The sequence below is a fragment of the Salmo salar genome, chromosome 03, assembly GCF_965601325.2.
Source record: "Salmo salar chromosome 03, fSalSal1, whole genome shotgun sequence".
NCBI lineage: Eukaryota > Metazoa > Chordata > Actinopteri > Salmoniformes > Salmonidae > Salmo > Salmo salar.
In genome coordinates, this window is record NC_138293.1 from 66,213,374 (window position 1) to 66,318,317 (window position 104,944).

At 41.9% G+C, this 104,944-nt stretch overlaps 12 protein-coding genes across 12 annotated transcripts; 5 read left to right on the plus strand and 7 right to left on the minus strand.

The window, feature by feature from the left end:
- Positions 1-14,489: 14,489 nt before the first annotated feature.
- Positions 14,490-15,425, minus strand: LOC106601073 (hemoglobin subunit beta-1). Its single transcript, XM_014192979.3, has 3 exons — positions 15,259-15,425; positions 14,807-15,029; positions 14,490-14,674 (listed from the first exon to the last, which is right to left on the minus strand). Exons 1-3 carry the CDS (start codon positions 15,348-15,350, stop codon positions 14,546-14,548), a joined length of 444 nt encoding a protein of 147 aa, XP_014048454.1. The 5' UTR covers positions 15,351-15,425; the 3' UTR covers positions 14,490-14,545.
- Positions 15,426-16,653: 1,228 nt separating this feature from the next.
- Positions 16,654-17,557, plus strand: LOC106601078 (hemoglobin subunit alpha). The gene is made up of 3 exons (XM_014192983.3): positions 16,654-16,824; positions 17,038-17,245; positions 17,355-17,557. Exons 1-3 carry the CDS (start codon positions 16,730-16,732, stop codon positions 17,481-17,483), a joined length of 432 nt encoding a protein of 143 aa, XP_014048458.2. The 5' UTR covers positions 16,654-16,729; the 3' UTR covers positions 17,484-17,557.
- A 2,801-nt stretch (positions 17,558-20,358) lies between these two features.
- Positions 20,359-21,339, minus strand: LOC123723657 (hemoglobin subunit beta). The gene is made up of 3 exons (XM_045715083.2): positions 21,103-21,339; positions 20,743-20,965; positions 20,359-20,606 (listed from the first exon to the last, which is right to left on the minus strand). The coding sequence occupies exons 1-3, from the start codon at positions 21,192-21,194 to the stop codon at positions 20,475-20,477; spliced, it is 447 nt and encodes a 148-aa protein (XP_045571039.1). The 5' UTR covers positions 21,195-21,339; the 3' UTR covers positions 20,359-20,474.
- A 1,793-nt stretch (positions 21,340-23,132) lies between these two features.
- Positions 23,133-24,037, plus strand: LOC106601076 (hemoglobin subunit alpha-4). The gene is made up of 3 exons (XM_014192981.3): positions 23,133-23,305; positions 23,485-23,692; positions 23,772-24,037. Exons 1-3 carry the CDS (start codon positions 23,211-23,213, stop codon positions 23,898-23,900), a joined length of 432 nt encoding a protein of 143 aa, XP_014048456.1. The 5' UTR covers positions 23,133-23,210; the 3' UTR covers positions 23,901-24,037.
- Positions 24,038-40,442: 16,405 nt separating this feature from the next.
- Positions 40,443-41,348, minus strand: LOC100136584 (beta-globin). Its single transcript, NM_001123672.1, is given in 3 exon segments — positions 40,443-40,636; positions 40,790-41,012; positions 41,236-41,348. Coding segments are annotated over 3 exon segments (444 nt in total). The 5' UTR covers positions 41,328-41,348; the 3' UTR covers positions 40,443-40,507.
- A 1,825-nt stretch (positions 41,349-43,173) lies between these two features.
- Positions 43,174-44,095, plus strand: LOC106601077 (hemoglobin subunit alpha). The gene is made up of 3 exons (XM_014192982.3): positions 43,174-43,345; positions 43,570-43,777; positions 43,888-44,095. Exons 1-3 carry the CDS (start codon positions 43,251-43,253, stop codon positions 44,014-44,016), a joined length of 432 nt encoding a protein of 143 aa, XP_014048457.2. The 5' UTR covers positions 43,174-43,250; the 3' UTR covers positions 44,017-44,095.
- A 17,907-nt stretch (positions 44,096-62,002) lies between these two features.
- On the minus strand, positions 62,003-64,982 carry LOC145850319 (hemoglobin subunit beta-4-like). Its single transcript, XM_082973112.1, has 3 exons — positions 64,947-64,982; positions 62,256-62,450; positions 62,003-62,116 (listed from the first exon to the last, which is right to left on the minus strand). The coding sequence occupies exons 1-3, from the start codon at positions 64,980-64,982 to the stop codon at positions 62,003-62,005; spliced, it is 345 nt and encodes a 114-aa protein (XP_082829238.1).
- Positions 64,983-67,931: 2,949 nt separating this feature from the next.
- On the minus strand, positions 67,932-68,989 carry LOC106601074 (hemoglobin subunit beta-1). The gene is made up of 3 exons (XM_014192980.3): positions 68,795-68,989; positions 68,281-68,503; positions 67,932-68,127 (listed from the first exon to the last, which is right to left on the minus strand). Exons 1-3 carry the CDS (start codon positions 68,884-68,886, stop codon positions 67,999-68,001), a joined length of 444 nt encoding a protein of 147 aa, XP_014048455.1. The 5' UTR covers positions 68,887-68,989; the 3' UTR covers positions 67,932-67,998.
- A 1,373-nt stretch (positions 68,990-70,362) lies between these two features.
- LOC106601072 (hemoglobin subunit alpha) lies at positions 70,363-71,274 on the plus strand. Its single transcript, XM_014192978.3, has 3 exons — positions 70,363-70,528; positions 70,752-70,959; positions 71,070-71,274. The coding sequence occupies exons 1-3, from the start codon at positions 70,434-70,436 to the stop codon at positions 71,196-71,198; spliced, it is 432 nt and encodes a 143-aa protein (XP_014048453.1). The 5' UTR covers positions 70,363-70,433; the 3' UTR covers positions 71,199-71,274.
- A 1,193-nt stretch (positions 71,275-72,467) lies between these two features.
- LOC100136576 (beta globin) lies at positions 72,468-73,525 on the minus strand. Its single transcript, NM_001123666.1, is given in 3 exon segments — positions 72,468-72,859; positions 72,996-73,218; positions 73,395-73,525. Coding segments are annotated over 3 exon segments (447 nt in total). The 5' UTR covers positions 73,487-73,525; the 3' UTR covers positions 72,468-72,727.
- Positions 73,526-75,134: 1,609 nt separating this feature from the next.
- On the plus strand, positions 75,135-76,070 carry LOC106601071 (hemoglobin subunit alpha-4). The gene is made up of 3 exons (XM_014192977.3): positions 75,135-75,319; positions 75,499-75,706; positions 75,800-76,070. Exons 1-3 carry the CDS (start codon positions 75,225-75,227, stop codon positions 75,926-75,928), a joined length of 432 nt encoding a protein of 143 aa, XP_014048452.1. The 5' UTR covers positions 75,135-75,224; the 3' UTR covers positions 75,929-76,070.
- A 6,733-nt stretch (positions 76,071-82,803) lies between these two features.
- LOC101448011 (Hemoglobin subunit beta-1) lies at positions 82,804-83,731 on the minus strand. Its single transcript, NM_001279018.1, is given in 3 exon segments — positions 82,804-82,993; positions 83,148-83,370; positions 83,600-83,731. Coding segments are annotated over 3 exon segments (444 nt in total). The 5' UTR covers positions 83,692-83,731; the 3' UTR covers positions 82,804-82,864.
- Between the last annotated feature and the right edge of the window lie 21,213 nt (positions 83,732-104,944).

Genomic DNA, 104,944 nt, shown 5'->3' on the forward strand with positions numbered 1-104,944 from the left:
ATGTTAGCCAAATAGTTTAAGGAGAAGTGCTGCTGGTTTTCATGACCTAGCATAGCTATGTAGTAGAGTTCAAATGGTTATTCCAGCAAACTTCAAATTATTAGAATAGTACACAACGCAGAACAGAACAATCAGGTTGAGGGTCAGTGGCCAAAAGCCCGCGAACAGGAATGTTCCAAGTTCAGACAGAAGGGGGGAGTCAGATCGCCAGGAACTTTACTTTTGGTTTCTAATTTTAATTGTTGCGCTACTGGTGATGCCTGTTGATGTTAGGTAGGCAGCTACAGTAGCTGAATGATGTTAACATCTTCAGGTTTTGTTTCATTAAATGTATTTTATTTTATCTGGGTGCTTACGTCACCTACTGACACCCTGGTACTACCCATAGATCCCGCTCTCCTCAGTCTGAGAAAACACTGAGAGAGAAAGGTACGGGTTGCAGATTACTCCTTTGTAGAAGTCCGTAACGTGAAATAAATAAACGTCCCAAGGTTAATGCTGTAGATATTGTTATAAGGGGATGTGAGACTATCGAAACACGTAACTTTCAGAGTTTTATTGTTGTTATTAATATAGTTACAGAGTGCTAAAAGTGTTGCTAGCTAGTATGACTTTCTTTCTGTGATGCAGACGGCTAGCTGAGCTGCCGACTAGTGATGGTGTTGCATTATGGGGGATGTAGTTTTGCCCTCTAAGGCGATTTTATGTTGTAACTTGTTTGTGTTGCAGTGGTTTTGTACATGAGTTGGTGTATTTTGCTACTATCAACACTGAAAGCACCTAGCAATGTATTGGGGATGTGAGACAGGATATGTGTTTTACCTTTCTTCATGCTCCTGTGTAGAACAACTTGTCAGGTGGTGCATTGGAGACTGATGTGTTCCTGTCCTGTCTTTTCATAATACTATTGCAGGTATGGTTCTATTGTCTAAGAATTAAGATTATACATTCTTTGTATTAAGGACTGGTTATTATTTTATACTATACATTATGGCTTTATGTATGAGTGTGATTGTGAGAGTCTGAGAAAACACTGAGAGAGAAAGAACAACTTGTCAGGTGGTGCATTGGAGACTGATGTGTTCCTGTCCTGTCTTTTCATAATACTATTGCAGATCGACATAAAAGCCTAAAAGACAGCCGTGGTGTCGCTCTTCATTTCTTGGTTCTCCTGTGGTGCATAAGAAACCCGCTACAGATTGGTGCCGTGACCCGGATCAACAGATCAGCTGCAGCAGATCGCCGGGGGACCCCTAAACAGAACTGGATCGACATCACACGTTTAAAACATTTGAGGGCAAGGTGAACTTTGGACAATATGTTGCATATGCCTCAGTTGTGTGAGATTACAGAACAGGGGAGAGAAGACATATCAGGTGTTGGTGATAACAATGTACATGTTACTCCGGTTGGTGTTACTGTGAGAGGTTCACAAGGTATGGCCACTGGGGTGGGGCGGGGGGCTCAGTTGGCCAGTATGGGGGAACATAGTGCTAGAGCCAGTCCTCTTAGATACCCAGCAGTCGACACTAGAGTGCCAAGTGTCAGTAGTAGCCAACCAGAGCATGTTAGCAGTAGCCAACCAGGCAACGATGACAGTGAAGAGTCCCAGAAGGCCATAGGGGGTGAAAATGAGAACCGAACCCAATTGCAAGCCCTAGCAGAGTTAGTCAAACAACTGGGCAGTGAAATAGGTAATCAAGTTGCCGCTAGTCTAGCAGGGGCTGGTCCAAGCACTTCCCCTCCCCAACCAATAGTAGAAATACCTGATTGGTCAAAGGTCAACCTAATTCTGAAGTCAGACGTCAGAGAACCACCCCACTTCCGGGGTGATAGCACAGACCGGTGCACAGTGACTGAATGGCAAGAACTTATGCAAGCTTACTTGAAAAAGAAGGGATGCAGTATATCAGAACAGGGGCAAGAAATACAGGACAGACTAATGGGGCGGGCTAAAGACATAGTCAGAATTGGGCTCCGTGGAAACCCCCTTGTTAACATAAGCAGAGATCCTGAAGCCATATACAATATCTTGAGGCAGCACTTTGGAGAGGCAATCTCATCAACAATCCCATTAGGATACTTCTATGAAACCTTACCAAGACAGTCAGAGAGCTGCTTGGATTATTGGGTTAGACTGAACAAAGCAATTGACCTTGCCAATGAGTGCTTGCAAAGACAGGGAAAAAGAGTGGATGATCCAGGTCACGAGGTGACCATGATGTTTGTTAAGCACTGCCCTGATCCGGCACTGTATGCCGCTCTTAGGTGCAGGCCTATTGAAAATTGGACCGTTGGAGATTTGCAGGCAATGATTGACAGCCATCACCGAGACAAACAATCAGCCAGACACAGGGCGCAAAGTACTGCCAAGGTAGAAGTTGTGATGACCCCCGACGCTTGGTGTATGACTCAACAACAAGCAGTCGGTCAAAATAATTCAGCCACGCCCACTAACAGCGATCAGGCTCCATTGAACAAAGTGATTTCTCTCCTGGAAAAGCTCCTGTCAACCCAGGAACAAAATCAAAGGAGAACTTCAGCCAGAACACCACAAACTAATACTGCTGCTGGTCCCTGTAGAATTTGTAAGGCCTCAGACCATTCAACTCAGTCGCACTGCTTTAAGGAGGGGTTATGTTTCAAGTGTCACAGGACAGGCCACAGAGGCTTTGAATGTCCAGCAAGAAAACAAGTTGGAGAGGCAACCGCCGAGGCTCCCCCTGGCCCCGCTTTAAACTAACATGCTCACACCAAGAGGGGGGCGGTGTGGGCGAACATGTTACACCTCCACAGAACACTACAGATATAAGGACTGGAAACACAATGAAAACCGAGGTGATTTATCCAAAAATAGAGAGTAATGACAGTCTTTTCTATGTTCCAGTAATGGTGCAAGAAATTGTAGAACTTCAAGCTCTGATAGATAGTGGGTCTATGACCTGCACGTTAAGTGAGTCAGCTGAAGACACACTTCTGAGATGTAATGTGATAAAACCAGAGTCTAGAAAGCCAACTCAAGTAGTTCTTGTAGGCTGTGGGGGCAACCAGGCACAGCCTAAGTATGAATATGACTTGAACATTGATCTTTTAGATTGCAAGATGGCAGTGTCTGTTTTAGTTGTACCTGGACAGACAGATGACATGATAGTTGGATCGAACGCCATAAAACACATAATGCAACAGGTTAAGAAAACAAAGTGGTATTGGGACAGCCTCTCCAAACCTGCCAAAGGAGATTCACATGGACTTTTACTCAGCATGCTAGCCAACGTGAACCGTTGGCACGGTGACAAAATACCAGACAAAGTGGGAACTGTAATGCTCAAGCAGAGTGTGACTCTCATGCCTCAACATGAACATTTGGTCTGGGGAAAACTGAAAGAAAAGGTACCGCTATCAGTCGGTAGTACTGTAGTCATAGAGGCCACTACAGCACGATCTGCACCAAGAAATGTCCTAGTAGGACGCACTGTATGTCCTTTGAGGGGTGACAAGTGGGTCCCCATGAAAGTGATCAACATGTTGGACCACCCTATTATTCTCCGCCGTAACACCAAGTTGGCCGATGTGCACCCATGCCTAGCCCTAGAAGACCTAGAGCTCTATGCCAGCCATGCTGAGAACCCCAGTAAGGTCCAGTCTGCCCTTCAGAATGTCACCCAAGCTGGGGAAGGATGTTCATTTGGTGGAAAAAGGGCAAAGAAAGAGTATCTACAAAAGTTGGAAGAGTTGGGCTTAAAAGAAGTTGACATAGAGTCCTGTGAAGTGTCTGACATGTGGAAAGGAAAACTAGTGGACCTTATTTCTCAGTATGAATGCATCTTCTCCAGGGACCGACTTGACTGTGGAGAAGCGAAGAACGTCATCCACCGTATCCGACTCAAAGATGAAAAGCCTTTCCGGCTGCCGTACAGGAGGGTCTCTCCATCCGACTACCAGAAACTGAGACAGACGCTGGAGGAAATGGAGGAGCGGGGCATCATCCGAAAGTCCAGTAGTGAGTGGGCCTCCCCCCTTGTCCTGGTTTGGAAGCCGTCAGGAGAGTTGAGAATTTGCACTGATTTCAGATGGTTGAACCAGAGGACAGAGAAAGATGCATACCCATTGCCCCATCAAGCCGATGCTCTCGCTGCTTTGGGGGGGAATTGCTTCTTCAGTACTATGGATTTGACTTCGGGATTCTACAACATCCCCATACATGAAGATGACCGCAAGTACACAGCGTGCACAACACCCACGGGTTTATTTGAGTACAACAGAATGGCTCAGGGGTTATGTAACAGCCCAGCAACATTCGCCAGAATGATGACCTCGATCTTCGGCGACCAGAACTACTTGTCCCTCCTGTGCTACTTGGATGATCTCCTAGTTTTCGGGAAGACTGAGCAGGAAGCCCTGGACCGTCTCGAAATGGTGTTCTCCCGCCTTAAGGAACACAACCTGAAGCTAGCGCAAAAAAAATGTTACCTCCTCAGAAAATCTGTCAAGTTTTTAGGCCATATCGTCACGGCAGAGGGCATTGCAACCGACCCAGGAAAAGTGTCTGCAATCAACGACATCACAGCAGCTGACCTGATGGAAAATGATGGGAAAACACCTTCACCCACCAAGGTCAGATCATTTCTTGGTATGGCAAACTATTATTCCCACTTCATTGCGAGTTTCTCAGGTTTAGCCAAACCACTGTTTCGTCTGATTGCAGGACAGAAAAGTAAGCGGAAAGGAGAAAAAGGAAAACCTCATGGCATGGCCCATAAACGTCTGAAACCTGAAGACTGGACTTCTGAATGTGGGGAGGCGCTGGAGAAGCTAAAAGCTGCTGTCTCCCAAAAAGCCGTGCTGGCTCACCCAGACTTTAACAGACCATTTCTCCTATCAACTGATGCATCAATGGATGGCTTAGGTGCAGTACTTAGCCAGACATTTGAGGGTGAGAGTAGGCCCAGACCAGTAGCTTTTGCAAGCAAGACTCTGTCGAGGTCCCAGTCCCGTTACCCAGCACACAGATTAGAGTTCTTCGCTCTTAAGTGGGCTGTGTGTGATAAGTTCACCCATTGGCTGAAGGGGAATAGATTCACAGTCCTAACAGATAACAACCCCCTGACATATATAATGACGAAACCAAAGCTAGATGCCTGTGAGCAGCGGTGGGTCTCTAAACTGGCCCCCTTCGACTTTGACTTGAAGTACATCCCCGGGCCCCAGAATGTCCCAGCAGACCTGCTTAGTCGACAGCCATTCGTTGGAGCTAGGAAGGCAAGTGAGTTCCCAGAGTATGTGACTTCAGAGTCCATCCAGGACGCATTCAAACTGTCAGTCAATATCCAAGGTGGTGAGATCCTGGCTCAAGTCTCTTCTGAAGGGGTGAAAGCAGTTTTGGAGTCCTGTCTGGAGTGGGATGCGAGTGTGCCAGTGCGCACATTCCAATTAGCCCAGTATTCTGCCAGCATCCCTCAGCATGAAGGGGGAGTGGCTACTCTTCCAGTCCTTTCTCCTGATGTGATACGGAGAAAACAGAAGACGGATCAGGTGCTGGCCCGAGTGGCGTACTTTGTTGAGAGGAGGATTAGACCTTCGCGTAGAGAGAGGGCTCATGAGACTGCCCAAGTGTTGAGAATGCTGAAGCATTGGGATAAACTCGAAATCAAGGATGAGATCCTCTACCGAAGATCTAAGGACAGAGTTGTCAAGAAGAGGTACCAGCTGGTGGTGCCAGACTCCCTTAAAGCCATCGTTCTGAGGGGAACCCATGATGAAGCCGGCCACCAAGGCCAGACTAGAACACTCCATTTGGTACGTCAAAGGTTCTTCTGGACTGGAATGGAAGGGGAAGTGAAGAAGTATGTCTCCTACTGTAAGCGCTGTGTGGTTGGCAAGACAATGGAGCCAGAGGCTAGGGCACCGTTGGAATCTATTCAGACCAGCACAGCGTTGGAACTGGTGTGCATAGACTTCTGGTCAGCAGAAGGAAGGGATGGAGAGAGCGTTGATGTACTCGTCATCACAGATCATTTTACGAAGCTGGCACATGCGTTTCCTTGCCCGAACCAGACAGCAAAGGTGGTTGCCCAGAAGTTATGGAACCAGTTCTTCTGTGTCTATGGGTTTCCCCAGCGGATACACTCTGACAAAGGAGCAAACTTTGAGAGTCACTTAATCGCAGAATTGCTACAAGTCTCAGGAGTCAAAAAGTCCCATACCACTCCATATCATCCTATGGGCAACGGTCAGACGGAAAGATTCAACCGCACGCTCGGAAACATGGTCCGATCATTGCCAGCGAGAGCAAAAGAAAGATGGCCCCAGATGATACAGACGCTCACCTTCTCGTACAACTGTACCACACACGAAACGACAGGATTCGCACCGTTCTTCCTAATGTTCGGCCGAATTCCACGGCTGCCAGTGGACATCATGTTTGGAAGTACCCTGAAAAACGAAGACGTGTTGACTCATGACGAGTATGTTGACTCGTTCCAAAAGGACCTGCGAGAGGCTGTCAGGATCGCTCAGGCCAACACCACTGAAGCTCAGAAAAAGCAAGCCAGGCAGTATAACAAGAGAGTGAAGGGTACTGCCCTGGAGATTGGGGACCGAGTTCTCTTGGCAAACCGAAAGGAAAGAGGAAAAGGTAAACTTGCCGACTTGTGGGATTCAACGGTCTATGTGATCACATGGAAAGACCCGTCTGTGCACATCTACAGAGTCGAAGATCCTACTACCAAGAAGAGTAAAGTAGTTCATCGAAACTTCATACTGCCAGTGAACTTCCTGCCGGTGGGACAGACAGACGAGATGTCCACAGTAGCCTCTACTGCTTCAGAGGAGGACATAAACGCAGACAGCGGTGACGAAAGACCGGTATTCGATGTGGATGAGGATTCAGAGGATCGAAGGACTGCTGTCTGGATTCTCGAGGGCCAGAACCCTGAGGGGCCCACGGAAGCTGAAGGTCAAAAATCTTCGGGACCGGAAGATGGCGTGAACATGAGAGAAGCTGCTCCTCAATGCCCAGCGAAGGACATGATTTCAGGACAAGCAGCTAAATCAAGCACAGGAAGCTCCTCAATGATGCCTGGTGATGATTCAAGTGATCCTTCTGAAGATGACACAAGTAGAGAAGCAACGTCAGTGAGCAGTCTAGATGGCATCAGCAGTAGAAGTTCATCAGTCAGCGGCTCTGTATGCATAAGATCTACTAAGAAGAGAATGAGTAACCAGAGAGAGGTAGAGCGCAGAAACAGCCAGACATCTGAGCTCACTGATACAGTCCTGAGACCAAGTGAAGGCACTTTGAGAACTCGAACTGGAAGAGTTGTGAAGCCTGTCAGAAGACTTTTAGAGTCAATGAGTCAAGTGATTGCTGAGCCGGACAAAAGAGAGCATCTAGCCGCCCTGATTCAAGCCTTATCAACTTTTGTTGAAGTGACAGTACCCCAGTGACACAGAAGCCAGAAGATAGATTAAGGAAATGAGAAATACTTTATTAGGGGGTCATAGGTTGTATGTATATGGGCATATTTCTACCTGGCAAAGTCTCTTTGCTGTCCTTCTGGACGACTCTTGGTCAAGGTTACCCCTGTGGAGGAAGAAGTCTTACCTTATGTCTTGAGGTTTGCTGAAATCAAGAAGGGGTGAGTGTAGTAGAGTTCAAATGGTTATTCCAGCAAACTTCAAATTATTAGAATAGTACACAACGCAGAACAGAACAATCAGGTTGAGGGTCAGTGGCCAAAAGCCCGCGAACAGGAATGTTCCAAGTTCAGACAGAAGGGGGGAGTCAGATCGCCAGGAACTTTACTTTTGGTTTCTAATTTTAATTGTTGCGCTACTGGTGATGCCTGTTGATGTTAGGTAGGCAGCTACAGTAGCTGAATGATGTTAACATCTTCAGGTTTTGTTTCATTAAATGTATTTTATTTTATCTGGGTGCTTACGTCACCTACTGACACCCTGGTACTACCCATAGATCCCGCTCTCCTCAGTCTGAGAAAACACTGAGAGAGAAAGGTACGGGTTGCAGATTACTCCTTTGTAGAAGTCCGTAACGTGAAATAAATAAACGTCCCAAGGTTAATGCTGTAGATATTGTTATAAGGGGATGTGAGACTATCGAAACACGTAACTTTCAGAGTTTTATTGTTGTTATTAATATAGTTACAGAGTGCTAAAAGTGTTGCTAGCTAGTATGACTTTCTTTCTGTGATGCAGACGGCTAGCTGAGCTGCCGACTAGTGATGGTGTTGCATTATGGGGGATGTAGTTTTGCCCTCTAAGGCGATTTTATGTTGTAACTTGTTTGTGTTGCAGTGGTTTTGTACATGAGTTGGTGTATTTTGCTACTATCAACACTGAAAGCACCTAGCAATGTATTGGGGATGTGAGACAGGATATGTGTTTTACCTTTCTTCATGCTCCTGTGTAGAACAACTTGTCAGGTGGTGCATTGGAGACTGATGTGTTCCTGTCCTGTCTTTTCATAATACTATTGCAGGTATGGTTCTATTGTCTAAGAATTAAGATTATACATTCTTTGTATTAAGGACTGGTTATTATTTTATACTATACATTATGGCTTTATGTATGAGTGTGATTGTGAGAGTCTGAGAAAACACTGAGAGAGAAAGAACAACTTGTCAGGTGGTGCATTGGAGACTGATGTGTTCCTGTCCTGTCTTTTCATAATACTATTGCAGATCGACATAAAAGCCTAAAAGACAGCCGTGGTGTCGCTCTTCATTTCTTGGTTCTCCTGTGGTGCATAAGAAACCCGCTACAGCTAAATACAAAATGGTAAATCGTATATTTATTTTTAAGAAACTATGTGTAATATATTACATGATTGTCATAATGTTAGTTGCGGAACATTGTGAAAACTTTGTAGTTAGCTTTAGCAAGCATGACTAACGGGTAGCTAGCTAGCCAACTCTGACGGATCAATGCAAGTGTAACGTTAACATCGATAATTTCATGTTAAAATCCATCTCCGTATTTATTTGATGTTCTAACTGGTTGGCAGCCCGCCTCAACAATTAGCTAGCCTAGCTAACGTTAGGGGGAGTAAAGCAGTTTTCAATTGCCTTTGTTTTAGGTATGTGCAGAGTACCATCGTATCACAAACCAGCAACTCCGGGATTCGTTTTATTCCATGTTGACCAACACACAGAACGCTTGCTAGCCCTATCCAGAGAAGCAGGGAAAGACTGGAAGAAATGGACAGAAGATGGCTGGCATTCTAAATATGTACAGCCAGGTATATAAATTAAATCAATAAGCGAAATGTAAAGCAAATGATTGGATTGAAATGTTACATTTTAAGATCAGTGATACCCTTACACAGATATAGTTTGTTTGTAATGTTTCTCTGGCGCATCCACGCGATGTGAACACCGATCGAACTGTTGTCCTCAGATGTCTTCCAGCAATACTCCAAGAGGATGACTCTGGAGTGTTCATAACTTGCACGGTGGGTTGTTTTTGTGTGTGAGGTTCAAATATTCTTTGACCCAAAATAAAGGAGGGGAGAAAATACAAATGTATTCATAAGTTTATTGTGACATAATAATTACATTTGCATGTTATTTCTCAGGAGGGAACATCCCAAGACCCTGCAGCCATCGAGACCAGCAGTCATCATCTGTCATTGATGACGATAGAGATGTAGCTGCTGTGCCAGTCCATCCAGGAAGAGTCTACGTGGTCCTTGAGGAGAACGTGTTTCTGAAGGATTTCCGGTGCTGGCCTAATGCACTTGTATGTTTGTACGGGCTAATGTACTCACTCCAACATGGATAACCGAATTGCACGAAGAACACGCTTATGTTTATACAAAAAGTGTTGTTAAACTTGGATGGAGACACAATGAAGCCAAAGGTCCTTGCTTTGAAAAATCAACTGTAAAATACCAATACCAAAAATATTTATGGCGCTAAACAATTGTACATAGTTATGTTATCCTATAAGGAAAAGAGATTTAGGGATAACATTTTTTTTAAACTACTGAAGACGACTAAATGTTTTGTAGGCAAATGCCAACTAAAATGTCTGCCTGCATTTGATTTGATCTGCGCCTTTAGTCAAACCGGTCACAGAAATGAGAGTCATGTTATACTATTGGCCTTTAATCTTAACATGTACAGAGATACAAGAGTAACTTGACTTCAGTTGGTGTAGAGTTTAATTGAAAGTGTTTCTGTTTGGGAAAACTCAACATTAGCATTGTGAAGTTGACTTACAAATCCTTGTATATAGGAAGCTTTGGAGGCATTGGCCACAAATCTCACATTGCTGACGTCATCAAATAAAAAATGGCCCGAGGTCCCAGAGGATGAAAATGGATAGTGTGTCTTCGTGGAGTTGTAAGGAGAGGTCGTTTGCATACCTGTGTAGTGTTGTGGACCGGTACATCTAAGAACGTTGGGGAAACAACGTTCGCACAAACTGTCTACTTGCATTTAGAACGTTTATATGTCCGTTTAATGATTTGGCGTGACACCTTAGTCAGGAATGAAGGTTTAGGACCGAAACATTGCGTGCATGAGTACATTTTATAATCTGCAAGTATTATTTTGTTTTGTAAACATAATGGAGTGAAAATTGTCATGGAGGAAGAAATGTAAATTGTCAACATTAATCTTCATTTTAAACAATTGAATGTAGTCAAGTTGTTAGACTGTGAAATGGATGTCGCACATCACTACCTCATTTTTATTTAAAATGTTTAAATTGAATGGAAGCTACCACATCAGTTGAAAGTGTTAATTGGAGAAGGGACATTATACTGTGCTTATGTTTTAATAGTTAAGTTGTTGATGGGGAATGTTGCAGTGTTACACAGTATTGAATTGATTGAAAGTTGGAGGTTTGTTAATCGGAGTCTTTTAAAAGTTCTGTTCAAATGAGTCATGCTGTACAGAAATGGCATTCATCTATTGATGGATGCTAAAATAGATGAATCATTTTTGGGGCATTCATGTAATTAGAGATGCGTTTCTGAAGACGCAGTGTTTTAAAGAAAATGTATTTTTATTTTCTAAGAAAAAAACGGTTGTAAAGCTAACTTGCTTTAGACTAGTTGACAAAGAACTTGGATTTTAAGAGTAGTTTTTTACTTAAAATGTTGAAGTGCAGCTGGTTTCCACAAATGATTTCAGTTACTTAACAAAAAATATCAAGTTACACACACTAACAAATATTGTGCCCTGTTTAATTAAAAATATGTATGTAACTATTTGCATCAGCCTTTTAAGTATAATATACACGTCACTTTTAGTGCATTACAAACTCAAATATATTAAGTGCAAACAACTAACAGGATCTCAAAAATTCCTTTCATTCAACTTCATTTTATCAGGTTTAGAATGTTTTTTGTTTGTTGGACCTGCTCAAGTCCCAGAACTAATGTTAAGTTTGATATACTTAATGTAATCAGTTACAGAACTAATATTGTAAGTTTAATTTGCTGAATTTACTCAGTATCATAATTGATATTCTGTGTTTAATCTACAAATGTTTTTTTGCTCAGTTACTTATGGTACTCAGTAAAATGTATTTAAATTGGGTTCATACTACTCAAATATACTCACAACTATACTTAAAAAGCTGATGCAAATAGTTACCTCAATATACTTGGGATAATTTACTAAAAAATGTCTTCAAACTTCAATCTCAAATTGCCCCTTAAAACCTCTTATGGACAGACCGCCTCACCAATACCCAATGGTAGCGCCTGGCGCGAAATACGAAAAACCTTAAAAATGCTTTAATTTCAATTTCTCAAACATATGACTATTTTACACCATTTGAAAGATAAGACTCTCCTTTATCTAACCACATTGTACGATTTCAAAAAGGCTTTACAGCGAAAGCAAAACATTAGATTATGTCAGGAGAGTACCCAGCCAGAAATAATCACACACCCATTTTTCAAGCCAGCATATATGTCACCAAAACCACAGCTAAATGCAGCACTAACCTTTGATGATCTTCATCAGATGACACTCCTAGGACATTATGTTATACAATACATGCATGTTTTGTTCAATCAAGTTCATATTTATATCAAAAACCAGCTTTTTACATTAGCATGTTTTGTTCAGAACTAGCATACCCACCGAAAACTTCCGGTGAATTTACTAAATTACTCATGATTAACTTTCACAAAATACATAATTATTTTAAGAATTATAGATACAGAACTCCTTTATGCAATCGCAGTGTCAGATTTTAAAATAGCTTTTCGGTGAAAGCACATTTTGCAATATTCTGAGTAGATAGCCCGGCCATCACGGCTAGCTAATTTGACACCCACCAAGTTTGGCCCTCACCAAACTCAGATTTACTATAAGAAAAATTGGATTACCTTTGCTGTTCTTCGTCAGAATGCACTCCCAGGACTTCTACTTCAACAACAAATGTTGTTTTGGTTCGAAATAATCCATAGTTATATCCAAATAGCTCCGTTTTGTTCGTGCGTTCAAGTCACTATCCGAACGGTGACGCGCCAGCGCATTTCGTGACAAAAAAAATCTAAATATTCCATTACCGTACTTCGAAGCATGTCAAACGCTGTTTAAAATACATTTTTATGCTATTTTTCTCTTAAAATAGCGATAATATTCCAACTGGGCGACAATGTATTTGTTCAAACACTGAAAGAAAAAAATGGAGCCGTCTCGTGCACTCGCGCCTCAGTGTCATTGTTCCCAGAAGGACCACTCACAAAAACCCCTGCTGTTTTTCACCCAGAGACTGCAGAGCTCTCATTCCACTTTCTGGCGCCTTCCTAGAGCCAATGAAAGCCTTAGAAAATGTCACGTTACAGCAGAGATGCTGTATTTTTGATAGAGATGCCCTAGAAGGACAAGAAATGGTCAGACAGGGCACTTCCTGTATAGAATCTTCTGTTGAGTTCTGTTATACTCACAGACACCATTCAAACAGTTTTAGAAACTTTAGAGTGTTTTCTATCCAAATCTACTAATTATATGCATATTCTAGTTTCTGGGCAGGAGTAGTAACCAGATTAAATCGGGTAAGTTTTTTATCCGGCCGTGAAAATACTGCCCCCTATCCCAAACAGGTTAAACCCTACTCCTTTAGCATTTGTGGAGAGCTCATTATTTTTGTAATCTGTAAGAATTCTGGGTATAACACCACCTTGCCTCCTTAGGTAAAGTTACATCCAGATAGCTTTCACCTGACTACAAATAATTTCAGATCTTCACAACTGCATTCAATGTAGGTGTGTAAGGGGTGCGTAACTGGTGGCAGGGAAGTCCAACGCAGGAGAGCAGAACTTGGTGAATAGCCGGAGCAGTTTAATATATAAAACTAACTCCATACAAACAACAAACACATGGGTACAAAACCCGTAGAGCACGAGTACTTACAAAATAAACAATTCCCGACAAGGACATGGGGGAAACAGAGGGAAAATATACAACATGTAATTAGGGAATTGAAACCAGATGTGTGTGAAAACAAGACAAAACAAATGGAACATGAAAACGATCGGCGATGGCTAGAAGACCAGTGACGTCGACCGCCGAACTCCCCCGAACAAGGAGAGGAAACGACTTCTGTAGAAGTCGTGACAAGGTGATAGTTTGGGATTAGCACTTTGACCTCACATCTTGTACAGTTTGGAAATAATTCTCTGGTGGTCTGTGTGCCCCTTAACAACAAAGCGATATTTGAACAGAAACGTAAATCAATGATTTATCTTAGTCTTTACACAAAGCACAATATGAACTTTAGCTCAAATACAACCTCATTCAAACTGTTTTAGATTAATCAAAACATACATTGCACATATGTTACAAAATATATGCCAAAATGTCCCTAAACCTGACTCCATATGCACTAGCGAAGCCCTATGGAAATATTATTTTGACAGCTATAAGCTTCGGGTATAACTCCACCTTACCTCCTCAGGTAAAGTTACATCCAGATAGCTTGCACCTGACTACAAATAATCTCAGAAATCCACTAGTGCATATGGAGTAAGTTTAAAACAAAGCTGTTTTTTAAAACAGGAATTGACAATGTCTCGTATGACTTCATCTGAAAAAGAGCATAATGTAAACTGTAGCTCCTATACCACCTAGCAACTAGCTTTTCAGCTTTCTTACTCAAACGTTTTGTGTTTAATCAACTTCAAATGGTTGCCCATTTGGGATCATGTGATACTTTTAGTTTGAGTAAAGCCAGCTCTAACGTTGTAAGTAACTGTACTCTAGAATACTAGTGCAGCGGGTTTCCCCTAAACGTTTGAGTAATGATAACTAATAGGGGTTTACAGTGCAGCCGCCCTTCATTCACACAATAGTCCATGATCCTAAACCATCCGTTCCCCATCGGTCAATGCCCATCTCTATATTACCTAAATACTGATGTTATGGATTTTGTGGTGGAACTTTCCCCCAAAATTGCTACCCTCCCAATCCTAACCCTAATGTTGTTTGTAAAAATACGAATACAGCAGCTTGTTTCGATGTCTTTATTTTCACACAGGCAGGGATGTCACTTGTCTGGGGTGCATTTAGAAGTACCGACTGCCCATGGCTGCGACAACAACTTTCATGAACTTCTGCCAGGTTGCCTGGATTTCAGGAGTGAAAGAGGCTCCGAACTTGGCGGCAACGACAATTGTGAGGACGTCAGCCAACACCTGTAGACAAAAAAACAAAGAAGGAAGATGTTACATTAGACCGTCATTTTTGTTTTACCTTTGGAATTAGACGTATTGTTCTGAATGTTATATGTGTAGCCTAAAACATATTGCGCAAGACAGAAGGCCTACCCTGAAATTTTCAGGGTCGACGAAGAGTTTGTTGGCGTGTGTCTCGCTAAGTGACTTGTATGTGGCCAAGATGTTGCCCATGTTCTTCACAGCTTTATCCAGAGCTCCACACACGACCTTGCCGTGAGCAGCAACTTTGGGGTTGCCCATGATTGCTGCGGGAGTGGACACGTCTCCGAAAGAGCCGAAATAACGCTGAGTCCAGGGGTAGACGATCAGGACTCTGTCATTGCAAGAACACCGAAATATGTGGATTATTTTCAAATGTATTTCAATTATATGCCTAATTAATACTCTAACATGCTCCATTCAAACTTAACAATATCACCTCAATATTAATAGTAATGATAAGATAACAGGACAAGTATAATAGTGTTATAATTACTCATGATCATCTACACTATAAACTATATTAAATTATATATTTGAAAGAGGCTGAAGCCATGACCTACCTTGCCAGAGCCAGTGGTCCGACCTCATTGATATCTACTTTTCCCCAGACAGCACTGATGGTGCTCTTCTCGGCGTCTGTCCAGTCAACCATGTTGTCAGTATTTGATCTCCGGTTTTGCAACAAGATTAAACAAATGAATGTCTTGTGTAGGGAGACACTGCATGCAATTTATATTTATGAGTGGTCTCCGCCCACTGGAGGCGGCGCATATGATTGGCTCTGGCAAAGATCAGTATTAGCCAAGTGAGCGCTTCAGCTCTCGGACTTGATGTTATTGAGAATTCAGTTTCAAAATCCAAAATGTATCTGTTAAAAACAACAGTAAATGCTAATGTATTAGTTGTTACAGAATCAATTATGTAGGTTAGATCTGAAATCGTATGTAATTAGGCCTATACAGTTTTATCTAGATTACCAACGTTTCAAAATTCGTATGATCACTAGCTAAACAGTTTTGTTTATCCAACTGATTCAAGATTATGGCAAAACTATTCAAAATGTTTTCATTGCAGAGTATAAGGCTATTCAAATAAACGTTTCTAAACGGATGCAATCACTTTAATTACATTTTTTATGAGCTTTGATAATTTGATAATTCAAGCTAATTCCGGCCTACAATTTGGCAGTTTCTTATCTAGGACAATATTATTTATGCCTTCCTTTTTTTATCGGGGGATTCAGACCGTTCAGGCCATTTTAAGTGATTAATTTCAAGACATTAAATATGATAAGCAGGAATGTCCTGTATTATTTGTAGATAGGTGGGTACCCATGACTTCTGACTTTTTTTCCCCGATCATCATATCGAACTTTAATTGAACAAATGTGAAATGTCACTTTGAATAAATATTCTCCAATTGAATGCAGGTATTTGAAGGTGGATTTGATTTGTACAATTTAATTTACCAAGGTGCATCGTAATTTTAAATAGCTAATTAACTAGTTAACACATTTTTATATTTTGGCAAAAGCAGCTTTAGAATTAGCCTATTGGAAATATATGATTGATTATACAGAAATATTTCGTTTTATGCAACGAAATAAATGATAATTATTATTATGTATTATTATTATAATTATATTTATCAATCAAACAAATTGTAAAATTGTTGACAGCTCTGGTACAATATATTTCCATGCATTGTTTCACAGTACAGTCAGAAGACGAAAACATAGCCAAAAATGTTTCAGAAAAACGTTAATGATGTATATTATTACAAACATAGACCTCTGACATCTTATGGAAGGGCCTAATATATAAATTCTGACTTACCATTTGATAAAAGCCAAGATAACGTTTCTAACTCTTGGATTTTGACCAAGAGGGCTGCAGTGTAAGGGGAGTGTACCCTAGTAGCTGGGCGTGTCTGCCGCTCTACTGTAATATAAAGGGACCTAGTTGTATCGGCAGTCATCTTGTCAGGTTAAATTCTTGTAGATTTAAAACAGGTCAATCAAAAAGGAACAAAATGAGTCTGACAGCAAAGGACAAATCTGTGGTCAAGGCCTTCTGGGGCAAGATTAGTGGAAAGGCAGATGTTCTCGGCGCTGAGGCTTTGGGAAGGTAAGCCCTCTTAAAGAAAGAATGATGAGATTGATTGTGTTTAACCTGCTGACAGCGGCATATTGCCTGCCCTGACCAAGCATTTTAATATAGAATAAGTAAACTACTTTGATTACATTGTAGACAGAAGACGAGAGGTGTAAGATACGCACAATGCTTAGGAGTTAAGGCATCTAAATACGCCTAAAATGGTATACAAACTAATTTTTACAGGATGCTGACCGCCTACCCCCAGACTAAGACCTACTTCTCCCACTGGGCTGACCTGAGCCCCGGCTCTGCCCCAGTCAAGAAGCATGGAGGCGTCATCATGGGTGCAATTGGTAATGCTGTCGGACTGATGGACGACCTCGTCGGAGGACTGAGTGCTCTGAGCGATCTGCACGCCTTTAAACTGCGCGTTGACCCTGGAAACTTCAAGGTTGGCTCCCAGATAACTTATTATCTTTATATATATCACTCTCAACTTCAACAATAAGTATGTTGCTGGCTTAATTCGTCAATATTAACTTTTAAAATATACTTTTCAGATTCTGTCCCACAACATCCTTGTCACCCTGGCTATTCACTTCCCTGCGGATTTCACTCCCGAAGTGCACATTGCTGTGGATAAATTCCTTGCAGCCTTGTCCGCTGCCCTGGCTGACAAATACAGATAGATTGGAGGGCAGTTCCTGCTCTGTTGTTGTTGTTGCGTTATCACAATAAAATAGACGGGCAATGAATTACGTTATTTTCTATGTTTGTGTCCTTATTCCACCACATTTCACCATCAAGGTCATATTTGAATGTTAGCAATACAACAGGCTAAATACTGTAGAATCACACATTTAAAAAAAAAATGGAATGACAAAGGAATGAAGACATTATAAAGAAAATAGTGTTTTAGGCCCGCAATGCGCTAGCTCAGTATGTTGTTTCCCATCATTTTGGCTAGCCTATCTAATACGTGTAACATATATTTTGATGAATGTGGAGTAGATGCTGAATGGGATACTACTAGAGCACAATGAAAACCTCGAGATGGATAATATTTATTTCACATGAATTTGAAATATTAAATTAGGATTCTTTTGAGTATTTTGTCATTTGTATTGGGGTAAAATCAACGTGTAATTTGTAACAAGATACTTCAGAGAATGGTATTTAGTATTTTCAATGCAGTGAATTTGGTCCAAAATTGGGAAGTGGACTCGACTTTGAAAGCGAACACGTTATTTACGCTCATTCTGAAAGTCCTGTTCACTCTACAAAATGACGTGCTGTTTGGTTGGCCCAACTGCTGGGCTGCTGGCGTTTGGTGACTTGGTTTGGTTGTTTTCTTTAAAACGAGCAGTGTTGGGTTGTTGATGCTGGGTTATTGGTGCTGGGTTACTTAGATTTCTAAAATGGGTGATTCGAGCCCTGAATGCTGATTGGCTGACAGCCGTGGTATATCAGACCCTATACCACGTGTATGACAAAACCTTTATTTTTACTGCTCTAATTACGTTGGTAACCAGTTTATGATAGCAATAAGGCACCTCGGGGTTTGTGGTATATGGCCAATATACCGCGGCTAAGGGCTGTATCCAGGCACTCGCATTGCATAAGAACAGCCCTTAGCCGTTGTATATTGGCCATATACCACACCCCCTCGGGTCTTATTGCTTAAATTACCCAGAGGGTCAGATCAGAAGATTGGAGACGTAGTTTAGGGGTGTGGCTTTCAAATAATTATGTTTAGCCACCATGAGAGTTAATGTAATTCTTGTTAATCTGTTCTGTTGTATAGTTATCACATGTTAAGGTTGAACATTCACTTTTTTGTATCTTCAATGAGGCTTAGAGAGAGTATGAGTTCCCTAAAAGCCTATGCAAATCCCATTGTTGGGATAAATACCACCTTATTATAATATGTAATACATAATCTGAATATTCTAGAATAATGTTTCAAATGCAAAGATTTAAAAAACTCAAATGTAACTAAATGTAATCTAAAATGTAATCTACATAATCCCCAAAATTAATGCTTTATCATGAGAGAGCTATAAACAATAGTAATGCTGCATACTCAAAGAAATGTTAAAATCTCACCTTTCTGGCAAAAATAGTTATAAATTGCTGAGGTGTAGTCACACAGTACAATTATGAAAATATGAAATATTTTTATGATGTATTTCCTATTGAACAAAACTGTATGAATAAGACTTCAAATTACTTATATGCTTTCTAAATATAGTATAATCAAATTATAAAATGACTAACTATGAGATTTCACCTTCCTTATAACTGTAAAATACATATTTGTATATACAGTGTTAGAGAAAATGTGCATATCTTTTAAAAGTCTCTCTTGATCCAAATGTCTTCCCCCATTGCTGTGAATGTCTCACAGAACTCTTCCTGAACTAATTAGGAATTCGCCTTTCATCTCATTTTCATCTGGTCCATCTATGACAAACAGAAAGTGGTTTTCGTTTGAAATATATGAATTATTTTAGATTACTGTCTATCAATCGATCTCTGAATGTGCTACAGCGACGAGACCACTATATCATGTTGCTTTTTGATGTAAGGATTCCAGGCATATGGGTTGTAAATTGTTGGTGGCTGTGACATAGTGTTCAGCTAGGAGTTGATGGACAGTGAGTTGATGCAATAAATAATATATATAGACCTATCTTTTTTTGCTTTTTTTACCCTCCAATTCCGTTATATCCAATTGGTAATTGCAGTCTTGTCCCATTGCTGCAAATCCCATACGTACTCGGGCGAGGCAAAGGTCGAGAGCCATGCGAACCCGGATCTGTAGTGACGCCTCTAGCACTGCGCTGTGCCTTAGACCGCTGCGCTGCGCAATAATTCTTACAGCACAATTTTGTATTTTATCGGATTTGTTTGAATAAAGCTCTGCATCAGTTGCCCTCGTTTTGCAAGACGGCGCGATCTGTCACATTGCTGTGGATAAATCCGGTGATGGTGAGGGCAAGGCTCCAAAATCATATTTTAAATGGATTGTGTTAGGCTGCTCAATTAATGTGTTGAAAATAATTTCACATGATTGGAGTATGACGTTTAAAATGTTGCTAAAAAGATTGACTTAAATGGGTTTTTAGGTCCAAAAATGGTAAAAGCATTTGTTGACAGTGGATTGCAGTTATTCTAAGGAAATACATATTTAAATATCTAAAACAAAGAAAATACTATTTAAATATACTGTAGTTATTATATTACAATTAGAAAACATTATGCGATGGTCGGCAGGTAGCCTAGTGGTTAAAGAGTGTTGTTAACCGAAAGGTCGTGTGTGCCATTGAGCAAGGCACTTAACTCTGATTTAGCAGACTCTCTGGATAAGAGCGTCTGCTAAATGTGAAACGTGATCATCTGTCCACGTTTTAGGAAATCATTTATTTTCAAACTTGAAGATGTGTAGGCTAGGCGATGTACATCGCTTATTTGAATCCACTGAGGGCCTAACTAGAACCCAATTGCCACCAGGAAAATTGCAGGAGAGCATTTTCCATCGAAAAACAACACTTCAAAAAGATAAACGCTTTTAAATTGATTTTATTTTTTTCAAATGTGTAGCTATGGCACAGCTTCCAGCCTAACAGACTGGATTGGAGTGTCATCTCTCTTCAATATTGATGCTGTCGAGTGATGCTCTAGTGGTACTGTCTGCCAAGAGCGGACACAACGACAGACAGGAACTTCTGGAAGGCTTCCTGAATATCAGCACTGAAAACGGCGGGACCGAGCTTGGCTGCCACGCACACGGTGATGCAGTCGGCGAGGAGCTGTGGAGAGGGGACCATAAAGGAACCAGATGGAGAATGAAATATTGGAATAAGCTTTACATCGGCTCATAACGCTATTTAATTCAGAATACTATTTCTTTTTGTGTTTTTTTTTTTTGTTGTGTGTAATACTCACCCTGAAGTTGTCGGGATCCACGTGCAGTTTCTCGGAGTGCATCACACTCAGGGCAGTATAGGCGTTTTTGATGTCATCCAGGTTCTGCACAGCTCTGTCCAGTCCGTGCATCACGGTCTTTCCGTGCTTGGCCACGGCGGGGTTACCCATGATGGCAGCGGGTGTGGACAGGTTGCCGAAGGTGCTAAAGTGCCTCTGAGTCCACGGAGACACGATCAGAAGTCTAAAAATGAATAGAACAGGCTGGCATTACAATTATACTTAACAATCAATATGGTCTGTATCGCACCAAAATAACCTAGGTAACCTATTATCGTGTTATTATTTAATGATATCTACATAAATATTAGAAGAATGTACCTGGCCAGGGCCTGGGGTCCGATCTCATCCACGCTGATCTTTCCCCACAGGCCTACGATGGCGCTGCGCTCAGCATCTGTCCAGTCGACCATGTTGACGTTTGTTTGTTGATTTCCTTTGGTACTTGCAAAATGTTACAAGGGATCCCTGAGCTTTTTGTCTCCTGGGACTTCCAATTTATTGATGTTCAGTATCTCCGCCCTGAACAGAACACAGAAAATGATTGGATGAATGTCTTGAGGGGGCAAGGTCCTTGAGTGTGGCACATATCGGCATTGAGCCAACTTCATCCCACCTTTAAAGATAATGCTTTGTCATTTAGGCGTTGCCAAATTCTAATTAATACGGATGGAATAAACAAGTCATTATTAGCCTTCATCGGCATTTTTGTCAAAATGTAGTTATTGACATAGCCTTGTTCTGTTCAATGTTCTCTACATTCTGCATATAGTACTTAATACCCAAATTCATATTGTTAAGTTCAAAATAATATTTGACACCACTCAACCCAATGAAGGTTCGGAACTTTAATGCCAATTATCTCAGGGTAGAACCTTATTTAGCCCTATATTCTCTTTTAATTTATCGTTGTAATATTCACATTGAATTGCAATATTATCTTTATAAAATGCGAATTATTGACGTAAGTGTTTATTTAGGGTCTCATTAAAAAAAACAGCCTAGTTTGGGAGTAAACTATCAAAGAAAGAGCATGACTCAAATGGTGTTTTATCTTCATATTCAGACCGCCCCACCCATTTGATAGTTCCATATTTCTGGTCGTTTTGAATGATTCATCTACATGTCAGTTGGTGAAAAGTCGTTTTATCTTCCTTCATCAGGGGAATTAAATGATGGGTTCTAACTGGACACTATTCAATGTGGATATTATCCTATTTACTTCAATCAAACCGCAGCTTTTTGTTAAACCCCACTGAAATACAATGCACGTAGCCTATATATTGTTACAATGTTTAGTGATAGGCCTAGGGTACGCTTTTTAACCGAAATAAAACCTTTCCGATTATCAGGTCTATAATTTGTCTCAGTATTTATGTGTTAACTGTGAATATTGACTTCATAGGCCAAATTGGATATAAGCCAACACGTCTTGATTTGGTTGCTAGTTGCCAATCCAATCACGTTGCAAATATTTGTCAGTGTTGGGGAAGCTAGTCTGAAAATATAGTTTACCAAGTTAGCAATAACTTCACACTGGAAGAAATTAAGCTACACTAAAGCTACCCTTAAGAAAAATATAAAGTTACTTTGGCAAAGAAGTTCACTATCCAAACTACTTCGTGAAAAATGATCATATGTAAATCTGAAATGTAATAGAGTAAAAATTGTAAGTCAGAGAACTTTGAGGTAAAATGTTGACAGTGTGTATTTTAGCCTATTAGCAAAAAAACGATGTTTCAAGTCAGAATTAGGCAGGTCTAATGCACCAGAAAAGTAAATGATTGCCTACTTCATCCATATTTTATTTTGCAAAAAAAGTAGTGTGTAGTTCCAGTAGTTAGCTGCTACATGGGGGAAAAAGTAGTGTGTAGTTTCAGTAGTTAAGTTCCAGTAGTTAGCTACTACATGGGGGAAAAGTAGTTAACTACTGAAAACCCTAACTAGATTTCAATGTAGTTCAACTACCACCAAGCTACTGCAAAATGTAGTTAAATTACTAGTTGAATTACATGTAGTCCACTACTCCCCAACACTGCCTTTTGTACAGAATCACATATGAGTTTAGGCAATATTTGACCGCACGACTAAACCACAACTGTAAAAAAAATATTGAGGTTTTAAGTGTTTCAAAAAACGTTGTTATTCATTCTATATGAAATAAATACATACAATGTTATGACAGCATTTTTACAAACAAAATCGATTATGGACAAATGTCATATTTTGGGCATTATACGAATTGGCTCAGATCCATAACATATAAAAAACATGAATCATGTCTTGGAAAAATGCCCAGAGGAGGAGCTGAGATTATATCGGGGTGTGCCTTCTCTCATGCCTCAATAAAAACAGCCTCTGAGAAGTCAACGCTCATACGCTTCTTTTCTCAGGATCGTCATTTAAGTGGATAAACGGACAAAACAGCTATGAGTCTCTCAGCCAAGGACAAAGCCAACGTGAAGGCCATCTGGGGCAAAATCCTCCCTAAATCCGATGAGATTGGAGAACAGGCTCTTTCCAGGTAATTACATAACGATGTATGATAAATTATAGACTTTAACACATAACTCCTCAGTCAATTATAATAGAAGCTATGAATGCGTATAGCTATCTCAGCAAAAATATGGTCGGGATCCCCGATCGTGTGAATGATTATTTAAAATGAATTTTGTCTCACCTCATTTCTAATGTCCACGACAGGATGCTCGTCGTCTACCCCCAGACCAAGGCCTACTTCTCCCACTGGGCTTCCGTGGCCCCCGGTTCCGCTCCAGTGAAGAAGCACGGCATCACCATCATGAATCAGATCGATGAATGTGTTGGCAACTTGGACGACCTTTTTGGTTTCTTGACCAAGCTCAGTGAACTGCACGCCACCAAGCTGAGGGTGGACCCCACCAACTTCAAGGTAAGAGAAAAATACACACAAAAATCTGAGTTTTTACCTGTGTGAAGGTGAAATAATCAATTTCCCTTTTCCTTTGCAGATCCTGGCTCACAACCTGATTGTGGTCGTTGCCGCCTACTTCCCCGCAGAATTCACCCCCGAGATCCATTTGTCCGTGGACAAGTTCCTGCAGCAACTGGCTCTGGCCCTGGCAGAGAAGTACCGCTAAACCGGAGTTCAGCTGCTAAACTGTCATCCGAGCTAGAAGCTCACAGTCTTACATCAGAATTAGACGTTCATCCGTGTTTCTCAAACATAATGTCCTTCCGATATTGATACACTGACAATAAAGCTAAATGAAACTGAGGTGTTTGTTTTCCATTTTCGTTGTCTCACATTCAATACCCATAGGGGCACAGGGGCACGTACCTCCCCCCCCCCCCCTCAGAGATTTGTCCTCTTAAAAAACAAAATTATGATAATAATAATATTTTTTTCTCTGTAATACAACTAGCCATTTAGCAATTGTATGAAGTTGGCTTTAGCTAGTTCAGATGGGTTCCCAAACTCATAACTATCTACAATCAGGGGCGGAAATCCCGGGGGGACACGACCCCCCCATCCTGGGAAAAATATGATTTGTCCTCCCCAATATATCACTGAAACATAACTATGTCATTTAAATAATATTAATAATACGCAATGAAAGCAATTGTGCTGATTAAGATTGCGTGTCCACAAAAGATTGCGACCCCCCCACCCTTTGCCTCACAATGGTTTGATCCACTGCAAGTTCCTTAGTTGGCAAGGTAACAGAGGGGTCGTATCCACTGTCTGAAAGGCACTCAATGAACGTAACTGACGTGAGGTTATTCCAGTCAATCGCGCACACACACTAGCTGAATATGCAGAGCTAGCGCGCAAATATTAACTATTAAGCTAGCTAGTACCTATTCCATTTATGTGGCCTCGTCAAAGATGGAATCTTTGCTATCGTCAATTTATTCCAAGATCAGCATGCAGATGATGTAAATTAGTGCTTCAAAGTCCATGTGATAAGGTTAGCGATAAACTGAAGTCCAAACTGAACAGAACTACACTCTCTTCTACCATTGTCTTAAATATATTTAATGGTCTCGTTGCAAAAGCTAAATTGTCGCAAGGGAACTTTTATTTATTTATTTTATTTCACCTTTATTTAACCCGGGTAGCAAAGATTATAGCAAACACCACTGAAACGGAATTGGTGCTCGCTAGCTTTGCAAATTCAACTATTGTTGGAAGCCAGCCAATATGAAAGAAACTATTAAAATTACAAAAGGTTGCAGCATATGTTGTGTAAATGGTGAACTCATATAGCTGTCAACTCTTGTCATTTTAATCCGTTTCACATTTGCTAGCTACCTTTTAGATCGAAGCCCAAATAGAATGATAAAAGATAAGATGATAGAAGCCCATCTCCTACTGTAAATAACCTACACACTGTGTGTGTGTGTAGCCAGCCAGCCAGGTAGAAAAATGGCTGAAAAATAAAAGACAGACATCAGAGTATTTTTCAGTACACCAAAACGCAAAGTAAGAACCCTAGTAGCCTAATATCTCAAAGACTAGTTGATAAAATGTTCATAAGAAAGAAATGAAATTCTAATGGAAATGTTTCACAATGATGTCATTAGGCAGAGCAGGCAACAGATGGCACACAGACAGCAGAGTTGGGGACAGATATGCAGGGACAGACTGGCAGAGACAGGGAGTCTCAGGTAAGTTTGTTGAGTCTTTGTTTGGCAACATTATGAAAGGTTCTCAATTTTTTTAACTTGTAAAATAGGAACATAATTGGAAAATGCCATGGATACCCCCACTCTCAACTTAAACTGGTGACTGAACTAAGATTTGTTAAAGGCAATGGTATTGCTGTTGTGATTAGTTGTGTAGTTTTGGGTACCGGTAGTTAGGAGTACGGCAAACACCTTATTTCTTTGGTTCCTCAATATACATTTACCATATTACAATGTAGGCTATGTGTTACAGCACTACTTTTGGTGTCCCCCTCAGGAATTGCTCTTGAGAAAATTTCATGTAATTGTCCCCTCCAAAGTTGATATCAGATTTTCGCCCCGTCTACAATAAGCCATTTCAGGCTATCAATCAAGTTAGAGAAGCAAGTTTGTCAAAAATTCTCCAAATTAGGGACCACCCCACAGCCATCACTTACTTTGTTTCCCCTCAGAAGCCCCTGCTCACATTGTCTTGTGTTTTACAGTGCATTCGGAAAGAATTCAGATCCATTTACTTTTTCCACATTTTGTTACGTTACAGATTTATTTTAACGTTTACTAAATAGTTTTCCCCCCATAAATCTACACACAATAACCCACAATGACAAATCAAAAACTGGAGGAGTCATGTGGGATTGCAGAATTTTAGAGAGCTCCTACCAGCATGTAAATATTGAAATTCAACGGCATACACTTTCATTTGTCTTAATATATTGACTTCAAGTACAGTTTAATATAAAGATAATTTACATTTTGAAACATCTCTGTTGGTGCTGACATCTTCAGGACAGGAATACCGGTTTACTTAACGGAGGAATAAACACACATGTTCATCATTGGTGTTTAAACCAGAACGGGGAAAAATGCACTTTATTTATTTTCTGTTGCAGTTTGTTTGTTATAAACACAGTGATCAGCTGGGTTCTGTGTAAAACCATTTTCACTAAGGTGATCATGCAACATTTTGTTCCAGTTCCTTCCTGACTGTTTCAGGCCGTAGTGACTTGTTCAGTTTGCAGACTAGTTGGTCACCTGTATCTGACCTGACTTCAAAACCCTCTGGTTGCTCCATGTACACTTCACAGTCAATAGGAGCATGTAGATATGCTGTTTTGACATCCATCGGATGTAACTCTAAGTCATACTGAGCTGCTAGCTGCATCAAACAGCGTACTGATGTCATATTTGCAGTTGGAGAAAAAGTCTCCTTATAGTCTATTCCTGCCACTTGACTATACCCCTTGCAACATATCTTGCCTTGTATGTCTCAGTCTCATCTGAATTGTTTTTGACCGCATAGACCCACCTGCCCCCCACTGCATTTTTATCCTCTGGCAGTGTGGTTAATGTGAATGTATCATTTTCCCTAAGGGAATCCATCTCCTCCTTCATAGCAGTAGCCCAAATCTCTGATTTTGGTGAAATCATTGCTTCTTTGAAGGTTTGTGGTGCATTGCACATTACTCTGTAGCAGTAGTCAACACTAGGTGGTATCTGGTCATCACATTTCACTTTACACTCATAAGTCTTTTAAGTACTGGGGTTTCTTCCTCGCTCTGTCTGGATAGCGTGGACTCTGACCATCTGAAGTCTCAATTTGCACATCTTGTGTCTCTTCTGAGTTTTGATCTGCCATCTTGGCTTTCGGCATGGGGTTTTCAAATCTCTCCCCATGAAGATCATCACTGATTTCCAAATCTGTCTGAGTTTGGTGTTCGACTACACCTTTTGTAACACACTTGACTAATCTGTTTTTAAGAACTTTCACAGTGTCTGGGTAGTAGACTAGGTATGCTGGACTATTTTTATCATACCCGACAAAAATACCCTTTTCACATCTTGAGTCTAACTTTTTCTTGTTCTGTCTATATGCATAGCAAACAGATCCAAATTCTTTCATCTTAGAAAGATCAGGCTTTCTCCCAGTAAACATGTAGTGTGGAGTCTGTCCTACACGCTTATTGTAACACCTATTGCGAATTACTGCAGCAGTCATTACAGCATATGTCCACAAGTTCTTTGGTAGGTTGCTTTCAAGTAGCATGCATATTGCCATTTCGAACAGTGTTCTCCAATTTCTCTCAGCGGTCCCATTTTGATGGGGTGAGTAAGGGGCTTCATGTCTTATGGCGTTCTTACTGAGCAGTGACTGGAACTCTTTGGCTGTGAACTCTGTGCCATTATCTGACCTGACACACTTTATTTTCCCATAAGGGGCCACATCAGCAATAAACTTCTCAGTAGCTTTTACAGTATCACTCTTTGCTTTTAGGAAATACACAAAAACTGCCCCTGAATAATCATCCGTAAATGCTAGAGTATATCTGAACCCATCTTTCGCCTCTGGCTCAATAGGGCCAGCCAAATCAGTGTGCACAAGCTCAAGAGCCGCTTTTGCCTTTTCATCAGGCTCTCTGTTTCTGCTCTGAACAAATTTTCCCTGAGTGCAGATTTCACAGTTGAGGGTAGATTTGTCAATCTTACCTGTGATTTTCATTCCCTCTGTCACATTTTCTAACTTTGACACATCCTCAAAATTACAGTGGCCAAGAATTTTGTGCCATGTGTGAATATCATAGCACCCATGACATCCATCATCATTTTCATCACTTACAGTGTTAAGATAGTAAAGTCTATCGTACTCCTCGATGTCAAAAGTGGTACCGTTCTTGTGGATGAGCTTGTTACACCCCTGTCGAAAGTTGACTGAAGCTCCGTTGGCTGTCGCTGCTTTAACAGAGAAAATGTCCTGTGGAAACGACGGCACGTACAGCGCCTTCGTCAGCGTTGTTTTTACCCGACGACCCGTGTTGTCTCTCAGGTAAACCTCCGCTGCACCTCTCCTCTCCGCGACACCATTCGTTCTTGCTCCGTCAGCCAGCTCCACGGAATGTTTTTCCGGTTTCGTCAAACTCCTTAAACTTCCCGATGTCCCTGACTATATGTGACGTTGCTCCCGTATCAACCATCAGCCCTTTCTGTTTCAGTCCACTAACCGGACAGTCACTTATTCTGAATGCAAATGTGTGGCTTTCAGCATCTGTTGCTTGTTTCACATTGTCTCTTCTTTTTCGTCTGCAATTTGCGTCAGTATGAGTGGAGCTCTTGCAAAAACTACACCACTGTCTCCGTTCTTTGCGCTCTCCAGTAACGGTACATTCTCGGGCCTTGTGCCCTTTCTGGCCACAGTTGAAGCAGGTTATCTCGGTCCCTTTATCTCTCCCTCTTGGCCAGCTAACTTTAATGTTACTTGCCTTCATCACGTTGTCGTCAGTGGAAATGGCGCTAAACTTCTCCGTGCTTTCATAGCTCCTCAACTTGGTTTTGAACTTGCCAAACGTTGTCGGCTCGTCACTCTGCGTTATGTGGATGGCAAACGGCTTAAATGATTCGGGCAAACCTTTGAGAATCATTGCAATCAACAGCCCGTCACTTAAAGTCTTTTCAGCATTTCTCAGTGCTGTAATAGCCGTCTCAGCACGAATGATATAGTCCGTAACACTTTCGTCAGCGGCTTTCTGAAGAGAAGTTAGTTCAGTGTAGAGGCTAATCACACGTGGCTTCCCTTTACCTGTATAATGTTCCCTCAATATCTTCAACGCTTTTCTCCCATCATCTGCTGCTTCTCTCATTATCAGGGAAAGACTTTTATCATCCAAAACCTGTATCAATTCGGCGTAGGCTTCTTCATTTTTCTCTCTGTCTCCATCTTCATCCACGCTCAATTTGGCGGCCTTTAGCCCAAGCAAACGCAAGTGCCCCAAAAACTTTGTCTCCCATAACTCGTAGTTTTTTTCATCTCCGTCGAAATATAATCTATTCCATCGGCTTCCATGTTCCCTCCTGGGCCCATAACCTGTTGGTGCTGACATCTTCAGGACAGGAATACCGGTTTACTTAACGGAGGAATAAACACACATGTTCATCATTGGTGTTTTAACCAGAACGGGGAAAAATGCACTTTATTTATTTTCGCACATGCGCAGTCATACATCTCTCATAGGGCATGACTGTACCAGTGTAAGAACACAACTCAACAACATATTAGTCCACATGCCAACATGCTAAAGTGGCGTAATTGGAATTTCGACACACGATAAAAACGTATTCAAGGCTAACACGCGGTATTCGCAGAAGGCCACATCCACTAGCAAACAAACAGTAAGACCTCCCGAACACCCCCACCAAGACATAGATAAACATGTAAATCCAGAGAAATCGGTCAATCTTTAGGATCTATTTGAGCAAATGGGAAATTCAACTCGATTTTGTTGGATGTTGCATCAGATTTCTCCACAATAAAAACAACAACTATCGAGTTGAAGGAAACAGTTGATGCGATACAAGAGAGGATGGATGAGGCAGAGTGACGGATTTCAACAGCGAAAGATACCATCTCCCGTCTGAGGAAGGGTAATGAGAATCACGTGAAAAAACTGGATATATTGTGGAATCCTGTTGAATCATTTGAGAACAGAAGTAGGAGAAATACGGTGAGATTGGTTCATCTGAAAGAGGGGAGTGAGGCTGGTGGTGGACTAATCTCGTGTGTGCAGAAAAACATCGCAGAAGGATTTGGATTTGATGACAGGCCCGAATTAGAAATTGAACGAACACATCACAGTTTAACGATGCCTGACGAGAATAGGCCCCAGAGAACAGTTATCCTCCGCTTCCTACGATCTACAGCCCGGGACAAAGGTACTTAAAGCGGCGAAAGAAAGGTGTGGCGTTCAGTGGGAAGGCCGCCGGCTGTCTCTTTCCACCAGACTTGTTCAAGGAACTGGCAATGAAGAGGAAGAAGTTTGCAACGGCGAAGAAACAGCTACACGAGCACGTTAGGCTCGTTAGGCCACTCCTCATGGACCATAAGGAATTTTGAGTTGAAACTGCAGGTTATTTTCTGCAGCATCAAAGACAGTTCTGTGATGATTGACTCATCGAGAAGCAACGTTAAATTCCTAGTTGCTTTGTTTTATTTTGGGATTGGTTTTCTACGTTTATTTACACTGTTTTACAGTTCAGCTAAAGCATATATTCTGAAATGTTATATAATGATGTTCATTAGAGTTGCCACGTGTTAAATGGGACACTTCATGCTCACAGGCTATAATTACTCAGCACAAATATGGTTATGTAAACAGAATCTCATAGAATATAAATGGTTGTGGTAACCAAGTGAAGAGGAAAAATATGTTGACATTTAAAATCAAAACAGGCAGATATTGTGTTCATACAGGAATCACATTTAAGACACAGAGGCACTGAAATTTAGAGGAGGCTGGGTTGCAGAAATGTATCATAGCTCGTTTAATTCCAAACAAAATGGGGTTGATTATTCTGATAAGCAAAATACTTAATTTTGTAATGTTGAAGCAACACTCTGAGGAGTTTAGCAGTCTTATCTGCATTGAGGCTTTTATTACGAAAAAAAAGTATGAAATGTATGCATTCACTACTGTAAGTCACTCTGGATAAGAGCGTCTGCTAAATGACTAAAATGTAAAATGTAAATTAATGGGATTAAGGTAGTGTTATGCAACATATATGCTCCCAACAAGGAGGACCCTGATTTTTCTCATGAGGTCAAAGTAATACTGGGAAATATTGAAGGGCTCCTAATCTCAGCTCGTTACCTGTATAAAAGACACCTGGGAGCCAGAAATCTTTCTGATTGAGAGTGGGTCAAATACTTATTTCCCTCATTAAAATGCAAATCAATTTATAACTTTTGACATGCGTTTTTATGGATTTTTTGGTTGTTATTCTGTCTCTCACTGTTCAAATAAACCTACCATTAAAATTATAGACTGATCATTTCTTTGTCAGTGGGCAAACGTACAAAACCAGCAAATACTTTTTCCCTCACTGTAGATGATCAGATAGCCATGTAGAAAACCTGGACTGTAATATACCAGAAGAGGAGGTTAGAGATGCCATTTTATCTATGAAAGCAGGGAAATCACCTGGTCTGGACAGCCTTCCTGTAGAATATTATAAAAAGTATATTGAGATATTTGTATTGCCAGTGGTTAACCAGGAGGTATTTAAAAATGGCTCCCTTCCGGACACCTTTTAGTGAGCCTTTGATATCGCTGATTCCTAAAAAGGATAGAGTTACTACAGAACCTGGGAATTTTAGAGCTATCAGCCTCCTTGCGATACGCTTAGAGAAGGCACTACCTTATAATGAAAGGAATTCGTACATAGGGACCAAGTAGGATTTATTAAGAACAAAACCTCAACTGATAATACATCTCATGTGGTTAAACCTCTCAAATATAGTTCCTATCGCTGCTGTCTCCTTAGATGCTGAGAAGGCATTTGATAGGGTAGAGTGGGCTTTTCTCTTAAGAACCCTATAAAAATGTTGTTTTGGACCTGACTTCTGTAAATGGATAGGGGTCCTCTATTCCAATCCTAAAGCAACAGTACTTACGAATGGAATTATGTCTCCTTTTTTAGTCTTTCTAGAGGCACAAGGCAGGGTTGCTTGCTCTCCCCTCTCCTGTTCACCATAGTTTTAGAGCCTCTTGCGACAATGATAAGAACAGATCCAGATATTAGGGGTGTACATGGAGGAGAAAAAGAGCACAAGCTGCTTATGTATGCAGATGATATTCTACTGCTGGTCTCTGATCCTCTTCAGTCTGTACCATGATTACTTACATGTATTGAATCATATGTTAATATGTCCGGCTACAAAATTCATTGGAATAAGTTTGAAGCAATGCTAATTAATATCATATGTTACTCTGGAGCCGTTACCCCCATTTAATTTGAGATGGGTTCCTAATTGGATAAAATATTTGGGTATTAAGTTGAGCTCAAATTTGGAGGAAGTCATGGGACTAAATTGTGATCCACTGCTAGTCAAGATTAAGACCAATTTAGAAAAATTGGAAAATATAAAACTTTCTTTATGGGGTAAGATCAACGTGATTAAAATGGTTGTAGTCCCACAACTTAATTATATCTCTCCAATGTTACCTATGAATAATCCATACCAGTATTTTAAACAATATGACAAATTAACAAAGTACGTTTTGTGGGATAGGAAAAAACCCAGGATTAATATAAAGTGCTCACCAAGGGATGTAGTAGGCTTGGCTTTACCAGATGTTACATTGTACAATTTATCGTTTGAAATGGCAAAATTGGTGAAGCATTGGGGCAAAAGGGATGCTGGCTTAGATTGGATTACAATAGAACGGGAACTAAGTTAACCTTTCACCCCTGTTGATACTCTGTCACATAGTCTTACAGGGCAGAGGTCTGTCAAACTCCCAACCCAATTTTGTTACACTCAAAAGAGGTGTGGAGAACAGTACACAAGATAAGTGGAATTTCACATCTAAAACAAGGATACTCATCATCGTGGCACAATCCTAGGCTACTGTCACGGTTCTCGTCGGTAGAAATGGACCAAAACGCAGCAGGCATGCGGTTGTTCATTTTGAACATTTATTCACTCCAAAATGAACACAAAAATAACAAAAGAGAACGAACGATAAACTGACAGTCCTGTAATGTTGACATACACTAACACAGAACAATCTCCCACAAATGACAAACACACCCTAATATATGGGACTCTCAATCAAAGGCAAGTAGACAACACCTGCCTTCAACTGAGAGTCCCAACCCCAATTAACCAAACATAGAAACAGACACACTAGACTAAACATAGAATACATGAAAACCAAACAGTGCCCAAAAACCCCAGAATACTTAAATCAAATGCCCCTTCAACAAACACACCACCCCGAACCACATAAAACGAATACCCTCTGCCACGTCCTGACCAAACTACAATACCAATTAACCTTATACTGGCCAGGACGTGACAGCTACGGATAGGAAAGAAGTCTGTGTACTGGAAACAGTGGCCAATGAAAGGAATTCATACTGTAGGTGATCTGTACAATGAAGACGTTTTAATGTCATATTCAGATTTGGTACAAAAATGATGCGGGAGACCAGGGACATTTCTGTAAATATTTAGAATTGAGAGAATGTTTGTTAACCGGCTATCAACGGAATCCAGGAAAGAACCCAATAGCTGAGTATTTGGAATTTCCCAAACATAAAGCAGCCATTTTCTACTCAATATTTAGTCATCTGTAGAGTAAAGACTGTAAAAACCTCAGAACAATATGGCAAATTGACCTAAAGTGTGAAATTGAGGATGATACCTGGTTGAAGATCTTGTCCAGCTCAGGGAGGAACATAAGGGAAGCCAGGGGGAAACTAAGTCAATACAAGACACTACATAGGTTTGATTGGACCCCAACAAGGCTTCAGAAGATGGGCCTGACCAACAATTCTCTGTGTCGGAAATTCCAAAAGACACTGGGACATTTTTACACGCAATATGGAAATGTATATTAGTGCTACCTTTCTGGAAGGATGTTTTGAAATATCTGGAGGAATGGTGGGGCTCAACAATTCCAGTTTCAACAAGAATTTGTCTTTTAGGCGATAGAACAGAGTTACCTAATGTAACAAATGAGGAATTTGCACTGATCACTGTTGGTGTGGTTACAGTAGCTAGAGTAATACTTAGAATTTGGAAGGGTCATGCGACTCCTACTCTGAAACAGTGGATAGAATCAATGTTGGAGGTAGCATCTTTTGAACAAATGCTTGCTTGGATCACTGGTAGAAACAACAATTCTAGAACCTGAACGTGCTTTATTTGTCATGTTTCTAAGACTGGGAGGTGATTACTTATGCTTGTGAACCCATTTAGTTCTGTATTGTAACCTGTGAGAAACTATTTGACTGTGTATATGTGCTATGTTGGAGGATATGTGATGCTCAATGTTTTTATGCTGCACTATATTTTATTTTTATGTTTAATAAATACAACTTTAATAACAAAAAAATGTAAATATCACATTTACATTAGTATTCAGACCCTTTTCTCAGTACTTTGTTGAAGCACCTTTGGCAGTGATTACAGCCTTGAGTCGTCTTGGGTATGTCGCTACAGGCTTGGCACACCTGTATTTGGGGAATTTCTCCAATTCTTCTCTGCAGATCCACAAGCTCTTGTCAGGTTGGATGGGGAGTGTCGCTGCAGCACAGCTATTTTCAGGTCTCTCCAGAAATGTTTGACCGGGTTCAAGTCTCTGGCTGGGCCACTCAAGGACATTCAGAGACTTGTCCCGAAGCCACTCCTGCGTTTCTATATTTTTTATGTAACCTTTATTTAACTAGGCAAGTCAGTTAAGAACAAATTCTTATTTACAATGACAGCCTACACTGGCAAAACCCGGACGATACTGGGACAATTTTGCGCCGCCCTATTGGACTCCCAATCACGGTCGGTTGTGATACAGCCAGGATTCGAACCAGGGTGTCTGTAGTGACACATCTTCAAGACCGCTGCGCCGCTCGGGCTGTGTCTTGGCTTGTCTTGGCTGTGTGCTTAGGGTTGTTTTCCTGTTGGACGGTGAACCTTTGCCCCTGTCTGAGGTCATGAGTGCGCTGGAGCAGGTTTTCATCAAGAAAACTGTACTTTGTTCCTTTCATCTTTCCCTCGATCCTGACTAGTCTTAAAGTCCCAGCCACTGAAAAACATCCCCACAGCATGATGCTGCCACCACCGTGCTTCACTGTAGGGATGGTGCCAGGTTTCCTTCCGATGTGTTGCTTGGCATTCAGGCCAAAGAGTTCAATCTTGGTTTCATCAGACCAGATAATCTTGTTTCTTATGGTCTGAGACTCCTTTAGGTGCCTTTTGGCAACTCCAAGCGGGCTAGAATGTTCCTTTTACTGAGGAGTGGCTTCCATCTGGCCAATCTACCATAAAGGCCTGATTGGTGGAGAGCTGCAGAGATGGTTGTTCTTCTGGAAGGTTCTCCCATCTCCACAGAAAAACTCTGGAGCTCTGTTAAAGTGACCATAGGGTTCTTGGTGACCTCCCTGACCAAGGCCCTACTTCCCCGATTGCTCAATTTGGCTGGGCGGCCAGCTCTAGGAAGAGTCTTGGTGGTTCCAAACTTCTTTCATTTAAAAATGATGGAGGCCGCTTTGTTCTTGAGGACCTTCAATGGTGCAGAAATATTTTGGAACCCTTCCCAAGATCTGTGCCTCGACACTATCCTGTCTCGGAGCTCTACGGACAATTCCTTCGACCTCATGGCTTGATTTTTGCTCTGACATGCACTGTCATCTGTGGGACCTTATATAGACAGATGTGTGCCTTTTCAAATGTCCAATCTATTGAATTTACCACAGGTAAAAGATGGTCAATGGAAACAGGATCCACCTGAGCTCAATTTGGAGTCTCATAGCAAAGGATCTGAATACTTATGGAAATAAGGTTCCATTTGCAAAAATTATTATATACAGTGCCTTGCGAAAGTATTCAGCCCCCTTGAACTTTTCGACCTTTTGCCACATTTCAGGCTTCAAACATAAAGATATAAAACTGTAATTTTTTGTGAAGAATCAACAACAAGTGGGACACAATCATGAAGTGGAACGAAATTTATTGGATATTTCAAACTTTTTTAACAAATAAAAAACTGAAATTGGCCGTGCAAAATTATTCAGCCCCCTTAAGTTAATACTTTGTAGCGTCACCTTTTGCTGCGATTACAGCTGTAAGTCGCTTGGGGTATGTCTCTATCAGTTTTGCACATCGAGAGACTGACATTTTTGCCCATTCCTCCTTGCAAAACAGCTCGAGCTCAGTGAGGTTGGATGGAGAGCGTTTGTGAACAGCAGTTTTCAGTTCTTTCCACAGATTCTCGATTGGATTCAGGTCTGGACTTTGACTTGGCCATTCTAACACCTGGATATGTTTATTTGTGAACCATTCCATTGTAGATTTTGCTTTATGTTTTGGATCATTGTCTTGTTGGAAGACAAATCTCCGTCCCAGTCTCAGGTCTTTTGCAGACTCCATCAGGTTTTCTTCCAGAATGGTCCTGTATTTGGCTCCATCCATCTTCCCATCAATGTTAACCATCTTCCCTGCCCCTGCTGAAGAAAAGCAGGCCCAAACCATGATGCTGCCACCACCATGTTTGACAGTGGGGATGGTGTGTTCAGGGTGATGAGCTGTGTTGCTTTTACGCCAAACATAACGTTTTGCATTGTTGCCAAAAAGTTCGATTTTGGTTTCATCTGACCAGAGCACCTTCTTCCACATGTTTGGTGTGTTTCCCAGGTGGCTAGTGGCAAACTTTAAACGACACTTTCTATGGATATCTTTAAGAAATGGCTTTCTTCTTGCCACTCTTCCATAAAGGCCAGATTTGGGCAGTATACGACTGATTGTTGTCCTATGGACAGAGTCTCCCACCTCAGCTGTAGATCTCTGCAGTTCATCCAGAGTGATCATGGGCCTCTTGGCTGCATCTCTGATCAGTCTTCTCCTTGTATGAGCTGAAAGTTTAGAGGGACGGCCGGGTCTTCGTAGATTTGCAGTGGTCTGATACTCCTTCCATTTCAATATTATCGCTTGCACAGTGCTCCTTGGGATGTTTAAAGCTTGGGAAATGTTTTTGTATCCAAATCCGGCTTGAAACTTCTCCACAACAGTATCTCGGACCTGCCTGGTGTATTCCTTGTTCTTCATGATGCTCTCTGCGCTTTAAACGGACCTCTGAGACTATCACAGAGCAGGTGCATTTATACGGAGACTTGATTACACACAGGTGGATTCTATTTATCATCATTAGTCATTTAGGTCAACATTGGATCATTCAGAGATCCTCACTGAACTTCTGGAGAGAGTTTGCTGCACTGAAAGTAAAGGGGCTGAATAATTTAGCACGGCCAATTTTTCAGTTTTTTATTTGTTAAAAAAGTTTGAAATATCCAATAAATTTCGTTCCACTTCATAATTGTGTCCCACTTGTTGTTCATTCTTCACAAAAAATTACAGTTTTATATCTTTATGTTTGAAGCCTGAAATGTGGCAAAAGGTCGAAAAGTTCAAGGGGGCCGAATACTTTCGCAAGGCACTGTATATTTTTTTTCATTTTGTCATTATGGGGTACTGTGTGTAGATTGATTAAATTGTTTTTCCTCATCAATTTTAGAATAAGTCTAATGTCACAAAGTGTGGAAATAGTCAAGGGGTCTGAATATTTTCTGAATGAACTGTATGCTGTGGCCAGACATGACTCTGTATTGTCATATAGCCTACAGGCAGGATAGCATGATTGATTTCCCTGCTGTAACTTACCACACAAGGCCATTTATGGAACTATAGGGAAATGGGGCCGTCTTGGGAACTTTCCCCCCCAGTTGACTGCAGCATAACCTGTTAGGGCTAGGGGGCAGTATTGACACGGCTGGATAAAAAACGTACCCGATTTAATCTGGTTACTACTCCTGCCCAGTAACTAGAATATGCATATAATTATTGGCTTTGGATAGAAAACACCCTAAAGTTTCTAAAACTGTTTGAATGGTGTCTGTGAGTATAACAGAACTCATATGGCAGGCCAAAACCTGAGAAGATTCCATGCAGGAAGTGGCCTGTCTGACAAGTTGTGTTTCATCTGGGCTCTTTTTATTGAAGATTTAGGATCTTTGCAATAACGTGACACTTCCTACGGCTCCCATAGGCTCTCAGAGCCCGGGAAAAAGCTGAAGGATATCGAGGCAAGCTCTGGCTGAAACACATTATCGCGTTTGGCAAGTGGCCGCTCAGAGTACTGTGGGTTTAGGCGCGTGCCCGAGTCGACCGAATGCTTTATTTTCTTTCCTCTGTTTACCTAAATGCAGATTCCCGGTCGGAATATTATCGCTTTTTTACAAGAAAAATGGCATAAAAATGGATTTTAAACAGCGGTTGACATGCTTCGAGGTACGGTAATGGAATATTTAGAATTTTTTTGTCAGGAATTGCGCCATGCTCATCACCCTTATTTACCCTTTCGGATAGTGTCTTGAACGCACGAACAAAACGCCGCTGTTTGGATATAACTATGGATTATTTTGAACCAAACCAACATTTGTTATTGAAGTAGAAGTCCTGGGAGTGCATTCTGACGAAGACAGCAAAGGTAATAACATTTTTCTTATAGTAAATGTGACTTTTCTGAGTGCTAAACTTGCAGGGTGTCTAAATAGCTAGCCCTGTGATGCCGGGCTATCTACTGAGAATATTGCAAAATGTGCTTTCACCGAAAAGCTATTTTAAAATCGGACATATCGAGTGCATAGAGGAGTTCTGTATCTATAATTCTTAAAATAATTGTTATGCTTTTTGTGAACGTTTATCGTGAGTAATTTAGTAAATTCACCGGCAGTGTTCAGTGGGAATGCTAGTCACATGCTAGTCACATGCTAATGTAAAAAGCTGTTTTTTGATATAAATATGAACTTGATTGAACAAAACATGCATGTATTGTATAACATAATGTCCTAGGGTTGTCATCTGATGAAGATCATCAAAGGTTAGTGCTGCATTTAGCTGTGGTTTGGGTTTATGTGACATTATATGCTAGCTTGAAAAATGGGTGTCTGATTATTTCTGGCTGGGTACTCTGCTGACATAATCTGATGTTTTGCTTTCGTTGTAAACGCCTTTTTGAAATCGGACAGTGTGGTTAGATTAACGAGAGTCTTGTCTTTAAAATGGTGTAAAATAGTCATATGTTTGAAAAATTGAAGTTTTTGCATTTCTAAGGTTTTTGAATAACGCGCCACGGGATTACACTGGCTGTTACGTAGGTGGGACGATTTGGTGCCACCTATCCTAGAGAGGATAACAACCTTATTTTCTATTTTGGGTCAGACTCAAGTCATAGCCTATAGCACACATCTTTGTATAATTGTATTAAATATTTGAAAGAATCAGGACTCAAACAAACTTGTTTAACCTCTCTTGGGTAGGTGGGATGCTAGCGGATTTTTCTCAGGTTTATGCCTGCCATATGAGTTCTGTTATACTCACAGACATCATTCAAACAGTTTTAGAAACTTCAGAGTGTTTGCTATCCAAATCTACTAATAATATGCATATTCTAGTTCCTGGGCCCGAGTAGTTGGCCGTTTAATTTGGGTACGTTTTTCATCCGCCCGTGAAAATACTGCCCCCTACCCAAGAGATATTAACATGAGAATAGGATGTTTGACGTCTTCAAGATGTAAGATGACAACACGGTGTAACATTTTACATTTCAGAATTGAAGGCAATTCATTATCAGTGGGAGAAGGCTACGTTTGCTAGGCAGATCTCAGGAGCTTGTTGGTATTCCAATAGGCCTATGTTGTAGCGGCCTATAAAACCAACAAACATTTTATTACCTACCATATTGTTGCTTTAGTAAAAATCTGGTTTATTAATTGTCAATCGACAATGATCAAGAGCTCATTCATGATTTTCAATGAATAAGATTTGACTGCTAATTTGACCAAATCACAGACTTGAATACAGGTTAACCTAGGGTGTGTAGGCAATCACTGACTATGGCTGCAAATAGGCTATTGACGGCTTATTATGCTTTACGAGATAATGAACTAAATCACAGATCGAGCACATCATTGCGCACTTGTCACACATCATGAAAATATTGAGGCAAAAAGTACACAGTAGCCTAGTGGCAAAATAACTCAATTGATTGAATATGAAATTGAGTTCAGTATGATTGAAAAAGCCTTTATATGCCCATGTATGTAGGCTATGTTTTAATACAGTCATCTTGGTTTTCATTTGAACCATACTTTTATCCTTCACTTGTTTGTAACATTTGCAGATATTTCGGTAACTTTGTTTTTGTAGTCAGCTTCGTTATGATGTTATCCGCAGTCACAGTCCGACAGGCTAGACATATTGATTCTATGTTTAGCAGAGATCTTCTGTAAATGAAGTGACGCAGAAGGGCAAAAAAGCATCTAACCATGCACTTTGGCTGCTCTATTAGTGGTCTATTGATGTTAAGAATTTTGTCGTGGAACTGTCCCTGCCACCCCACTCCTTCTAAAAAATAAATACTTTTTTATAAATACAAATACAATAGTTTGTTTCAACGTCTTTATTTTCACTCAGGCAGGGATGTCAGAACATAATCACTTGTCTGGGGTGCATTTAGAAGTACCGGCTGCCCATGGCTGCGACAACCACTTTCATGAACTTCTGCCAGGTTGCCTGGATTTCAGGAGTGAAAGAGGCTCCGAACTTGGCGGCAATGACAATTGTGAGGACGTCAGCCAACACCTGTGGACAAAAGACAAAGAAGGAAGATGTTCAATAAGACTGACGGTTTTGTTTTACCTTTGGAATTAGACGTGTTGCTCTGATTGTTATATGTGTAGGCTTACATCAGTAAAGCCTAAAATATAAGCCTATTTCTCAAGACAGAAGACATACCCTGAAATTGTCAGGGTCGACGAAGAGTTTGTTGGCGTGGGTCTCGCTCAGTGACTTGTATGTGGCCAAGATGTTGCCCATGTTCTTCACAGCTTTATCCAGAGCTCCACACACGACCTTGCCGTGAGCAGCAACTTTGGGGTTGCCCATGATTGCTGCGGGAGTGGACACGTCTCCGAAAGAGCCGAAATAACGCTGAGTCCAGGGGTAGACGATCAGGACTCTGTCATTGCAAGAACACCGAAATATGTTAATATTTTCAAATGTATTTAAATTATATGCCTAACTAATACTCTAACATGCTCCATTCAAACTTAACAATATCAACTCAATATTAATAGTAATGATAAGATAACAGGACAAGTATAATAGTGTTAGAATTACTCATGATCATCTACACTATATATTAAATTATATATTTGAAAGAGGCTGAAGCCATGACCTACCTTGCCAGAGCCAGTGGTCCGACCTCATTGATATCTACTTTTCCCCAGACAGCACTGATGGTGCTCTTCTCGGCGTCTGTCCAGTCAACCATGTTGTCAGTGTTTGATCTCCGGTTTTGCAACAAGATTAAACAAATGAATGTCTTGTGTAGGGAGACACTGCATGCAATTTATATTTATGAGTGGTCTCCGCCCACTGGAGGCGGCGCATATGATTGGCTCTGGCAAAGATCAGTATTAGCCAAGTGAGCGCTTCAGCTCTCGGACTTGATGACAGTAATTCCAATAAATTATCTGTTAAAAACAACAGTAAATGCTAGTTGTTACAGAATAAAGTCTGTAGGTTAGATTCTAAAATCTGGAAGCATATGTAAATAGGCCTATACAGTTTTATCTAGATTACCAACGTTTCAAAATTGCCATGATCACTAGCTAAACAGTTTTAATGTATCCAACTGATGCAAGAATAAAAGGTTATGGCAAAACTCTTCCGAAGATTACATTTCCTTCATTGCAGTGTATAAGGCTATTCAAATGAAAAAATAGAAAGAGATGCAATCAATAACAAATAAAAAATGAATTTGGAAAATGTGATAATTCCTGCTAATTCCGGTTGGGGGAGATTTTCGGCACAACACCGGTCTACTATTTGACACAGTTTCTTATCTACGACAAAATGATGCCTTCCTTTTTTAATCGGGGTATTCAGACCGGTCCCACCCATTTTAAGTGATTAATTTCAAGACATTAAATATGATAAGCAGGAATGTCCTGTATTATTTGCAGATGGGTGTGTACCCATGTCCTCGCATGACCTCTGTCTTCCTCTGACTTTTTTCCGATCATAATTCGAAGTCCAATCAACCTTGTAATTGGGAATCATATCCAACTTCCATTGAACCCCAGAGTAGGCATATCATAGATACATACAGCCCGTCATTGTAAATAAGAATGTGTTCTTAACATACTTGCCTAGTTAAATAAAGGTTAAATTAAAAATACAAATGTTAAACACGTCACTTTGGATAAATATTTTCCAATTGAATGCAGGTCTTTGAAGGTGGATTTGATTTTTGCAATTTAATTTACCAATGTAATATATTGTAGAACTGCGTCATAATCAAGGTCTATACAATTTCAAATAGCCAATAAACTATTAATGAATTATTTGGTTATTTTGGCAAAAGAAGCTGCATCTTTTGAATTAACTTATTGGAAATATATGCTCGTTAGGCTACTCTGAAAGATCTCGTTTATGCAACGAAAAATTAACATAATAATAATAATAATTATCTTCATCAAACAAATTGTAAAATTGTTGACATCTGTTTCATCTGGTGCAATTGATTTAAATGCATTATGTTACAGTACAGTCAGAAGATTCAATTGTAGGCTACAAAAAGTTAATTAGGCCCTAATGATGGATATTATTAGAACAAGCCCTATGACATCTTATTTAATATTTCATAAACGCCAAAATAACGGTCCCTACTCTTTCATTATTTAACGTTATTTAGGATATAAAATTACATTTTGCCAATTAACTATAAATTCAATATTTGGTTATTTTGGCAAAAGTAGCTGCAACTTTAGAATTAACCTATTGGAAATATATGCTTGATTACACTGAAATGATTCGTTTTATGCAACAAAATAAATAATAATCTTTATCAATCAAACTGTAAAATTGTTGCATCTGGTAGACCTACAATTAATGTATATGCATTGCGCAAAAAGGAACAAAATTAATGATGGATATTATTAGAAACATAGCCCTCTGACATATTATTGAAGTTTTTAATAAAAATCGCTAACTTAATATTTTATAAAAGCCAAGATAACGTTTCTAACTCTTGGATTTTGACCAAGAGGGCTGCAGTGTAGGGGGAGTGTACCCTAGTAGCTGGGCGTGTCTGCCGCTCTACTGTAATATAAAGGGACCTAGTTGTATCGGCAGTCATCTTCTTCAGTTCATTTCTTGTAGATTTAATACAGGTCAATCAAAAAGGAACAAAATGAGTCTGACAGCAAAGGACAAATCTGTGGTCAAGGCCTTCTGGGGCAAGATTAGTGGAAAGGCAGATGTTCTCGGCGCTGAGGCTTTGGGAAGGTAAGCCCTCTTAAAGAAAGAATGATGAGATTGGTTGTGTTTAACCTGCTGACAGAGGCCTATGTGCCTACCCCGAATAAGCATTTTAACATACAATAAGTCAACTACTTTCATTACGTTGTAGACAGAAGACGATGGGAGAAATATGATACGCGTAATGCTTAGTAGTTCAGCATCCAATAAAAACTCCTATAATAGGAACTATTCTGTACCTTCCTTTGCAGGATGCTGACTGCTTACCCCCAGACTAAGACCTACTTCTCCCACTGGGCTGACCTGAGCCCCGGCTCTGCCCCAGTCAAGAAGCATGGAGGCGTCATCATGGGTGCAATTGGTAATGCTGTCGGACTGATGGACGACCTCGTGGGGGGAATGAGTGCTCTCAGCGATCTGCACGCCTTTAAACTGCGCGTTGACCCTGGAAACTTCAAGGTTTGCCCTCAGATAACCTATTGTCTGTATATTGATCCCTCTCGAAATCAACTCTGTGTGTTGCTATGGCATTAATCCTTCAATATTAACTTTTAAAATATACTTTTCAGATTCTGTCCCACAACATCCTTGTCACCCTGGCTATTCACTTCCCTGCGGATTTCACTCCCGAAGTGCACATTGCTGTGGATAAATTCCTTGCAGCTTTGTCCGCTGCCCTGGCTGACAAATACAGATAAGACCATCATGAAAGTCCATAATTGGACTCCAGTTCCTGCTCTGTTGTTATTACAATAAAATGAACAGCCAATGAATGAAGTTACGTCCTCTGTTGTGTCCTTATTCCACCACAGTTTACCATCACAAAGTCATATCTGAATTTCATCACTATCACATCTAGATTGAATACATTGAATGAAGAAAGGAAGGGATTAAGTACTAAATAGTGCTTTAGGTCCACCATCCACTAGCTCACCATGTTCTTCTCCATATCTTTGGTTAGCCTATCTAATACGTGTAACATGAATTTTGTTGACCTCATTTAATATTTGATGAATAGGGAGTAGTTACAGATAGGGGTTGGTAATATGAAGACGGTAGAGGCACAATGAAAACCTATTCAGAGATGAACAAATATGTATTTTATTTCTACATGAATTTTAAATAGTTTAATAACTTTTTAAAACTGTAAAAATGACCATATAATTTGCAACAAGATACTTCATAGAATGGCCTATTTTGTATTTTCAATGCAGTGAATTTGGTGGGGGAAGTGAAATCAGCTTTGAAAAACGAACACGTTGTGTTATACTGTATATACCACACTATATACTCACTCTCATTCTGGAAGTTCCGTGCCTCCACTTTCTCTCAAACAAAACACCTTTCGGCACCGTGGCATTTTGTAGTTTATTTTGATACATTAATATTTAGGATTGTTTTTTGTTGTTGTAATAAAGTATATTTGCGCATCTCTGAACCTACATGTCTGTAAGTTAAATGGTTTTACTATTTCGTACAAACGTGTATTGTTTTGTGAATTTGTTGAGATTTAGTCTAGTAGGCCTACTAGTAGGATAGTCTCTCGGGCTTTTGTTGCACGCCCTTGTTCCTGATTGTTTTTACCCGCAGGCTTGGTTTTACGCGCAGGCTTGGTTTTACGCGCAGGTTAGGCGCAGACATAGCCTAACATATGGGGGGAAAGATTACACATGAGTATTTAAATTCATATGCAGTTTTGCACCGCAAACTATGTTTGATGGGACTACGTGAATTGATGCAATAATTCTTGGAACACTATTTTGTGTGACTCACCATCATCGGATTTGTATGAATAAATCCCTGCATCAGTTACCCTAATGATGGTTCATCTATCAGTGCGCCTATTACAGTTTTTTACAGTTGTGTATTTTATAGTCATCTGACCTGGACTTATTGGTTCCTGAGTTGCTTGACTCGTTCAGAGTTCCTCTCAAAGGGGACAGTGTACAACTGCTTCATCCTGACTTGATGTTGTTTCAGGACTCTAGAAATATTTGTTATGCTTACATTCTCTGTCAACACTTGTCCCAAATCTCTGAGTTTTATGCCGTTGTTTCTGATGACCATATCAACGATTGCAGTTTCCTGCACAGCAGTGAAAATCCTACCTCTCCTGCCTGTAGGAGGTAACCGTTGGGTCCAAAGCAGAAATACAAAAAGAATTACACACAAGTAGGTTTGGAGGCTTTGCTCAATTTACTTCTGTAATGTGCAGTTCAGGCAGATGCCCTTGCAGAATGCACATCTTACCTGTTGTTTTGCCGGAAATTTCTCAGAATAGATGCCACTGTTGAGCATTGCAGATTTGGCTGCACTCTCAGACCAGCCTCTCTCATTGATAGACCATGATTTATTACATGATCAATTATAGTAGCCCTAATCTCATCTGAGACTACAGCTCTTGATCTTCCTCTCAGGCTTCTTCCACCACGCGTACCTACTCCTCTCCCTCTCCCAGCCAGTCTTCTTCCTCTGTCAGCCACCTCTCTCTCTGGCTGGTTCCATGTTTACATTATAGTACCACATTATTCATCAGATGTCCCCTTTTGTATAGATGGTAATGTAATTGAAAGACTAACACCTGGGTAGGTGTTCAGCTACAATGGGAATCAGCTGTGGTTGGTCTAATTGTTTTGATAGTATTTCATTTTTTAGATTTGGAATATATTTCAATATGGTATTACTGTACAAATTTGTCTTATTCAATTTTGTGTTGTTTTAGGTTTTGAACTTAAGTATAACAGTTTTGAAAAGAGTATGTAAACATGTGCAAATTGGCCTGTAGGTACATAGAGTTTTGGTGGTGGTTGTGTCTGAGTGAGAAAAGAGTTCATGAAAATTGAAAGATGTAGTCATTGAATGCATTTTGTGCCAAAGCAATGAAAAATGATCCACAGTTTAGCCCACATAGACTGCTGTTGTACTCACTGTGTAAAGAATTTTGAAAAAACTGACCTAAGTATTGAGAAATGGGTCCTAGCGATTGTAAAAAACTGTAAGTAAAACATCCAAATCATCTTTTAAAATGGATTGTGTTACTCAGTGGTGATTTTAGCATGTAACGCTTGGGGGGGGCAAGAAAAATGGGATACATGCCAGCTGTCACGGCTGTTCAAAGGATCGGACCAAAATGCAGCGTGTTCGTAGTTCCACATATTTATTCCGTGAAACTAAATGCAATACACTAAATACTTGAAACACAAAAAACAACAAACCGTGACACAGAGAGGAAAACACACTACTCAAAAGATAATCACCCACAAAAACAGGTGGGACAAACATCTTCATAAATATGACCTCCAATTAGAGGTAACGAGGATCAGCTGCCTCCAATTGGAGATCATCCCAAACAACACCAACATAGAAATAGACAAACTAGAACTAAAACATATAAATAGACAACATAGAAAAACCACCCAAAACACCCCCTGTCACACCCTGACCACTCTACTATAGAAAATGTCCTCTTACAAGGGTCAGGACGTGACACCAGCAAAGCCAATACACATAAAAACAGCTGATATGGCACACTTGCTTAAACAAATGTGGTTTCTACTGACAATTGAGATGTAAAAACAGGCTATAACCTGTTTTATAGGCTATAACCACCAAGTTAGAGCAATAGGCGAAATTAAGAGTTGAAAATAGACCAAATTATTAGCGTCAAAAAAGATAGTCATATAACACTGTTGACGCATTAAATAAGCTTTTAACTTGACACGTCAAATAACACAATTATATTATAGAATGTTGTGTGCTGAATTTGCATGTGCAAGCCAAGCACCACAACCACTATCAGTAGCACTGTCAAAGCTGTACAAAAACAGCAGCCAAACACCACACACCCCGTCACGAACGATGTGTTTACAATCCAGCTTTGGAGAAAATAGACCACATTATTCGGGTGAGGCACATGAGCTACTGACAGCTGTCAACACAACATACACGTAGTATTATTTTCTTAGCTACAGTATACATTTCTCCCTGGCATATTACATCATTTATGCAGCAGCATACAATACATTTTTGGAATCACCTTGTGAAGGTGGTGCAGCGGTCCTTTGTTGGTAAATTTTGTCATCAAAGTCTGGCATTCTCTGGATTTATGGTGGGAACTCGGGGGAAAAAAACAGCCATTCCATTGAATAGCAGGCTAACATTCGTGGTTTATTTGCAATGCTTGCAGTTAGCCACTGATTCCTTCCAAACGACTCGTTGTTGAATTTGCGATTTCCAACTTGTGTATATCAGGTACCAAGAAGACCCAAGTGCAGACTGTGTGAAGTAACAATGTTTACTATAACCACAGAGGCAGGCAAACGACAAGCCAAGGCAGGCAATGGTCGACAATCCAGAGTAGGAGCAAAAGTACAGGACGACAGGCAGGCTCAGGCAGAGTTCAGTAATCAGGCAAAGGTCAAAAACCAGGAGGACGAGAAAAGACAGGACAAACGCTGGTAAACTTGACAAACAAGATGAACTGGCCTACTAGCTGCCATCGATCCTTTTTTGTTTCACTTTCTGTTGGTTAGGTCTAGGTAGGCACGCACCTGTTTTGGGTTAGTTATAGGTAGGGGGGGGTTATTTAGTTTAGCGTAGGATGTCTGTGTTTGTGCGTGATTATGTTTCTTGTCCGTTTTGTGTGCTTGAGGAACGTGTGCTGGTTTTCCTCTGCCTGTGGTTGGTTTCGTTGTGTTCACCACCGCAGAAGTATTTAAGGGCTGTGTCCCTATTTTTTGGCGACCATATCTACTTTCTGGAATAAAGAAGTGTGGTCAAGAATTCTCTGTCTCCTGCGCCTGACTCTACCTCTCCTGCTTTCTTGAGCCAACCCGTGACAGAAATCATGCACCAAACTTGATGGAGTCAGCAGGAGCTTCAGCGCCAACCCTGTCCATGGAGGAAAGAGTTGCCCAACACTCCACCCTGCTCCACCGTCTGGGGACCGCCATGGATCGGGTGTTGGCGCACATGGAGAGCTGGGACCGAAGCGCTCTCGGCCCCCTGAACGCGACAGGTCAACAGCCTGCGTCCCCACCAGCACCCACAGCACCCAGTACCAGTGGGGTGAAACTTGCTTCCCCCAGGGAGTACGATGGGACGGCCGCTGGGTGTAAGGGCTTCTTACTCCAGTTGGAGTTATACCTGGCGACCGTTCGTCCCTCTCCCTCGGGGGAGGAGAGCGTCAGCGTTACCTGTCTCACGGGTAAGGCCCTGGAATGGGCAAACGCCGTGTGGGACAGTCCAGACTCAGCCAGGGACAACTACCCAGAGTTCACACGCCGCTTTCGGGCAGTGTTCGATCATCCCCCGGAGGGGAGAGCGGCGGGTGAGTGGCTGTTTCACCTGAGGCAGGAGACGAGGAGCGCGCAGGATTTTGCTCTCGAGTTCCGGACCCTGGCCGCGGGAGCAGGGTGGAATGAGAGGGCCCTTATAGATCACTACCTTTGTAGTTTGAGGGAGGACGTCCGCCGGGAAATAGCCTGTCGGGACACGACCATCACCCTGGACCAACTGGTGGACCTGTCCATCCGACTGGACAATCTGCTGGCTGCCCGCGGACGTCCGACCCGGGCCATGCTCATTCCACCCTCCAGCCCTCCTGCTCCCACGACTATGGAGATAGGGGGGGCAGCAGCCAGGAAGACTGGAGGGGGAGTTCGCTCCTGCACCTCATGTGGTCGCAGAGGGCACACTGTGGACCGGTGCTGGAGAGACTCACCTGGGAGTCCAGAAGGCAGGCAGAGCACTCCTTTGACACCTCAGGTGAGTCAGCACCAGCCTCACCCAGAGCCCCCTGTCCGTCACATGTATGTGTCAGTGTCTTTTCCTTGTTTCTCCCCTCACTCCCGGTTTAAGGCGCTAGTCGATTCAGGCGCGGCTGGGAGTTTTATGGACCGTGGGGTCGCGGCTAAGTTAGGGATTCCCCTGGTCCAGTTGGACCAACCCTTCCCCGTGCACGCCCTAGACAGTCGACCACTAGGGTCAGGGCTGGTCAGGGAGGCCACTGTGCCACTGGTCATGGTAATGCGGGGGGGTCATGAGGAGCGGATTAGTCTTTTCCTCATTAATTCCCCAGCGTTTCCAGTGGTTCTAGGGATTCCCTGGCTAGCCACTCACAACCCTAAGATTTCGTGGGGACAGAGGGCTCTTAAGGGGTGGTCAAATGAGTGCTCGGGCAGGTGCATAGGGGTTTCCATTGGTGCGACTACGGTGGAGAGTCCAGACCAAGTCTCCACCGTGCACATTCCCTCAGAGTATGCCGATTTGGCTATCGCCTTCAGTAAAACGAAGGCGACCCAATTACCACCTCATCGACGAGGAGACTGTGCGATAAACCTTCAGGTGGGCGCTGCACTTCCTCGTAGTCACGTTTATCCCCTGTCTCAGGAAGAAACAGCGGCTATGGAAACATACGTCACTGAATCCTTGAGGCAGGGATACATTCGGCCATCTAACTCAACCGTCTCCTCAAGCTTCTTTTTTGTGAAGAAGAAGGAGGGAGGTCTGCGCCCGTGCATTGACTATAGAGGTCTAAATGCCATCACAGTGGGTTTCAGTTACCCACTACCTCTCATCGCCTCGGCGATTGAGTCATTTCACGGGGCGCGCTTCTTCACGAAATTGGATCTCAGGAGTGCATATAATCTGGTGCGTATCCGAGGAGGGGACGAGTGGAAAACGGCATTTAGTACCACATCTGGCCATTATGAGTATCTCGTCATGCCGTATGGGTTAAAGAATGCTCCCGCAGTCTTCCAATCCTTTGTGGACGAGATTCTCCGGGACCTGCTCGGTCAGGGTGTAGTGGTGTACATCGATGACATTCTGGTCTACTCCGCTACACGCGCCGAGCATGTGTCTCTGGTGCGTAAAGTGCTTGGGCGACTGGTGGAGCATGACCTATACGTCAAGGCTGAGAAATGTGAGTTTTCCAAACCAGCCGTCTCTTTCTTGGGGTATCGCATTTCCACATCAGGGGTAGTGATGGAATGTGACCGCATATCAGCCGTGCGTAATTGGCCGACTCCCACCACGGTGAAGGAGGTGCAGCGGTTTTTGGGATTTGCCAATTACTACCGGAGGTTTATCCGGGGCTTTGGGCAGGTGGCGGCTCCCATTACCTCACTGATGAAGGGGGGCCCGGTGTGGTTGCGGTGGTCCGCGGAGGCGCACAGGGCATTTAGTCGTCTGAAGGTTTTGTTCACCGACGCTCCGGTGCTGGCGCACCCGGACCCCTCTTTGCCCTTCATAGTGGAGGTGGATGCGTCAGAGGCTGGGGTAGGAGCCATGCTGTCCCAGCGCTCGGGCGCCCCCCCCAAGCTCCGCCCCTGCGCCTTCTTCTCTAGGAAGTTGAGTCCGGCGGAGCGTAACTATGATGTGGGGGACAGGGAGTTGTTGGCTGTGGTCAGAGCCCTGAAGGTGTGGAGACATTGGCTTGAGGGGGCGCGTCACCCTTTTCTCATCTGGACTGACCACCGCAATCTGGAGTACATCCGGGCGGCGAGGAGACTGAACCCGCGTCAAGCCAGGTGGGCGATGTTCTTTAAGAGATTTCAGTTTAACATCTCGTATATCCCAGGTTCCCGGAACACTAAGGCCAACGCATTGTCTCGTCTCCATGACGCCGAGGAACGGTCCACCGATCCCACTCCCATACTTCCAGCCTCCTGCCTGGTGGCACCGGTGGTCTGGGAGGTGGACGCGGACATCGAGCGGGCGTTACATACGGAGCCTACTCCTCCGCAGTGTCCAGTGGGTCGTAGGTACGTTCCGCTCGGTGTTCGCGATCGTCTGATTCGGTGGGCTCACACGCTTCCCTCCTCGGGTCACCCAGGGGTTGAGCGGACAGTGTGTGGTCTTAGTGGGAGATACTGGTGGCCCACCTTGGTGAGAGACGTGAGGCACTATGTCTCCTCCTGTTCGGTGTGCGCTCAGAGTAAGGCTCCCAGGCACCTGCCTAGAGGGAAATTACAGCCCCTCCCGGTTCCACAACGACCATGGTCCCACCTGGCGGTGGATTTCCTGACCGATCTCCCGCCGTCTCAGGGCAACACTACGATCCTGGTCGTTGTGGACCGGTTCTCTAAGTCCTGCCGTCTGCTTCCGTTACCCGGTCTTCCTACGGCCCTGCAGACCGCGGAAGCCTTATTCACCCACGTCTTCCGGCACTACGGGGTGCCCGAGGATATCGTCTCAGATCGAGGCCCCCAGTTCACGTCCCGAGTGTGGCGGGCGTTTATGGAGCGACTGGGGGTTTCGGTCAGTTTGACCTCGGGGTTTCACCCCGAAAGTAATGGGCAGGTAGAAAGGGTAAACCAGGAGGTGGGCAGGTTTCTGCGGTCCTACTGCCAGGACCGGCCAGGGGAGTGGGCAAGGTTCGTGCCATGGGCCGAAATGGCTCAGAACTCTTTGCCTCACTCCTCTACCAACATGTCGCCATTCCAATGTGTGTTGGGTTATCAGCCGGTCCTGGGGCCATGGCATCAGAGCCAGACGGAGGCCCCTGCGGTGGAGGAATGGGTTCAGCGCTCAAGGGAGACCTGGGACGCTGTGCAGGAATCCCTGGAACGAGCCAGGGAGCGACAAAATGCGAGCGCTGACCGGCACCGCAGCGAGGCCCCCGTGTTCACCCCAGGGGAGAGAGTCTGGCTCTCGACCCGGAACCTGCCCCTCCGCCTGCCCTGCCGGAAGCTGGGTCCGCGGTTTGTGGGGCCATTTAAAGTCCTGAGGAGAATAAACGAGGTGTGTTACAGATTACAACTTCCTTCTTATTATCGTATTAACCCCTCGTTTCATGTGTCTCTCCTCAGGCCGGTGGTAGCTGGTCCGCTGCAGGAAAATGAGGTACGGGAGGTCCCTCCACCCCCCCTGGACATCGGGGGGCCCCCGGCGTACACAGTCCGGTCCATCTTGGACTCCAGACGCCTGGCGAGGGGCCTGCAGTACCTCGTGGACTGGGAGGGGTACGGCCCGGAGGAGAGGTGCTGGGTACCGGTGGAGGACATATTGGACCCAGCGCTCATCCGGGAGTTCCACAGCCTCCATCCGGATCGCCCTGCGCCTCGCCCTCCGGGGCGTCCTCGAGGCCGGCGTCGGCGCGCTGCGGAAGCCGCGCGTTAGGGGGGGAGTACTGTCACGACACGGACGGATGGTGTCGCCCCTCCTCGGCCGGGCGGAGCTCGGCGGTCGTCGTCGCCGGCCTACTAGCTGCCATCGATCCTTTTTTGTTTCACTTTCTGTTGGTTAGGTCTAGGTAGGCACGCACCTGTTTTGGGTTAGTTATTAGTAGGGGGGGTTATTTAGTTTAGCGTAGGATGTCTGTGTTTGTGCGTGATTATGTTTCTTGTCCGTTTTGTGTGCTTGAGGAACGTGTGCTGGTTTTCCTCTGCCTGTGGTTGGTTTCGTTGTGTTCACCACCGCAGAAGTATTTAAGGGCTGCGTCCCTATTTTTTGGCGACCATATCTACTTTCTGGAATAAAGAAGTGTGGTCAAGAATTCTCTGTCTCCTGCGCCTGACTCTACCTCTCCTGCTTTCTTGAGCCAACCCGTGACACAATCACAAAGACAGGTGAACTAGAACAGGGCGTGACAGTGTAATCTTTATGTACAATGGCCGATGAGCACCGATACGTTTTATCCATAATTTCTCTTCATTATTTATTTTCATATGACAAGGAATAGACCAAAAAAGAGACCTCCTCACTTTACCCCGTCTTTGACTTACTGTCACATTCGTCATAAGGAGTGGACCAAAATGCAGCGGGTATATTTATCATCTTCTTCTTTATTGAAGGAAAAACACTTAAACAAAACAAACGACGAAAACAGTCCCGTAAGGTGCACAGACTATACAGGAAACAACCACCCACAAAACACAAGTGAAACAAACCCCAACAAAATATGGCCTCCAATTAGAGGCAACGACAACCAGCTGCCTCTAATTGAAGGTCCTACCAAAACCCCAACATAGAAATAGAAAAACTAGATAAACACATAGAAAAAGAAAATGTAGGACATAAACCAAAAACCCGAACCACACAAAACAAACACCCCCTGCCACGCCCAGACCAAACTACAATAACAAATAACCTCTTTTACTGGTCAGGACGTGACACTTACTGAGTTTCTTTTAACGGTTAACCTCCACTTTTTAGGGGCTGGCCTGCACCTTATACCCGGAGGTCTCTTTTTTGGTCTTCGAGACAACGAATCAAATATGAAATATACAATGAAATATACCGTCTATCCCCGAATCGTACATTGTCGGGGATCCATGATAGCCTGGTAGCCCATTACCCACTTGATCAACATAGTATGAGACATAGCGGTTAGGGTCGAGATGGTGGGTTGTGTTCCATAACCATTTTAATTTATTTGTATTATGTTTATAAAATATATATATATATATATATATATAATAATAATATATTATATATGTAGAGAGGTTTTGGTGGGTCTAAAGTGGAGTTTTACAATCGTTTTACCATAAGTAAATTTGATGTTTTCATTCTGATCCGTTTTAAGCTCAACCAGAATGTTTTCAATATATTTCTTGCTTACAGGTACTTAGTGTGGCTTATCGTAGTTGACAGTGACTATGTCCCCATCCTTTCCCTCTATATGAACTGTTCTCAGGAGGGGCACACAACTGTCTCCTACCCTTTGATAGGATATGATGTCGGTATACACAAATATGTTGTAAAACCCTGCATGTATATCCGCAGGGGCTGGGAATAATTTATCTTTCACATACGTCCATTTATTGGGACCCAGCCACAACATGTAGGCGAAATTACCGGTGGTCTTTATACCCCTATCCGCAGCCCCTGAGATTTGTACACGTTTATGAATAGGGTTGTAGATCAAGAGTATTTCCGTATTGTTCAGGGTTAGGAGTTCATTCAACTCTGAGACGATCCTGTCGACGGTTCTATAGAACCCTTTTTTAATCTTTATAAATTTCGCAGGTTCTGATATCCTTTCGCAATAAAAATACCGGTCCTTATCCTTGATATTATACCAACTATGGGGGTATGTAATCTCGCAGGCCTCGGATAACTCTATAGGCTTTGGAAAATTGATTGTATAATTCGAACTTTGGTTATTACGATATATATGTGCAGACGCATTACTGGGGAGGGTCAGGTAGAAGCCGCTGTGTTCCATGATGCACTCCTGTGTACACGCAAATTATGTTGTATTTATCATGGATGAGGGTTTAAGTTAACCCCCGATGCCTCCACCACATCGTGCTCCAATACCCAACTGTTGAACTTTTGGGGCCAGTTTTTCCAACGGACCAACACCCATTTTTTACCCTTTTCTCTCTTATGATCTAGAATCTCCTCCACGTGAAAGACTTTGTCTTTACCCATCTGTACGTTCTGTAGTTCCTTCTCATAAAACGATCCCTCTATAAGCTCCCCGTCATAATCTTTTAACTTGTACTCAAGGGGTATGAGCGGTAGACATTCGGTAACGGTGAACACCTCATCGCTGTAACCGTGTTCATATTTTTTGTTGAAAACACCCCTCAACTTGGATATACTGTAATGCCCTGGCCATAGAGAGGGGTTTTTTGTTCTTTATTTTGGTTAGGCCAGGGTGTTACATTGGGTGGGCGTTCTATGTTATTTTTCTATGTTTTTGTATTTCTTTGTTTTGGGCCGTGTGTGGCTCCCAATCAGGCACAGCTGAAGTTCGTTGTGGTTGATTGGGAGTCACACATAAGTGCATGTTTTTCCATTGGGGTTTTGTGGGTAATTGTTTCTGTCATTGTGTTTCACCTGACAGGACTGTTTGTCTGTCAGTTTCTTATTTTGTAGTTGTATAGTGTTCCGTGTAATAATTAAATATGATGAACACTAACTCCGCTGCGTTTTGGTCCACTCTCTCTCACGACAGTCGTTACATATACGTACCAAGTCCCCCACTATGAATTTCATTTCTTTTTTTCTTTCGGCGAAGGGGGAACAAACCATACAGATTTTTAAAGACTTGAAAAGAGTTTTCAGAAGAGACCTCCGAGGGCTTCATCCGTATACTCTTATGGTAGCTGTAGTTGTAACCCTTTACTAAATCTTGAACTACATCGATATATCTATGCGTGTTGTGAGCTGTAAAATATCTCCACATCCTCTCCTTCAGAGTTCTGTTAAAGCGTTCAACAACTGAAGCTTTCAAATTCGAGCCTGTAGCAAAATGTACTATATTGTGCTTCTTCATGAGATTCTGAAAATTATTATTAAAAAATTATTTTCCGCCATCAGTCTGCACTTTCTTGGGGACTCCACCTTCCTTCAAGATAGAGTCAAAGGCCCGGGTCACCTCTACCCCGTTCTTATTTTTTAAGACCCTTACATATGCTATTTTAGAGAAAATATCTATAACCGTTAGCATGTAGCGATTTCCATCATTTTTATCTGCAAGGGCCTGCATGTCACATAGATCCGCCTGAAACTGGGACAAGGGGAGAGTAGATGTCACGTCCTGACCAGCAGATGGAGCTAGTGTTTTAGTTTTGGTCAGGACGTGGCATGTTTGTGTTGGGTATGTTTGTATTGTTGATTGGGACTTCCAATTGAAGGCAGGTGTGTTGAGTTGCCTTTGATTGGAAGTCCTACATAGGTGTGTGTGTTTTTCTTTGGGGTTGTGGGTGGTTGTTTTGCACTGCGTTTTTTAGCCTGCAAACTGTTGCTGCTGTCATGTTTATTGTTTCCTGTGGATGCTTTACTCCTTTTGTTGGGTAATTAAAAAATGAGTATTCACATACCTGCTGCGCCTTGGTTCATTTCAGAAGACAGCCGTTACAGAACCACCCACCAAAGGACCAAGCAGCAGAAGAGGAGGAAGCCACAGGAGAGGAAAATGGAGGAATGGACCTGGCAGGACGAAAGAAAATTCTGGGCGGACAAGTTAAGGGAGCTAAGGAAACCCGAGAGGCACCCCCCAAGACATTTTTTTGGGGGGGGCACACGGGTAGCTTGGCCAGGCCAGGGAAGAGCCGTAAGCCAGCTACCCGTGACTACAGGGAGGTGCATATGAGGTGGAGGGCGCCATGTTACGCTGTGGTACGCACCATCTCCCCTATACGGACGCACAGCCCAGTTCGCCCAGTACCAGCGCCCCGCAGGTGCCAGGGAAAGGGGAGCATCGAGCCGGAAGGGGTGATGCCAACCCTGCACTCAAGACCGCCAGTGCGCCCTTTCGGTCCGGTGTTTCCCGCTAGACGCACTAGCATGGAGGTGCGTGTCTCCAGGCTGGCACGTCCAATACCAGCCCCACGCATCAGGAGTCTAGTGTGTCAGCCCAGCCTCTCCAGTCAACAGTCACCAGAGCTGCCCGCCAGTCAACAGTCACCAGAGCTGCCCGCCAGTCAACAGTCACCAGAGCTGCCCGCCAGTCAACAGTCACCAGAGCTGCCCGCCAGTCAACAGTCACCAGAGCTGCCCGCCAGTCAACAGTCACCAGAGCTGCCCGCCAGTCGTAAGTCGCCAGAGCCGCCCGCTAGTCAGAAGCTGCCAGAGTGGCCAGACTGCCCGGTTCTGCCAGAGTGGCCAGACTGCCCGGTTCTGCCAGAGTGGCCAGACTGCCCGGTTCTGCCGGAGTGGCCAGACTGCCCGGAACTGCCGGAGTGGCCAGACTGCCCGGAACTGCCGGAGTGGCCAGACTGCCCTGAACTGCCAGAGTGGCCAGACTGCCCTGAACTGCCAGAGTGGCCAGACTGCCCTGAACTGCCAGAGTGGCCAGACTGCCCTGAACTGCCAGAGTGGCCAGACTGCCCTCCGGCCCAGCCCGAGTGGCCCTCCTGCCCTCCGGCCCAGCCCGAGTGGCCCCCCCCTCCGGCCCTCCGGCCCAGCCCGAGTGGCCCTCCGGCCCTCCGGCCCAGCCCGAGTGGCCCTCCGGCCCTCCGGCCCAGCCCGAGGGGCCCTCCGGCCTCTCCGGCCCAGCCCGAGGGGCCCTCCTGTCCCCCGGCCCAGCCCGAGGGGCCCTCCTGTCCCCCGGTCCAGCCCGAGTGGTCTGTCTGCCAGGGTCAGCCCGAGTGGCCCGTCGGCCCGGCGCAGCTATCGGCGCCATCAAAGTGGGCGACACCGAAGGTGGAGCGAGGTCCACGGCCTGCACCTGAGCCACCTCCAGGATAGGTGGGTTGGGGAGGGAGGGTGTAGCACAGTGCCGTCGGTGACGGCAGCCACCCTCCCTTCCCTCCCTTATTGTTTAGGGGTTATTGTTTATGGGTTTTTTGTTGGTGTTTTTCTGTTGGTAGGTGCATTCCGGGGTCTGCACCTTGAGGGGGGGGGGGGTACTGTCACGTCCTGACCAGCAGATGGAGCTAGTGTTTTAGTTTTGGTCAGGACGTGGCATGTTTGTGTTGGGTATGTTTGTATTGTTGATTGGGACTTCCAATTGAAGGCAGGTGTGTTGAGTTGCCTTTGATTGGAAGTCCTATATAGGTGTGTGTGTTTTTCTTTGGGGTTGTGGGTGGTTGTTTTGCACTGCGTTTTTTAGCCTGCAAACTGTTGCTGCTGTCATGTTTATTGTTTCCTGTGGATGCTTTACTCCTTTTGTTGGGTAATTAAAAAATGAGTATTCACATACCTGCTGCGCCTTGGTTCATTTCAGAAGACAGCCGTTACAGAACCACCCACCAAAGGACCAAGCAGCAGAAGAGGAGGAAGCCACAGGAGAGGAAAATGGAGGAATGGACCTGGCAGGACGAAAGAAAATTCTGGGCGGACAAGTTAAGGGAGCTAAGGAAACCCGAGAGGCACCCCCAAGACATTTTTTGGGGGGGGCACACGGTAGCTTGGCCAGGCCAGGGAAGAGCCGTAAGCCAGCTACCCGTGACTACAGGGAGGTGCATATGAGGTGGAGGGCGCCATGTTACGCTGTGGTACGCACCATCTCGCCTATACGGACGCACAGCCCAGTTCGCCCAGTACCAGCGCCCCGCAGGTGCCAGGGCAAGGGGAGCATCGAGCCGCGCCTTGGTTCATTTCAGAAGACAGCTGTTACAGTAGAGAAAACTATATTTCTTGGAAATTGTTTTCGTACAGGTTTAAGCAGAGTATAAGCATCCTGCTCTGCCAACCATTCATTCACTTGAGCAGCGCCTAACCGGCTACCTGTTTCTTCGGCTATAGCTCTTTGTAAACGCTCCTTACCCCCATAAGAGGTTAGAGGGGGTATAATAAATGTTTTTCAACATCTGCTCCGCCATCCTTCTTGCCTTCTTGCCTCTCTGAGGTACAATAACGTTAATAACGTTCAAATAACGACAACATTTCATTTTCATTTTGAAATTTTATTTTTGCAAACATCAAGTATTACGTATACAGATAATTCAGGATTCGTAGCAGGATACTTATCCCCGTTTTCTCAACGATCCCGGCATGCAACGCCCTGTATATTTGGTTTAGATTTACAGGCTTGTGTCGCTGAATTTTTAAAACACACACATCCGCTATATAAGTATATAAACAACAAATATGATACATGTTACAATTAGACAGTGTTTCAAACAAATAAAGTAAAATCTTAGACAAGGTTGTTTCTAGTTCTTCAGAATCATCCACAAGACGGGAGACCAGATGTGTCCATTGTAGACTCTCGCCCGTATGTCGTACATGATTCATGATTTGCTCCATTTTTAGCACACGCTCTGCATTAGCCAAGGTATTGTGTGGTGTGTAGAACGATACATTGTTCACTTTATTTACAATAATTTAATGCATAACATTTGTAAGTTCTCTCAAAAGAAAAATTGTATTTATTCTCTCTAACATCGTATGAATATAGTTACCCATTGCTTTACATCTAAATAAAAATATGTATTGTTACTCGGTCTCTTGCGGTTTATTGAGCCAGAAAGTCATCACATCAGCCACCACAGCTTCCTTGTATTTGTTGTCATCCACCAGGGTGTGTCGGATTTCTTTGAGTTTCTCGTGGATGTAGATCGCCTTCTTCAGTTCATGTAGGAAAGCCTTGGTTACCCCGTAAACTCTGGGAATAGACTGCACAAGACCCATAGACTCCAGGGCTCTGACCAGCGAAGGTATAAACCGTCTGGACCACAGTCTTTTCACCAACTCCTCAAAATGGTTGAAGAAGTAGTACCTTGGGGGTTCGTATAGGCACGGATGACGTCGTTGGCTGGGGTGATTGATCTCACAACCGATGCATTTTTCTCTTATATACTCTCCAATCACCACGTCTAAAAGTGCGGCTACAGAGGCCTTGATGGTGTCCACAAAAATAGTACTGACCACCCCATCAAACATATCCTCAGGCTGTGTACATGTAGGGGTTGTCGGGGGTCTTGCCTGGGGGGAGTAGAATGGTGGGCTGCGAGGCATAGAGTCCTTAGGGTTGGGTACCCATGACGTATCGGAGTCCTGCTATGGTATATGAATATCCATGGTATATGCTGAAATGAAGAACCGGAGGCTTTATGGGCACTCCTTTTATTGTTGAACCAGTCCTTTGGTATCAGGGCGTGGTTAACGCAGCCGCGTACTTAGTGTTCTTCGGGGGCTGCCCCTTCTGAGGATGACCCTTCTTGGGGTTCCTTTCAATCATAATCCTCAGGATTCGTATATATTATGCACTTCCTTAGCCGAACAATGCTCTGCCGTTGTTGGCTCTGTACAAAAAGAGCGTCCAACAACTCTAACATTTTCAATTCCATTAGATCCCAACTTTTAAAAGGAATAAGCATGCGCAACCTAAAATCCCCAGTCAGGCCACCATCACAAATGTTTTGGTTGTGGGTTTCCTTGTTGCTGATATAGAACTCCACGCATCCACATGGAAGTCCGTTCTTTCTTTGTATTTTCACCCTGTGAAATACTCTTCCTGAGGGGTCAGGGGTACCTTCCCACCGGGTCTCGTAGCCAGTGAACACGCTATACCCCTGTGTGATAACTCTCAGTTCGGGACACACAACCTTGCGAAAAACCTGCCAGTCTTCAAGCCCATAGTCCACTCGTAAAGTCGAGTCTGTATTTTCTTCTCCTTCAGCTATGGTATAGAGTTTCACTTTACAGGCCTGGTAATCAAACTGATACCCCCATTGCTGTCCATTAGACATCATCACTTGATCTTTCAGAGCAGTTGCGGGCGGTATTTGGGTTCTATACACATTTAGAAACCGCTTTTTTGGCGCATCGTATATTGTTGCATTATACTCGGATCTTTCTCTATGTTTCAGCCGCGGTCCTGCTTCCGTTGTTACGGTCATCACTGCTTTGCCACTGATCACTAAATCCATGTTTAATTTGTTTAGTGGTTTATCATGGTCGCTTGTGTTGTTCTGGGTCTTATTTATAATGTGTCTGCCACCAACACAATCCCCCGGACATTCCTGCTTCATAGACAACAGCCCTAAGGGCAATAAAATAGTGGGTGTGGGGCCATCCTCTTTGAAATGTTCAAACACATCCCCCCACCAGTTCAATGAGGTCCCTACACATCAATCATCATGACAACTTCAAAGGAATAGATGCAATATATGCATAAATTAACACACACTCTAACACGTGACAACAGGAACACGATGCACTTATACGGGCATAACCATGTGATAACTTCCTGCCAGGATGTCCTAACCGGATGCCCATATTTGGGCATGCACACGTCATCCGGACATAGGGTCATAAATCAAACGTTTGACGCGCACCGTCTACTTTATTCTCTCTATCCTCAAATAACTTTTTTAATTAATAACCTTTCGGGGTTCATTTTTCGACTACCCCCTCCCCCCCAGTTATTATTCTCATGAATAATAATACTCATAACAATAACAACAATAGCACAATATTTTAGTTCTCGGTGTTTATTATGATTTTAGTGGCAAAGCAGAATTAAAAAAATCTAAATACGAGGTAAACTCTCAGCAGTGCCCCAAGTCCAATAGATATATCCTCTGGGCACTGAAAATTGCCCCCAATAGGTTCTTCCAAGAACCCCATAAGAGGTGGGGTTCATTGAGGAACCTCTTTAGTTGGTGGGGGTTCGTGCAGGAGCCTCACTGCCCAACTGAAACATTTGGATTTGAAAGGGCAGCAGGTGCCGGCACTTATCTGAAAAATGTAAAGATCTCCTCAATTTAAGGTAATGTTTGTCCCTTGTATGAACTAAATGTATATTGTTTTATGATGATCTATCTTTTCATATTTGTGCAAATCTTTCTAATACAGAAAATGGACACAATTCAATGGATATCAATCAACAAAAAGGTAAGAATATGTATGCAATAAGAATATGTTGAAGGCTTGGGTGCAGATGGCTGAACTGCTCACTTTTGTGTCAGCAGGTATACAGACAAGGAGGAATAGAAAGGTATGTCAATTGGTATTGGTATGTTATGCAGATCACATTTGCCAACCTCTTTCCTTATCTCATCAATGAATACCCCATAGGCCTCTAGATTATGGACAAAGTATGTTTATGAAAACCATCATCAAAACAGTTTTTTTCATTCACAGTCCCTAATTTTTGGAGTGTAGAAACCATGTGCCATCAGTACAATTGCAGAAGAACGTTTTCCATAAAACACAACACTTCAAAAAGATAAACGCTTTTAAATAGATTTAATTTTTTTCAAATGTGTAGCTATGGCACAGCTTCCAGCCTAACAGACTGGATTGGAGTGTCGTCTCTTGATGCTGTCGAGTGATGCTCTAGTGGTACACAACGACAGCCAGGAACTTCTGGAAGGCTTCCTGAGTATCAGCACTGAAAACAGCGGGACCTAGCTTGGCGGCCACGCACCCGGTGGTGCAGTCAGCGAGGAGCTGTGGAGAGGGGACCGTAAAGGAACCAGGTGGAGAATGTAATATTGGAATAAGCTTTACATCGGCTCTTAGCGCTATTTAATTCATAAGACTATTTATTTGTGTATTTTGTTTCAGTTTTCTAAAGTGTAATACTCACCCTGAAGTTGTTGGGATCCACGTGCAGTTTCTCTGAGTGACTCACACTCAGTGCAGTATAGGCGTTTTTGATGTCATCCAGGTTTTGAACAGCTCTGTCCAGTCCGTGCATCACGGTCTTTCTGTGCTTGGCCACGGCGGGGTTACCCATGATGGCAGCGGGTGTGGACAGGTTGCCGAAGGCGCTAAAGTGCCTCTGAGTCCATGGAGACACGATCAGAAGTCTAAAAATAAATTAAACAGGCAGCCATTACAATTATACTTCACAATCAATATGGCTTAAGGACAACAAAGCCAAGGTATTGGAGTGGCCATCACAATGCCCTGACCTCAATCCTATGGAACATTTGTGGGCAGAACAGAAAAAGCGTGGGCTAGCAAGGAGGCCTACAAACCTGACTCAGTTACACCAGCTCTGTCAGGAGGAATGGGCCAAAAATCACCCAACTTACTGTGGGAAGCTTGTGGAAGGCTACCCGAAACGTTTGACCCAAGTTAAACAATTTAAAGGCAATGCTACCAAATACTAATTGAGTGTATGTAAACTTCTGACCAACTGGGAATGTGATGAAAGAAATAAAAGCTGAAATAAATCATTCTCACAACTATTATTCTGACATTTCACATTCTTAAAATAGAGTGGTGATCCTAACTGACCTAAGACAGGGAATCTTTGCTCGGATTAAATGTCGGGAATTGTGAAAAACTGAGTTTAAATGTTTTTAGCTCAGCGTATGTAAACCTCCGACTTCAACTGTACAGGTACAGTTGAAGTCGAAAGTTTACATACACTTAGGTTGGAGTCATTAGAACTCGTTTTTCAACCACTCTACACATTTCTTGTCAACAAACTGTAGTTTTGGCAAGTCGTTTAGGACATCTACTTTGTGCATGACACAAGTAATTTTTCCAAAATTGTTTACAGACAGATTATTTCACTTATAATTCAGTGTGTCACAATTCCAGTGGGTCAGAAGTTTACATACACCAAGTTGAATGTGACTTTAAACAGCTTGGAAAATTCCAGAAAATGATGTCATGGCTTTAGAAGCTTTTGATAGAATAATTGACATCATTTGAGTCAATTGGAGGTGTACCAATAGATGTATTTCAAGGCCTACCTTCAAACTCAGTGCTTCCTTGCTTGACATCATGGGAAAATCAAAAGAAATCAGCCAAGACCTCAGAAACAAAATTGTAGACCTCCACAAGTCTGGTTCATCCTTGGGAGCAATTTCCAAACACCTGAAGGTACCACGTTCATCTGTACAAGCAATAGTACGCAAGTATAAACACCATGGGACCACGCAGCCGTCATACCGCTCAGGAAGGAGACGGTTTCTGTCTCCTAGAGATGAACATACGTTGGTGCGAAAAGTGCAAATCAATCCCAGAACAACAGCAAAAGACCTTGTGAAGATGCTGGAGGAACAGGTACAAAAGTATCTTTATCCACAGTAAAACGAGTCCTACATCGACATAACCTGAAAGGCCGCTCAGCAAGGAAGAAGCCAGTGCTCCAAAACTGCCATAAAAAATCCAGACTATGGTTTGCAACTGCACATGGGGACAAAGATCATACTTTTTGGAGAAATGTCCTCTGGTCTGATGAGACAAAAATAGAACTGTTTGGCCATAATGACCATTGTTATGTTTGGAGGGAAAAGTCGGAGGCTTGCAAGCTGAAGAACACCATCCCACCCGTGAAGCAGGAGGGACTGGTGCACTTCGCAAAATTGATGGCATCATGAGGGATGAACATTAAGTGGATATATTGAAGCAACATCTCAAGACATCAGTCAGGAAGTTAAAGCTTGGTCGCAAATGGGTCTTCCAAATGGACATTGACCCCAGGCATACTTCCAAAGTTGTGGCAAAATGGCTTAAGGACAACAAAGTCAAGGTATTGGAGTGGCCATCACAATGCCCTGACCTCAATCCTATAGAAAATCTGTGGGCAGAACTGAAAAAGTGTGTGCGAGCAGGGAGGCCTACAACCTGACTCAGTTACACCAGCTCTGTCAGGAGGAATGGGCCAAAATTCACCCAACTTATTGTGGGAAGCTTGTGGAAGGCTACCCGAAACGTTTGACCCAAGTTAAACAATTTAAAGACAATTTACCGAATACTAATTGAGTGTATGTGAACTTCTGACCCACTGGGAATGTGATGAAAGAAATAAAAGCTGAAATAAATCATTCTCTCTACTACTATTCTGACATTTCACATTCTAAAAATAGAGTGGTGATCCTAACTGACCTAAGACAGGGGATTTTTACTAGGATTAAATGTCAGGAATTGTGAAAAACTGAGTTTAAATGTATTTGGCTAAGGTGTATGTAAACTTCTGACTTCAACTGTGGGTTTAGTTAAAGAGACTATGCATAGATGATAATCAGAGAGTAGCAGCAGCGTAAAAGAGGGGTTGGCTGGGGGGCACAATGAAAATAGTCCAGGTAGCCATTTCATTACCTGTTCAGGAGTCTTATGGCTTGGGGGTTAAAGCTGTTGAGTATCTTTTTGGTCCTAGACTTTGCGCTCCGGTACCGCTTGCCATGTGGTTGCAGAGAGAACAGTCTATGACTGGGGTGGCTGGGGTCTTTGACAATATTTAGGGCCAAAGAGTTCCATCCTGTAAAAACCTCAGAACAATATGGCAAATTGACCTAAAGTGTGAAATTGAGGATGATACCTGGTTGAAGATCTTGTCCAGCTCAGGGAGGAACATAAGGGAAGCCAGGGGGAAACTAAGTCAATACAAGACACTACATAGGTTTGATTGGACCCCAACAAGGCTTCAGAAGATGGGCCTGACCAACAATTCTCTGTGTCGGAAATTCCAAAAGACACTGGGACATTTTTACACGCAATATGGAAATGTATATTAGTGCTACCTTTCTGGAAGGATGTTTTGAAATATCTGGAGGAATGGTGGGGCTCAACAATTCCAGTTTCAACCAGAATTTGTCTCTTAGGCGATAGAACAGAGTTACCTAATGTAACAAATGAGGAATTTGCACTGATCACTGTTGGTGTGGTTACAGTAGCTAGAGTAATACTTAGAATTTGACTCCTACTCTGAAAGACTCCTACTCTGAAACAGTGGATAGAATCAATGTTGGAGGTAGCATCTTTTGAACAAATGCTTGCTTGGATCACTGGTAGAAACAACAATTCTAGAACCTGGACGTGCTTTATTTGTCATGTTTCTAAGACTGGGAGGTGATTACTTATGCTTGTGAACCCATTTAGTTCTGTATTGTAACCTGTGAGATACTATTTGACTGTGTATATGTGCTATGTTGGAGGATATGTGATGCTCAATGTTTTTATGCTGCACTATATTTTATTTTTATGTTTAATAAATACAACTTTAATAACAATTTTTTTTAAATATCACATTTACATTAGTATTCAGACCCTTTTCTCAGTACTTTGTTGAAGCACCTTTGGCAGTGATTACAGCCTTGAGTCGTCTTGGGTATGTCGCTACAGGCTTGGCACACCTGTATTTGGGGAATTTCTCCAATTCTTCTCTGCAGATCCACAAGCTCTTGTCAGGTTGGATGGGGAGTGTCGCTGCAGCACAGCTATTTTCAGGTCTCTCCAGAAATGTTTGACCGGGTTCAAGTCTCTGGCTGGGCCACTCAAGGACATTCAGAGACTTGTCCCGAAGCCACTCCTGCGTTTCTATATTTTTTATGTAACCTTTATTTAACTAGGCAAGTCAGTTAAGAACAAATTCTTATTTACAATGACAGCCTACACTGGCAAAACCCGGACGATACTGGGACAATTTTGCGCCGCCCTATTGGACTCCCAATCACGGTCGGTTGTGATACAGCCTGGATTCGAACCAGGGTGTCTGTAGTGACACATCTTCAAGACCGCTGCGCCGCTCGGGCTGTGTCTTGGCTTGTCTTGGCTGTGTGCTTAGGGTCGTTTTCCTGTTGGACGGTGAACCTTTGCCCCTGTCTGAGGTCGTGAGTGCGCTGGAGCAGGTTTTCATCAAGAAAACTGTACTTTGTTCCTTTCATCTTTCCCTCGATCCTGACTAGTCTTAAAGTCCCAGCCACTGAAAAACATCCCCACAGCATGATGCTGCCACCACCGTGCTTCACTGTAGGGATGGTGCCAGGTTTCCTTCCGATGTGTTGCTTGGCATTCAGGCCAAAGAGTTCAATCTTGGTTTCATCAGACCAGATAATATTATTTTTCATGGTCTGAGAGTCCTTTAGGTGCCTTTTGGCAACTCCAAGTGGGCTGTAATGTTCCTTTTACTGAGGAGTGGCTTCGGTCTGGCCACTCTACCATAAAGGCCTGATTGGTGGAGTGCTGCAGAGATGGTTGATATTCTGGAAGGTTCTCCCATCTCCACAAAGAAACTCTGGAGCTCTGTCAAAGTGACCATCGGGTTCTTGTTCACCTCCCTGACCAAGGCCCTTCTCCCCCGATTGTTCAGTTTGGCCGGGTGGCCAGCTCTAGGAGTCTTGGTGCTTCCAAACTTCTTCAATTTAAGAATGATGGAGGCCGCTTTGTTCTTCGGACCTTCAATGCTGCAGAAATGTTTTGGTACCCTTCCCAACATCTGTGCCTCGACACTATCCTGTCTCGGAGCTCTGCGGACAATTCCTTCGACCTCGTGGCTTGGTTTTTGCTCTGACATGGACCGTCATCTGTGGGACCTTATATAGACCTACGTGTGCCTTTCCAAATCATGTCCAATCGATTGAATTTATCACAGGTAAAGGATGCTCAATGGAAAAAGGATGCACCTGAGCTCAATTTCGAGTCTCATAGCAAAGGGTCTGAATACTTATGGAAATAAGGTATTTCAGATTTTATTTTTTATACATTTGCAAAAATTTCAAAAAAACTGTTTTCGCTTTTTCATTATGGGGAAATGTGTGTAGATTGATGAGAAAAAAAAAACAATTTAATCAATTTTAGAACAGGTCTAATGTCACAAAATGTGGAAAAAGTCAAGGGGTCTGAATATTTTCTGAATGAACTGTATGCTGTGGCCAGACATGACATTGATTTCCCTGCTGTAACTTACCACACAAGGCCATTTATGGAACTATAGGGAAATGGGGCCGTCTTGGGAACTCCCCCCCCCCCCCAGTTGACTGCAGCATAACAACCTTATTTTCTATCTTGGGTCAGACTCAAGTCATAGCCTATAGCACACATCTTTGTATAATTGTATTAAATATTTGAAAGAATCAGGAATCAAACAACCTTGTTTAACATGAGAATAGGATGTTTGACGTCTTGAAGGTGTAAGATGACAACACGGTGTAACATTTTACATTTCAGAATTGAAGGCAATTCATTATCAGTGGGAGAAGGCTACGTTTGCTAGGCAGATCTCAGGAGCTTGTTGGTATTCCAATAGGCCTATGTTGTAGCGGCCTATAAAACCAACAAACATTTTATTACCTACCATATTGTTGCTTTAGTAAAAATCTGGTTTAATAATTATCAATCGACAATGATCAAGAGCTCATTCATGATTTTCAATGAATAAGATTTGACTGCTTATTTGACCAAATCACAGACTTGAATACAGGTAAACCTAGGTTGTGTATCACTTTGAGTATGGCTGCTTATAGGCTCCCCCCCCCCCCCCCCCCCTTCTAAAAAAGCACGTTTGTATAAATACAAATACAATAGCTTGTTTCAACGTCTTTATTTTCACTCAGGCAGGGATGTCAGAACATAATCACTTGTCTCGTGTGCATTTAGAAGTACCGGCTGCCCATGGCTGCGACAACCACTTTCATGAACTTCTGCCAGGTTGCCTGGATTTCAGGAGTGAAAGAGGCTCCGAACTTGGCGGCAATGACAATTGTGAGGACGTCAGCCAACACCTGTGGACAAAAGACAAAGAAGGAAGATGTTAAATAAGACTGACGGTTTTGTTTTACCTTTGGAATTAGACGTGTTGCTCTGATTGTTATATGTGTAGGCTTACATCAGTAAAGCCTAAAATATAAGCATATTTCTCAAGACAGAAGACATACCCTGAAATTGTCAGGGTCGACGAAGAGTGTGTTGGCGTGGGTCTCGCTCAGTGACTTGTATGTGGCCAAGATGTTGCCCATGTTCTTCACAGCTTTATCCAGAGCTCCACACACGACCTTGCCGTGAGCAGCAACTTTGGGGTTGCCCATGATTGCTGCGGGAGTGGACACGTCTCCAAAAGAGCCGAAATAACGCTGAGTCCAGGGATAGACGATCAGGACTCTGTCATTGCAAGAACACCGAAATATATGAATTATTTTCAAATGTATTTCAATTATATGCCCAATTAATACTCTAACATGCTCCATTCAAACTTAACAATATCAACTCAATATTAATAGTAATGATAGATTTATATTTACATTTAAGTCATTTAGCAGACGCTCTTATCCAGAGCGACATACAAATTGGATATAACAGAACAAGTATAATAGTGTTATAATTACTCATGATCATCTACACTATAAACTATATTAAATTATATATTTGAAAGAGGCTGAAGCCATGACCTACCTTGCCAGAGCCAGTGGTCCGACCTCATTGATATCTACTTTTCCCCAGACAGCACTGATGGTGCTCTTCTCGGCGTCTGTCCAGTCAACCATGTTGTCAGTGTTTGATCTCCGGTTTTGCAACAAGATTAAACAAATGAATGTCTTGTGTAGGGAGACACTGCATGCAATTTATATTTATGAGTGGTCTCCGCCCACTGGAGGCGGCGCATATGATTGGCTCTGGCAAAGATCAGTATTAGCCAAGTGAGCGCTTCAGCTCTCGGACTTGATGACATCAATTCCAATAATTTATCTGTTAAAAACAACAGAAAATGTTAATTTATTAGTTGTTACAGAATCAAGTCTGTAGGTTAGATCCTAAAAGCTGGAAGCATATGTAAATTGGCCTATACAGTTTTATCTAGATTACCAACGTTTCAAAATTCGCATGATAACAGCTTAATTAACAGTTTTAATTTATTCCACTAATGCAAGAATAAAAGCAAGGTTATGGCAAAACTCTTCCGAAGATTACACGTCCTTCATTGCAGTGTATAAGGCTATTCAAATGAAAAAATAGAAAGAGATGCAATCAATAACAAAAAAAAATATGAATTTGGAAAATGTGATAATTCAAGATAATTCCGGACTGCGATTTGGCACAGTTTCTTATCTAGGACAAAATGATGCCTTCCTTTTTTAATCGGGGTATTCAGACCGGTCGCACCCATTTTAATGTATTAATTTCAAAACATTAAATATGATAAGCAGGAATGTCCTGAATTATTTGCAGATGGGTGTGTACCCATGTCCTCGCATGACCTCTGTCTTCCTCTGACTTTTTTCCGATCATCATTCGAAGTCCAATCAACCTTATAATTGGGAATCATATCCAACTTCCATTGAACCCCAGAGTAGGCATATCATAGATACATACAGCCCGTCATTGTAAATAAGAATGTGTTCTTAACTGACTTGCCTAGTTAAAGAAAGGTTATATAAAAAATACAAAAATACAAATGTTAAACACGTCACTTTGAATAAATATTTTCCAATTGAATGAAGGTCTTTGAAGGTGGATTTGATTTTTACAATATAATTTACCAATGTAATGTGTATTATATATGCTCGATTAGGCTACTCTGAAAGATTTCGTTTTATGCAACGAAAAAAATATATAATAATTATAATAATTATCTTTATCAATCAAACAAATTGTAAAATTGTTGACATCTCTGTTGCATCTGGTGCAATTGATTTAAATGCTTGACATTTTGCCAATTAATTAAAAATGAATTATTTGGCTGTTTCGGCAAAAGCAGCTGCACCTTTAGAATTAACCTATTGGAAATATATGCTTACAATTAAAGTATTTGCATTACGGAAAAAGGTTAATGATGGATATTATTAGAAACATAGCCCTCTGACATATTATTGAAGTTTTTAATATAAAACGCTAACTTATTATTTGATAAAAGCCAAGATAACGGATCTTACTCTTGGATTTTGACCAAGAGGGCTGCAGTGTAAAGGGAGTGTACCCTAGTAGCTGGGCGTGTCTGCCGCTCTACTGTAATATAAAGGGACCTAGTTGTATAGGCAGTCATCTTCAGATAATTTCTTGTATATTTAATACAGGTCAATCAGAAAGGAGCAAAATGAGTCTGACAGCAAAGGACAAATCTGTGGTCAAGGCCTTCTGGGGCAAGATTAGTGGAAAGGCAGATGTTCTCGGCGCTGAGGCTTTGGGAAGGTAAGCCCTCTTAAAGAAAGAATGATGAGATTGATTGTGTTTAACCTGCTGACAGCGGCCTATGTGCCTACCCCGAATAAGCATTTTAACATACAATAAGTCAACTACTTTCATTACGTTGTAGACACAGACGATGGGAGAAATATGATACGCGTAATGCTTAGTAGTTCAGCATCCAATAAAAACTCCTATAATAGGAACTATTCTGTACCTTCCTTTGCAGGATGCTGACTGCTTACCCCCAGACTAAGACCTACTTCTCCCACTGGGCTGACCTGAGCCCCGGCTCTGCCCCAGTCAAGAAGCATGGAGGCGTCATCATGGGTGCAATTGGTAATGCTGTCGGACTGATGGACGACCTCGTGGGGGGAATGAGTGGTCTCAGCGATCTGCACGCCTTCAAGCTGCGCGTTGACCCTGGAAACTTCAAGGTTGGCTCCCAGATAACCTATTGTCTGTATATTGATCCCTCTCGAAATCAACTCTGTGTGTTGCTAAGGCATTAATCCTTCAATATTAACTTTTAAAATATACTTTTCAGATTCTGTCCCACAACATCCTTGTCACCCTGGCTATTCACTTCCCTGCGGATTTCACTCCCGAAGTGCACATTGCTGTGGATAAATTCCTTGCAGCTTTGTCCGCTGCCCTGGCTGACAAATACAGATAAGACCATCATGAAAGTCCATCAAACTCCAGTTCCTGCTCTGTTGTTATTACAATAAAATGAACAGCCAATGAATGAAGTTTCGTCCTCTGTTGTGTCCTTATTCCACCACAGTTTACCATCACAAAGTCATATCTGAATTTCATCACTATCACATCTAGATTGAATACATTGAATGAAGAAAGGAAGGGATTAAGTACTAAATAGTGCTTTAGGTCCACCATCCACTAGCTCACTATGTTCTTCTCCATAACTTTGGTTAGCCGTGTAACGAACCCCTTTTAATGGATCCTTAAATAACCTTTTGAATAACCTTTTGGGGTTCATTCTTGAACTACCCCCCTCCCCAGTTATTATTCTGATGAATAATGACACGCATAAAAATAACAACAATAACACTATCTTTTAGTTATCAGTGTTTGTTATGATTTTAGTGGCAAAGCAGAATAAAAAAATCTAAATATGAGGTAAACTCTCAGCTGAGCCCCAAGTCCAATGGATAAATCCTCTGGCGTGTTGATGTTAATGTGTTGATGTTCTCCATATCCGTAGCCAGAATGATTTTGAGTGCATGGTGATCGAACAGGTTTCCTGTTATACTCAGCAGAGCTGTAGGGAGGGAGAAGTCTGAGGTAATTATTAAATAGTAATTATAAAGATGATTAAAAAAACATGCACACCACAGAATTCATACACTCGAAAAATGAGGGGTTCAACAAGGGTTCTTCTAAGATCCCCAAAGTTCTTTGTAGAACCTTAGGGTTCTTGGAACTGAAAATGGCCCCCAAAAGGTTCTTCCAAGAACCCCATAAGAGGTGGGGTTCATCGAGGAACCTCTTTAGTTGGTGGGGGTTCGTGCAGGAGCCTCACTGCCCAACTGAAACATTTGGATTTGAAAGGGCAGCAGGTGCCGGCACTTAACTGAAAAATGTAAAGATCTCCTCAATTTAAGAGGTTTGTCCCTTGTATGATCTAAATGTATATTGTTTTATGATAATCTATCTTTTCATATTTGTGCAAATCTTTCTTAAACAGAAAATGGACACAATTCAATGGATATCAATCAACAAAAAGGTAAGAATATGTAGGCAATAAGAATATGTTGAAGGCTTGGGTGCAGATGGCTGAACTGCTCACTTTTGTGTCAGCAGGTATACAGACAAGGAGGAATAGAAAGGTATGTCAATTGGTATTGGTATGTTATGTTATGCAGATCACATTTGCCAACCTCTTTCCTTATCTCATCAATGAATACCCCATAGGCCTCTAGATCATGGACAAAGTATGTTTATGAAAACCATCATCAAAACAGTTTTTTTCATTCACATTCCCTAATTTTTAGAGTGTAGAAACCATGTGCCATCAGTACAATTGCAGAAGAACGTTTTCCATAAAACACAACACTTCAAAAAGATAAACGCTTTTAAATAGATTTAATTTTTTTCAAATGTGTAGCTATGGCACAGCTTCCAGCCTAACAGACTGGATTGGAGTGTCATCTCTCTTCCATATTGATGCTGTCGAGTGATGCTCTAGTGGTACTGTCTGCCAAGAGCGGACACAACGACAGCCAGGAACTTCTGGAAGGCTTCCTGAATATCAGCACTGAAAACGGTGGGACCGAGCTTGGCTGCCACGCACACGGTGATGCAGTCGGCGAGGAGCTGTGAGAGGGGACCATAAAGGAACCAGATGGAGAATGAAATATTGGAATAAGCTTTACATCGGCTCATAACGCTATTTAATTCAGAATACTATTTCTTTTTGTGTTGTTTTTTTGTTGTTGTGTGTAATACTCACCCTGAAGTTGTCGGGATCCACGTGCAGTTTCTCGGAGTGCATCACACTCAGGGCAGTATAGGCGTTTTTGATGTCATCCAGGTTCTGCACAGCTCTGTCCAGTCCGTGCATCACGGTCTTTCCGTGCTTGGCCACGGCGGGGTTACCCATGATGGCAGCGGGTGTGGACAGGTTGCCGAAGGTGCTAAAGTGCCTCTGAGTCCATGGAGACACGATCAGAAGTCTAAAAATAAATAAAACAGGCTGCCATTAAAATTATACTTCACAATCAATATGGTCTGTATCGCACCAAAGGTGAACACCGCGATGTCCTACTTGGCAATTAGTGGTAAATAACCTAGGTAGCCTATTATCGTGTTATTATTTAATGATATCTACATAAATATTAGAAGAATGTACCTGGCCAGGGCCTGGGGTCCGATCTCATCCACGCTGATCTTTCCCCACAGGCCTACGATGGCGCTGCGCTCAGCATCTGTCCAGTCGACCATGTTGACGTTTGTTTGTTGATTTCCTTTAGTACTTGCAAAATGTTACAAGGGATCCCTGAGCTGCTTTTTGTCTCCTGGGACTTCCAATTTATTGATGTTCAGTATCTCCGCCCTGAACAGAACACAGAAAATGATTGGATGAATGTCTTGAGGGGGCAAGGTCCTTGAGTGTGGCACATATCGGCATTGAGCCAACTTCCTCCCACATTTAAAGATAATGCTTTGTCATTTAGGCGTTGCCAAATTCTAATTAATACGGATGGAATAAACAAGTCATGATTAGCCTTCATCGACATTTTTGTCAAAATGTAGTTATTGACATAGCCTTGTTCTGTTCAATGTTCTCTACATTCTGCATATAGTACTTAATACCCCAATTCATATTGTTAAGTTCAAAATAATATCTGACAACACTCAACCCAATGAAGGTTCGGAACTTTAATGCCAATTATCTCAGGGTAGAACCTTATTTAGCCCTAAATTCTCTTTTAATTTATCGTTGTAATATTCACATTGAATTGCAATATTATCTTTATAAAATGCGAATTATTGACGTAAGTGTTTATTTAGGGTCTCATTAAAAAAACAGCCTAGTTTGGGAGTAAACTATCAAAGAAAGAGCATGACTCAAATGGTGTTTTATCTTCATATTCAGACCGCCCCACCCATTTGATAGTTCCATATTTCTGGTCGTTTTGAATGATTCATCTACATGTCAGTTGGTGAAAAGTCGTTTTATCTTCCTTCATCAGGGGAATTAAATGATGGGTTCTAACTGGACACTATTCAATGTGGATATTATCCTATTTACTTCAATCAAACCGCAGCTTTTTGTTAAACCCCACTGAAATACAATGCACGTAGCCTATATATTGTTACAATGTTTAGTGATAGGCCTAGGGTACGCTTTTTAACCGAAATTAAACCTTTCCGATTATCAGGTCTATAATTTGTCTCAGTATTTTGAGGTAAAATGTTGACAGTGTGTATTTTAGCCTATTAGCAGAAAAACGATGTTTCAAGTCAGAATTAGGCAGGTCTAATGCACCAGAAAAGTAAATGATTGCCTACTTCATCCATATTTTATTTTGCAAAAAAAGTAGTGTGCAGTTCCAGTAGTTAGCTGCTACATGGGGGAAAAAAGTAGTGTGTAGTTCCAGTAGTTAAGTTCCAGTAGTTAAGTTCCAGTAGTTAGCTGCTACATGGGGGAAAAGTAGTTAACTACTGAAAACCCTAACTAGATTTCAATGTAGTTCAACTACCACCAAGCTTCTGCAAAATGTAGTTAAATTACTAGTTGAATTACATGTAGTCCACTACTCCCCAACACTGCCTTTTGTACAGAATCACATAGCCTATACTCCCCAATGAGTGCTGCAATATTAGACCGCACGACTAAACCTTAACTGTAAAGAAAATATTGAGTTATTAAGTGTTTCAAAAACACTTTGTTATTCATTCTATATGAAATAAATACATACAATGTTATGACAGCATTTTTACAAACAAAATCGATTATGGACAAATGTCATATTTTGGGCATTATACGAATTGGCTCAGATCCATAACATATAAAAAACATTAATCATGTCTTGGAAAAATGCCCAGAGGAGGAGCTGAGATTATATCGGGGTGTGCCTTCTCTCATGCCTCAATAAAAACAGCCTCTGAGAAGTCTACGCTCATACACTTCTTTTCTCAGGATCGTCATTTAAGTGGATAAACGGACAAAACAGCTATGAGTCTCTCAGCCAAGGACAAAGCCAACGTGAAGGCCATCTGGGGCAAAATCCTCCCTAAATCCGATGAGATTGGAGAACAGGCTCTTTCCAGGTAATTACATAACGATGTATGATAAATTATAGACTTTAACACATAACTCCTCAGTCAATTATAATAGAAGCTATGAATGCGTATAGCTATCTCAGCATAAATATGGTCGGGATCCCCGATCGTGTGAATGATTATTTAAAATGAATTTTGTCTCACCTCATTTCTAATGTCCACGACAGGATGCTCGTCGTCTACCCCCAGACCAAGGCCTACTTCTCCCACTGGGCTTCGGTGGCCCCCGGTTCCGCTCCCGTGAAGAAGCACGGCATCACCATCATGAATCAGATCGATGAATGTGTTGGCAACTTGGACGACCTTTTTGGTTTCTTGACCAAGCTCAGTGAACTGCACGCCACCAAGCTGAGGGTGGACCCCACCAACTTCAAGGTAAGAAGAGAAAAAGACACAAAGAAAACACAAAAAAATCGGAGTTTTTACCTGTGTGAAGGTGAAATAATCTATTTCCCTTTTCCTTTGCAGATCCTGGCTCACAACCTGATTGTGGTCGTTGCCGCCTACTTCCCCGCAGAATTCACCCCCGAGATCCATTTGTCCGTGGACAAGTTCCTGCAGCAACTGGCTCTGGCCCTGGCAGAGAAGTACCGCTAAACTGGAGTTCAGCTGCTAAACTGTCATCCGAGCTACAAGCTCTCACAGTCTTACATCAGAATTAGACGTTCATCCATGTTTCTCAAACATAATGTCCTTCCGATATTGACACACTGACAATAAAGCTAAATGAAACTCATAAGGAGGTGTTTGTCATTTTCGTTGTCTCCCATTCAGAGGGGCCATATCCATAGAGGGCACAGGGGCACATACCCCCTCAGAGTTGTCCTCTTAAAAAAACGAAATAATGATAATAATAATAATAATAATATTTTTTTCTCTGTAATACTACTAGCCATTTAGCAATTGTATGAAGATGGCTTTAGCTAGTTCAGATGGGTTCCCAATCTCCCAATCTCATATCTATATACCAATAAGCCATTTCAGGCTATCAATCAAGTTAGAGAAGCAAGCTTGTCAAAATTCTCCAATTTAGAGACCACCCCACAGCCATCCTCACTTACTTTGTGTCCCCTCAGATTTTTGCGATGCATGAAGCCCCTGCTCACATTGTCTTGTGATTTATAGTGCATTCGAAATTATTCAGACCCCTTTACCTTTTACACATTTTGTTAGGTTACAGATTTATTTTAAAATGGATTAACACGTTTTTTTTTACCCTAGACAATCTACACACAATACCCCATAATGACAAATCAAAAACTGCTTTTTAGAAACGTTAGCAAATTTATTTAAAATAAAAAAAACTGGAGGTGTCACGTGGGACTGCCGAAGAAGATGGCAGCACTTTAGAAAGCTCCTAATAACCACATGTAAATACTGAAATTCAACCGCATATACTTTCATTTTTGTCTTAATATATTGACTTGAAGTACAGTTTAATATAAAGATAGTTTACATTTTGAAACATCTCGCTAAAGTGGCGTTATTGGAATGTAGAAAAATGTATTCAAGCCTAACAGGCGGTATTCACAGAAGGCCACATCCGCTAGCAAACAAACAGTAAGACCTCCCGAACACCCCCACCAAGACATAGATAAACATGTAAATCCAGAGAAATCGGTCAATCTTTAGGATCTATTTGAGCAAATGGGAAATTCAACTCGATTTTGTTGGATGTTGCATCAGATTTCTCCACAATAAAAACAACAACTACAGAGTTGAAGGAAACAGTTGATGCGATACAAGAGAGGATGGATGAGGCAGAGTGACGGATTTCAACAGCGAAAGATACCATCTCCCGTCTGAGGAAGGGTAATGAGAATCACGTGAAAAAACTGGATATATTGTGGAATCCTGTTGAATCATTTGAGAACAGAAGTAGGAGAAATACGGTGAGATTGGTTCATCTGAAAGAGGGGAGTGAGGCTGGTGGTGGACTAATCTCGTGTGTGCAGAAAAACATCGCAGAAGGATTTGGATTTGATGACAGGCCCGAATTAGAAATTGAACGAACACATCACAGTTTAACGATGCCTGACGAGAATAGGCCCCAGAGAACAGTTATCCTCCGCTTCCTACGATCTACAGCCCGGGACAAAGGTACTTAAAGCGGCGAAAGAAAGGTGTGGCGTTCAGTGGGAAGGCCGCCGGCTGTCTCTTTCCACCAGACTTGTTCAAGGAACTGGCAATGAAGAGGAAGAAGTTTGCAACGGCGAAGAAACAGCTACACGAGCACGTTAGGCTGGTTAGGCCACTCCTCATGGACCATAAGGAATTTTGAGTTGAAACTGCAGGTTATTTTCTGCAGCATCAAAGACAGTTCTGTGATGATTGACTCATCGAGAAGCAACGTTAAATTCCTAGTTGCTTTGTTTTATTTTGGGATTGGTTTTCTACGTTTATTTACACTGTTTTACAGTTCAGCTAAAGCATATATTGTGAAATGTTATATAATGATGTTCATTAGAGTTGCCACCTGTTAAATGGGACACTTCAAGCTCACAGGCTATAATTACTCAGTGCAAATATGGTTATGTAAACAGAATCTCATAGAATATAAATGGTTGTGGTAACCAAGTGAAGAGGAAAAATATGTTGACATTTAAAATCAAAACAGGCAGATATTGTGTTCATACAGGAATCACATTTAAGACACAGAGGCACTGAAATTTAGAGGAGACTGGGTTGCAGAAATGTATCATAGCTCGTTTAATTCCAAACAAAATGGGGTGATTATTCTGATAAGCAAAATACTTAATTTTGTAATGTTGAAGCAACACTCAGATGAGTTTAGCAGTCTTATCTGCATTGAGGCTTTTATAAATTGGATTAAAGTAGTGTTATGCAACATATATGCTTCCAACAAGGAGGACCCTGATTTTTTTAAAGAGGTCAAAGTAATACTGGGAAATATTGAAGGGCAGATTGTCCTTGCTGGAGACATCAACCAAGTGATGGACAATATGATTGATAGAAGTACATTTACAGGTAACTCCACACCAAGGATAGACTTGCAATACATATGCTAGCAGAAGATATGGGCCTTATAGATATATGTAGATTAGTCCATATGTCCATATTAGTCCATCCTAATGATAGAGATACTTTTTCTCCCACTGTCATAAGACACACTCCAGAATAGATTTCTTCTTGATATAAAATGTCATGGTTAATAATGTGATTGATTGCAAGATTGGGCCCATTGCCCTCACAGATCATGCTGTAGTAGAGTTACATATTGATATAAACCAACATTTGAGGAAGGGTAGATTTAGACTCAGAACCATTGGTTAAATACATGACCAGTAATTGGGAAATGAAAACCAGGTGTGTGGGAAACATAGACAAAACCAATGGAAAATGAAAAGTGGATCGGTGATGGCTAGAAGACCGGCGACGTCGATCGCCGAGCGCCGCCTGAACAAGGAGAGGTACCGACTTCGGCGGAAGTCGTGACAACCATGCTGTTACAAGATGCGATATTTATCCAATCACTAGCAGATGATCTTAGATCCTTTTTTGCGATCAACATAGGCTTACATGGGATAGGAAATAAAACAGGATCAATATGAAGAAGATGCGCTCACCAAGAGATTTAGGAGACTTGCCTTTACCAGATGTTACATTGTTCAATGTATCATTTGAAATGGCTAAATAGGCGAAACATTGGGGCTAAAGGGATGCTGGCTTGGAATGGATAGCAATGGAACGGGAACTAAGTTATCCTCTGTCACATAGTCTTACAGGGGAGAGGTCTGTTGGTACTCCCAACCCAATTTTGTTACACTCAAAATAGGTGTGGAGAACAGTACACAAGATAAGTGGAATTTCACATCTAAAACAAGGATACTCATCATTGTGGCACAATCCTAGGTTACGGATAGGAAAGAAGTCTGTGTACTGGAAACAGTGGCCAATGAAAGGAATTCATACTATAGGTGATCTGTACAATGAAGACGTTTTAATGTCATATTCAGATTTGGTACAAAAATGATGCGGGAGACCAGGGACATTTCTGTAAATACTAGGAATTGAGAGAATGTTTGTTAACCGGCTATCAACGAAATCCAGGAAAGAACCCAATAGCTGAGTATTTGGAATTTCCCAAACATAAAGCTGCCATTTCTACTCAATAGTTAGTCATCTGTAGAGTAAAGACTGTAAAAACCTCAGAACAATATGGCAAATTGACCTAAAGTGTGAAATTGAGGAGGATACCTGGTTGAAGATCTTGTCCAGCCCAGGGAAGAACATAAGGGAAGCCAGGGGGAAACTTACTCAATACAAGACACTACATAGGTTTGATTGGACCCCAACAAGGCTTCATAAGATGGGGCTGACCGACAATTCTCTGTGTTGGTAATGCCAAAAGACACTGGGACATTTTTACACACAATATGGAAATATGCATTAGTGCTACCTTTCTGGAAGGATGTTTTGAAATATCTGGAGGAATGGTTGGGCTTTACAATTCCAGTTTCACAGAGAATATGTCTCTTAGGTGATAGAACAAGTTACCTAATATAACAAATGAGGAATTTGCACTGATCACTGTTGGTATCGTTACAGCAGCTAGAATAATCCTTAGAATTTGGAAAGGTCATGCCACTCCTACTCTGAAACAGTGGATAGAATCAATGTTGGAGGTTGCATCTTATGAACAAATGCATGCTTGGATCACTGGTAGAAACAACAATTCTAACAGCTCGACGCGTTTTATATGTCATGTTTCTAAGACTGGGAGGTGATTACTTATGCTTGTGAACCCATTTAGTTCTGTATTGTAACCTGTGAGATACTATTTGACTGTGTATATGTGCTATGTTGGAGGATATGTCTTGATGTCATGCTCAATGTTTTTATGCCGTACAATGTTTTATTTTTATGTTTAATAAATACAACTTTAATAAAAATAAAAAAAACGAAATATGACATTTACTTAAGTATTCAGACCTTTACTAAGTACTTTGTTGATGCACCTTTGGCAGCGATTACAGATTTAAGTCTTCTTGGGTATGATGCTACAAGCTTGGCACACCTGTATTTGGGGAGTTTCTCCAATTCTTCTCTGCAGATCCTCTCAAGCTCTGTCAGGTTGGATGGGGAGCATCGCTGCACAGCTATTTTCAGGTCTCTCAAGAAATGTTAGATCGGGTTCAAGTCCAGCCTCTGGCTGGGCCACTCAAGGACGTTCAGAGACTTGTCCCGAAGCCACTCCTGCATTGTCTTGGCTGTGTGCTTAGGGTTGTTTTTATGGTTGGAAGATGAACTTTCTTCCCAGTCTGAGGTCCTGAGCACTCCGGACAAGGTTTTCATCAAGGAGCTCTCTGTACTTTGCTTCTTTCATCTTTTCCTCAATCCTAACTAGTCTCCCAGTCCCTGCCGCTGAAAAACAACCCCACAGCATGATGCTGCCACCACCATGCTTCACTGTAGGGATGGTGCCAGGTTTCCTTCAGACGTGACGGTTGGCGTTCAGGCCAAAGAGTTCAATCTTTGTTTCGTCAGACCAGAGAATCTTTATTCTCACGGTCTGAGACTCCTTTAGGTGCCTTTTGGCAACTCCAGGCGGGCTGTCATGTGTCTTATACTGAGGAGTAGCTTCCGTCTGGCCTGATTGGTGGAGTGCTGCAGAGATGGTTGTCCTTCTGGAAGGTTCTCCCATCTCCACAGAGGAACTCTGGAGCTCTGTCAGAGTGACCATCGGGTTCTTGGTCACCTCCCTGACCAAGGCCCTTCTCCCCCAATTGCTCAGTTTGGCCGGGCGGCCAGCTCTAGGAAGAGTCTTGGTGGTTCCAAACTTCTTCCATTTAAGAATGATGGAGGCCACTGTGTTCCTGGGGACCTTCAATGCTGCAGAAATGTGTTGGTTCTCTTCCCAAGATCTGTGCTTTGACACAGTCAGAGACCTGGCAGTGTGGTGCCAGGACAACAACCTCTTCCCTCATTCTGAGCATGACAAAGGAGCCGATCGTGGACTACAGGAAAAGGCGGGCCGGACAGGGCTGTAGTGGAGCGGGTCGAGAGTTTCAAGTTCCTTGGTGTCCACATCACCAACGAGCTATCATGGTCCAAACACACCAAGACAGTCATGAAGGGGGCACGACAACACATTTTCCCCCTCAGGAGACTGAAAAGATTTGGCACGGGTCCTTGGGTCCTCAAGGAGTTCTACAGCTGCACCATCGAGAGCATCCTGACCGGTTGCATCGCCACCTGGTATGGCAACTGCTTGGCATCTGACCGTAAGGCGCTACAGAGGGTAGTGCTTACGGCCCAGTACATCACTGTGACCAAGTTTCCTGCCGTCCAGGACCTACATAATAGGCGGTGTCAGAGGAAAGCCCAAAAAATTGTCAAACACTCCAGTCATAGACTTGGGTTAGTCATAGACTTCTCTGCTACTGCACGGCAAGCGGTACCGCAGCGCCAAGTGAGGACCAAAAGGCTCCTACCCCCAAGCCATAAGACTGCTGAACAATTAATAAAATGGCCACAGTACATTGACCCCCCCCCCAATTGTTTTTTACACTGCTGCTACTCGCTGTATATTATCTATGCATTGTCACCTCTACCTACATGTACAAATTACCTCGACTAACCTGTATCGGTACCTGTACCCCGGTATATAGCCTCTTTATTGTTATTTTTTACTTTTTATTATTTTTTACTTTAGTTTATTTGGTAAATATTTTCTTAACTCTTCTTGAACTGCACTGTTGGTTAAGGGCTTGTAAGTTAGCATTTCACGGTAAGTAATTGTATTGTACGTGTTGTATTCGGCGCGTGTGACAAAGTTTGGTTTGATTTGATTTATATGCCCATGTATGTAGGCTATGTTTTAATACAGTCATCTCGGTTTTCATTTGAAGCATCATTTTATCCTTCACTTGTTTGTAACATTTGCAGATATTTCGGTAACTTTGTTTTTGTAGTCAGCTTCGTTATGATGTTATCCGCAGTCACCGACAGGCTAGACATCTTGATTCTATGTTTAGCAGAGATCTTCTGTAAATGAGTGACGAGGAAGTGCAAAAAAAGCATCTAACCATGCACTTTGGCTGCTCTATTAGCGGTCTGGGTCACTCGTAGATGTGCAAAGGTTTTTAAGAGCGTTTTTATGAGCCACGTTACTAACGAGGCCTCTGGGAAACGACTCGGCTACTAAAGACAATAATGTTCTAGTAATGATCTTAAGGCTACGAAGGCTCTGGGAAACGATGCCCTGCGACTTATATGTATGCTTTGTAAATATTACCTGTAAATAGTTTACTAAAGTGTTCTGCATCGTACTGGCCGCCCACTTGTTTTCTTTCTTCGATTACCTGCCATACAGGGGTCTAGCTCCACTTCCCTCATCTAAATAGTGTATAGCATAAAATAAAGATGTTAAGAATTTTGTGGTGGAACTGTCCCCCCCCCCCCCTTCTAAAAAAACACGTTTGTATAAATACAAATACAATAGTTTGTTTCAACGTCTTTATTTTCACTCAGGCAGGGATGTCAGAACATAATCACTTGTCTCGTGTGCATTTAGAAGTACCGGCTGCCCATGGCTGCGACAACCACTTTCATGAACTTCTGCCAGGTTGCCTGGATTTCAGGAGTGAAAGAGGCTCCGAACTTGGCGGCAACGACAATTGTGAGGACGTCAGCCAACACCTGTAGACAAAAAAACAAAGAAGGAAGATGTTAAATAAGACTGACGGTTTTGTTTTACCTTTGGAATTAGACGTGTTGCTCTGATTGTTATATGTGTAGGCTTACATCAGTAAAGCCTAAAATATAAGCCTATTTCTCAACACAGAAGACATACCCTGAAATTGTCAGGGTCGACGAAGAGTTTGTTGGCGTGGGTCTCGCTCAGTGACTTGTATGTGGCCAAGATGTTGCCCATGTTCTTCACAGCTTTATCCAGAGCTCCACACACGACCTTGCCGTGAGCAGCAACTTTGGGGTTGCCCATGATTGCTGCGGGAGTAGACACATCTCCGAAAGAGCCGAAATAACGCTGAGTCCAGGGGTAGACGATCAGGACTCTGTCATTGCAAGAACACCGAAATATGTGGATTATTTTCAAATGTATTTCAATTAAATGCCCAATTAATACTCTAACATGCTCCATTCAAACTTAACAATATCACCTCAATATTAATAGTAATGATAAGATAACAGGACAAGTATAATAGTGTTATAATTACTCATGATCATCTACACTATAAACTATATTAAATTATATATTTGAAAGAGGCTGAAGCCATGACCTACCTTGCCAGAGCCAGTGGTCCGACCTCATTGATATCTACTTTTCCCCAGACAGCACTGATGGTGCTCTTCTCGGCGTCTGTCCAGTCAACCATGTTGTCAGTGTTTGATCTCCGGTTTTGCAACAAGATTAAACAAATGAATGTCTTGTGTAGGGAGACACTGCATGCAATTTATATTTATGAGTGGTCTCCGCCCACTGGAGGCGGCGCATATGATTGGCTCTGGCAAAGATCAGTATTAGCCAAGTGAGCGCTTCAGCTCTCGGACTTGATGACATCAATTCCAATAATTTATCTGTTAAAAACAACAGAAAATGTTAATTTATTAGTTGTTACAGAATCAAGTCTGTAAGTTAGATCCTAAAATCCGTAAGCATATGTAAATAGGCCTATACAGTTTTATCTAGACTGTCAAAGTTTCAAAATTCGCATGATCACTAGCTAAACAGTTTTCATGTATCCAACTGATGCAAGAATAAAAGCAAGGTTGTGGCAAAACTCTTCCGAAGATTACATGTCCTTCATTGCAGTGTATAAGGCTATTCAAATGAAAAAATAGAAAGAGATGCAATCAATAACAAACAAAAAAATATGAATTTGGAAAATGTGATAATTCAAGATAATTCCGGTTGGGGGAGATTTTCGGCACAACACCGGTCTACTATTTGACACAGTTTCTTATCTAGGACAAAATGATGCCTTCCTTTTTTTAATCGGGGTATTCAGACCGGTCTCGCCCATTTTAAGTGATTAATTTCAAGACATTAAATATGACCAGCTGTAATGTTCTGTATTATTTGTAGATGGGTGTGTACCCATGTCGTCGCATGACCTCTGTCTTCCTTTGAATTTTTTGTCAATTATTTACATTTTTAGTCATTTAGCAGACGCTCTTATCCAGAGCGACTTACAGTAGTGAATGCATACATTTCATTTCCGTACTGGTCCCACGTGGGAATCGAACCCACAACGCTGGCGTTGCAAACACCATGCTCTATCAACTGAGCCACACGGGACCATATCATTCGAAATCCAATGGGAAGTGGGAATCATATCCAACTTCCATTGAACCCCAGAGTAGGCATATCATAGATACATACAGCCCGTCATTGTAAATAAGAATGTGTTCTTAACTGACTTGCCTAGTTAAATAAAGGTTACATTAAAAATAAAGAAATACAAACGTGAAATACGTCACTTTGAATAAATATTTTCCAGTTGAATGCAGGTCTTTGAAGGTGGATTTGTTTTTTACACTTAAATTTACCAATGTAATATATATTATAGAACTCTACAATCAAATATATAGTCTACCTTTAATTATTCAACATTATGTAGGATAGAACGAAACTTGCGTCATAATCAAGGTCTATACAAAATCAAATTGCCAATAAACTATTCATGAATTATTTGGTTATTTTGGCAAAAGAAGCTGCATCTTTTGAATTAACTTATTTGAAATATATGCTCGTTAGGCTACTCTGAAAGATCTCGTTTATGCAACGAAAAATTAAAATAATAATAATAATAGTAATAATTATTATCTATATCAATCAAACAAATTATACAATTGTTGACATCTCTGTTGCATCTGGTGCAATTGATTTAAATGCATTATGTTACAGTACAGTCAGAAGATGAAATTGTAGGCTACAAAAAGAAACAAATAGTTAATTAGGCCCTAATGATGGATATTATTAGAAACATAGCCCTATGACATCTTATTGAAGGGTTTAAAATGGAAAATCAAACTTAATATTTCATAAATGCCAAAATAACGGTTCTTGCTCTTTTTAATTATTTAACGTTATTTAGGATATAAAATTAAATTTAGCCAATTACCTATGAATTAAATATTTGGTTATTTTCGCAAAAGCAGCTGCATCTTTAGAATTAACCTTTTGGAAATATATGCTTGATTACACTGAAATATTTCGTTTTATGCAACGAAATAAATAAAGATTATTATTATTATTATCAATCAAACAAATTGTAAAATTGTTGCATCTGGTAGACCTACAATTAATGTATATGCATTGCGCAAAAAGGAACAAAATTAATGATGGATATTATTAGAAACATAGCCCTCTGACATATTATTGAAGTTTTTAATAAAAATCGCTAACTTAATATTTTATAAAAGCCAAGAACGTTTCTTACTCTTGGATTTTGACCAAGAGGGCTGCAGTGTAGGGGGAGTGTACCCTAGTAGCTGGGCGTGTCTGCCGCTCTACTGTAATATAAAGGGACCTAGTTGTATAGGCAGTCATCTTCAGATAATTTCTTGTATATTTAATACAGGTCAATCAAAAAGGAGCAAAATGAGTCTGACAGCAAAGGACAAATCTGTGGTCAAGGCCTTCTGGGGCAAGATTAGTGGAAAGGCAGATGTTCTCGGCGCTGAGGCTTTGGGAAGGTAAGCCCTCATAACAAACTATAGTTTTGGCAAGTCGGTTAGGACATCTACTTTGTGCATGACACCAGTCATTTTTTCAACAATTGTTTACAGACAGATTAGTTCACTTATATCATACCCTCTATCACAATTTCAGTGGGTCAGAAGTTTATATGCACTAAATTGACTGTGCCTTTAAACAGCTTGGAAAATTTCAGAAAATGATGTCATGGCTTTAGAAGCTTCTGATAGAATAATTGACATAATTTGAGTCAATTGGAGGTGTACCTGTGGATGTATTTCAAGGACTACCTTCAAACTCAGTGCCTCTTTGCTTGAGATCATGGGGAAATCAAAAGAAATTAGCCAAGACCTCAGAAAAGAAAATGTAGACTTCCACAAGTCTGGTTCATCCTTGGGAGCAATATCCAAATGCCTGAAGGTACCACGTTCATCTGTACAAACAATAGTACGCATGTATAAACACCATGGGACCATGCAGCCGTCATACCGCTCAGGACGGAGACGTGTTCTGCCTCCTAGAGATGAACGTACTTTGGTGCAAAAAGTGCAAATCAATCCCAGAACAACAGCAAAGGACCTTGTGAATATGCTGGAGGAAACAGGTACACAAGTATCACAGTAAAAGGAGTCCTATATCGACATAACCTGAAAAGCTGCTGGGCAAGGAAGAAGCCACTGCTCCAAAACCACCATAAAAAGCCAGACTACGGTTTGCAACTGCACATGTGGACAAAGAACGTACTTTTTGGAGAAATGTCCTCTGGTCTGATGTAACAAAAATAGAACTGTTTGGCCATAATGACCATCGTTATGTTTGGAGGAAAAAATGGGAGGCTTGCAAGCCGAAGAACACCATCCCAACCGTGAAGCACGGGGGTGGCACCATCATGTTGTGGGGGTGATTTGCTTCAGGAGGGACTGGTGCACTTCATGAAAAAAATGGCATCATGAGGGAGGAAAATTGTGTGGAAATATTGAAGCAACATCTCAAGGCATCAGTCAGGAAGTTAAAGCTTGGTCGCAAATGGGTCTTCCAAATGGACAATGCCCCAAGCATAATTCCAAAGTTGTGGCAAAATGGCTTAAGGACAACAAAGTCAAGGTATTGGAGTGGCCATCACAAAGCCTTGACCTCAATCCCATAGAAAAATTGTGGGCAGAACTGAAAAAGCATGTGCGAGCAAGGAGGCCTACAACCTGACTCAGTTACACCAGCTCTGTCAGGAGGAATGGGCCAAAATTCACCCAACTTATTGTGGGAAGCTTGTGGAAGGCAACACGAAACGTTTGACCCAAGATAAACAATTTAAAGGCAATGCTACCAAATACTAATTGACTGTATGTAAACTTCTGACCCACTGGGAATGTGATGAAAGAAATAAAAGCTGAAATAAATAATTCTCTCTACTATTATTCTGACATTTCACATTCTTAAAATAAAGTGGTAATCCAAACTGACCTAAAACAGGGAATTTTTACTCGGATTAAATGTCAGGAATTGTGAAAAACTGAGTTTAAATGTTTTTGGCTAAGGTGTATGTAAACTTCCGACTTCAACTATATATGCACGAATTGAATGTGAGATTGTGTTGGTAATAGACAACAGTAGGGTCTGGGTCGCGGCGTGTCCAACCCTCATACTCATTGACGACCACCGCGGAGTGAGTGTCAGTATCCTACTATGTGTCCGTGCAGTCAACTAGTATAATTATTGTTTGTGACGTAAGTATGGTGATTATTATTAAGGTTCTGGTCGTCTGAGATACAGGCTATTACAACAAACAATATAACTATAGAATTAAGGAACTAAAGTAAATAAAGTAATAATGAAATAAATGCAAAAAAATAAATTATAACATTAACATATGTTTGGCTGCTTTAAGACTAACAAGTCATGTCTACACAATACTATTTTTCAAGGAGCGGTTCCAATGTTTAGCCTACATCTGTCTTCAGATTTATTTTATGGGTAATTTCCATTAAATACATTTCTTTCACTCTACCACTCCACTCTTCCGTAGTATGAATGTCCTCATTTAACCAATGCTCTTTGATACATGTATTTGCTGCAGACAATAAGATATTCAACAGGCAGGCATTTTGAAACCGTTCAGAGAATACTCCAAGTAATGGTACTCTTTAGGTTCTTTGCCAGGGAACATTTAAATACATTATCAATGGCAAATATTGTTTTCTATGCTTGATTTCACCTAATATTTTTGGGTGTTGTTGAGCTCATTGCAGTCAGAAAACATATGTTGACCGATCAAAACCCTTGCGGGTTATGATGCTTTCTCTCCCCAAGTCGTACGAGGAATTAACGGAAAACTGACCCAAGATCAGTACTGTACACAGGGAACTTCAACACGATGTAATGCGGAGTATGTTGTACATAGGGAACTTCAACACGATGTAATGCGGAGTATGTTGTACATAGGGAACTTCAACACGATGTAATGCGGAGTATGTAGTACATAGGGAACTTCAACCCAATGTAATGCGTGGTATGTATTATATAGGGAATTTCAACCCAATGTAATGTGGAGTATGTTGTACATAGGGAACTTCAACCCAATGTAATGCGGAGTATGTTGTACATAGGGAACTTCAACACGATGTAATGCGGAATATGTTGTACATAGGGAACTTCAACCCAATGTAATGCGGAGTATGTTGTACATAGGGAACTTCAACACGATGTAATGCGGAGTATGTTGTACATAGGGAACTTCAACCCAATGTAATGCGGAATATGTTGTACATAGGGAACTTCAACCCAATGTAATGCGGAATATGTTGTACATAGGGAACTTCAACACGATGTAATGCGGAGTATGTTGTACATAGGGAACTTCAACCCAATGTAATGCGGAATATGTTGTACATAGGGAACTTGAACCCAATGTAATGCGGAATATGTTGTACATAGGGAACTTCAACACGATGTAATGCGGAGTATGTTGTACATAGGGAACTTCAACCCAATGTAATGTGGAATATGTTGTACATAGGGAACTTCAACCCAATGTAATGCGGAGTATGTTGTACATAGGGAACTTCAACCCAATGTAATGCGGAGTATGTTGTACATAGGGAACTTCAACCCAATGTAATGCGGAATATGTTGTACATAGGGAACTTCAACCCAATGTAATGCGGAATATGTTCCAACTCGTCAACACGATCGGCTGCAGGGGAAGTTACTTTCTGCATTGTTCGGCTTATATAACAATATCGAATTAAATGAATCTAAGAAACGCTTTTCCAGGCAGTTTGAATGTATATTCTTATTCTGTGCAGAATCTGTGTATGTTGACCTACAACACAAATGAGCATCATGACTTCAACAAAGTAGGCAACTTGGAACGTACCCGATCCTCCCAAGCGATCATACTCTTTCCCGGTAAGTGAAGTATGCAATAAAACAATGTGGTTGTAATCGCTAGTATGTACTGTTATGGACATTGATTTATAGCTTTTTACGACATTTCTCAAACCACTATGCATTTTCACTGATCTGTCAAGGTTTTCAATGACAATCTTACTAAACAATCTTACTAAACATTCCTACTACAGTCCTACTAAACATTTTCTCGTGGTGGGTGCAGGGTTTTGTTCTGTGCAACATCTACACACCTGATTAAACTAGCTTGTGTGGTTAATTACTTTAATCCACATGTGTCAAACTCCTACCATGGGAGCTCCGAGTGTTTGCAGGTTTTTGCTCCACCCTTGATTGATAAATGAAGGTCACAAATGACTAAGGAACTCTCCTCACCTGGTTAGGTTGTCTAGGTGTCAATTGAAATGAAAAACCAAAAACCCGCAGACACTCGGCCCTCTGTGAAATGAGTTTGACACCCCTGTCTAATAGAGCTAGTTCAACTGGTCTTTCCAAAGCCTTTCTAAAGACAGTTTTAGATCTTGTGGAGAAAACAATTGCAAACAATGGATGATTTGGGACAACAAGACAGCAATGCTCCCATTGTGGGAGTTAATGTAATGTAACTAGGTGCAGCTACATGTAACTAGGTGCAGCTGCTATGCTGAAGAAACATAATTGAATTAGCAGGAAGTAGTAAGGACAATAATTACATTGGCCGGATGGAGAAATGGTGACACCCAGTGCATTTGCCATCTCTGAGTGGGATAACATGCCAAAGATTACATCAAGCTAATGTACATGAGTACATTGGCTAAGACCATAATTACATTTGTGCCACCTGGACATACTAATGTCAGGAGGACACAGGAAGGAGGATGGTAGCAAAATGACCAACATGTGAAACATAATTATGCAATAAATGTATTATTTTTTGTATGACATAAGGGGTCTTTTTATTAAATTTTTTTTGGTTTAATATATATATATTTTTTAAATTTTATTTTATTTTTTATTTATTTTTTCTTATATGACATAAGGGGTCCCGCCACCATTATAATCTAGCCTGAAGCAGATGTGGGTGAACAAGCAAACAACTCGGACTAAAAGATAATGGTGGCAGAAGGATTATGGGAAGTAACTTAACTTACATATGGGATGTACCTATATACTGTATGTGTATAAAAGCAGAGCCAGTGCTCAGGGAAGTTGGTTGTTCTGCGGACCAGCACGGCTTTGCTACTTTGTATTAAAGCCTATATTGAATTTACAAGTTCTTGTAAGAGTGTTATATTTCTGAGACAATATTCCACGACACCATCCACAGTGAATGTCTATCTATCCAATGGTCATCTTATTATCCATCATTCACATTCTTTACATTTTTGTACACCACCTGTAGTTTATGTGATGTAATCCACTTACAAATTAAGTACATCTTAAAAATGTTTATTAAAATACGTATCCTACATATACAGCGGTGAAATGCAATTCTAAACTTGTGTTCTGTTTACTTTGCAGCTCCAAATAAAGACCCCTCAAACCTACCACCCTTCTATTCAGACCATTCAGACCTACCACCCTTCTATTCAGAGCACTCACACCTACCACCCTTCTATTCAGAACACTCAGACCTACCACTTTTCTATTCAGAGCACTCAGACCTACCACCCTTCTATTCAGAGCACTCAGACCTACCACCCTTCTATTCAGACCACTCAGACCTACCACTCTTCTATTCAGAGCACTCAGACCTACCACCCTTCTATTCAGAGCACTCAGACCTACCATCTTTATATTCAGAGCACTCAGACCTACCACCCTTCTATTCAGAGCACTCAGACCTACCACCCTTCTATTCAGACCTACCACCCTTCTATTCAGACCACTCACACCTACCACCCTTCTATTCAGACCTACCACCCTTCTATTCAGAGCACTCAGACCTACCACTCTTCTATTCAGACCGCTCAGACCTACCACCCTTCTATTCAGAGCACTCAGACCTACCACCCTTCTATTCAGACCACTCAGACCTACCACCCTTCTATTCAGACCACTCAGACCTACCACCCTTCTATTCAGATCACACACCTACGGCTGACACCTTTAGTCTCCTCTCTCTCTCTCCATCCTCTTGATACAGATCTCTTGATCCATCCTCTTGCTGCATTTTAAGTAGGTGGAGACTTTTTCTCTTTTAATTCAGCTTTCTTCCCATTTCTTGTGTTTTCAAAAACCAAACCAGGTTGTAGTTTAAAAATGCAAACCAACTGGAGGAGAATATTAAAAATGTGTAGCTTAAAATAAGTAACCAAATCCCACTGACCCAGGTAGTGTTTCATCTGTCAACTAACGACACTCATTACGCTATGCTCCTGCAGCTATTGCAGGTAGCCTATATCTAGGTTACAATAGTAGTCAACAGTTAGTATGACACATTTTTATGTTACAGTGTGGAATGTGGGGTAATGTTAAAGCCTCAGACTTAGTTTTATTACTAGACGAGGTCCATTATCAGATCTGGCCCATATGATTGAGTCATTGATTCCCATGTCACCTTCAAACACACATAGCACTTCTTTAATGGGTTTGAGAAGGGTCAGGGCTGCAGGCTCAACAGCAGCTATACAAAAACAAGATCCCACAATCATAGGTGGGAAAAAGGGCTGCCTAAGTATGATCCCCAATCAGAGACAACGAGAAACAGCTGCCTCTGATTGGGAACCATACTAGGCCAACAAAGAAATATAAACATAGATATGCCCACCCAAATCACACCCTGACCTAACAAAATAGAGAATAAAAAAGGCTCTCTAAGGTCAGAGTGTGACACTGGTAAGCTTTATTATGTTTTCCTCTAAAAAGATTTCTGCATTTCAAGCTCAGGGCACTTATTTGTTGTTGTCTTATTGTTGTTGTCTCATTTATTAACACTGTAAATCTAAATGTCATTATTTGACTGATTTGTTGTGTTTCTGGAAGTTATTTTGTCATTAATGATTCCAGGTACATAGGTTCCACAAGGTAGGAGTGTACCCCCTGCTACTCCTCAGCAAGAGGAAAAAGGATAACATTTTGTCGTCAACTACGCTGTGTCGTCACAGTGGTGTGATGAATCAGACCTCAATGGCAGCAATCCAAAGGTTGTATGAGGCAATTGTGAAAGGTATTTGGACAGAAATATGTATGTTTGTCTACCTTAAGACCCTATCCCTCAACCTCCCCATCCGTCAGACTGTAAAAATAAAAATATTGCACTTCCGCAAATTCGCCAAAGTCAGCCTCTCCCTCTCCTGTCCTGTCGGCCGAAACTCTCATCCATGCTTTCATCTTCTCCCGAATAAACTATTGCAACTCACTACTCCCCGGCATTAACAAAAACTCCCTCGATAAGCTCCAAATGGTCCAAAACTCAGCAGCCCATTGTCTGCTCAAACGGTCAGAAACAGACTCCATGAGGGTGGTATGAGGGCCCGACGTCCACAGGTGGGGGTTGTGCTTACAGCCCAACACCGTGCAGGACGTTTGGCATTTGCCAGAGAACACCAAGATTGGCAAATTCGCCACTGGCACCCTGTGCTCTTCACAGATGAAAGCAGGTTCACACTGAGCACGTGACAGACGTGACAGAGTCTGGAGATGCCGTGGAGAACGTTCTGCTGCCTGCAACATCCTCCAGCATGACCGGTTTGGCGGTGGGTCAGTCATGGTGTGGGGTGGCATTTCTTTGGGGGGCCGCACAGCCCTCCATGTGCTCGCCAGAGGTAGCCTGACTGCCATTAGGTACCGAGATGAGATCCTCAGACCCCTTGTGAGACCACATGCTGGTGCGGTTGGCCCTGGGTTCCTCCTAATGCAAGACAATGCTAGACCTCATGTGGCTGGAGTGTGTCAGCAGTTCCTGCAAGAGGAAGGCATTGATGCTATGGACTGGCCCGCCCATTCCCCAGACCTGAATCCAATTGAGCACATCTGGGACATCATGTCTCACTCCATCCACCAACGCCACGTTGCACCACAGACTGTCCAGGAGTTGGTGGATGCTTTAGTCCAGGTCTGGGAGGAGATCCCTCAGTGGACCATCCGCCACCTCATCAAGAGCATGCCCAGGCGTTGTAGGGAGGTCATACAGGCACGTGGAGGTCACACACACTACTGAGCCTCATTTTGACTTGTTTTAAGGACATTACATCAAAGTTGGATCAGCCTGTAGTGTGGTTTTCCACTTTAATTTTGAGTGTGACTCCAAATCCAGACCTCCATGGGTTGATAAATTGGATTTCCATTGATTATTTTTGTGTGATTTTGTTGTCAGCACATTCAACTATGTAAAGAAAAAAGTATTTAATAAGATTATTTATTTCATTCAGATCTAGGATGTGTTGTTTAAGTGTTCCCTTTGTTTTTTTGAGCAGTATACATGCTCACCTCTGCCAATTGGAAACTGTTGCCCGCTTGTCTGTCCCATTTCCTTAATATGTTCTATTGCGCAGTGGCAATCAAGACCCATAACCCCACACTACAACCCTCCAACCCTCCTCCTGTTGCTGCCCAATAGCTGTCTGATACAGTTTCCCCCCAGGAGACCAGCTACACCCCCATCCTCACCCAGGTTGAACCCCCGATATCCCCCACCACCCAGGAGACCAGCTACACCCCCATCCTCAACCAGGTTGAACCCCCGATATCCCCCACCACCCAGGAGACCAGCTACACCCCCATCCTCAACCAGGTTGAACCCCCGATATCCCCCACCACCCAGGAGACCAGCTACACCCCCATCCTCAACCAGGTTGAACCCCCGATATCCCCCACCACCCAGGAGACCAGCTACACCCCCATCCTCAACCAGGTTGAACCCCCGATATCCCCCACCACCCAGGAGACCAGCTACACCCCCGTCCTCAACCAGGTTGAACCGCCGATATCCCCCACCGCCCAGGAGACCAGCTACACCCCCATCCTCAACCAGGTTGAACCCCCGATATCCCCCACCGCCCAGGAGACCAGCTACACCCCCATCCTCAACCAGGTTGAACTCCGATATCCCCCACCGCCCAGGAGACCAGCTACACCCCCATCTTCAACCAGGTTGAACTCCGATATCCCCCACCACCCAGGAGACCAGCTACACCCCCATCCTCAAACAGGTTGAACTCCGATATCCCCCACCACCCAGGAGACCAGCTACACCCCCATCCTCAACCAGGTTGAACTCCGATATCCCCCACCACCCAGGAGACCAGCTGCACCCCCATCCTCACCCAGGTTGAACCCCCGATATCCCCCACCGCCCAGGAGACCAGCTCTACTATCCTTAATCAGGTTAAACCCCCAATAACCCCCACCGCCCAGGAGACCAGCTACACCCAAACCGAACCAAAGAAGACAGGGAGAAAGTCCTGTCACCCTCAAAAAACCCTCCAAGCATGACACAGTCAACCCCATCCAACCCTGACCAAGGAAGGGGAAATATGACTACATGCAAAAGGTAAATTAGCATCTAACTTATATTGTTTTAATGATGTCAATAAAAATGTTATGATGTCAATAACTTCATTTATGGTTTTAATAAATTAATAAAACAATTCCAGTGATTGATGGTCCCCTACTTTTCAGGAGGCAGGCATACTGTACTCTTATAAAAAATGGTTCCAAAAGGGTTCTTCAGCTGTCCGCAAAGGAGAACCCTTTTTGGTTCTAGGTAGAACCCTTTTTTGTTACAGGTAGAACTCTATTGGGTTCCATGTAGAACCCTTTGTCTTAAGGGTTCTACATGGAACCAAAAGGGTTCTACCCTAAACAAAAAAGGGTTATCCTATGGGGACAGCCAAAGAACCATTTCTAAGAGTGTAGTCTAAGGCTAGGCATAGATTTAAACTGAATAATTCAAATGACTGTCCTGCTAACTTTATTCATGTTCTGGTGGGTGGTGATTAAATAAATACATGCATTTATTGTTTCAGAGTGTCCAGTGCATGTGGGACAAACGATTTTCCCTATTCTCAAAATTCTTGCCAATAGAACTTCAAAGGAGGTAAATCTGCAGAACATTGAAATTCCTGTGACGTATTTATAGGCTAATCCTAGTGCAACACCAATTGTAGTTAACTTGCAGTGCATAGACCTTGTAGTTAAAGTGGCAATATGTAACTTTTTGGGTGGCCGACCAAATTCACATAGAAATGTTAGCTACAGATCATCATTCTACTTGAAAGTAAGTCTAAGAAGCAGTAGATCTGTTCTACAGTGTGTGTTATTTCTATGCTTCCTGTTCTTAAGTTTTGTTATTGAGTCTTTTACTTTGGTTTTGTACAACAGCTTCAAACAGCTGATATTAGCTACCATGACATTGCGGAGCGATTTCTGCATAGTGCAGCTTTAAAATAAAACAGACATTTCTATTTGTTGCATAATAAAGGGTCAGGAGCAGAAAGTGAGGTGGAAGCCATGCCCTGGATGGTTATGTTTACTTCAACTAATCTCCTAGAATGAATTGAGGATATATACTGTACACTCAACACCATATGTATTTTGACAGTGAAGCTAAAATGTAAAACTAACAACAAATCTTCATATTTGTTGTTAGTGACGCTCTCCAGTCTCCGCTGCCGTGGTTCTGAACTCGCCACGGCATGCCTTGCATTTCTCCCGCACGAGCTAACAGTAGCTGTCCGTGGTCCTGAAATAAAACGCTGGCGCACTATTAGAAAAGGCGCACAGGTTAACATACACAGTTCTTCATTTTACCTGTGCCTTTTCCAATATAGTAAAGCTACAACATTCTGTTTGGAACAAATGAATGCAAATCTGAGATTTAAAGGTCACTTGTTTCCTTCTGTCTTTCTACTGGAACAATGTTAGTTCAATGGATAAAGGTACTGGATCATTTGTTTCCAAATGCCACCCTATTCCCTTGAAAGTGCACTACTTTTGACCAGAGGCCTAGGCACATAGTACAACCTTGATATATTACTTATGAGCAGTGGATTGGGCTGATCAACTTTAGTACTTAGTGAATGTCTGATGAGAAAATAATCATCAGAAGTTAAGAGAATGTTGCATTTTGGCCGACTGACCTTGAACTTCGCAATTCATATCCAAGTTTATTATAGGCCCATAGGCTAGGCGCAGCTAGGCTATACATTATAATACATAGGACTACGTGTATATCAACATAGCTTACATATATATGGATTATATATACAGTATATATAATGCTATTACATATATTACTTTACCTGCATTTTTTCTGTTGGATATAGGCCTACCCCTGAGTCATATTGACATTGATGCATGTTTAGCGCATAGAGGCAGACCGTCTATCTGCTTGGTCTGTAGGCAGGTATTCCGTAGAAAATATTTAATGAAGGTGAAAGCCAAATCATTCCACAACTGCTTTTTTTGAATAGGCAGTGAGAATACATTTTCATCATTGTTGTTTATCAGGAATATGTGCCGAGGACCATGGCAATAGAGGTGCGGTTATAAGGCCATGTGGGTCATGGGTATAGGGGTTGAAAGGCCACATATAGACTGTTGAATGTCTATTTTTGAACTTCTAGAAGCGTCAATATCGATGTAACAACGTTTATATAAGCATTTCTATACATACACTTGTTTTCTGCCATGAACCTTTATACACCCCTAGGAGACCTTTGTAAGAGGTCAACTCTGGTCATAGAATCCTCAAAAATATGTTTTTGTTGTTGTTTTCTAGCTCAGTCTTATGGCTTGGCACAAATAGTCCTTTGCATGAATCAGACATAATTATGCAATCCCATACCCCTGGTGGCCATGGGATGCTCAGTAGCACCACCAACTGTGGACTTTTTCCCAAATGTTGATGACTTTTTAATCAAGAATAGATTAACATATCCGAACGTTATTTGACATGAAGGTTTAGCAAGGGGATCTTATTAAATCAAAAGAATCACACATGTCAAGCTTAAATAGTTATGACGAAAAACACATTTCAAAAAGTGCACTAGTTCTGACATTGAATTGGCATGTGCTGATGCAGTACAGCGTTATGTATGTCCTAATGAATGTACATATCATTCTACACATCAATTAGAATGATATTGGCGAAGATATTGATAAAGAACAAACCGGTTAGGAAAGCTACAAAATGGCGCCACATTTGTAGATCACAACTTTTCCGTTTTCTGTAACATAAGAATTTATTTGTTACATCATTTATTTAATATAACCCGACAATGTATACGACATTCAAATGAAAGTAACATTGCCCAATAATAATTTATGAATAGTTTAAAAATGTAATCAGAAAATTCAGAAACATCGTCTATTATGTCACGGGCATTGCGACGCACATGACAAAAACAACCCCTGACCGAACGACCAAACCGAAGACGTGGCCAAACGCTGTAACAACAATTTCTTATATATATATATTGTGCATGTTCACAATTCTCCCACTATGTCAGACCTACCTGCATAAGTGCATTTTTTAAAATCTAATTTTAATAATACTAACAAATGCGAACATGCTCCGCTGTTGCTAATAGTCACATTAAAAGTATGTCACTGGCCTATTCAGGATGGGACAACCCCCATTTTCAATAGGAACATTTCCAAGTTTGCAAATAAAATCACATTTTATTGGTCACATACACATGGTTAGCAGATGTTAATGCGAGTGTAGCGAAATGCTTGTGCTTCTAGTTCCGACCATGCAGTAATATCTAACAAGTAATCTAACAATTTCACAACAACTACCTTATACACACACGTGTAAAGGAATTAATAAGAATATGTACATAAAAATATATGGATGAGTGATGGCCAAACGGCATAGGCAAGTTGCATTAGATGGTATATAGTATATACATATGAGATGAGTAATTTAGGGTATGTAAATGTTACGTTCCCCAGTTTCTGTGTTGTAGTTTGTGTATTTGTGAGTGTGTGTTTCAGGAAATGGCTTCCTGAAATTCTCTCCAAGCAGCTGATTGGTCAGCCCCAATTGATGATTGGAGAACTGACCCCGCCCCCTCGATAGGACGCAGCTGTCTTCAATTACAGACTCCTTCTGAAGCAATATAAGCCAGTGTTCTGATGCTCAACAGAGCACCAGATGATTGCTGAGAGAGGAGGCTGATGGCTATAGCATGTTGGTTGTTGCTAACAGAGTTCGTATGTACTGTGTTAGATGATTGCTGCGAGAGAGAGAAGGCTGATGGTTATATTGTAGGTTAGTTGTTGCTGAGAGTGAGACAGCAGTTTTGTTATGCACTATGTTAGTAGTTGCTGGGAGCAGCCTTGGTATGTTCTGTGTTAGTTTGTTGTTCAGTCAAATAGAGCTTATTTGATATCCTGTTTTTTTGTGTGTGTGAAATTGTTTATAATATTCTGTTTCATTTGTTCCCCCAAATTACCGCGTGACGGAATAAATTCCTTGTAAACGGTAATTCTCTGCCTTTTGTCATCCTTACTCGCACCTACAGTCCCTTACCTCTTTCACACCACGTTGAGTTGTAGTAGGGTGTTGCGTTCCCTCTTCCTAGGTATGTGTAATTAATGTTCAATTAAATCCCCATATTGTACAGTTGGCTACTCTCCTATGAGCTATCTCCTGTAACAATATACAGTCTCTGGGAATGATACTCCCATCATTACATCTAACCCATAACACACTATACTCTATCATTACATTAACACACTATACTCCTAATGCATTTTCTGCAGTTATAAACATACTAACACATTCTCAAATCAGTTAGTCAATATACATCATTCCCTCCTCTGGAACAATGAACACCCTCATGTTCCACAAAACCTAAAAACATTCACTTAAAGAGAAAGTACATGTTTAATAACTTAGCACCACTCATTGATGCGATGTAACATAAACTCTGACGGGATAAAATAAACTTTCATGGTTGTCCCACGCTATCATCCAGTGAGTCCTCCAAACAAACCACCGCCCCTCAGGATGACACTTAGAGAAGTTTCTGGAGACTCTCAGCCACATAAATGTTAGCAGCGCATCCACCCTGTATCCCAATCACAACGAAAACATTTTATAAATTATCCAACCCTAATTTAGAATGACTGACCTCAATGCTTTGAGACTAAGACTCAAATTCAAGTTTATTAACTCCGCACACATCACCCCTGTTAGAACACATTTATAAACAACTTTTTATTGCCGGTCATAACTCTTATCATTACAGCCCCCTATTGTCCCTGTTTTCCTGTCATGAGCGGCCTGGTAAAGAAAGATCAGTATCTCAATGTATTTCTAGTTTAAATAGTTAGCAGGGCGTGTTGTGCGACACCATTTCTGTCGCCTGTACCGCCGTAAGGCACGGTGGCATTCCCTTTGCCACCGAGTCTAGCGATTTACTCCAGTACATTACTGGTCTCTCTCTACCCCCACAACTCTGCTCAACCATCGCGTCACAACGTCCCTCCTGTTCATGAACAAATATTTTAAAAGGTAATTTTAGGTTTGGCAATCCCAATGCTGGCACTTGACAAAATTGCTTATTCAACTCGACAAACGCTTCCTCACACTCTTGGTTCCACCCTATCCTCTTATGAGGACCCTTCCCCCTTTCGTCGGCTCTGTAAGTGTCTCAGCAATTTCAGAGAACGACGAAATAAAATGTCTAACAAAATTGAAAACTCGTAAACGTTTTCCTGAGCGTGCGAGGAGTGTTTGGCGTGCCAAAGAACGCATTGTTTCTACCCGATCCCGGGTAATGTGTATCTTGCCCTTAGAAATCAAAACCCCAAAATACGTTACATTTTACTTTCCTAGTTGTGCTTTGTCATACATGCTTTATGACCCTGTTCCGCCAAATTGTCTACCAATGTGGTGCGGTCTCGCATAAGAGTTTCTTCGTCTTTTGACGCTAATAACGAATCATCCACGTATTGTACCAACACAGAACCTACCATTACACCCTTTTAATGATTAATGCAAAATGATACCACGTGGGACCATTTGTAAATCCCATCCGTACTCTACTAAAAGTTATGTTAAACGTGACCTAATACGTCTTCCATCACATAGAAACTAATCTCTATGAACCACTTATCGAACAGAAACTATACACCGCTAGGTGAAAGTTCCATTCTTGCTAATCTCAAAACGATTAGTTGTTGCTCTTTTGAAAAAGATGCAAACTCTTGTATAGCTGCATTTCCTGCTAATGCACAAGGTTCCAGCTTCACCTTACACTCATTCTTCCCATGCCCGATAGTCCCACGTCTAAAACAGGGAGCTGTCTCCTTACGCTTTGATGTTTTTTCGCTACGTTTCTTAGTTTTATCCTGGTCATTGAAACTATAGTTAGTACTTTTCTCTATGTCCCTATTAACCCCTCGCACGTCTGCGAGGTGAGCGGAGTCATATTCCACTCTCAAAACATCGTCTTGAATTAAATCTACTACCCCCGCAATTATCGTTTTGATCACAGGGTTCAACCCCGTCCTCAAAGCAGAAGCGCAAATTCTATCAAAACACTCCCGTTCCCAGTCCTTCTGTATTAGTGTACTGGTGTTACACTTTCTGGGTTTATCGTTATGCATTTTCTGTTGATAGAATGCTGACATCAAAACGCTGGTATATTGAGCTTTTGATTCGGGTTTTATGTCCTTGTGCCAAGTCATAATTGCCTCCCTGAATTCTTGATTTGAATTCTCCATCAGCAAGAAAATGTCCAGTTTTATCTAATTTGCTCAATTTTTCCCTATAGTCCAGCCGAATTGGTAGTATGTCTGTGCGCTTCTTTTAGCGCCTCCATGGCTTTATTTAATTCGCTCTCTCTATATTACAGGGAGAAACGGGTCCGTTTGTCGCCATATCAATAGTTATTATTCCTAAACACTCCTGACGGTGTTCAGGGTATTTTAGATTTCTTCACTCCCGTCTATAATACCCAGCTTCTATTAACAATTTTCTAAAATAGCACTACACTTCCCCGGATAATAATTAATTGGTCACGGCACTTAATACCTTGTATTAGAACCAATACCATAGCGTCTGCGAATTTATTACAGGAGAATATGGATGACTTAATGGCTTTGTGCCGTATCTCCTCCAATATCCCTAATATTGATAACACATCACCAAAATTATTCACACCCGTCTTCCTATTTCCACATAATCTACCATGGTTCACCACCCCAACAGGACACACAGCTAACCTTCCATTCACACTTTTATGGCCAATAGAACTAAGCTCTCACCCGTTATAGCTATGCAGGGAACCAACCCCGCTGGAATTTACCTCCTAGGACTCACCCTTTGCAGGTTCCAGCCTGCGCGGGCTTACCTTCCGGGACTCACCCTATATTAATAGTAATCACAGGTATTAATCCACTGGATTTTACTATTGACTTTATAGTCCTAGCAGGAACCAACATACTAGGGAGTTACCCCCTAGGACTTACCCTACAGGTACCAGCCTGTATGAGTTTACCTTCTGGGCCTTACCATTTACTATAAACAAATTAGTGACCTTAATTCATCAATCATGTACAAGGGAGGAACGAAAACCCGCAAACACTCTGCTCACCTGTGGAATGAGTTTGACACCTGCTATAAAGTGTTTGTTTACATTTACTTTTTGTACAAACATTGGAGTAGAATAAAAAAAAGCTTATATTTTGGGATCTGATGGGGTACTGTAGTTGAACTATATTCTTCAAGAATCCAAAAGTGGATGTAGCAACTGCAGACTGGCCATTTAAAGGGGTGCATCTGACCTGGTCATGTAACCGGGCAAAAGCAGTAACAGATGAGCGCCCTTCTCAAGTATGTGCCACTTGATCACATTGTCAACCAGGAAGAAACATAAAAGTTTATTTTCCATAAAATGTTCAAACTATTTTTCCTTAGGAAGGCAGCTGAAGCACATATGCAAAACGAATGGAATCACTTTTCACCCAGTGCAAACTGCGCCCACCCAAACGAACACCTTCAGTCTGTGAGAGATTCCTCGTCATCAGAGCTGTAGTGGATGCTGTCGTAGATGTCCTCTTCCAGGAGGTCGTCTCTAGGAGGGAGGTGTCTTGGCCCATAGCTTTGCTGTATATCAGTTTGACAGAGTCCTGGTGTCTTCGGAGGCTGCTGACTCTCCTCTGAAGCATGGAGAAGAGACCTCTGCTCCCAGCTTCCGACTGATTCAATTGCCAGCCTAACACCAACAATCGTAATGTGTAGGGTAAATACAATAGCAATTACAGGGTGCCAACATCAATTGTACATATTAAAACCTGTTGGGGCTAGGGGGCAGTATTTGCACGGCCGGATAAAAAACGTACCCGATTTAATCTGGTTACTACTCCTGCCCAGTAACTAGAATATGCATATAATTATTGGCTTTGGATAGAAAACACCCTAAAGTTTCTAAAACTGTTTGAATGGTGTCTGTGAGTATAACAGAACTCATTTGGCAGGCCAAAACCTGAGAAGATTCCTTACAGGAAGTGGCCTGTCTGACCATTTCTTGCCCTCCTTGATCATCTAACAAATACAGGGGATCTCTGGCATGACGTGACACTTCCTACGGCTCCCATGGGCTCTCAGAAGGCGGGAAAAAGCTGAACGATGTAATTCCATCCCCAGGCTGAAACACATTAGCGCGTTTGGCAAGTGCTCTATCAGAGGGCCATTAGACTAGGGCTCATGCATGAGGGGATAGCATGCTTTTACTTTCACTCTTTGTAATAAAAAATGATTTCCCGGTCGGAATATTATCGCTTTTTTACTAGAAAAATGGCATAAAAATTGATTTTAAACAGCGGTTGACATGCTTCGAAGTACAGTAATGGAATATTTAGAATTTCTTTGTCACGATGCGCCGTGCTCGTAACCCTCATTTACCCTTTCGAATAGTGTCTTGAACGCACGAACAAAACGCCACTATTTGGATATAACAATGGATTATTTAGGACCAAACCAACATTTGTTATTGAAGTAGAAGTCCTGGGAGTGCATTCTGACGAAGACAGCAAAGGTAATAAAATTTTTCTTATAGTAAATCTGACTTTGGTGAATGCTAAACTTGCTGGGTGTCTAAATAGCTAGCCCTGTGATGCCGGGCTATCTACTGAGAATATTGCAAAATGTGCTTTCACCGAAAAGCTATTTCAAAAAAAATAAATAAAAAAAAATAATAAAAAAAAAAATAAAAAAAAAAAATCGGACATAGCGAGTGCATAGAGGAGTTCTGCATCTATAATTCTTTAAATAATTGTTATGTTTTTTGTGAACGTTTATCGTGAGTAATTTAGTAAATTCACCGGCAGTGTTCGGTGGGAATGCTAGTCACATGCTAATGTAAAAAGCTGTTGTTTTTTGATATAAATATGAACTTGATTGAACAAAACATGCATGTATTGTATAACATAATGTCCTAGGGTTGTCATCTGATGAAGATCAAAGGTTAATGCTGCATTTAGCTGTGGTTTGGGTTTATGTGACATATGCTAGCTTGAAAAATGGGTGTCTGATTATTTCTGGCTGGGTACTCTGCTGACATAATCTAATGTTTTGCTTTCGTTGTAAAGCCTTTTTGAAATCGGACAGTGTGGTTAGATTAACGAGAGTCTTGTCTTTAAAATAGTCATATGTTTGAAAAATTGAAGTTTTTGCATTTGAGGTATTTGAATATCGCGCCACGGGATTACACTGGCTGTTGAGTAGGTGCCCATAGAGCCCATAGAGGTTAAGGAAAGTTCCCCTACTTTGCCTGCTTAGGTCAAGTGCCACATGTGAAGCAAAGTCTTGCACATTCTCCGATTCCCTCTTTAGGCTTTCCCAGTGCTGCTTGACTTCCTTTAGGACAATTAACTCCTCCTCCTTCAGCCATCTCAGGAGCATCACCTGGTCAAAGGCCATTTTCTTTGAGTAAGTCAGCTGTAAATTCATAAGAATGCAATGTGGATTTCTAACTTTAATGGCAGTGCTGTCCATGTTTGCGCAACTGAACATGAAACAGATAGCAAAACAGAAACATAGTTATTGTGACACACAAACATACTACTTACTTTGTCCATGCAGCTCCCAAGGCCATGCATGAAGGTCTGCGGAAAGGATATCATCTGCAGATGGTATTGCTGAACCTAGTACAAGGGTGTTGTACTCCTCTATGGCAGCTGTCAATTTGGTCTTTTCTTCCAATATCTTTCTGCGCAGAGGGTGTCTTTTCTTGCATCCATCTGTCATCAAAACAAAAAGGAGAATGTAATTATTTGTTCAATTGCATGGCTTTGAAATGAAAGAGAAATTAAGTGTGTGCAATTCAAATTCATGAACTGTAACAAACCTGTCTGAAGGAAGAGGTTCTGTTTCCTTTGTTTGATGCTAAGTAAGAGGACTTCAATTGTTCTCTGTAGTACCTGGGGACCATCCATGTTCTAAGCTGTTTCCTCTGAAATACAATAAATCTATAAATTAACAATATATCGCCAACAGTGACTAGTTGCACTCACTTCCAGGAGGAACATAGGGCCTGTGAAGGTTTCTGTAACAAATTATTTGTGATGTGGGGGAGAGTGAATCC

What these genes read in the sequence shown, in the direction of transcription:
- LOC106601078 (XM_014192983.3), top strand. Translation starts at nt 16,730, where the DNA reads ATGAGTCTGACAGCAAAGGACAAATCTGTGGTCAAGGCCTTCTGGGGC. An exon ending in GGCGCTGAGGCTTTGGGAAG is followed by an intron (nt 16,825 to 17,037) that starts GTAAGCCCTCTT and finishes TAATTTTTACAG; the next exon opens with GATGCTGACCGCCTACCCCC. An exon ending in TTGACCCTGGAAACTTCAAG is followed by an intron (nt 17,246 to 17,354) that starts GTTGGCTCCCAG and finishes TATACTTTTCAG; the next exon opens with ATTCTGTCCCACAACATCCT.
- LOC106601073 (XM_014192979.3), bottom strand. Translation starts at nt 15,350, where the DNA reads ATGGTTGACTGGACAGACGCCGAGAAGAGCACCATCAGTGCTGTCTGG. An exon ending in GGACCACTGGCTCTGGCAAG is followed by an intron (nt 15,030 to 15,258) that starts GTAGGTCATGGC and finishes TTGCAATGACAG; the next exon opens with AGTCCTGATCGTCTACCCCT. An exon ending in TCGACCCTGAAAATTTCAGG is followed by an intron (nt 14,675 to 14,806) that starts GTAGGCCTTCTG and finishes TTTTGTCTACAG; the next exon opens with GTGTTGGCTGACGTCCTCAC.
- LOC106601077 (XM_014192982.3), top strand. Translation starts at nt 43,251, where the DNA reads ATGAGTCTGACAGCAAAGGACAAATCTGTGGTCAAGGCCTTCTGGGGC. An exon ending in GGCGCTGAGGCTTTGGGAAG is followed by an intron (nt 43,346 to 43,569) that starts GTAAGCCCTCTT and finishes CTTCCTTTGCAG; the next exon opens with GATGCTGACTGCTTACCCCC. An exon ending in TTGACCCTGGAAACTTCAAG is followed by an intron (nt 43,778 to 43,887) that starts GTTTGCCCTCAG and finishes TATACTTTTCAG; the next exon opens with ATTCTGTCCCACAACATCCT.
- LOC106601071 (XM_014192977.3), top strand. Translation starts at nt 75,225, where the DNA reads ATGAGTCTCTCAGCCAAGGACAAAGCCAACGTGAAGGCCATCTGGGGC. An exon ending in GGAGAACAGGCTCTTTCCAG is followed by an intron (nt 75,320 to 75,498) that starts GTAATTACATAA and finishes TGTCCACGACAG; the next exon opens with GATGCTCGTCGTCTACCCCC. An exon ending in TGGACCCCACCAACTTCAAG is followed by an intron (nt 75,707 to 75,799) that starts GTAAGAAGAGAA and finishes TTTCCTTTGCAG; the next exon opens with ATCCTGGCTCACAACCTGAT.
- LOC145850319 (XM_082973112.1), bottom strand. Translation starts at nt 64,982, where the DNA reads ATGTTCCTCCCTGAGCTGGACAAGATCTTCAACCAG. An exon ending in TGGACAAGATCTTCAACCAG is followed by an intron (nt 62,451 to 64,946) that starts GTATCATCCTCA and finishes CCATGGACTCAG; the next exon opens with AGGCACTTTAGCGCCTTCGG. An exon ending in TGGATCCCAACAACTTCAGG is followed by an intron (nt 62,117 to 62,255) that starts GTGAGTATTACA and finishes CCCTCTCCACAG; the next exon opens with CTCCTCGCTGACTGCACCAC.
- LOC106601074 (XM_014192980.3), bottom strand. Translation starts at nt 68,886, where the DNA reads ATGGTTGACTGGACAGACGCCGAGAAGAGCACCATCAGTGCTGTCTGG. An exon ending in GGACCACTGGCTCTGGCAAG is followed by an intron (nt 68,504 to 68,794) that starts GTAGGTCATGGC and finishes TTGCAATGACAG; the next exon opens with AGTCCTGATCGTCTATCCCT. An exon ending in TCGACCCTGACAATTTCAGG is followed by an intron (nt 68,128 to 68,280) that starts GTATGTCTTCTG and finishes TTTTGTCCACAG; the next exon opens with GTGTTGGCTGACGTCCTCAC.
- LOC123723657 (XM_045715083.2), bottom strand. Translation starts at nt 21,194, where the DNA reads ATGGTCGACTGGACAGATGCTGAGCGCAGCGCCATCGTAGGCCTGTGG. An exon ending in GGACCCCAGGCCCTGGCCAG is followed by an intron (nt 20,966 to 21,102) that starts GTACATTCTTCT and finishes ATTCATTTTTAG; the next exon opens with ACTTCTGATCGTGTCTCCGT. An exon ending in TGGATCCCGACAACTTCAGG is followed by an intron (nt 20,607 to 20,742) that starts GTGAGTATTACA and finishes CCCTCTCCACAG; the next exon opens with CTCCTCGCCGACTGCATCAC.
- LOC106601076 (XM_014192981.3), top strand. Translation starts at nt 23,211, where the DNA reads ATGAGTCTCTCAGCCAAGGACAAAGCCAACGTGAAGGCCATCTGGGGC. An exon ending in GGAGAACAGGCTCTTTCCAG is followed by an intron (nt 23,306 to 23,484) that starts GTAATTACATAA and finishes TGTCCACGACAG; the next exon opens with GATGCTCGTCGTCTACCCCC. An exon ending in TGGACCCCACCAACTTCAAG is followed by an intron (nt 23,693 to 23,771) that starts GTAAGAGAAAAA and finishes TTTCCTTTGCAG; the next exon opens with ATCCTGGCTCACAACCTGAT.
- LOC106601072 (XM_014192978.3), top strand. Translation starts at nt 70,434, where the DNA reads ATGAGTCTGACAGCAAAGGACAAATCTGTGGTCAAGGCCTTCTGGGGC. An exon ending in GGCGCTGAGGCTTTGGGAAG is followed by an intron (nt 70,529 to 70,751) that starts GTAAGCCCTCTT and finishes CTTCCTTTGCAG; the next exon opens with GATGCTGACTGCTTACCCCC. An exon ending in TTGACCCTGGAAACTTCAAG is followed by an intron (nt 70,960 to 71,069) that starts GTTGGCTCCCAG and finishes TATACTTTTCAG; the next exon opens with ATTCTGTCCCACAACATCCT.